Source organism: Balaenoptera borealis (genome assembly GCF_965194805.1).
Source record: "Balaenoptera borealis genome assembly, chromosome: 17".
Taxonomy (NCBI): domain Eukaryota; kingdom Metazoa; phylum Chordata; class Mammalia; order Artiodactyla; family Balaenopteridae; genus Balaenoptera; species Balaenoptera borealis.
Genome location: NC_138876.1, coordinates 50110700 through 50233026, shown reverse-complemented (window position 1 = coordinate 50233026; position 122327 = coordinate 50110700). Strand labels below are relative to the sequence as shown.

Here is a 122327-nt window from a genome sequence, read left to right as displayed (position 1 = left end):
CATAAACTGGAATTACAGGTGATCTGCTAAAGAGATTGCAAAGACAGAAAGAAATCTCACCCTTCTATATAGCGTTGACAAAAATTTAATCAATAGTTGAACTAAGAAAGAAATGGGAAATTTTATTTCAGCCAACCTGAGAATTATAACCGGGGAGACAGTCTTTCAGAAAGCTCTGAGGACTGTTCCACACATTAGAGGTCAAAACACAGTTATATAAATTTTTGAGACAAAGGGTTAGACATCCAATGTTGTATTGACTGTTTACACAATCCAGACTGCATGTACAAAGCAAGTAGTTGGTCATTATGACCTTTACAGGATTAAGAAGGATGGTTGTCTCCTAAGGAGGTCTGGTTAATGCAGATGCACAATACACACTAAGGGGAATAGAGAAGGCCCAAATAGGTGGAAAAAAAATTATGATTAAATTTTTGTCCTGTCATAAAATGAATTTTATTTCATCAGTTTCCCCCTTTTGATCATTAATCTTTTGAGAGAAAGCATTGAGTGACCAAATATTTGGTCCCTCAATGACAGGGTGGTTGCTTACCCGCCCTAGGTCCATCATGTCCCTTGATGTCAGGTCTTAATAGCCTGGTTCTATTTTTCCTTTTATGGGTTGTACTAGTAAGAACTAATGACAATTCCAAGTTGTCCAATAGGATTTACACCAATTTTATCTTGCATGTGCATCGTGCATGTTCATTAATTTATAGAGAACTATAGATGTGATCAATAGTTTCAAGTTGTTTATATATCATTCTTAGGAGAAGTAGGTGATGCATAGTGTGAAAGGCAAAAAATTATCACTTTATGAGTTACACAAACTGTAATCAAATTGACAGTTTAAGTAACAATGTCATTTAGTAAAGGTTTAAGCCAAGACCCTCTTAAACCAAACCATTTTCTTAGTATTTCCCCTAAACTGGGAAGAGGATCATTCAGAGTGCCAATATGATTTTTCATATGTGTCATAAGATGAGTTACAATAAAAGACTCATCAGGTATAAAAGCACAACTTTCAGTATGTATTACAGCACAAGCTCCTCCTTGGGAAGCAGTTAGAATATTGAGGACCATGTGATTCTGATCTTCATGGAGACTTCTGAATTGAGCAAGCTAATGGCTTGATTACTATTATTCAAAGCTTGCTGAGTAAATTTTGTTAAAGCCTCTATGTGATTAATGACATCTTCTATTCCAAGCGATGGAAGAAATATTGTAACCAAATGGTCATACTGTTGGAAAACTGATTGAATACAGAATGCTCACATTAAAGGCAGCTTGGCAGGAGCTGTTTCCACCTACCTGTAGGTGACCTTGAGCCCAAGGAAGAAATACATTTGGTTCATAAACAAAAGTTTACTAAAGTAATACAGGTCTGGCTTAGCATCTTGAGTCAGCTGTCTACTTCAGATGCCATCTTCTTGTTCTTGTCTGATAGTGCTGGTCTTAAGTTAGTCAGGTGTCAGAAACAGGAGTTGCAGTTCATTCAGGAGAATAAGAGGCCTGATATGGTCCCTTCCAACAGGGCTGTAAAGAATCATTTATCTGATGTTTTTTTCAGTATGCATAATCTCCTGGTCATGGGGCATCTGATCCTCATCCAAATATAGATTACTGTGATAAGCTTCAGAAACAAACTTTACAATAATGTAACATAGCAATAAGGAGCCATTTGAGAAGTGAGTCTTATGCAGTAAATACAAATAACTTCAAAGACAACAACACTAGAACTTCTTTTTAAACCACATTAGAACTTAATGTCCACTGAAACATAATCTTTTCTCTCTAAAATACAGAAAGTTTTAACAGATTACTTAAAAGGTAAAGAAACTTTTACGATCTGTTATCAAAAGCAGATTAGTATCCTAAGAAAACTTTGTCCTCTTAACAGAGAGAAAACCAAGTTCAGATTTTACACCATTTAACCTTTAATATTAAAATTAATTTACTCAATTAAATTTATTCTAATCTTAGCAAATCCTGACATAGAATTCTTTTCTAAAGATTCTTTCATTTTCTTTCTCACAAACCTTCTACAACTTTCTATATCCATATTAATTTGTCCCTTATTTCCTTTCCCATTTAGAAATAACCAGCTTTAGGTCAAAATTACTTTCTTTTCCCTTATGAAAACTCATTTCCAATCCTTATGCCTTCTTTTTCCTTGCATATAAAGATGTTTTCCTTGTTAATTTTTAGTAGTTTTAATTACATATTTTAATTAGAATTCTTAACTTTAAAACCTTATTGTCTCAAACTAACAGGCAAGTAATTATGAACTGTTTGTTTGTCATACCAGCACTTCCTGATTGGCAAACTTAGGAACATATTTTATAACCTAATTTCTTTCCTCAGTGAGGTACAAAACATATCTAAAGAACCCAAATATCTTTAGTTTTTCTCTAATAAGAAGACAAAAGTATGTAAACTTAGACTTGTTTAGCAATTAGAGTTCCAGTACATTATTTGAAATGATCAGGATATTCAATGAATTCCCATAATTTAACTTAATTTAGCAGTTTCAAGTTACCAAAAAATCTGGAGAAACTATTTTAAGTAGACAGTCCTAAACATCATTATTCCTAGAGTTCACCTAAGAAACTCTTACCTCACTTATATTTAATGTACTTTAAAGTTTCATCATATCAAGTTAATGTTCTTGCTGACAAATTTTGCAACAAGAATGATAACTTATTTGACTTGTAGTAAACCTAGGTACCATAAAAGTATTGATATTACACTTAATGTTGATGACTCTGAAGACACGTCTATATTAATTAAAACAACAGAGTTAAACTTGTTTTCATTCATTAAAGTTAATCTTAGATCATGTGATACTGAAATTCACTTGGATTAGTTTCTTTTATATTTCTGAGTTTTTATATAAGCACTTAATTTCCTTTCACCCAAGTAAATAGAGTTCTTTCATAAATTAATTTTAGCAATACCATATATCTAAAACACACCTATGTAGATACATACAAACACACAGACACAGAGACCCCATAGTTCTTATAACAAAATTTCAGCCATGAATCAGGTACAATAATATAAAACCCATCAGTTACAAAAGAGATTGGATTCAAATTGGGTTTCTGGCAGATGGAACAAATCAAGGTCATTTGTTTAGATGGCTAAATCCTTTTTACTATTATTTATTGAGAAGACACTTAAGATTTGTATTTGTTCTTGACAAGTCAAGTTCCAAATTAACTATCTCCCTTTTGTATTTTTCTTTCCTTAAGAGATACCTTCTTGAAATTTGCATTTTAAAAAGATGGCTTACATAAGAGTTCTTAGAGAAGACCAGATATATGCCTTTATATCTCAAAGGCATAAGAGGGGAAATGCAAATTCCCCTTAGGAGGAAATTTTGTTCCCTTAAAGCCAGAATTTATTTTTTCAATACTTACAAGCCACTTAAGATAAATAGGGGAGGTTTGTGGAGTAGTAAAAGGATTGGTGAGCTTTGGATTGTTTCTGGAGACACACATATGGTCCTGTAAAGACTAGACTTATAAAACAAGGACAGCTGTTTTTAATTCCTCAAAGGATTGAGTGGCCACTTAAATGATATCGAAGGGCTGACATACTTTTTCAGCTATGTTGGATTGTTTTCCTTTCCCTCCTTTAGCTTAGGGGAGAAGGCCAAAGGAGACAAAGAAATCCAATCAGGCCCTCAACATTAGCTATGGTTCTGTTAGACTGGTAGCTTCCCCTCTTGGTAATCCATTTACAAAAACATTTGAGGATTCTCCCTGGGTTTAAAAACTTCTTTAACTATGGCCCTCAGTTTGGCCTTTGATCTGAAGAGGCTCACCTAGAGCCTCAGGTGGTCCCATTCTTAAAGGTAACCATTCAATAGTCTCTTCATAGTGGAAAGGCAATTCAGAGGATTACTAGAATGAGTACTCAAATAAAGGGGGACAGAGGGGAACAGTAATTACATCAGTCTTGAAGTGTTTTGTTTTAGGTACCTTTTATATCAATCTTTCATTAGCCTTCTACAACAAATCCTTCAATGAGGCCACTTTGGAATTTTGAAACCTTTTGAGGCTTCTGCACACCAATTAAAATAAGTACAATGTTTTAAGATGAGAGGTCTCTAAAATTTTAACAGTTTAGAAGTCTTTCCAATTCACAGAATCCAAGGAGCTAGCCCTACACATATTTTCTCCTGCTATTCTAATTTTAGAAAAGAGAAAAACTATTACCACTCTTGTTTCCAGTAGATCCTGCAGACAGAGATCCAGCAGACTGGTTGTCATGGTAAGAACTTACCTTCCACTGGCTTTCTTTAACTGTGCACACAAAGTTCAGTTCTGGTGTGCCTAAAGAACCCTATCTTGACCATTTCTGTGTGGGATTTCCTTTAATACCCAAATAAGTAAGTACTTGCAAGTATACATAAACCCAGCTGGTATCCCCCTGGGTGGCTATCTTCCCAGGAACTGTTTGGCCTTTGAGAAACAATTTTACATTAATAATTTGGTAATCTAATTCAGATATTAGATCTGATCTGAACAACTTTCTGAGGACAGTGTGGTAGATTGGATGTGTGCTTCTTCTGAGTCTAGCTTCCCAAGAAGTTGTCTTTGGGTTGGTTCAACTCTTTTACATGTCTCAGTTTCTCCCTCTGACAGTCTGAAACCACTGTGGGTGCTTGGAGCACTGGATGATCAGTCCTTATCTCGTGCATCTCTGGAAAAGCAGTATTTACTTAATGATTATAGTATGGTTCTCTGTGGGGACCTCACTGCACATCATGAGGATTGATCCTCAGATACTTCCACTACATTCCTAGTCACCTAAGAACACCTTGTGGCTGGAAGGAGCAAATGCCCCTTGTTCTTCAGAGCTGAATGATTCAATCTTTCATACCACTAACAAAAGTTTTGTTCTGAACATATATCAAATTTTTTTGTCAATTTAAGCCAAATTTTAAAAACCCAGCCACCTGTGTTTCCCTGAATCTCCTACCCAGATCACCCTAGGTTCCTGCCTAAGAAATGCACTGGTGCCCCTTAAGATTCCAAGTCTTAAGTAAAAACCGCTCAAATAAAAATTTAGAATCATCACTTAAAAGCAATGAGATCCAGATATCAGGAGAACTCACCAGAACACCTGAGGAGTACTGAGAAGCTGGTGGGGCTCAATGGGCCTATGTTGGTACCAAGTGACAGTTTGGGGTAGACTCCAGGTACCCTCTGGTGGGTATCTCTGATACCCTGCCAACCATACCATGCATATGTCAATGAAAAAATTAATCAATAGTTGATCTAAGAAAGAAAGGGAGAATTTTATTTGAGCCAACCTGAGGATTATAACCCAGGAGACAGTCTTTCAAATAGCTCCGAGGACTATTCTACCCATTAGAGATCAAAGCACAGTTATATAAGTTTTTGAGACAAAGGGTTATATGTCAAATTACTTATTGACCATTTACACAATCCAGATCTAAATGTACAAAACAAGTAGTGGGCCAACATAACCCCTTATAAGATTAAGAAGGAAGGTTATCTCCTGAGGAGTTATTGAGTAGCAGATCATCCTGACCCTTTACAAGATTGAGAAGGAATGTTGGGGATTCCCTGGTGGTCCAATGGTTAAGAACCCGTCTTCCAATGTAGGGGACGTGGGTTTGATCCCTGGTTGGGGAACTAGGATTCTACATGCCGTGGGGCAACTAAGCCCGCTTGCTCTAGAGCAGGGGTCCCCAACCCCCGGGCTGTGGACTGCTACCAGTCTATAGCCTATTAGGAAGCAGGCTGCACATCAGGAGATGAGCAGTGGGCAAGTGAGCAAAGCTTCATTGCTTCATGTGTCACTCTGCATTGCTTGCATTACCGCCTGAACCATTCCCCCCATCGCTCCCGTTACTGCCTGATCCATCCCCCCCAATCTGTGGAAAAATTGTCTTCTATGAAACCAGTCCCTGGTGCCAAAAAAGTTGGGGACCGCTGCGCTAGAGCCCATGCACCACAACTAGAGAGCCCATGTGCTGCAACTACTGAGCCCACGTGCCACAACTAGAGAGCCCACATGCTCTGGAGCCTGTGTGCTGTGGAGCCCACGCACCACAACTAGAGAGAAGCCTGTGTGTTGCAACGAAGAGTCTGCCAGCTGCAACTAAGACCCAATGCAGCTAAAAATAAACAAATAAATAAATATTTTAAAAATATATATGGTTAAAAAAAAAAAAAGATGGAATGTTATCTCCTAAGGAGGTCTGGTTAATGCAGATACACAATACACATTAAAGGGGAGGGAGCAGGCTCATATGGGCAGATAAAAATTTTATGTTTAAATTTTTCTTGCCTTGCCATAAAATATTAATTGTATTTCACCAATAGCCAAGCAGATATAACCCATCCCATGCATGTTCTCAAGATAAACAATTACTGGTCTTCAAGTAAGGAGGACTTGATAGCACTGTTTGTCACATATTGTTCATCCTAAATTTACGTGGTAATTGGAGTGACCATCTGTGTTAACTAATTGGCTTTATCCAAAGGAAAAGTAAACTTCTCATATCTTTATGACAGGAGATAATTTTGCAAGTTGGAGCTGGAGGTCCTCTGAAGTTAGGATCCAACCTACCCACAGAAACTAGGAGATGGGGTACTCTCTTTCTTGATAATTACATTTCTAAGAAATGGCCCCCAGGTCTCTGAGAAAGACATCGCTGGATTGTAAAGCTATTAAGAAGTTTATTTAGCTTTATAAAAAAGATTTACATACATTTCAAAGAGTAAGAATTTACAATTATAAGTTTTCTAAAGTAAATGCTCTAAAAAAAGGGAGATAACGGAGTTTTCCCCCTTATTTTCAACAGGGAGAATTGTCTATTATTTTTAATTTGTATCCCCGTTACAGTACCAAACTAAGTGGGACTGATTACCCTCTTCAACCCTTCCCCTTGAGCAGAAGCTGTGAGGCATAATCTTGTACAAACAGAACTTGGTAAACTTATTTTGGACACTATATGTTAGGTTTTTGTAAAACTCTCTAACAAAAGTTTAAATAGCATTGAATGTAATTTCTAGACAATAATGCTTGAGCAGGAATTTTGTAAGTTTTTTCCCTTTTTTTTTCCTCCCTTGGAGTAGTTTATCTTCTGGGTAATAATCTTGTTGAACTTGCTTAATAGTAAGAGACTGTGATTGCATGGGAAAAGAAAAAATCATTATATAGTGATGCCAGGGGTTTCCCCTTAATCCTGGGTTAACAATTGCCTTTGTCCATGTGCATGATAACAGTGAGTGTTTACTGGCTCTTTTCTATATGCCAGGCCCTATTCTAAGTGCTTTAAATATGTTATTTCAATTAAACCTGTATAGAACCTTACAAAGTAAACACTCTTCTTATCTGTACTTTACAGATAAGAAAATCAAACAGAGTTCATAACTTGCTACACATTAGGCATCTAGTGAGACCTGTAGCTTGGCTTGAACCTCAGCAGTCTGACTCCCATATTTACACCCTACTAGCAATGGCTGCGAGCTGGGCCCCAGAGCCAGACAGGTCTGGGCTCACATACTATCACTGTTAGCTGAGAAGTTTGCCTAATTGTTCTGTGCCTCAGTTTTTCAAATGGGGATAATAATAGTATAAACCTGTGAATGAAAAATGTTGCCTGCCATATCAGTAAACAAAGGATGTTACAGCCATAAAGCCATCACATTACAGCCATCCCTTACAGTGAGCCCTGAGGGAACTCAGGATGGAAACAGGCTGCCCGCTGCCCAGCCCTCAGCTGCTGTAGCCACCCCTGACGGTGCACCCTGAGAGGACTCAGGATGGGAAAGAACAGGATACTGACCCTGGTTGGTTAGGGCGCATATCAAAGGAATGATTTCAGTGAGCCCAGACTCTTGCATATTCCCATACATAGAAAAGTGCTAAATTCCTTAACTTGAGATGTCTGGTTTTCTTTAATTAACAGCAATCTTTTGAAGTTACTACTACCTGGTCTTTGTTGCAAAACTCCTATATATCCTGGCTCCTCCCTTACCCCTTTGGAGCAGTCTCTCAGAGCTATCTGAGAGGCTGTGTCCTGGCTTAAGTCCTCAGTTTTGTCTGCCAAATAAAACATAATTCTCAACTTTTAGGTTTTGTGTTTTGTTTTGTTTTGTTTTTTTCAGTCGACAACCTCATGAAAGCTCATGAGGATTACTGATATGTGTGCACAGGATGCTGAAGAGTTTGACAAAGAGAAAAAAGTTGAGAGATATTAGCTTTCATTAATAATATATCCTCAGTCATTGAAGTCAAACCCCATGGCTCCAGCCTAATTGAAATAACTCACTGCATTTGGAAAGGTCTCTTTCTTTCATGCCCCCAGTCTATTCCTTGGTAGTGACTGTCAATGCTACAAGTTCTCTATATTATATTTATGGTACTGGCTTTAGAAATGGCAACAGTCTCAGTGCTTACAAATTCATGCAACAATTGTTTCTTGAGGGCTCACTATGCTACCAGTCATTTGCTAGATATGGGAGATAGAAAAATAGTATATAAAAAAGACACTCACCCCCACACCTCCCCTCTAATACACAAAAGAGAGATGCAACTGCAACTGTGACAAGAGCTACAAAAGGGAAATTCAGGGCTCTATGAAAATGTAGAACAAGGTGGATTTACCTGAAGCTAGTAAACTTCAGGTCCCCTCACTTGCACAATCCTTCCAAGGACACAGAGCCATTTTTTTTTTAGTAAAAGTTGCAAGATATCTTAACATTTGTGGTTAATTTTCATTCCACTTCTCTTTGTCAAACCTCCTCTCCTGTTGGACGATGTTGGGGTGACCACCAGCAGTTGGGGGATTTGCTAAGAGGAAGTTGAATTGGGGATAGCTTAGACTTGGACTAAATGAGAAATATTTTGTGATTAGTTGTCTCTTCTGTATAGGCATAAGTAAATTTTAGTTGTACTGCTATAGGACTATCTTCCAGAAATATACTTTCTCTGTACCTTGTGACATCCATGTCTAGGCCAGAGGTGGTATTGAGATATAGATGTGTCCCATGGTGTCCAGTCCTGGAAGAATATGGGGATTGAAGGAGAAGCAAAGTTTGAAATGTTTGAAGTGTATGGAATAAGAAGTTAGTATCAATTGTGTAAAATTGTAAGCAGAGGATATGGTTTCATGGATGCATAGTCATAATGGAAGTTTTCCTTTGTCAGAAATATTCAGCAATACAGTATTTACTATTATGATGCACCATACTTTTTGTGTGTGTGTGATGGGAATTGGACACAATAGAATTTATCAGAATTTCTGCCTATGCAGGATACAAATCTGCAGCAGTCCTATAAACAGCAAGTCTGTATATGCGTGTGGTCACATGATTTAGCACCCAAACTTTCTACTCCCTCTATAGAAAATGTGCTTACAAAATCTTTGATATATGAGGAGGCGATCAAAGAGAATGCAGCCAAAAAAATGTAGGGGAAAAGTGTAAATAGTGGTATGGTAATTAAGCATTTAAGTAATTAAACATATTACCTTACTTTTCTGGATTGTATGAAATGTGTGATATTACAGATTTTTTTGACATTTGTAATTTGTTATAATTTCTTCTTACATTCTAAATTAATATTCATTTTTGTACCTTATTTGGTATTCTTTTTTCTTAAAGAAGGCTCCCAAAAGTGTGTAAGTATCAGATATCACCAAACTTGGATGCAAGTCTAGCAGGGAGACCTAAACTAGTCCAGAAGTCAAGGTAACTTTCTGAGAAAATGACATTGAAGCTGACTCTTGATGTTGGGGGTCAGAGGCAGCCACACTAAGATGGTAGTGTATTTATGTGTGTGTATGTGGGATGGGGATGGGAGGGAGAAAGTGTGAGGAACTGGGGTGTAGACGCTAAGGCTGAACCATGAGGAAGGATGGCAGAAGTCATGGTGTGTTTTTAGGCCCTGCAATTTCAAGAAAAATTAAAAATTAAAAAAATTTAATATGATCATTTCTTTTGTGTCAAGACAGGTACAGTGTATATGAATTTTCAACCCCATATTCAGGAGTGAAAGTAATATCATTTTATTTAAGTCCCATTCTTAGTCCTCATCCATCCGTCCATGATTGTGGGAAATTCAACCTTAGTCATTCTTAGAGTCCTGTTCCTTTCCTTCACTCTCAAGATCATGAGAAGGTGGGCTTTCTCTGAGGTATGTGTGTTAGTCCGTTCATGCTGCTATAACAAAATACCATCGACTGGGTGGTTTATAAACAACAGAAATGTATTGTTCGCAGCTCTGGAGGCTGGAAGTCCAAGATCAGTGTGCCAACAGAGAGTCCCCTTCTGGTTTGCAGACTGCTGACTTCTCATTGTAATACCATCGCTTTGGGGGTCAGGATTTCAACATATGAATTTTGGGGGAACACAGATATTCACTTCATAGCAGCATGTGCTCTCCATCTTCTCCCAGAGTTTCCCTGTGGCATTGGTCTAACTGCCCACATTGTTAGTTAACTGGATAACTCACCCTGTATTGTCTGCCTCCCTTTCTTACTGGTATTCCAAAGTTCCCCAGTGAGTCACTTGTAGTGGATCCTCCTCTCAGGCTCTGCTTTGGAGGAACCCAAACTGAGACAATGAGTTAATACTGTAAGGGCACTGTCAATGCCCTCCAGCCAAAGACCACCAGGGACACATCTGCAGTTGAACCAGTTGGGTTTATTTATTTTTTGCATCAAGGTAGGACACACACCATGGGATATCATGGAGTGTCTCTGAAAAAGTGTGTCAGAAAGGACCTATTATAGTATTTGGACTTGGTTGGATGGTTTGGGAGATGGTCTAAGGAAGCAGGGATTGGATACTGTCAGAAAGCACAGGCAATTCTATGAAGGAGGATCTCAATAAATCTTACCTGTAGTGAGGGGAGACTAAAATGAAGTTAAAGTTGCAACTGGTAAAGAAATAGCCACTCATCTGGGCCAAGATCTGGGTTGTCAGGTACTTGTGGGTGACAACTGGGAACTTGTTTTTGTCTGTGTTTAGACAAAATTGTGAAGTGGACTTGCTTTGTCTCACCTTCTGATCTCAGAGTAAACTTGTCTGGGGTTGGTATTCTGTGAGATGGTTTATGTCTAATAGATTAGCATGGTCTACCTGTGAATGCCAGGCCAGGTTCCCAAAGTCCAATCCTGGTCTGCTTTTTTAATTTCTCAGCACTTAGAAAATGCAAGGCACTTAGTAAACTCTCAATGTCACATACCAGTCACCAGTCTGAAGTTAGGGCTTCACAAGCATCCTCTTTTAATCTTAACAATAATCTTGAGTTAGGTATGAATTATATTCACATTTTAGAAGTGAGGAAGAAATGTGATCTGTGCTTATGCAGGATGTCAACAGGTACATTACATTAAGATGAAGAATGATAAACCAGAGATCTGCCCTTAATTCTGAAGTGAATATTATTAATCCCTTAGAGAGAAAAAGCAAAAGCAGGAGGGTCAGAGACCCGCTGTCTCTCCGCGATAAGATAAAAGTCGATGTGACCTTGGAAAAGTCAAAGCTGCCCGGAATCTGCAACTTTTATTAGATTTCAGCCACTTCCCCTTAGGAATATGGAGGCTGTCTTAAATATATTATTATTCTGATGATGTGTGGTTCAGCTTGGACTTAAACATGCACTTCAGGAATAAACATAAATTACTGAAAAGGCATTAGCAGTCCGGCAGTGTATACATGCCTTTTGTTTCTGCAGTCTTCAAACTTTTCTGGCACAGTAATTCGTCCACCAACACGACATATAAACCGCCATTACCAGCCCTATAAAAAACAATCGGGACAACAAAGGGAAAGACAGCAAGAAAAAGCGTGGGAGAGACCAAGCGAGGCAGCGCCCTGGGGTTCAGACCCGGGTGGAAGGGCGCGAGACGCCTCGGCCGCCAGGGCCCGCCCGCTCCCGGCCCAGGCCTCATAGCTCTCGGATTTCTGGCCCGCCCCCTGCGCCGCCTGCATTTCCGGCCAGATGTTGGGAGGCTCTACATGGCGCTGCTAGGCCGTGTTCTCTTTGCTTGGGGCCGCGGTCCTCGGCGGGTAAGGCGGCGCTGGAAGGGCCGAGGGCCCTGCGCTTTCCCCGCAAACGCCCTGTCCGGGGGGCTAGCGGAGCAAAGCGCAGAGCGTGGACTCGCGTTACCAGGGCGCTGGGAGCGAGGACAGGGTATCTCGCGGAGAGAGGACAGAGGACTGGGGTTTCTGGGGAATCTCGCGAGGAGCGGGAACCCGGGGACTGGGATTAAGTGGGAAGGTCGCCTTGGGGTGCTGTCGAAGGAAATCCTGGTATATGTTTGTGTTTGGGGTGGGGGTGGGGTTGGGGAGGGCATGCCGTGGTTCTCACTGGTTCCCATTCCTAGTAGTTTCAAAGTTGTGTGTAAGCAGAAAGACAGAAGGACACTGTACACACCGGCCTTTAGAGGAGTGGGAGAGGGACGGGGTGGGGAGTGGGGCCCGGAGGGAGCATTGGCCTTATCTGTAGTTTTTTTTTTAATGAAGGAATTCTTTCAAGTCTTAATTGTTCAGTTAAACATTAATACAAACATATTCACATAAAAAACTTCCCTTCCTAGAGATAATGCTGGGCGAGCTGCATCTCAGGCTGGCTTCCACCACTTTCACTCTCATAATTTTGTTTTGTTTTGTCAACATCTCTCCACTAGACCAATAATCAAAATAAAGTGTGCAAGAGAAGACAGCTGGAGGGGGGAAGAAAGAGAAAGGAATATAAAAAAGTCATATCCAAGACAGCCTCTTCCCCCAACTAAATTAAAAAAAAAATCTTAGTGAGCTAAACTAAACTAAACCAGGGTTCACAATTTCCTTAGCCAGGTAGAGAAATTAATCTGCCAACTGTGAAAAAACTGTTTTTCAGTTAGAATGGGCAGCCATGGTTTTCTTTTTTGAAAAACATGGACAAATTCCAAATGTGAACACAAGGAAATGGTATAATGAGTCTCTGAAGTAAGAAAGAACTTCCTTTTAAAAAGTGAAATTTGTTCAAGACTAGGGTTTTGTTGATACTGTTTTCTCTTATAAAGATTTAGGTTATAGGTTATTGTAAAAGAAAGCTACATTTTCAGACCCCTTCTTAAGGAACTCTCTCATCTGAATCCTACAATGGCTCTGTAAAGAAGAAGTCTTAAGAGAATTTTTTTTTAAAACACAAATCATTAGGATTGTAGTAATAAGGTCACACAGACCGTATCCCATCTCTTCTGACACCATTAGACAATACAGCATGAGAGGGAGAAAATGAACTCATTTAAAAATTAACTGTAATCTGACAGTTGTGAAATTCCTTTGCTTAAGAAAAATGGAAGTTTTGAGGATGGGGGTTTGAAGGCAATAGAGGCCCTTATAGGTGGTGTTTCTCTCCTTCCTGGCACATGCAGGCTTGGGTGTGAATTACTGGGAAAGGAAAAGTCTTCACATCTGTTAAGTGGGAGATTGTTCCAGGCAGCATAATGTTTCTGTGAGCAAATACAAGTTTTTTCAGTTAAAGCCCCTGATTTGAATATTTTAGTTACCAAGAAACTGAGAAATGTTTCATTTGTCATACATCCTATTTATGAAGTGCTGTATTGTGCTGTTAGCTAGTAGGGTTCAGTTCAGTGCAGCGTTTAATGAGAACTGTCTCTGTGCCTGCCCTGGGGATGCAAAAGTTAAAAAAAGGTATGCAACTTGCTCTCAGTTTTTTTTTAAAATAAATTTATTTATTTATTTGTTTATTTATGGCTGCGTTGGGTCTTTGTTGCGGTGCGAGGGCTTCTCATTGCAGTGGCTTCTCTTGTTGCGGAGCACAGGCTCTAGGCGCATGGGCTTCAGTAATTGTGGCATATGGGCTCAGTAGTTGTGGCTCGTGGGCTCTGGAGCACAGGCTCAGTAGTTGTGGCGCACAGGCTTAGTTGCTCCATGGCACGTGGGATCTTCCCGGACCAGGGCTTAAACCCGTGTCCCCTGCCTTGGCAGGCGATTCTTAACCACTGCGCCACCAGGGAAGTCCCGCTTTCAGTTTTAATGAGGAAAACATTCACTCATTCAGTAGTTTATCAAGAAATGCTAATTAAGTGCCTACAAAGTGTTGGGCGTTCTTTGGCGATCCTTACTTGAAAAGTATCTCTACCGTCCTTGAACTAATAGCCTCATGTGTATTTTTCAAGTTATGGATAATAACTCATGAATGGACCTTGAAATAATTTAGTGGAACAAAATGAGTTTAAGAAAAATAAAGTGGAATGGAGTAGAAAATAAAGTGGACTAGAGTAGAAAACCTAATGTAGTAAGGTTAAGTTTACTTTGTGAAACTTTCTTTTTAAATTTACTATTCTTCCTTTCATAAATTCATTCTTTGATATCTGTGGTGCACATTGCTATCTTTTTCCTTTTTTTTATCAAGAGTAATAACTACTATTTTTATAAAAATGATACCTGGCCAATATGAATTCAAGTAATATAGTTAAATTGAAACAAGCAAAGTATCACATGTTCCCAAACTGGCCACCCAGAAATAACTGGGGTTAACATTTGGCTAACATCATTCCAGGCATCTGTTTGTGCTGGTAAAAGGATGGGTAGATAGGCATAATTTTGCTTGGATGTATCACATTTATTTTTCCCACTGAACTTCATCAACATTGTTTCATTGTCTTCTGATGCTGATTAGTGTCAAGAAGTGTAAGGCCAGCTGGTTTTTTTTATCCTCTTGTTTGTGTTTTGAGTTTTCTTTCTTTCCTCTCTCCCTCCCTCCCTCTCTCCCCCCTTTCTTTCCTTTCCTTTCCTTTTCTTTCTTTTGTTTCTCTGTTTCATTTTTCTATCCAGAAAGCCTAAGAAATCTTTCTTTACTCATCTCAGAATTTCAGATATAAGCTTCCTGGAGGCAAGGATTTTCATCTGATTTGTTCACTGCTGTATCTCCAGGTCTAGAGTAGTTCATAGCACAGAGTAAATATGGAATATCTGTCACACGACTGAATGCATGTACTGTGTTGTGTATAAGGCATATTTCTTACTAGATCCTCATTCAGAATATGTCTGAAAAATGATATTCTAGTGGGTCATCACCAGACATCAACAGACTGTGAAAATGCAGATGTTTATTAGAATGCATATATGAACAAAGCAGTGTGTGCCTAGAGGAGGCAGGGAAGGCTTCATGGAGGAGGTGGGCTCCTAGAGCTCACTTTTGAAGGAGTTGCAGTGTACAGGATCCCAAAGATAATCTAGATGTAAGGAATAACATGTATCAAGAAGTGAAGGAGCATGACCTATTTTTAAAAATTCAGGTGTTTTGGCATTGTGGACTTCGCAAAGTATTGGAGTCAGAGAGAAGTTCATGGAGATGAGACTGGACAGGTTTCTGGGGGACCAGGGCATGGTGGGCTTCACTTATTTATATGGCAAATTGAGCATTTACTATATGTTAGGCACTGTACTAGGGATATGAGCATGAGAAAAAGAGCTGATTCCTGCTCTCAGGAAGCTTAAGAATCTAGTAACATTATAGTATATTATGGTATGTGTTATGATGAGTGTTCTTGATCTTAGAGGGGGTACAAATAAATAGCATCCCTCTTCTCCCGTCTGAAAAACCAGAGTAAAGATGGAGGCCAAAGTATCACTTGTTACAGTTTGGTATTAGAGCCAATGCTAACTGGATTTCCTGAATTAGGCAGACTTATCATCTGAGGAGGAACATTTGCTTTCTGAGGGCAGCTAGCTCCCAAGAGGGAGAAGGTTTAAGAAGGACTTCTCATGCCCAATTATTCTCTCAAAATTTGATGGTCAGATAAACCATTTCCAGGGGGACAGGGTGACTAAGGGGGCAAAAAGAAGCCTGGAGTTAAAGTAACTCAGCTCCCCTCCTGGAGGGAAATGAAACATCAGGATTAGGGAAGAAACATTTCCCATCCACAGTGGGAGAAGTGTACAGTTTTAAGGAGTATAGGGGCTTCCCTGGTGGCACAGTGGTTAAGAATCCACCTGCCAATGCAGGGAACACAGGTTCGAGCCCTGGTCCGGGAAGCTCCCACATGCCACGGAGCAACTAAGCCCGTGCGCCAAAACTACTGAGCCTGTGCTCTAGAGCCTGTGAGCCACAACTACTGAAGCCCACTCACCTAGAGCCCGTGCTCTGCAACAAGAGAAGCCACCGCAACGAGAAGCCCGTGCACTGCACCAAAGAGTATATCCCACTTGCCGCAATTAGAGAAAGCCCGTGTGCAGCAATGAAGACCCAATGCAGCCAAAAATAAAATAAATAAAATAAATAAATTAAAAAAAATCACTTTAAGGAGTATAATTTTTGGGTTTTACATATAAGCTGGGACCTGAAGGATTAGTAGAAGTCAGTCAGGGGGAGGAGTAAGAGTAAGAAAGTTCTAGGCAGGAGAGTGGCCTATGTGAAGGCCCAGACTAGATTATAGGTAGCAAGTAAGGAGGCAGGTGGTGAGAGACAGGCTAGGGAGCAGCCTGTGAGCCACATTAAGGAGTGACAGCTTTGTCCTGAAGGCCTGGGAATAGGGGTGAGAATGGAGGCAACCTGGGTAATCTTCTCTCCAGATGAGAGGCCATGGTGGCTTCAACTTAGGGATGGCAGTACATGAGAGACTTGAAGTCTGGTGATATTTAAGAGATATATTGAGAGGTCTTGGTGATTGTTTGGTGGTAGGGGGTGAGGAAGGAAGATTGGGCCATGCTGAGGAGGTGAATGGCACCATCAGAATTGTGAGCAGGAAAGTAATATCATCAGGTGAGACTTGAGATGGGGATACTAGAGTGCAAGTAAAAGTGATAAGGGTCTGAACTAAGGGTGGTTGTTGGAGCTATTTAGGACTAAAATGAACTGAACTTAGTGGTTTGGGTATGTGGTGTGAGATGAAGCCCAGATTTCTATTTTTGACCCCTGAGCTAAGGGAAATGCTACTCTCTGAGAGAGAGCATTTATGAGAGGGAGCCAGAGGGAAGAGAGGGGTAAGTGATATATCTTGAACATGTTAAAGGGCCTCTAGGACTTCCAAGCTGGTATACAGATAATTTGATTAAGTTATAGAGGTGGCGGTGAGAATAATTCTGTCGGGAATGTTAGGGAAGCCTCAGCCTTGAATGATGAATGTTGAGTGATGGTGGGGATCAATTTGTTGTTGTTTTTTTTTTTTTTTGGTGGGGATCAATTTGTATAAAGGTAGAGAGGTAGAAACAATTTGTGTTTGGGGAACCCTGCATATTTTGTTTTTTTGAGTGTAAATTTCAAGGGGGAAAAGCAGAGGGAGATGAGGCTGGAGAGATGGACAAGAGCCAGGTCATAATGACTTGCTGTGCTGGGTGAAGCTAAGGAATCTGGACTTTATGCAGGGAGTCACTGAAGGATCTTAAGGGTAGAAGTACCATGAGCAGGTTTGCAGTACTCTGGAGTGCAGCATTGCAGATATGTTGGGGTAAAGGGAGACTGGAGGACGGAGACCACATAATGGATGATGTAGCATAGGCCCTTAGTATTTGTGAATGATGGAAGATAGGGACCTTTGAACTCAGGCAGTGGACGGAGAGTAAAGATACTGACTGGGGAGGTAAAATACATGGGGCTTGGAGAGGGATGGAATATATTAGGTGAAGAGAGAGGATGTGAAGGAGTCACTGGAGGGACTCACATGGATGAATGGTAGCCTCAGAGCTCAAATATTAATGTGAAGAAATTTCAAAACAAACTCCCTTCCAAAACTATAAAGCTAACTTCGTAATGTTAAAAAAAATCTAGATCTCAGATTATTCCCCACAGGTCATTAAAAAGCACATCAAAAAAGGAGGGGAATTCTAAAGTTAGCCAGGGTTTCCTAGAGCTCATATTAGAAGGCATTTCATTGGTGTTTGGCAACACTTGGTTTTTAAAGAAAATTCCAGGTAGAAAATAATCAGCAATCTTAGCTGTCCTATATTCTCTTCCTAAGATGATAACTTACTTTGAGATTAGAAATGCCTGCGTAAATATAAGTAAGTGAAGAGTAAGGGGACAGCTATACTTTGATCCCTTCCAGCATGGGGAAACTCCCACATTGCATTGCATTGCATCTAAAACAGTGATAGAACTGTAGGCTTTCACAGTTTGTGAAATGATGTTGCCGTTTACCTTTAGCCCTGATTTATTTTATTCTCTGTGCTTCAAAATTGTATTTCCAACTGCAGATTAGATATCTCCACCTGAATAGTCCACAGGCATCCCAGGTGAAGCATTTCTAATACAGAACTGGTTATCTTCAATTCTCCACCTTGAATCTTTTCGTGTCAGCCCAGTCATTTCAGTAACAGCATCACTCCACATGCAGCTATTTAAAGTAGAAAACTCTGTCATCTTCAGCTCTTCCCTTCTTGCTCACCATTTCCAGTTGGTTGGCTTCTGAGTTCAGGCTAATCAACATGTTAAATATGTGTGGTAAATGTCGTCTTGATTTCTGCTGTCCTCATTATTTCTCACTTAGACTAATGCCTTTTGTCTGACTCATATCTATTTCCTTCTAGCTCACAGTTAAATCTTATTCTTTCCAAAACACAAAGGCAATGCAAAAAGTAGCAGAGATATTGAGGTGAAGGTGAGAGAAGTGGAAAAGGCTCTGCCCGCCAAATGGCCTTGATCAAATGGAGAGACCTCTTTGTCTGCTTTTAGTGAAATAGGTCAGTGTGTGCTGAGGTTGGACTTTGAGGCAAGAAGAAATAATTGGATCAGGCAATATTAGGTACAATAGTAATTCACTATATCCTCATTTTCTGGGACCTTCCCATCTGCAAGTAATTTTATTTGCTAACTTCTTACCCCTTCTATGATGGCATCCAGTCTAAATCATCATCTCTTGCCTGACCTGGTATAAAAACATTATACTTACTCTCCCTGCTTCCAGTCTTGCCTCCTACATTCCATTCTCAACTTAGTAGCCAGAACAATTCTCTAAAAACTTAAGGCAGCTCATGTCAATCCGCTGCTCAAAACTTTGGAGAGTTTCCCACTTGACTTGAGTATAATTGTAAGTCCACGTAGTGATTGACTCAGCCTGTGTGATCCAGTCCCCTTTACCTCATTGACCTCACCTCCTGTCCCTCTTTCTCTTCCCTCCTTCTACTTCAGCCACACTGGCCCTCTGACTCTTCTTAATGTGCTAGGCATGCTTCCTTCTCAGGGCCTTTGCTTTTAGTTTTCCGTCTGCCTGAAAGGACCATGCAACTCATCCCCTCACTCCCTTTAGGTCTTTGCTCAGATGTCACCTCGGTGAGACCTTTGCTGACCACTCTATTTAAAATAGCAACACTCTACCCATATTCTATGCCTTATCTTAGCAGCAACATATTAGCTTTTAATGTACTCTATATTTCACTTAATTTATCTTCCCTCCCCCCCAAAGATAATCTCTCTGAGGGTAGAATATTGTATCTTTTTTTGCTCACTGCTGTATTGCCATTGCCTAGAACAGTGTCTGGGGCATAGCAAATGCTCAGTAAAAACATGCTAAAGATAAATAAAATGAGTTAACACTATAATCATAATATCATGTTTATCTCTAATACTTCTTCATACAAGCAAATTCCCAAATCAGAACAAACCCTTTTCAAGGGTTTGTTATGCTATGTTGTAACCTGTTACATTGTAGACACTTATTAGGAATTTTTATTTCAAATGCGATTATTTTTACCTTTATAACCTTTCCTCTATGAGGTTGAGAAAATGCTTTAAAATAATAAGAAAAGAAAGTTTATATGCAAATATCTTGCTTAATTTATCTTTCATAAAGTACCAGGTAAAATTCCCTATACAAATCAATACTAAATAAATAAAAATTCATTTTAGCGCTTTTGAGAAATTAGAACACATTTTTTCATTATTACTAGGTAATGATAAACTCACCAGCCTACTTGTGCAAATTTCCTGATTCATCATCTTAATGTAATAGTTCTGGAGTTGGTGGCAGCCTTAAGTAAAACTGCCATTTATGCAGAGAAAGATTATTGTAAGTTGCTTAGATTATCATGCTTTGGCAAAAGGATACCAAAAAATGCTCTGTCAACATGAAGGTAAATGAAATATAATGACCGGCATGGAGGATTACCAGATTTGCAAATTTATCTTTAACAATTATTTTATACATGTTTTCAAATTTTATCTTTCACTAACTTTTTCCCCTGGTTAAAAAATCAAATCATATTTATTGAATAGGTTTTGAAATTACTAAGAACCAATCAAACTAACAAAAAGAACAAATAATCTTCCATTATCCCATCACCTAGACATACATAATAACTGTGAAAGGTAATGAATGGACTCTGAAGTCAGACACATCTTCGATTTGAGTCTTTACTACTTATTATTATTTGTCTTTAAAAATTAGTTACTTGACCTTTCTGTGCTTCAGTTTTCTCATCTATAAAATGGGAGTAACAATAGAATTTACCTTATAGGGTTGTTGAAAGTCCTTTGTAGACCTGGCACATGGTAAATATTGAATCTACTACTAACTGTTGTTATTTTCTTCTAGTCTTTTTTCTTAGTATATATTTTTATTTATAGTTAAGAACATCCTGTGTATTTCTTTTTTTACTTAGCATCATATTTTTTTTGGGGGGGGCGGGGGGGTGGATGGTTTTATTATGCAGATTGCCTCTTCTTCCTCTTCGGGGGGATGGAGAGGTCCCATTTGAGAGATTACCCCATTGATTCTGAGCAGAAAATTCCAAACTGATTAAGATTACATTTCTGAGGAAGGTTGAAACTGCAGTTAGGTTAGGTATTTTTTTTTTTTTTTTTTTTTACAAGAGATAAATAGACTGACACCAAGCATTGTACATGGATGACCACAACAAAAGCAACAATGATTGCAATTACCAAACATGAAACACACTCATACTATGTCATAATATTGACATTCAGTCCAGTAATCCTCCACTGTAACAGCTCCTTTACTTTGCAGTGAAAATTGATTTGTATATTCTTTGCCTCTGAGTCCTTGTGGGATTTTTTTTTTTTTTAATTCAAACAGAAAGTCACAAAAATTATACTCATCCTCATCAGTTCACTCAGTCCCATGTAATTAATTTTTTTTTTCATCTTGATCTTTTGTTAGCACTTTTATGAGTTCATCAGTTTTTCATTAGAGTTCTGAAAATGCTTATTCATTCAGTTCAGCAGTACAGTCAGTTACCAGAAACCTGTACTTGTCACAGTCTTTTCCATGAATTTCTTGAAGATGAAACCCTTTTATAGGAACATATTTACAAAATCATCAGAGTACACCCAGAACTGTCTGTAAATGACAAAAGACTTAAAAATGACCACGGTAAAAGATTTGATGAAAGTTCATAATAATGCAGTTGACAAGGAAATTAGTTATTTCTGAGATATACATTTTAAAGTAATAACTAGGATTATTACTTATAACATTATACCAGAACATATAAGATTTTTAGAAATTTCATGTAATGTCTGAAACATTTATATTAACATATTTCCATACATATTTCCATACAAATACAAATATAAGATTTTTAGAAATTTCATGTAATGTCTGAAACATTTATATTAACATATTTCCATACAAATAACCCAATGAAAGTTTAGTATTAGTTGTTTTGTTTGTTTTTTTATACTGCAGGTTCTTATTAGGCATCAATTTTATACACATCAGTGTATACATGTCAATCCCAATCGCCCAATTCAGCACACCACCATCCCCACCTCACCGCTGTTTTCCCCCCTTGGTGTCCATATATCCATTCTCTACATCTGTGTCTCAACTTCTGCCCTGCAAACTGGCTCATCTGTACCATTTTTCTAGGTTCCACATACATGCATTAATATATGATATTTGTTTTTCTCTTTCTGACTTACTTCACTGTATGACAGTCTCTAGATCCATCCACGTCTCAACAAATGACTCAATTTCGTTCCTTTTTATGGCTGAGTAATATTCCATTGTATATATGTACCACAACTTCTTTATCCATTCGTCTGTTGATGGGCATTTAGGTTGCTTCCATGACCTGGCTATTGTAAATAGTGCTGCAATGAACATTCGGGTGCATGTGTCTTTTTGAATTACGGTTTTCTCTGGGTATATGCCCAGTAGTGGGATTGCTGGGTCATATGGTAATTCTATTTTTAGTTTTTTAAGGAACCTCCATATTGTTCTCCATAGTGGCTGTATCAATTTACATTCCCACCAACAGTGCAAGAGGGTTCCCTTTTCTCCACACCCTCTCCAGCATTTGTTGTTTGTAGATTTTCTGATGATGCCCATTCTAACAGGAGTGAGGTGATACCTCATTGTAGTTTTGATTTGCATTTCTCTAATAATTAGTGATGTTGAGCATCTTTTCATGTGCTTCGTGGCCGTCTGTATGTCTTCTTTGGAGAAATGTCTATTTAGGTCTTCTGCCCATTTTTGGATTGGGGTGTTTGTTTCTTTGATATTGAGCTGAATGAGCTGTTTATATATTTTGGAGATTAATCCTTTGTCCGTTGATTCATTTGCAAATATTTTCTCCCATTCTGAGGGTTGTCTTTTCGTCTTGTTTATGGTTTCCTTTGCTGTGCAAAAGCTTTGAAGTTTCATTAGGTCCCACTTGTTTATTTTTGTTTTTATTTCCATTACTCTAGGAGGTGGATCAAAAAAGATCTTGCTGTGATTTATGTCAAAGAGTGTTCTTCCTATGTTTTCCTCTAAGAGTTTTATGGTGTCCTGTCTTACATTTAGGTCTCTAATCCATTTTGAGTTTATTTTTGTGTATGGTGTTAGGGAGTATTCTAATTTCATTCTTTTACATGTAGCTGTCCAGTTTTCCCAGCACCACTTATTGAAGAGACAGTCTTTTCTCCACTGTATATCTTTGCCTCCTTTGTCATAGATTAGTTGACCATAGGTGCGTGGGTTAATCTCTGGGCTTTCTATCTTGTTCCATTGATCTATGTTTCTGTTTTTGTGCCAGTACCATATTGTCTTGATTACTGTAGCTTTGTAGTATAGTCTGAAGTCAGGGAGTCTGATTCCTCCAGCTCCATTTTTTTGCCTCAAGACTGCTTTGGCTATTCGGAGTCTTTTGTGTCTCCATACAAATTTTAAGATGATTTGTTCTAGCTCTGTAAAAAATGCCATTGTTACTTTGATAGGGATTGCATTGAATCTTTAGATTGCTTTTGGTAGTATACTCATTTTCACAATGTTGATTCTTCCAATCCAAGAACATGGTATATCTCTCCATCTGTTGGTATCATCTTTAATTTCTTTCATCAGTGTCTTATAGTTTTCTGCATACAGGTCTTTTGTCTCCCTAGGTAGGTTTATTCCTAGGTATTTTATTCTTTTTGTTGCAATGGTAAATGGGAGTGTTTCCATAATTTCTCTTTCAGATTTTTCATCATTAGTGTATAGGAATGCAAGAGATTTCTGTGCATTAATTTTGTATCCTGCAACTTTACCATATTCATTAATTAGCTCTAGCAGTTTTCTGGTGGCAGTTTTAGGATTCTCTATGTATAGTATCATGTCATCCGCAAACAGTGACAGTTTTACTTCCTCTTTTCCAATTTGTATTCCTTTTATTTCTTTTTCTTCTCTGATTGCCGTGGCTAGGACTTCCAGAACTCTGTGGAATAACAGTGGTGAGAGTGGACATCCTTGTCTTGTTCCTGATCTTAGAGGAAATGCTTTCAGTTTTTCACCATTGAGAATGATGTTTGCTGTGGGTTTGTCATATATGGCCTTTATTATGTTGAGGTAGGTTCCCTCTCTTCCCCCTTTCTGGAGAGTTTTTATCATAAATGGGTGTTGAATTTTGTCAAAAGCTTTTTCTGCATCTATTGAGATGATCATATGGTTTTTATTCTTCAATTTGTTAATATGGTGTATCACATTGATTGATTTGCATATATTGAAGAATCCTTGCATCCCTGGGATAAATCCCACTTGATCGTGGTGTATGATCCTTTTAAGTGTTCTTGGATTCTGTTTGCTAGTATTTTGTTGAGGAGTTTTGCATCTATATTCTTCAGTGATATTGGTCTGTAATTTTCTTTTTTTGTAGTGTCTTTGTCTGGTTTTGGTATCAGGGTGATGGTGGCCTCATAGAATGAGTTTGGGGGTGTTCCTTCCTCTGCAATTTTTTGGAAGAGTTTGAGAAGGATGGGTGTTAGCTCTTCTCTAAATGTTTGATAGAATTCACCTGTGAAGCCATCTGGTCCTGGGCTTTTGTTTGTTGGAAGATTTTTAATCACAGTTTCAATTTCATTACTTGTGATTGGTCTGTTCATATTTTCTGTTTCTTCCTGATTCAGTCTTGGAAGGTTATACCTTTCTAAGAATTTGTCCATTTCTTCCAGGTTGTCCATTTTATTGGCGTAAAGTTGCTTGTAGTAGTCTCTTAGGATGCTTTGTATTTCTGCAGTGTCTGTTGTAACTTCTCCTTTTCCATTTCTGATTTTATTGATTTGAGTCCTCGTCCTCTTTTTCTTGATGAGTCTGGCTAATGGCTTATCAATTTTGTTTATCTTCTCAAAGAACCAACTTTTAGTTTTATTGATCTTTGCTATTGTTTTCTTTGTTTCTATTTCATTTATTTCTGCTCTGATCTTTTTGATTTCTTTCCTTCTGCTAACTTTGGGTTTTGTTTGTTCTTCTTTCTCTAGTTTCTTTAGGTGTAAGGTTAGATTGTTTACTTGAGATTTTTCTTGTTTCTTTAGGTAGGCTTGTATAGCTATAAACTTCCCTCTTAGAACCGCTTTTGCTGCATCCCATAGGTTTTGGGTCGTCGTGTATTCATTGTCATTTGTCTCTAGGTATTTTTTTATTTCCTCTTTGATTTCTTCAGTGATCTCTTGGTTATTTAGTAACGTATTGTTTAGCCTCCATGTGTTTGTCTTTTTTACGTTTTTTTCCCTGTAATTCATTTCTAATCTCATAGCGTTGTGGTCAGAAAAGATGCTTGGTATGATTTCAATATTCTTAAATTTACTGAGGCTTGATTTGTGACCCAAGATGTGATCTATCCTGGAGAATGTTCCGTGTGCACTTGAGAAGAACGTGTAATCTGCTGTTTTTGGATGGAATGTCCTATATATATCAATTAAATTTATCTGGTCTATTGTGTCATTTAAAGCTTGTGTTTCCTTATTTATTTTCATTTTGGATGATCTGTCCATTGGTGTAAGTGAAGTGTTAAAGTCCCCCACTATTGCTGTGTTACTGTCGATTTCCTCTTTTATAGCTGTTAGCAGTTGCCTTATGTATTGAGGTGCTCCTATGTTGGGTGCATATATATTTATAATTGTTATATCTTCTTCTTGGATTGATCCCTGGATCATTATGTAGTGTCCTTCCTTGTCTCTTGTAACATTCTTTATTTTAAAGTCTATTTTATCTGATATGAGTATTGCTACTCCAGCTTTCTTTTGATTTCCATTTGCATGGAATATCTTTTTCCATCCCCTCACTTTCAGTCTGTATGTGTCCCTAGGTCTAAAGTGGGTCTCTTGTAGACAGCATATATATGGGTCTTGTTTTTGTATCCATTCAGCCAGTCTGTGTCTTTTGGTTGGGGTGTTTAATCCATTCACGTTTAAGGTAATTATCGATATGTATGTTCCTATGACCATTTTCTTAATTGTTTTGGGTTTGTTTTTGTAGGTCCTTTTCTTCTCTTGTGTTTCCCACTTAGAGAAGTTCCTTTAGCATTTGTTGTAGAGCTGCTTTGCTGGTGCTGAATTCTCTTAGCTTTTGCTTGTCTGTAAAGCTTTTGATTTCTCCATCAAATCTAAATGAGATCCTTGCCGGGTAGAGTAATCTTGGTTGTAGGTTCTTCCCTTTCATCACTTTCAGTATATCATGCCACTCCCTTCTGGCTTGCAGAGTTTCTGCTGAGAAATCAGCTGTTAACCTTATGGGAGTTCCCTTGTAAGTTATTTGTCGTTTTTCCCTTGCTGCTTTCAATAATTTTTCTTTGTCTTTAATTTTTGCCACTTTGACTACTATGTGTCTCGCCGTGTTTCTCCTTGGGTTTATTCTGTATGGGACTCTCTGCGCTTCCTGGAATTGGGTGGCTATTTCCTTTCCCATGTTAGGGAAGTTTTCGACTATAATCTCTTCAAATATTTTCTCTGGTCCTTTCTCTCTCTCTTCTCCTTCTGGGACCCCTATAATGCGAATGTTGTTGCGTTTAATGTTGTCCCAGAGGTCTCTTAGGCTGTCTTCATTTCGTTTCATTCTTTTTTCTTTATTCTGTTCCGCAGCAGTGAATTCCACCATTCTGTCTTCCAGGTCACTTATCCGTTCTTCTGCCTCAGTTATTCTGCTATTGATTCCTTCTAGTGTAGTTTTCATTTCAGTTATTGTATTGGTCATCTCTGTTTGTTTGTTCTTTAATTCTTCTAGGTCTTTGTTAATCATTTCTTGCATCTTCTCAATCTTTGCCTCCATTCTTATTCCAAGGTCCTGGATCATCTTCACTATCATTATTCTGAATTCTTTTTCTGGAAGGTTGCCTATCTCCACTTCATTTAGTTGTTTTTCTGGGTTTTTTTCTTGTTCCTTCATCTGGTACATAGCCCTCTGCCTTTTCATCTTGTCTATCTTTCTGTAACTGTGGTTTTTGGTCCACAGGCTGCAGGATTGTAGTTTTTCTTGCTTCTGTTGTCTGCCCTCTGGTGGTTGAGGCTATCTAAGAGGCTTGATGGGAGGCTTTGGTGGTGGGTAGAGCTGACTGTTGCTGTGGCGGTCAGAGCTCAGTAAAACCTTAAGCCACTTGACTGTTGATGGGTGGGGCTGGGTTCCCTCCCTGTTGCTGTGGTGGTCAGAGCTCAGTAAAACCTTAATCCACTTGACTGTTGATGGGTGGGGCTGGGTTCCCTCCCTGTTGGTTGTTTTGCCTGAGGCAACCCAACACTGGAGCCTACCCCTGCTCTTTGGTGGGGTTAATGGCAGACTCTGGGAGGGCTCACGCCAAGGAGAACTTCCCAGAACCTCTGCTGCCAGTGTCCTTATCCCCACGGTGAAACAGAGCCACCACTCGCCTCTGCAGGAGACCCCCCAACACCAGCAGGTAGGTCTGGTTCAGTCTCCCCCAGGGTCACTGCTCCTTCCCCTGGGTCCCGATGCACACATTACTTTGTGTGTGCCCTCCAAGAGTGGGGTCTCTGTTTCCGCCAGTCCTGTCGAAGTCCTGCAATCAATTCCCACTAGGCTTCAAAGTCTGATTCTCTAGGAATTCCTCCTCCCGTAGCCGGACCCCCAGGTTGGGAAGCCTGACGTGGGGCTCAGAACCTTCACTCCAGTGGGTGGACTTCTGTGGTATAAGTGTTCGCCAGGCTGTGAGTCACCCACCCAGCAGTTATGGGATTTGATTTTACTCTGATTGCGCCCCTCCTACAGTCTCACTGTGGCTTCTCCTCTGTCCTTGGACGTGGGGTATCCTCCTTGGTGAAGTCCAGGGTCTTCCTGTCAATGATTGTCCAGCAGCCAGTTTTGATTCTGGTGCTCTCGCAAGAGGGAGTGAGAGCACGTCCTTCTACTCCGCCATCTTGGTTAATCCTGATATATACCTTTTAAAGTAATAACTAGGATTATGACTTATAACATTATACCAGAACATATAAGATTTTTAGAAATTTCATGTAATGTCTGAAACATTTATATTAACATATTTCCATACAAATAACCCAATGAAAGTTTAGTATTATTTGTTTTGTTTGTTTGATTTTTATACTGCAGGTTCTTATTAGTCATCAGTTTTATACACATCAGTGTATACATGTCAATCCCAATCGCCCAATTCAGCACACCACCATCCCCACCCCACCACAGTTTTCCCCCCTTGGTGTCCATATGTCTGTTCTCTACATCTGTGTCTCAACTTCTGCCCTGCAAACCAGCTCATCTGTACCATTTTTCTAGGTTCCACATACATGCGTTAATATACAATATTTGTTTTTCTCTTTCGGACTTACTTCACTCTGTATGACAGTCTCTAGATCCATCCACATCTCAACAAATGACTCAATTTCGTTCCTTTTTATGGCAGAGTAATCTTCCATTGTATATATGTACCACAACTTCTTTATCCATTCGTCTGTTGATGGGCATTTAGATTGCTTCCATGACCTGGCTATTGTAAATAGTGCTGCAATGAACATTGGGGTGCATGTGTCTTTTTGAATTATGTTTTTTTCTGGGTATATGCCCAGTAGTGGGATTGCTGGGTCATATGGTAATTCTATTTTTAGTTTTTTAAGGAACCTCCATATTGTTCTCCATAGTGGCTGTATCAATTTACATTCCCACCAACAGTGCAAGAGGGTTCCCTTTTCTCCACACCCTCTCCAGCATTTGTTGTTTGTAGATTTTCTGATGATGCCCATTCTAACTGGTGTGAGGTGATACCTCATTGTAGTTTTGATTTGCATTTCTCTAATAATTAGTGATGTTGAGCATCTTTTCATGTGCTTCGTGGCCGTCTGTATGTCTTCTTTGGAGAAATGTCTATTTAGGTCTTCTGCCCATTTTTGGATTGGGGTGTTTGTTTCTTTAATATTGAGCTGAATGAGCTGTTTATATATTTTGGAGATTAATCCTTTGTCTGTTGATTCGTTTGCAAATATTTTCTCCCATTCTGAGGGTTGTCTTTTCGTCTTGTTTATGGTTTCCTTTGCTGTGCAAAAGCTTTTAAGTTTCATTAGGTCCCATTTGCTTATTTTTGTTTTTATTTCCATTACTCTAGGAGGTGGATCAAAAAAGATCTTGCTGTGATTTATGTCAAAGAGTGTTCTTCCTATGTTTTCCTCTAAGAGTTTTATAGTGTCCAGTCTTATATTTAGGTCTTTAATCCATTTTGAGTTTATTTTTGTGTATGGTGTTAGGGAGTATTCTAATTTCATTCTTTTACATGTAGCTGTCCAGTTTTCCCAGCACCACTTATTGAAGAGACTGTCTTTTCTCCATTGTATATCTTTGCCTCCTTTGTCATAGATTAGTTGACCATAGGTGCGTGGGTTAATCTCTGGGCTTTCTATCTTGTTCCATTGATCTATGTTTCTGTTTTTGTGCCAGTACCATATTGTCTTGATTACTGTAGCTTTGTAGTATAGTCTGAAGTCAGGCAGGCTGATTCCTCCAGCTCCGTTTTTTTCCCTCAAGACTGCTTTGGCTATTCGGGGTCTTTTGTGTCTCCATACAAATTTTAAGATGATTTGTTCTAGCTCCGTAAAAAATGCCATTGGTAATTTGATAGGGATTGCATTGAATTTGTAGATTGCTTTGGGTAGTATAGTCATTTTCACAACGTTGATTCTTCCAGTCCAAGAACATGATATCATCTTTAATTTCTTTCATCAGTGTCTTATAGTTTTCTGCATACAGGTCTTTTGTCTCCCTAGGTAGTTTTATTCCTAGGTGTTTAATTCTTTTTGTTGCAATGGTAAATGGGAGTGTTTCCTTAACTTCTCTTTCAGATTTTTCATCATTAGTGTGTAGGAATGCAAGAGATTTCTGTGCATTAATTTTGTATCCTGCTACTCTACTGAATTCATGGATTCACTGTAGTAGTTTTCTGGTGGCATCTTTAGAATTCTCTATGTATAGTATCATGTCATCTGCAAACAGTGACAGTTTTACTTCTTCTTTTCCAATTTGTATTCCTTTTATTTGTTTTTCTTCTCTGATTGCTGTGGCTAAGACTTCCAAAACTCTGTGGAATAACAGTGGTGAGAGTGGACATCCTTGTCTTGTTCCTGATCTTAGAGGAAATGCTTTCAGTTTTTCACCATTGAGAATGATGTTTGCTGTGGGTTTGTCATATATGGCCTTTATTATGTTGAGGTAGGTTCCCTCTCTTCCCCCTTTCTGGAGAGTTTTTATCATAAATGGGTGTTGAATTTTGTCAAAAGCTTTTTCTGCATCTATTGAGATGATCATATGGTTTTTATTCTTCAATTTGTTAATATGGTGTATCACATTGATTGATTTGCATATATTGAAGAATCCTTGCATCCCTGGGATAAATCCCACTTGATCGTGGTGTATGATCCTTTTAAGTGTTGTTGGATTCTGTTTGCTAGTATTTTGTTGAGGATTTTTGCATCTATATTCTTCAATGATATTGGTCTGTAATTTTCTTTTTTTGTAGTGTCTTTGTCTGGTTTTGGTATCAGGGTGATGGTGGCCTCATAGAATGATTTTGGGAGTGTTCCTTCCTCTGCAATTTTTTGGAAGAGTTTGAGAAGGATAGGTGTTAGCTCTTCTCTAAATGTTTGATAGAATTCACCTGTGAAGCCATCTGGTCCTGGAGTTTTGTTTGTTGGAAGATTTTTAATCACAGTTTCAATTTAATTCCTTGTGATTGTTCTGTTCATTTTTCTGCTTCTTCCTGGTTCAGACTTGGAAGGTTATACCTTTCTAAGAATTTGTCCATTTCTTCCAGGTTGTCCATTTTATTGGCATAAAGTTGCTTGTAGTAGTCTCTTAGGATGCTTTGTATTTCTGTGGTGTCTGTTGTAACTTCTCCTTTTCCATTTCTGATTTTATTGATTTGAGTCCTATCCCTCTTTTTCTTGATGAGTCTGGCTAATGGCTTATCAATTTTGTTTATCTTCTCAAAGAACCAACTTTTAGTTTTATTGATCTTTGCTATTGTTTTCTTTGTTTCTATTTCATTTATTTCCCCTCTGATCTTTATGATTTCTTTCCTTCTGCTAACTTTGGGTTTTTTTTGTTCTTCTTTCTCTAGCTTCTTTAGGTGTAAGGTTAGATTGTTTACTTGAGATTTTTCTTGTTTCCTTAGGTAGGCTTGTATAGCTATAAACTTCCCTCTTAGAATTGCTTTTGCTGCATCCCATAGATTTTGGGTCGTTGTGTTTTCATTGTCATTTGTCTCTAGGTATTTTTTTATTTCCTCTTTGATTTCTTCAGTGATCTCTTGGTTATTTAGTAACATATTGTTTAGCCTCCATGTGTTTGTGTTCTTTACGTTTTTTTCCCTGCAAGTCATTTCTAATCTCATAGCGTTATGGTCAGAAAAGATGCTTGGTATGATTTCAATTTTCTTAAATTTACTGAGGCTTGATTTGTGCCCCAAGAAGTGATCTATCCTGGAGAATGTTCCGTGCGCACTTGAGAAGAACGTGTAATCTGCTGTTTTTGGATGGAATGTCCTATAAATATCAATTAAATCTATCTGGTCTATTGTGTCATTTAAAGCTTCTGTTTCCTTATTTATTTTCATTTTGGATGATCTGTCCATTGGTGTAAGTGAGGTGTTAAAGTCCCCCACTATTATTGTGTTACTGTCAGTTTCCTCTTTTATAGCTGTTAGCAGTTGCCTTATGTATTGAGGTGATCCTATGTTCGGTGCCTATATATTTATAATTGTTATATCTTCTTCTTGGATTGATCCCTTGATCATTATGTAGTGTCCTTCCTTGTCTCTTGTAACATTCTTTATTTTAAAGTCTATTTTATCTGATATGAATATAGCTACTCCAGCTTTCTTTTGATTTCCATTTGCATGGAATATCTTTTTCCATCCCCTCACTTTCAGTCTGTATGTGTCTCTAGGTCTAAAGTGGGTCTCTTGTAGACAGCATATATATGGGTCTTGTTTTTGTATCCATTCAGCAAGCCTGTGTCTTTTGGCTGGAGCATTTAATCCATTCACGTTTAAGGTAATTATCGATATGTATGTTTCTATGACCATTTTCTTAATTGTTTTGGGTTTGTTTTTGTAGGTCCTTTTCTTCTCTTGTGTTTCCCACTTAGAGAAGTTCTTTTAGCATTTGTTGTAGAGCTGGTTTGGTGGTGCTGAATTCTCTTAGCTTTTGCTTGTCTGTAAAGCTTTTGATTTCTCCATCAAATCTAAATGAGATCCTTGCCAGGTAGAGTAATCTTGGTTGTAGGTTCTTCCCTTTCATCACTTTCAGTATATCATGCCACTCCCTTCTGGCTTGTAGAGTTTCTGCTGAGAAATCAGCTGTTAACCTTATGGGAGTTCCCTTGTATGGTATTTGTTTTTTTTCCCTTGCTGCTTTCAATAATTTTTCTTTGTCTTTAATTTTTGCCACTTTGATTACTATGTGTCTCCTTGTGCTTCTCCTTGGGTTTATCCTGTATGGGACTCTCTGCGCTTCCTGGACTTGGGTGGCTATTTCCTTTCCCTTGTTAGTGAAGTTTTCGACTATAATTTCTTCAAATATTTTCTCTGTTCCTTTCTCTCTCTCTTCTCCTTCTGGGACCCCTATAATGCGAATGTTGTTGCATTTAATGTTGTCCCAGAGGTCTCTTAGGCTGTATTCATGTCTTTTCTTTCTTTTTTCTTTATTCTGTTCCGCAGTAGTGAATTCCACCATTCTGTTTTCCAGGTCACTTATCCATTCTTCTGCCTCAGTTATTCTGCTATTGATTCCTTCTAGTGTAGTTTTCATTTCAGTTATTGTATTGGTCATCTCTGTTTGTTTGTTCTTTAATTCTTCTAGGTCATTATTAATCATTTCTTGCATCTTCTCGATCTTTGCCTCCATTCTTATTCCAAGGTCCTGGATCATCTTCACTATCATTATTTTGAATTGTTTTTCTGGAAGGTTGCCTATCTCCACTTCATTTAGTTGTTTTTCTGGGGTTTTTTCTTGTTCCTTCATCTGGTATATAGCCCTCTGCCTTTTCATCTTGTCTGTCTTTCTGTAAATGTGGTTTTTGTTCCACAGGCTGCAGGATTGTAGTTTTTCTTGCTTCTGTTGTCTGCCCTCTGGTGGTTGAGGCTATCTAAGAGGCTTGATGGGAGGCTCTGGTGGTGGGTAGAGCTGACTGTTGCTGTGGCGGTCAGAGCTCAGTAAAACCTTAATCCACTTGACTGTTGATGTGTGGGGCTGGGTTCCCTCCCTGTTGGTTGTTTTGCCCGAGGCAACCCAACACAGGAGCCTACCCGGGCTCTTTGGTGGGGCTAATGGCAGACTCTGGGAGGGCTCACGCCAAGGAGTACTTCCCAGAACCTCCGCTGCCAGTGTCCTTGTCCCCACGGTGAAACAGAGCCAGCCCCCGCCTCTGCAGGAGACCCCCCAACACCAGCAGTTATGTCTGGTTCAATCTCCCCCAGGGTCACTGCTCCTTCCCCTGGGTCCCAATGCACACACTATTTTGTGTGCGCCCTCCAAGAGTGGGGTCTCTGTTTCCCCCAGTCCTGTCGAAGTCCTGCAATCAATTCCCACTAGGCTTCAGAGTCTGATTCTCTATGAATTCCTCCTCCCATTGCCGGACCCTCAGGTTGGGAAGCTTGACGTGAGGCTCAGAACCTTCACTCCAGTGGGTGGACTTCTGTGGTATAAGTGCTCACCAGTCTGTGAGTCACCCACCCAGCAGTTATGGGATTTGATTTTACTTTGATTGCGCCCCTCCTACTGTCTCACTTTGGCTTCTCCTCTGTCCTTGGATGTGGGGTATCCTCCTTGGTGAAGTCCAGTGTCTTCCTGTCGATGACTGTCCAGCAGCCAGTTTTGATTCTGGTGCTCTCACAAGAGGGAGTGAGAGCACGTCCTTCTACTCTGCCATCTTGGTTAATCCTTACGTTCTTAGCATCATATTATAAGCATTTTGTTGTTCAGTTTCTAGTTGATGAATAGCCTTATCCTAAATCAGTGACTACATTTCTATTTCCTTAGGGTAAATTTTAGATATCTCAGAACAACTAATGGCAGCCCATTTAACTTATAAGAGTACTCTAGCAGGAAATTACCGATTCTGGGGTTTTAATCTTATATCCATAACCTGATGGGGAATATCAGATACCTGACTGATGTGATCATTAAACTCAGTAGGAGCTCAGTGAATAGAGAGAGGCAGTATACAAGGTCGTTATAATCTTGGTTTTGCAAGTTGGGCAACATACTTAACGTCTCTGGGCCCCTCCTGAACAATGGGGTAAAAATAATACCTATCTCATGGAGTGGTGAAGATTAGTTTCTAATCCTGATAAATGGTAAACCTTAATGAATATTAGCTCTTTATTGTTTGTTATTATGGTTAACACGTAAAAGTTTTTTTTCATAATTAAAAGTGAGAGAATAGCAGTGATTTTGACAAGTAATATGAGAGTAAGCTGTAAAATATGAGGGCAGTATAAATATTTTTCAGTTGAAAATGGTTTGATTTTTTTTCCCCCATTTTAAATATAACAAATATTTTTATCTGTTCTAAATTTGTTATCCAGAAGACAACATGGGAAGAGGCATTTGGTTTAATAAATCTTATAAAGGACTTTTTATAATTTCCTTCAGTGATTCCAAGATAGAATGTGATTTTTATCCAAATTATTCTTGTTAAAAGACAAAAATGCTTTATGTAAGTTTTTTTGAAGTTAAATTTAAGCTAAACACGTAAACTAATAATGCTAGCATTTATAGAGTGCTTTCTGTGTGCTACACAATTTTCTAGGTTTATTATTCATATTAACTCATGAAATCCTTATAATGTCCTATGAGGAAGGTTCTATTATTATCTCCAATTATAGAAGAAACTGAGGCAAAAAGAGATTAAGTAACTTGCTGAAGGTTACATGACTAGGGAGAAAATTCTGCCCTGTGTAGTCTAGCTCCAAAGCCCATGCTTTTAACCACTCTACTATGTTACTTAACATTCCAACAGAAAAAGAATAAAAATTGATTAAATACAGTACCAATATGTTTACAGTGAGTTTGTGTTGATCCAAGAGTTTGATTAATATTAAAGAGTATGTTTTAAAAAATTCATATCTTTTGTGGGAATACAAGTATGCAAATTTCAATTCATTTTTTTCTTTTAGTTTTTTAGGTATGGAACAAAAATATTATATCAAAACAATGAAGATTTTCAGTCTAAATTCTTTCCACCCTTTCAAAAAGTGATGCTACCACCAAATAGTTTTCAAGGAAAAGTAGCATTCATTACTGGGGGAGGTACTGGCCTTGGTAAAGGAATGACAACTCATCTGTCCATTCTGGGTGCACAGTGTGTGATAGCCAGCCGGTAAGTCAGTCTCAGCAAGTTGCCTCGCAAGAGTCTATTGATGAATAATTCTGTGCCACAATATTGAAAACACTATTTGCCAGAGCTGTTTGATTTGCGTCGTAATCGTCTATGAAATATACTTTAGATTATTTAACTAAATCTCCTTGGAAAAAGTCAGTTATAATTTGTGATGATAGGGCTTCCCTTGTGGCACAGTGGTTAAGAATCCGCCTGCTAATGCAGGGGACACGGGTTTGAACCCTGGTCTGGGAAGGTCCCACATGCCGCAGAGCAACTAAGCCCGAGTGCCACACTACTGAGCCTGTGCGCTAGAGCCCGCGAGCCACAACTACTGAAGCCTGCGTGCCACAACTACTGAAGCCCGCGCACCTAGAGCCCATGCTCTGCAACCAGAGAAGCCACAGCAATGAGAAGCCCGTGCACCACAACGAAGAGTAGCCCCGGCTCGCTGCAACTGGAGAAAGTCCGTGCACAGCAATGAAGACCCAATGCAGCCAAAATAAATATATAAATTAATTAATTTAAAAAAAATAATTTGTGATGATAGAAATAATTGATTATGGAACTGATGATATATATATTTCACAAATTCAGTGATTGAATTTTTTCTGTATATGAAGTTAAAAAGTACTATATTGAGGCTGCTTTGTTTTCAGTGAGAGTGATTAAAATTACTGATTCAGTGGATAGTTAAACTTGTACCAGGATAATGGATATAATGCTTCCAGTTTCTATAAGATGGGCAGATATTTCAAAACAGCTGTTGTGATGAATGTAGGGAAGGTGAGACCATGTGGAAAGAATTTCTTATTTAGGCATGTCCTGGTACCTTATAACTATGTAAGTCTAGAGGTTTAGAGACTGGTCAAAAAAATCTACCCCTTCTTCCAATTTTGAATAGTGTACAATTTTTAAGTAGGCTAAGTAGTAACCTGAATGACAAGTCACTATAATTTACAGGGGGCAAAAGGAATTTCTTTCAGATGTTGTCTTTAATGCAAATTGGCCAGAACATTTTTTTTTCATGTTGTAATGTGTTTAATAAGAGTGTTAAAATATTATTTTCTTTGTAACAGTACATAATTTACATTGTTTATTTTTTTGTGTTTCTCTCAAGAGCATAAGATTCTGACTATATATAGTTGTCCAGACCCATCAATTTGATCTAAAATCTACTAATGTAGATTTTATACATAACATAGTTTTTTTATAGTTTAACATAAGCTTACATCATTCCAGGAATGTATTTTCCTTCTAAAGCAGGCTTGGGCAAGGAAATACATAGAAATGAATATAATTAAGGAAATAATTTAAAATCTATGAGTAGATATAAAATAACTGGCTTAGAAATAATTCAAAAAACTAGTGTCACATATATGAAAATTGCTTAAATTTAACTTCTAGAAAATAAATGCATTCAAACTAACTTGTTTATAGATATAGCTTTTCTATTGTCTTAAAAATTCATGTCATTAAGCTGTAGATTCTCTTTTTTAATTTATGAAATTAAAAAGAAAAATATAACATGAAGTTATTTCAAAACTCATGCAAAGTACGATGTGTTTATTTCTAGAAAAATTGATGCTCTGAAAGCAACTGCAGAACAAATTTCTTCTCAAACTGGAAATAAGGTACCTTAAAAACAGTTACTTAAATCAGATTTAGGAATTATAGCATGCTTAAGTAATTTACTCATGCTTATGGATTAGGAAGTCTGAAAAAATAGGGTTCTTTTTTCCTCTTTGTTGTTTTGCAGGTTCATGCAATTCAGTGTGATGTGAGGGATCCTGGTATGGTGCAAAGCACTGTGTTAGAGCTGATCAAAGTCATAGGACATCCTGATGTAAGTGTAATGGTGATGAGGCGAAAGTATGAGGCCTTTGATGTTGATATCACCTACCAAGATGTATTAAGGAAATAAAATATTGATGTGAGCAAGTGCTGTGTTAAGAAGCATCTATTTTCCATCGCTAGGAAAAAGCTCTGTTTAAATCAGGGAATAGATTAGGTGGACTGCTACACTATTTCCTTTCAGGAGTACTTAAAAAATACACTTACAATCATATAGAACAAACTTGATTTCACGTTATTTAATAAGATTATGAAATAAGAGCAGTTATCCAAGAGCACAATATCTAGTTTAAATGATTCATGCTCTTTGCTTTTTTTAAATAACTTTTGGTTATCTCTGTCAGTGGAGGAGAATAATACAAACAAGAAAACCTACAAAAAAACTCCGGATTTCTTCTTGTAAGACCTGAGATATGCATGGGTATTTTGCTTTTGTTTGGTTCACATATTGGGAAGAAACCATTTCTTCCAGTAGTCTCAAAGAGAGCACTTTTCTATGTTAAAGATATTTTCAGACAGACCAATAATATATTAATATATATTGTATATATATTATATTAATATATTATATTAATACATTGTATTATTGGTGGAATAATAATATTCCACTGATAATAAGTGGAATCTTTATTGATACTGAAGAAGCAGGTCATCAACCAAGAATTTCATTAGCTAAATTAAGCCAAAATGATACCAGAAATTAAAGGCATTTTAATGAAGATTTCTTGAAATAAAGTATAGTCACATGGTAGATATGCTTAATCTATATTTATATTTTTAATAATAGACTCTACCCTAATTTTGAGATGAGGATTAGAATTCTAAAATTTGGTAAATAATAATAGGAAATTTTCACAGGCTCAAAAAAGGTAAAACTGAACCAAATCTCATGGTATTTTTTCATAGCAGACTGTGAACTTTAGCTTTATTATATTATTTGGATTTATAAGTTTCAGAAATAAAAGCCCTTTAGGGAAAGTATTCTTCCTCATCTAAGTTTCTGTAACTTGCCTTAATCATTTATTAGATTGTGATAAACAATGCAGCAGGGAATTTTATTTCTCCCACTGAAAGACTGTCTCCTAATGCTTGGAAGACCATAACTGACATAGTTCTAAATGGCACAGCCTTTGTGACACTAGAAATTGGAAAGCAACTAATCAAAGCACAGAAAGGTATGTATATTTATTCTTTACATGTTTATTGGATCCCTACTTGTGCAGGTTCTGTGCTAAGCCCTGGGATATGTAAAAACATCAATGACAGTGTCTATTCTTGTACGACTCATAATCTAGTGGGGAAGAAAGATACTTAAATAGTTACCATATGCACTTAAATAGTTACCATATGCTGTGATCTAAGCTATATTAAATGTTATGTTTCAAGTGCATTGGAAATTCAGAGAAAGAAATAACTAACTCTCCCTAGGGGTGATTATCATGTTGAGGAACAGAATGCAATTTTAGCTGAATTTTCAAAGATCTAGACATGGAGAAGGGGGAAGGAAAGGAAATGTAAATGTCCATGGGAAGAAGCTTGGTGTGGGAAAAGCAGAAGGGTTTAGGGACTGGTTACAGATGGGGAGGGAGATTAGTGGGAGATGATTATGGGAGGTGGGTTGGGTGTAATTGGGAAAGTTCCCAATACCAAAATGGGGAATTTGATGTTAATTTTGAGGAAATGGGGAATTATTTCCTTATGGCTTTTTCTTGAAGGTGTCTCATAAAGAATGTGACTTGATTAGAAAGGTTAGTGGGAACAATGTGGGGGCTAGAAAAGATTAGATCATTTAGGAGGGTCTTATTTTCCTTTTGTTAGGATAGATGGCATGGAGGATAAATTAGGAGATATTTAGAAGGTAAGATCAATAGGCCTTACTGATTAGGTGAGAGAGTTTTTAGTTGGAGTGGATAGTTTAGATGATGATGACATCAATGAGAAAACTGGAAGGAGAGTAGATTCAGAATGTACTAGAACATTTTTGTTTAGTACTATAGGAACAGACTTCTTTAGAAAAGTTCATACAATATAAATAGTGAATATATTTGTAATGTATTTATGTGGGTATATACATATATGTCTAGAACCAGTGTGCATTTATTCATTTAACAGAAACTTACTGATTTTTGTGTACCAGGCCCTGTGCTGCATGCCCACATGACAGGTGACTAAGACACTGTCCCTGAGCAGGTTGTGGTTGGGACTTGAAGGATGGGGGTATTTTCTCAGAGAGGTTGGAGAGTATTCTGAACCAGGACAAGGAGGAAGAATCCTGTGTTCCTTGAAGGATGTCCTCTGGGGCTTGAGGGGAATGGCATGGAGCTGACCAGTTTCCTTCTGTTGGTTCAAAGCCTTTGCCTTATTAGATTCAATTTCTTCTTCTTTACAGTGTGGATAATTCTCAAATCAGCTTGAGAAAGGGTGTAGGAACAGACAGAAGGATGCTAGAGAGGCACTAGCTTTTTTTCTATGCATGTGCTAATAACTTCCATCTTTTCTCCATGCACTCATTGAAATTGAAACCCCAGGTCACTCATTCCCATTACAGCAAAGTGGATATGATTGAAATTTGGAATTTACATAATTTTTTTTTGATTTTTTTTAAAAGGGTGGATGATTGGGAAGGGAGACAGAGAAGTGTGGGCTGACTTCTCTCTCTTCTCTGTTCTAGGATCCTTCTATCTCTTCTCACTCGGCCTCTGTCTGATTTTCTCTCTCCATACCTCTTACTCATTTCTCTATTTGTTTCTCTCTGTCTGTCTGTCTCTTTCTCTCTCTCTGTCAACTCTTCACTTTTGCTTCTGTTTCTTTCTTCATCTTGGTCTCTCTCATCACTTGGTGTTTCTCTGCCTTGTCTCTTTTATTTCATCCCCTGCCCATCGGTGTTACTCTTGATTTCTCTCTGACTCTCCCTTCTTTTCTCATTATTGTCATTCATTTTAACATAGACTTTGATCTATTTTTATTCATCACATTGGTTAAAATTCTATGGGCTTCATTAAAAATACATTAGCTAAGACTTCTTAAAAGATGGAGCCAGTTTTTCTTCTTCCAAAATTCCTGTCGGTTATAGATGCTGTAACCTGACAGGGTTTTAAGGACTTGTATTAGTGAGCTGTGGAGAGTACAATGCACAAGGTCTATTCTGGTATTGGAGCGATAGTCAAGGAACTCAGGTGCTAATGACCTCTGAGGTGTGTCAAAGTGATAAATATGGAAGTCAGTTCAGGGAGCAGGCAATCTGTAATAATCTGTGATCAGAAGTATGTTAGGTGGTCTGGTATCTAGGAAGGCGGTCAAGGTAAGATATCCGGGAAGTCAGACTAGAAAATATAAGGGCACCAGCAACTAGAAGCCAGATGCTCACTTGCTGGGGATAGGAATTGGTGATGAGGTGCACTCAGAGAGGGGCTAGCAGATGACTGAAGATCAAGAGAACTGTGGCCTTAGCAGGGGCAGAGAAGCTAAAATTAGAGGGACACTGTTAAAGTATGTTTCTAGGCAACACTGATGCAAAACTAACAATTTTGAACAGACAAAAGATTTAGGAAACTCCTAAAGACCTTAGCCCAATGTGCTCTTATAGCCACAAAGGTCAGTGAATATATGGCTGATCCTTTCTGGGGAGGATTTGAAATTATCATGCTGAGGTTCATTCATCACTAGGATGTCATGTATACATTTAAAATTTTTAGTAAATAGTGTGGAAAAGAGTACCTAATTTTATTAAAGAATTGAGAGAACTTGCAATGAGGAAAGACTAAAAGAATAATACAGAGTTTTATTTAAGAGTCTAGTCATGAAGGACATGGATAGGATAAATATTGAATTTTTCCTCAAACCCTAGAGATCACTAGAAGCAAGAGATACCTCTTGAAACTCTTAAGAGGTTATTTTAACCTCTTAAAGTAGCATTATTATTTAAGTAACATTAATAACACTTTATACCACAATAGTGCTTTGTAATTTACAAAGTATTTTCATGTACCAGTATAGAATCAGTATGAAATGCAGGATTATTGTGTGCTGAAATACAGATAGATTAAAGAAAGAGTAAATCAATGCATAATGTAGCTCTAATGTATGTATTATTTTTAGTTTGCTAAATGGGAGGAAACATTTATATATAGTGAAATCCACAGATTTTCTATATATAAGTTGATACAGAATTTTGATTGTTTTATAAATTTATACACTTAGGTAACCATTACCAAACCAAGACATAGAACATTTCTATTGCCTCCAAATATTCCCTCTTGCCAATTTCTACTTAATCCTCACTATCTATGTTTTTAATCCATTTTTATTGAGTTGTTTCTCTTTTTATTATTTTAAAAATTCTAGATTTATTTTTTATTGAAGTAACGTTGGTTTATAACATATATAAATGTTTCAAGTGTGCAGTATTTCTACTTCTACATACACTACAGTGTGTTTACCACTAAAAATTTAGTTTCCATCTATCACCATACAGTTGATCCCCTTTACCCATTCCTCCCTGCCCCTTCCCCTGGTAACCACTACTCTGTTCTCTGTATTTATGTGTGTGTTTTTGTTTGGTTTTTTCATTTATTTTGTTTGTGTGTGTGTGTGTGTGTGTGTTTGTTTTTTATAGTCCACATATGAGTGATATCATATGGTATTTGTCTTTTTCCATCTGACTTATTTCACTTAGCATGATACCCTCAAGGTCCATCTGTGTTGTCACAAATGGGAAAATTTTATCTTTTTATGGCTGAGTAGTATTTCTCTGTGTGTGTGTGTGTATATCACATCTTTATCCATTCAACTGTTGATGGGCACTTAGCTATTTTAATATCTTGACTATTGTAAATAATGCCATGATGAACACAGGGTTACATATATTCTGTATTCTTTGGATAAATACCCAGAAGTGGGATAGCTGGAAAATATGGTAGTTCTATTCTTAATTTTTTCAGGACTCTCTATACTGTTTTCCATAGTGGCTACACCAGTTTATATTCCCACTAACAGTTTACTAGGGTTCCCTTTATTCTGTATCCTCACCAACATCTGTTATTTATGGTCTTTTTGATGATAGCCATTCTGACAGGTATGAGGTGCTATCTCATTGTGGTTTTGATTTACATTTACCTGATGATTAGCAATGTTGAGCATCTTTTCATGTGCCTGATGGCCATCTATAAGTCTTCTTTGGAAAAATGTTTATTCAGCTCCTCTGCCCATTTTTTAAATGGTTTTTTTGTTGTTGTTGTTGAGCTGTATGAGTTCTTTATATATTTTGGATGTTAACCTCTTATCAAATGTATCATTTGCACGTATCTTCTTCCATTCAATAGGTTGTATTTTCATTTTGTTGATGGTTTCCTTTGCTGTGCAGAAGCTTTTTAGTTTGATATAGTCCCATTTGTTTATTTTTGCTTTAGTTTCCCTTGCCTGAGGAGACATATCTAGAAAGATTGCTAAGACTGATGTTAAAGAGCTTACTGCCTATTTTCTTCTAGGAATTTTGTGGTTTCAGGTCTTAGATTCAACCTTTAATCCATTTTGAGTTGATTTTTATGTATGGTGTGAGATAGTGGTCTAGTTTCATTTTTTTGTCAGTAGCTGTCCAGTTTTCCCAACACCAAGTACTGGAGAGATTATCCTCTCTACATTGTATGTTCTTTGCTTCTTTGTCACATATTAATTGTCTGTATATACATGGGATTATTTCTGGGCTCTACTTTCTTTTCCTTTGATTTGTGTATCTTTTTCTTTCATTCCATGCTGTTCTGATTACTATAGCTTTGTAATTTAGTTTGAAATCGGGAGTGTGATACCTCCAGCTTTGTTCTCTGTTCTCAGGAGTGTGTTGGCTATTTGCTGTATTTTGTGGTTCAATATAAATTTTAGATTTTTTTGGTTCTATTTTCATGAAAAAAGTCCTTGGGAATTTGATAAGGATTGCATTGAATCTATAGATTGCTTTAGGTAATAAGGACATTTTAACAAAGTTAATTCTTCCAACCCATGAGCCCAGAATATCTTTTCACTTATTTGTGTCTTCTTCAATTTCTTTCAACAATGTCTTATAGTTTTCAGTGTATGAGTCTTTTACCTCCTTGGTTAAATTTATTCCTAGATATTTTATTCTTTTTTTTGTGATTGTAAATGGGATTGTTTTTTAAATTTGTCTTTCTGCTAGCTCACTGTTGGTGTATAGAAACACAGCTGATTTTTTCTATGTTGATTTTGTACCTTTCAACTTTACTGTATTTCTTTACTATTTCTAATACTATTTGGGGGAGTCTTTAGGGTTTTCTATATATGAAATCTTATCATTCACAAATAGTGACAATTTTTCTTCTTCCTTTCTAATTTAAATGCCTTTGATTTCTTTTTCTTGCCTAATTGCTCTGGCTGGGGCTTCCAATACTATGTTGAATAAGAGTGACAAGAGTGGTTATTCTTTCCTTGTTCCTGATTTTAGAGTGATAGTTTCCAGTTTTTCCCCATTGAGTATGATGTTAGCTGTGGGCTTGTCATGTATGGCCTTTATTGTGTTGCGGTATGTTCCTTCTATACCAACTTTATTGAGAGTTTTATCATAAATGGGTGTTTAATCTTTTCAAATGCTTTTTCTTATTCTATTGAGATGATCATATGGTGTTTTAAAATTAACTTTATTGAGGTATAATTGATGTATAAAAAACCATACATATTTAATGTATACATTTGTGTATACCCATGAAACCACCGTCCAATCAAGGTAATAAAACATATCCATCACCTCCGTGAGGTTTCTCATGTCCTTCTTCTGTGTGTGTGTGTGTGTTAAGAGCACTTATGTGAGAACTACTATCTTAATAAAACATTTTAAGTGCACAATACAGTATTGCTAAATTTAGGCACGATTTTATACCTAAAGAGATTTTGCAGATCTCTAGAACTTATTCACCTTGCACAACTGAAACTTTATAGTCATTGAACAACCCCCATTTCCCCTTCCCACCAGGCCCTGGCAGCCACCATTCTACCTTCTGCTTCTATGAGTTTTACCTCTTTAGATACCTTATATAAGTGTAATCATGCAATATTTGTCCTTCTGTGATGGGCTTATTTCACTTAGCATAATGTCCTTCAGGTTCATCCATGTTGTTGCACATGACAATTTCTATTAAGGCTTAATAATATTCCATTGTATATGTATACCAAATTTTCTTTTTTTCTTTATCTGTCGATGGGCCTTTGGGTTGTTTCCATATATTTGCTATTGTGAATAATGCTGCAATGAACATGGGAGTGCAGATACCATTTCCAGGTCTTGATATCAGTTCTTTTGGATATATACCCAGAAGTGAGATTGCTGGATCATAAAGGTAGTTTTATTTTTAATTTTTTGAGGAGCCTCCATACTGTTTTCCATAGTGGTTGCACCGTTTCACATTTACACAATGGTTACACATTCACCATTAACAGTGTACAAGGTTTCCATTTTCTCCATATCCTTGCCAACATGTATCTTTTTTTTTTTCAAATAATATCTTTCCTAACAGGTGTGAGGTGATATCTGATTGTGGTTTTGATTTGCATTTTCCTGATGATGAGTGAAGTAGAGCACCTTTTCATGTACCTGTTGGCCATCTGGATATCTTCTTTAGAGAGATGTCTATTCAAGTCTTTTGCCTATTTTTTAATCTGACTATTTGTTTTTCGCTGTTGAGGTGTTGGAGTTCCTTATAGAATTTGGATATTAACCTCTTACCAGATATGTAATTTGCAAATATTTTCTCCCATGCTATAGGTTGCCTTTTTTATTCTGTTGATTGTTTCTGTTGCTGTGCAGAAGCTTTTTAGTTTGATGTAGTCCCACTTGTCTATTTTGGCTTCTGTTACCTGTTTCCACATGCATCCTTGAAAAACGAACAAAAATTTTATTCTTCTGTGTAACACCATACCATTATTTTACCTAAGAAAACTAATAATTCCACAATGTTTTATTATCCAGTTCATATTCAAATTTCACCAAATGTCTCCACAAAATATTTTTTTTAATTGAAGTATAGTTGATATATAATATTATATGTTACAGGTGTGCAATATAGAGATTTACAAGTTTTAAAAGTTATATTCCATTATAGTTATTATAAAATATTGTCTGTATTCCCTGTGTTGTACAGTATATCCTTATAGCTTATTTTATACATAATAGTTTGGACCTCTTAATTGTCTCCCCTAAATTGCCCCTCCCCACCCCCCTCTCTCCACTGGTAACCACTAGTTTGTTCTATATATCTGTGAGTCTGTTTCTTTCTTGTTATATTCACTAGTTTGTTGTATTTTTTAGATTTCCCATGTAAGTGATAACATACAGTATTTGTCTTTCTCTGACTTATTTCACTCAGCATAATACCCTCCAAGTCCATCCATCTTGTTACAAATGGCAAATTTCATTCTTTTTTTAATGGGTGAATAGTGTTCCATATATACCCATATATATATATATGTTCCATATATATTTTACATATATATATATATAAAACATCTTTTTTTTTTATTGGAGTATAATTGCTTTACAATGTTGTGTTAGTTTCTGCTGTACAATGAAGTGAATCAGCTACATGTATACCTATATCCCCTCCCTCTTGGACCTCCCTCCCACCCCCCATCCCACCCATCTAGGTCATCACAGAGCACTGAGCTGTGTTCCCTGTGCTTTATAGCAGGTTCCCACTAGCTATCTAATTTACACATGGTAGTGTATATATGTGAATCCTAATCTCCCAATTCGTCCCACCCTCCCCTTCCCCCCACTGTGTCCACATGTCTGTTCTCTACATCTGTGTCTCTATTCCTGCCCTGGAAGTAGGTTCATCTGTAACATTTTTCAAGATTCCACAATATGTGTTAATATACAATATTTGATTTTCTCTTTCTGACTTACTTCACTCTGTATGACAGACTCTACATCCATCCACATCTCTACAAATGACCCAATTTCGTTCCTTTTTATGGCTGAGTAATACTCCATCATACATATGTACCACATCTTCTTTATCCATTCATCTGTTGTTGGAGATTTAGGTTGTTTCCATGTCCTGGCTATTGTAAATAGTGCTGCAATGAACATGGGGTACATGTGTCCTTTTGACTTATGGTTTTCTCACAGTATATGCCCAGTAGTGGGATTGCTGGGTCATATGGTGATTCTATTTTTAGTTTTTTAAGAAACCTCCATACTGTTCTCCACAGTGGCTGTATCAATTTACATTCTGAGTGCAAGAGGGTTCCCTTTTCTCCACACCCTCTCCAGCATTTATTGTTTGTAGATTTTTTCATGATGGCCATTCTGACTGGTGTGAGGTGATACCTCACTGTAGTTTTGATTTGCATTTCTATAATAATCAGTGATGTTGAGCATCCTTTCATGTGTCCCTTGGCCATCTGTATGTCTTCTTTGAGAGATGAAATTTAGGTCTTCCACCCATTTTTTTGATTGGGTTGTTTGTTTTTATGATATTGAGCTCCATGAGCTGTTTGTATATTTTGGAGATTAATCCTTTGTCCATTGCTTCGTTTGCAAATAATTTCTCCCATTCTGAGGGTTGTCTTTTCATCTTGTTTACAGTTTCCTTTGCTGTGCAAAAGATTTTAAGTTTAATTAGGTCCCCTTTGTTTATTTTTGTTTTTATATTCATTCATTACTCTAGGAGGTGGGTCATAAAAGATCTTGCTGTGGTTTATGTCAAAGAGTGTTTTTCCTATGTTTTCCTATCAGAGTTTTATAGTGTCCAGTCTTACATTTAGGTCTTTAATCCATTTTGAGTTTATTTTTGTGTATAGTGTTAGGGAGAGTTCAAATTTCATTCTTTTACATGTACCTGTGCAGTTTTCCCAGCACCACTTATTGAAGAAGCTGTCTTTTCTCCATTGTATATTCTTGCCCCCTTCGTCATAGATTAGGTGACCATAGGTGAGTGGGTTTATCTCTGGGCTTTTTATCCTGTACCATTGAGCTATATTTCTGTTTTTGTGCCAGTACCATACTGTCTTGATTACTGTAGCTTTGTAGTATAGTCTGAAGTCAGGGAGCCTGATTCCTCCAGCTCCGTTTTTCTTTCTCAAGATTGCTTTGGCTATTCGGGGTCTTTTGTGTTTCCATATAAATTGTAAAATTTTTTGTTCTAATTCTGTGAGGAATGCCATTGGTAATTTGATAGGGATTGCATTGAATCTGTAGATTGCTTTGGGTAATATAGTCATTTTCACAATGTTGATTCTTCCAATCCAAGAACATGGTATATCTCTCCATCTGTTTGTGTCATCTTTGATTTCTTTCATCAGTGTTTTATAGTCTTCTGAGTACAGGTCTTTTGCCTCCTTAGGTTTATTCCTAGGTATTTTATTAGTTTTGTTGCAATGATAAATGGGATTGTTTCCTTTATTTCTCTTTCTGATCTTTCATTGTTACTGTATAAGAATGCCAAGAGATTTCTGTGAATTAATTTTGTATCCTGCAACTTTACCAAATTCATTGATTAGCTCTAGTAGTTTTCTGGTGGCTTCTGCAGGATTTTCTATGTGTAGTATCATGTCATCTGCAAACAGTGACAGTTTTACTTCTTCTCTTCCAATTTGGAGTCCTTTTATTTCTTTTTCTTCTCTTATTGCTGTGGCTAGGACTTCCAAAACTATATTGCATAAGAGTGGTGAGAGTGGACATCCTTGTCTTGTTACTGATCTTAGAGGAAATGCTTTTAGTTTTTCACCATTGAGAATCATGTTTCCTGTGGGTTTGTCATATATGGCCTTTATTATGTTGAGTTAGGTTCCCTCTCTGCCCCCTTTCTGGAGAGTTTTTATCATAAATGCGTGTTGAATTTTGTCAAAAGCTTTTTCTGCATCTATTGAGATGATCATATGGCTTTTATTCTGTAGTTTGTTAATATGGTGCATCACATTGATTGATTTGCATATATTGAAGAATATTTGCATTCCTGGGACAAATCCCACTTGATCATAGTATATGATCTTTTTAATGTGTTGTTGGATTCTGTTTGCAAGTATTTCATTGAGGATTTTTGTATCTATGTTCATCAGTGATATTGGTCTGTAATTTTCTTTTTTTGTGATATCTTTGTCTGGTTTTAATATCAGGGTGATGGTGGCCTGGTAGAACGAATTTGGGAGTGTTCCTCACTCTGCAGTTTTTTGGAAGAGTTTGAGAAGGATGGGTGTTAGCTTTTCTCTAATTGTTTGATGGAATTCGCCTGTGAAGCCATCTGGTCCTTGACTTTTGTTTGTTAGAAGATTGTTAATTACAGTTTCAATTTCATTACTTGTGATTGTTCCTTTTATATTTTCTAATTCTTCCTGGTTCAATCTTGGAAAGTTGAACCTTTCCACGAATTTGACCATTCCTTCCAGGTTGTCCATTTATTGGCATATAGTTGCTTGTAGTAGTTTCTTATGATCCTTTGTATTTCTGCAGTTTCAATTGTAATTTCTCCTTTTTTATTTCTATTTTATTGATTTGAGTCCTCTCCCTTTTTTTCTTCATGAGCCTGGCTAAAGGTTTATCAATTTTGTTTATCTTCTCCAAGAATCAACTTTTAGTTTTAGTGATCTTTGGTATTGTTTTCTTCATTTCTATTTCATTTATTTCTGCTCTGATCTTTATGATTTCTTTCCTTCTACTGACTTTGGGTTTTCTTTGTTCTTCTTTCTCTAGTTGCTTTAGGTGTAAGGTTACATTTTTTTTTGATATTTTTCTTGTTCCTTAAGGTGAGATTGTATCGCTATAAATTTCCCTTTTAGTACTGCTTTTGCTGCATCCCATAGGTTTTGGATCATTGTGTTTTCATTGTCATTTGTTTCTATGTATTTTTTGTTTTCTTTTGATTTCTTCAGTGATCTCTTGGTTATTTAGCAATGTACTATTTAGCCTCCATGTGTTTGTGTTTTTTTCCATTTTTTTCCCTGTAATTCATTTATGATCTCATAGCGTTGTGGTTCGAAAAGATGCTTGATACGATTTCAGTTTCCTTAAATTTTCCAGGGCTTGATTTGAGACCCAAGATGTGATCTGTCCTGGAGAATGTTTCGTGTGCACTTGAGGAGAAAGTGTATTCTTCCACTTTTGGGTGGAATGTCCTATAAATATCCATTAAATCTACCTGGTCTATAGTGTCACTTAAAGCTTTTGTTTCTTTATTAATTTTCTGTCTGGATGATCTGTCCATTGGTGTAAGTGGGGTGTTAAAGTCCCCCACTAGTATTGTGTTACATCAATTTCTGGCTGTTAGCATTTGCCTTATATGTTGAGGTGCTCCTATGTTGGGTGCATATATATTTATAATTGTTATATCTTCTTCTTGGATTGATCCCATGACCATTATGTAGTGTCCTTCCCTATCTCTTGTAACAGTCTTTATATTTTATCTGATATGAGTATTGCCACTCCAGCTTTCTTTTAATTTCCATTTGTGTGGAATATCTTTTTCTATCCCCTCACTTTCAGTCTGTATGTGTCCCTAGGTCTGAAGTGGGTCTCTTTTAGACATCATACATATGGGTCTTGCTTTTGTATCCATTCAGCTAGTTTATGTCTTTTGGTCAGAGTATTTAATCTATTTACATTTAAGATAATTATCGATATATATGTTCCCATTACCATTTTCTTAATTGTTTTGAGTTTGTTCTTGTTGGTCTTTTTCTTTTCTTGTGTTTCCCGCCTACAGAAGTTCCTTTAGCATTTTTTGTAAAGTTGGTTTTTGTGGTGCTGAATTCTCTTAACTTTTGCTTGTGTGTAAAGCTTTTGATTTTTCTGTCGAATCTGAATGAGATCCCTGCTGGGTAGAGTAATCTTGGTGTAGGTTTTTCCCTTTCATCAAGTATATCCTGCCACTCCCTTCTGGCTTGCAGAGTTTCTGCTGAAATATCAGCTGATAACCTTATGGGGTTTCTGTTGTATGTTATTTTTTGCTTTTCCCTTGCTGCTCTTAATATTTTTTTTAATTTAATTTTTGTTATTTTGATTAATATGTGTCTTGGTGTGTTTTTCCTTGGGTTTATCCTGTATGGAACTCTCTGCTCTTCCTGGACTTGGGTGGCTATTTCCTTTCCCATGTTAGGGAAGTTTTCAACTCTCTTTGAATATTTTCTCAGACCCTTTCTCTTTCTCTTCCTCTTCTGGGACCCCTATAATTTGAATGTTGGTGTGTTTAGTGTTGTCCCAGAGGTCTCTGAGACTATCCTCAATTCTTTTCATTCTTTTTTCTTTATTCTGCCTCTCGGCAGTTATTTCCACCATTTCATCTTCCAGCTCACTTATTCATTCTTCTGTCTCAGTTATTCTGCTATTGATTCCTTCTAGTGTAGTTTTCATTTTATTTATTGTGCTGTACATCACTGTTTGTTTGTTCCTTATTTCTTCCAGGTCCTTGTTAAACATTTCTTGTATTTTCTCAATCTGTGCCTCCCTTCTATTTCCAAGATTATGGATCATCTTTACTATCATTACTCTGAATTACTTTTTAGGTGGGTTACATATTTCCTCTTCATTTATTTGGTCTTGTAGGTTTTTACCTTGCTCCTTCGTCTGTAACATATTTTTTTGTCATCTTATTTTTTTGTTGGGTGGGAGTGTGTTCCTGTCTTAATGGTTGTTTGGCCTGACACTTCCAGCACTGGAGGTTGCAGGCAGTTGGGTAGAGCCAGGTTTTGGTGCTGAGATGAGGACCTCTGGGAGACCTCACTCCAATTAATATTCACTGGGGTCTGAGGTTCTTTGTTAGTCCAGAGGTTCAGACTCAGCGCTCCCTCCACAGGAGCTCAGTCCCGACCCCTGGCCCATGAACTGATTCTGCAAGTGATGTGGTGTGACAAGGAAAAAAAAGAGCAGAACAATGACAAGGAGTAAAAAAGAAAATAAAAATTGAAAACTAACAGGTATATTAGAAAAATTAAAAATATAAATGAAACAGCAACCAGAAGGTAAAACATAACCCCAGTAGCAAAAAAAAAAAAAAAAAGGCCGGAAAGGGCCTTGGATGTGGGGTGCAGAGCTTAGCTGGGGCGGGGCTTAGCTGGAGGCGGGCTTTAGGCTGAGGCAGAGCCTGTGTTCAGGACCTATGCTGCTGGAGAAGGCCCTGGGGGTTGGGGGTGGGGGTTAGGCTCAGCGGGGCTTGAGGGGCCCTTGGGGTACCTCCAGCCTCGGAGGGTGGAGTGCCAGGCCCAGCACCCCAGCAGCTTCCATGAGGTCGGAGCTGGCAGGGAAATGCTAGCTGTGTTCCCTCCGATTCTCCAATCCTGAGGGTCCCTCCCTGTTCATGTCTACTCTTCCTCCCCCGTCTTCCACACCCACAGAACCCACATGGCTGGAGGGGGCCTCAGAGGGCAGAGATCCAGGCTCAGGACCCCAGCTGGCTCCCAGGGGCTTGAGTGGGTGGGGGAAATGCTAGCTGTGTTCCCCCTGGATCCTCCAACCCTGGGGGTCCCTCCCAGCTCACCTCTACTCTTCCTCCCCCCTACCTCCCATGTTCCCATGATCCATACACCAGAGGGGGCCCTGGAGGGCAGAGGACCAGGCCCCGGACCTCAGCAGGCTCCCTAGGGCCTGAGTGGGTGGGGGAAATGCTAACCTCTGAACCCCTGAGGGTCTCCCCCCACCCCGGTCCCCATTGGTTCGTTCATGGTGAGTGGGCCTCTCCAGGAGTGGGAATCCCTCCCCTTCCCCAGCCACCCCTCAGGCGTGCCGGTCCCATCTGACCTCCACTTCCCCCCCTCATTCCCCACCATGTCCTACCCTGTCGCTCGGGGGTTCCTCCCGTCCCTTTGGGTATTGAGGTCCCCCACCAGCATCTGGTAGGTGCCCTAGTTGTGAGGACATGTGAACTCTGTGTCCTCCTACTCTGCCATCTTGACTCCGCCCTGTTTATATCGCATCTTCTTAATCCACTCATCTGTTGATGGATATTTAGGTTGCTTCTGTATCTTGACAATTGTAGATAATACTACTTACAAATAAATGTAAGATGTTAGGGGAAAACCAGAATGAACTTTTTGGCCAACCCAGTACAATGAATATTGCAGTGCATGTATCTTTGCAAATTAGTGTTTTTTGGATGTATACCCAGGAGTGAAGTTGCTGGGTCATATGGTAGTTCTATTTTTTTTTTTTTTGAGAAACCTCTGTACTGTTTTCCACAGTGACTGCACCAATTTACATTCCCACCAACAATGTACAAGGGTTCCCTTTTCTCCACATCCTCGTCAATGTGTGTTATTTGTGTTCTTTTTCATGATGGCCATCCTGACAGGTGTGAGGTACTATGTTATTGTGGTTTTGATTTGCATTTTCCTGATGATTAGTGATGTTGAGCATCTTTTCACATGCCTGTTGGCTATCTGCATGTCCACTTTGGAAAAATGTCTATTCAGGTCTTCTGCCCATTTTTAAATCAGGTTGTTTGTTTTTTTGATGTTCAGTAGTATGGTCATCTTAACAATATTAATCATTCCAATCCAATAACCTGGTATATCTTTCCATCTGTTTGTGTCATCTTCAGTTTCTTTCATTAGTGTCACAGTTTTCTGAGTACATGTCTTTTACTTCCTTAGATAGGTTTATTCCTAGGTATTTACTCTTTTTGATGTGCTGGTAAACAGGACTGTTTCCTTAGTTTCTCTTTCTGATAGTTTGTTGTTAGTGTACAGAGATGCAACAGATTTCTGTATATTAATTTTGTATCCTGCAACTTTACCGAATTCATTGATGAGTAATTTTTTGGTGTGTTCTGAGGATTTTCTATTTATCTTATCATCTGCAAGCAGTGACAGTTTTGCTTCTTCCTTTCCAATTTGGATTCCTTTTATTTCTTTTTCTTTTCTGATTGCTGTGGCTAGGACTTCCAGTATTATGCTGAATAAAAGTGGCAAGAGTGGGCATCCTTGTCTTGTTCCTGACCTTAGAGGAAATGCTTTCAGCTTTTCACCATTGAGTATGATGTTAGTTGTGGGTTTGTCATATTGGGTCTTTATTATGCTGAGGTATGTTCCCTCTATGTCCACTTTCTGGAGAGTTTTTTTTTTTTTTTATCATAAAGGGATGTTGAATTTTGTCGAAAGCTTTTTCTGCACCTGATTGAGATGATCATGTTTTTTATCCTTCATTTTGTTAATGTGGCATATTACATTGATTTGTGATCTTGAACCATCCTTGCATCCCTGGGATAAATTGCACTTGATCATGGTGTATGATCCTTTTAATGTATTGTTGTATTTGGTTTGCTAATATTTTATTGAGGATTTTTGGATCTGTTTTCATCAGGAATATTGACCTGTAATTTTCTTTTTTTTCTTTTAATTTTATTTATTTATTTATTTATTTTTGGCTGTGTTGGGTCTTCGTTGCTGTGCGCGGGCTTTCTCTAGTTGCGGTGAGTGGGGGCTACTCTTTGTTGTGGTGTGCGGGCTTCTCATTGTGGTGGCTTCTCGTTGCAGAGCACGGGCCTTAGGCACACGGGCTTCAGTAGTTGTGGCTCACAGGCCCTAGAGCACAGGCTCAGTAGTTGTGGCACATGGGCTTAGCTGCTCTGCAGCATGTGGGATCTTCCCGGACCAGGGCTCGAACCTGTGTCCCCTGCAGTGGCAGGCGGATTCTTAACCACTGCGCCACCAGGGATGCCCCTGTAATTTTCTTTTTTGTTGTTGTCAGGATGATGATGGCTTCATAGAAATGAGTTAGGAAGTGTTCCCTCCTCTTCAAATTTTTGAAAGCTTTTTAGAAGAGTAGGTATTAATAGATATTAAATGTTTGGTAGAATTCACCTGTGAAGACATCTGGTCCTCTACTTTTGTTTTTTGGGAGGTTTTTGAATACTGTTTCAATCTCTTTACTAGTGATCAGTCTATTCAGATGTTCTGTTTCTTCATGATTCAGTCTTGGAAGGTTGTATGATTCTATGAATTTATCTGTTTCTTCTCAGCTGTCTGATTTGTTGGCATATAACTGTTCATAATATGTTTTTATAATTCTTTGTATTTCTGTTGTGTCTCTTGTTATTTCTCCTCTTTTGTTGCTGATTTTATTTATTAGAGCCCTCTCTTTTTCTTGTGGGTCTAGCTAAAGCTTTGTCAATTTTGTTTGTCCTTTTGAAGAAACAGATTTTAGTTTTATTGATATGTTCTTTTGTCTTTTTAGTCTCTATTTCATTTATTTCTGCTCCATCTTTACTATATTCTTTCTTTTACAGACTTTGGGCTTTGTTCTTCTCTTTCTAATTCCTTTAGGTGTAAGTTTATTTATTTGAGATTTTTCTTGTTTCTTGTGGTAGGCCTGTATTAGCATAAACTTCCCTCTTAGTATTGCTTTTGCTGCATCCCATAAATTTTGGTATGTTGTGTTTCCGTTTTCATTTGTCTTCAGATAATTTTTTTTTTAAATTTTATTTATTTATTTATGGCTGTGTTGGATCTTCGTTTCTGTGCGAGGGCTTTCTCCAGTTGCGGCAAGTGGGGGCCACTCTTCATTGCGGTGCGCAGGCCTCTTATTATCGCGGCCTCTCTTGTTGCGGAGCACAGACTCCAGATGCGCAGGCTCAGTAATTGTGGCTCACGGGCCTAGTCGCTCCGTGGCATGTGGGATCTTCCCAGACCAGGGTTCGAACCCGTGTCCCCTGCATTGGCAAGCAAATTCTCAACCACTGCGCCACCAGGGAAGCCCCAGATAATTTTTGATTTCTCCTTTGGTTTCTTTATTGAACCAGTAGTTGTTCAGTAGCATGTTGTTCATTCTGCACATATTCGTGATTTTTCCAGCTTTCTTCTTGTAGTTGATTTCTAGTGTTATACCATTGTGGTTGAAAAAGATGCTTGATATGATTTCAAATTTCTTAAATTTTTTGAGACTTGTTTCGTGTCCCAACATATGGTCTATCCTTGAGAAAATTCCATGTGCACTTGAGAAGAATGTGTTTTCTGCTACATTTAGATGGAATGTTCTTTACAAATCTATCAAATTCATATGGTATAATCTCACATTTAAGGTCACTGTTTCCTTGTTGACTTTCTGTCTGGATGATCTATCCATCAATGTAAGTGGAGTGTTAAAGTCCCCTACTATTGTGTTGCTGTCAATTTCTTCCTTTAGGTCTGTTAATAATTGTTTCATATATTTTGGTACTCCTATGTTAGGTGCACATATATTAATCACTATGTCTTTTTGATAAATTGTCCTCTTAATCATTATATACTCTCCATTTTTGTCTCTTGTTACCTTTTCTATTTGATGTCTATTTTGTCTGATATAAGTATAGCTATATCCACTTTCTGCCAGCGTTGAGTAGATGTTCTGTGTGAATCGCTCCACTTGTACATGTGTTTTGGTGTTTTTGTGGGAGGAGTAGAGCTTCAAATCCTACTCCTCTGCTATCTTTTTTTGTTTGTTTGTTCCCAAACAAGATGGTGGAGCCATCTTGATCACTCCCCTGTACCCACTTTCTTTTGGCTACTATTTGCTTGGAGTATTATCTTCTATTGCTTCACTTTTAGCCTACATTTGTCTTTAGAGCTGAGATGAGTCTCCTGGAGGCAGCGTATATTTGGGTCTTGTTTTTTAATTCATCTAATTCTGTGTCTTTTGATTAGTGAATTCAATCCATTTATATTTAGGGTGATTATTGTTAAATGAGGACTGCCATTTTATCTCCTGTTTTCTGCTTGTCCTGTATCTCCATTGTTTCATTTTCTTTGTGTTTCTGTCTGTTTTTTTGGTTTGGTGGTTTTCTAGATATTTTACTCAGTTTCCTCTTTTTTATGTTTTGTGTCTCTGCTCTAGATTTATGTATTGTGGTTCCATGGGGTTTGTATAAAATGTCTCATAGAGAAAATTGTCCTTTTTCTGATGATAGCATCATATCTTTATTTACCTATATGGGTTCCATCCCTTACCTCTTCACTTTTGTGTTTTTGTTGTCGCAACTTACCCCTTTTTATGTTGTGAGTTTGTTACCAAATTGAAGTAGCTATATTTTTCTGCTTTTGTTCCCTTTTAACTTTTAAAAAAATCTATTTATTTATTTATTTATTTTTGGCTGCTTTGGGTCTTTGTTGCTGCACGTGGGCTTTCTCTAGTTGTGGTGAGTGGGGGCTACTCTTTGTTGTGGTGTGCAGGCTTCTCATTGTGGTGGCTTCTCTTGTTGTGGAGCACAGGCTCTAGGCATGCAGGCTTCAGTAGTTGTGGCTCGAGGGCTTAGTTGCTCTGTGGCATGTGGGATCTTCCCGGACCAGGGTTTGAACCTGTGTCCCCTGCATTGGCAGGCGGATTCTCAACCACTGCGCCACCATGGAAGTCCCCCTTTTAACTTTTATGCAATAATAGAGTGTTTAAAAGACCTGTTCTGTAAGTTTGTTATGTACAACATGATTAATATAATTAACACTGCTGTATGCTGTATATGAAAGTTAGAGTAAATCCTAAGTGTTCTCATCACAAGGAGAACACTTTCTTTTATTTTGTATCTGTATGAAGTGATCATTGTTCACTAAACTTATTGTGGTAATCATTTCATGATGTATGTAAGATTGTTATGTTGTACACCTTAAACTTATATAGTGCTTGCTGTATGTCAACTTTATCTCAATAAAACTGAAAGAAAAAAACCTATTCTGATAAAGAGTTGCAATTTTCCGATTACGTCTTTTCTATTTATCATCTTACTCAATGTTTTTTGTACTTTTGCCTTTTTGTTTCTAGTAGAAGTGATGCTTTCAACATTTTTTGTAAGGCAGGTCTAGTGTTGATTAACCCCCTCAGCTTTTGTTTGTCTGAGAAAGTCTTTATTTCTCCTTCATATCTTAATGATGACTTTTCTGGATAGAATATTCTTTGGTGACAGTTTTTATCTTTCAGGACTTTGAGGGTGTCTTTCCTTTTCTTCCTGGCCTGTAGAGTTTCTGTTGAGAAATCTGCTGATAGCCTCACGGGTATTCCTTTGTAGGTTACCATTCTTTTTTCCCTGGCTGCCTTTAAAATTCTTTGTCATTGACTTTTGACAATTTTAATAAAATGTGTCTTGGAGAAGGTCTTCTTTCATTTAGGTAATTAGCTGTTCTCTTAGCTTCATGGACTTGTATATCCAGTTCCTTCCCCAAGTTTGGGAAGTTATCAGCTTTTCTTCCTCCCTCTCCTCCCTCCCTCCCTCCCTCCCTCTCTCTCTCTTTCTTTCTCTTTCTTTCTTTTTCTTTCTTTCTTTCCTTCCTTCCTTCCTTCCTTCCTTCCTTCCTTCCTTCCTTCCTTCCTTCCTTCCTTCCTTCCTTCTTTCTTTCTTTCTTTCTTTCTTTTTCTTTCTTTCTTTGATTCTTTTGATGTGGACCATTTTTAAAGTCTTTACTGAACTTGTTACAATATTGCTCCTATTTTATGTTTTGGTTTTTTGGCCACAAGGCATGTGGGATCTTATCTCCCCCACCAGGGATCGGAGCCACATCCTCTGCATTTGAAGGCAAAGTCTTTACCACTGGACCACCAGGGAAGTCCCTTATTTCTTTAAATAAATGCTCTGCTTCCTTCTTTCTCTCTCCTCTTGCTGGGATACCCATTACCCTAGTGTTTCCCTTCTAAAAGAGTCAGATAGCTCTTGTAGAATTTCCTCGTTTTTAAAAATATTTTCTCTTTTTTCTTATACTTGCATCACTTCTAGATTTCTATCTTTGAGCTCATTACTTGTCTCTTCCATATGGTTTGCTCTATTTTCTGTGCTTTCTAATGCATTCTTCATCTAATTTACTGAGTTCTTCAGCTCTAGAATTTGTTTGGTTCTTTTTGTTTAAAGTTTCAATATTTTTGGTAAAGTATTCCTTCTGATCATTAATTTTATTCCTGCGCTCATTGAAGTACCTTTCTTAGTTGTTGTTGTTTTTATCTTTTTGGCTGCACCACATGGTTTGTGGGATCTGAGTTCCCTGACCAAGGATTGAACCTGGGCCCTTGGCAATGAAAGTGCAGAGTCCTAACCACTAGACCACCAGGGAATTCCCATGCCTTTCTTAGTTTTCTTATAGTTTGTTGATTTTCTTCATGAAAGATATTTTGAATTCTCTATAAGTTAGATTGCAGTATTCTGTGACTTTAAGTTTGATTCTGGAGAATTGTCATTTTCTTTTTGTGGTACAGTGTTACTGTGTTTCTTCATGGTACTTGATGCAGTGTTCCTTTGCTGGCACATTTCAAGTAGGGAACTCCTTTCTTTTTGATTCTAATGAATCAACAGATTAGAAATTAGAGGCTTTTCTTTTTCAGTAGGTGGTACTATTTTTTTTCCCTCTTACCTGTGCTGCCTTTGGTTATATTGATATTTGAGAGTCTGCACCTTCCACTCTCCACCACCTCTGTGGCCCCATGCCCTTGTTATTGCTTCTTGTGCCTCCAGGGTCATTGATACCTTGCTTTTGTCAGTTTTGCTGGTGTTACTGCCTGGTACACTAGTATGGTGGGCTTTTTTATCATGTTATGGGATCCCCTGATTTACAGGCTCTGCCATGCTGGGGGAAGGTGAGGGTAGAGGGTACCTGGGGTCACATGGTTGCCTCTGATCTGTCCGACGTTGTAAAGTTTATGGACTCCTCCACTGGGTGGGAGAGTATGGGGCCAAGGTTATGGATGCCTCAGTGGCTAAAAAGGGACAGAGTCACAGGCCCCACTGCTGCTGCTGCCCAGTTACCTGTGGCTGGGGGCACCACTGCGGTTGGGAGGTCAACATTGTGTGGGCTGCGACCCCTCCTATCACCAGCTTTTCTGGGGTTCTGGGCTCAGCTGATGGGATTGCAGGCACTGCCTCCGCTGTTCCCTTGGTTCCATCTCCTCTTTGTGTTCCAGTCCACCCACCTTTAGAAGTACAGATGTGTGGAATTCTCTGGCATCCTGGTGTGTTGGGCAGAGGCACCTGTTGTATTTTAGATGTATTTTACTGCTTGTAGATTGAAGGGGAGAGATAAAGGTAGCTTTTGACTCTGCCATTTTGCTCTGCCTTTTCTTACTGATTTCTAGAAATTCTTCATAGAATCTGGATTGAGTACTTTGTCAGATATGGTATGTATTTAGAATATTTCCTCCTAGTCTATGGCTTGTCTTCTGATTTCCATAGCGGTGTCTTTGATTACAGAAGAAATTTTCACTTTGATCAATCTGCCAAATGGTTTTCCAAATTGGCTTTAACCACATTGTGTTCCCAGTAGCAGTTTACAGGTTGTAGGTGCACCACACTCTTGCTAACACCCACTTGGTTATACAGTTGACCCTTGAACAACACAGGTTTGAACTGTACGGGTCCACTTACATGCGAATATTTTTCATGCAACAGTACTACATGATCTGAGGTTGGCTGAATTAGGATACCAAAACACAGATATGTAGGAACCAAGTACACAGAGGGACGACTATAATTATACATGAATTTTTGGTTGCATGGAGTGTTAACGCCCCAACCCCATGTTCAAGAGTCAACCATATTACATTTTATCCACTCTAGGGTTGTGTAATCGTTCTTCATTTATGGTGTTAACTTACATTTTCCTAATGACTAATGAGGTTGAGCATCTTTTCATGTGATTATTCATCATTCGTATGTATTCTTTGATCAAGTGACTGTTCTAACTTTTGTCCATTTGTTATTGGGTTATTTATCTTCTTGGTATTGAATTAAAAAAGTTATTTTTATGTATTCTGATACAAATCCCTTATCAGATCTGTTTTGCAGATGTGTTTCCCAGTCTATGACCTGCCTTTCATGTCCTTAACAACGTTTTCTGGAGAGGAAAGGTCTTTAATTTTGATATTTTCCAGCTTATGATATTTTTCTTCTAAGGCTTATGCTTTTTGAGCCCTATCTAGGAGATCTTTGCCTGACCCAAAGCCATGAGTAATTTCTCCATTGTTTTCTTCTGGAACTTTTATAGTATTCACTTTTATATTTAGGCCCATGGTCCATTTTGAGTTAATGTTTATATATGGTATGAGATAATGGTCAAGGTTAATTTTTTGCATTTTCCTTTCCCTATTGAAATACCTAGGTACTTTTTTCGGAAATCAATTGATATATGTGGGTCAATTTCTGAGATCTCTGTTCTGTTCAATTGATTTATATGTCCATCATTATTTTTGTTTCTTAGCTTTATAAACTATATATGTTTTACATATATATTGATTACTTTAACTTTATATTAACTTGAAATCAGGTAGCATTCTTCTTTTTCAAAGTTGTTTTTGCTATTCTATGTCCTTAGAATTTTCATATACATTTTATAATTAATTCAACAATTTAAAAAAATGCCTCCTGGAATTTTAACCAGGCTTGTTTTACATCTACAGGTTATATTGGGGAGACTTGATATTTTGACAATATCAATTCTTTCCATCCATTAGCATATGTCTTTCCATTTTATAAAGTTTGATTTCTGTTAGCAGTGTTTTGCTCTTTACAATGTATAGGTCTTATATCAGTTTTGTTAAATTTCTCCCAAGGTATTTTATATTTTTTGATGCTATTGCAAAAGGGCATTATTTTCTAAATTCTATTTTCTAACTGTTTTCTTCTACTATTTAGAAATACAGTGGATTCATTTCTATACATTCCTTAAAATTTTCTATATTGTTAATAATGTTGCTGAAAAAAAAAGATGATTTTTATATCTTTCTTTCCAACATGTCTGTGTGCCCTTGCTTTTCTTGCCTTATTTTACTCTCTGGGACCTCTAGTACAATGTTGAATAGCAGTGGTGAAAGCAAATGTCCTTGTTTGTTCCTGATATCAAAAACAAATCAAATACATTTCCTCCTGATATCAGTTTTTTCTTTTTTAAAAATCATGAATAGGTATTGAATTTGTCAAGTCTTCTTTCTATATTTATTGAGATATCCATGTTTTTAACCTGTTAATATGGTGAATTACACTGATTAATTTTTGAATTTTAAAGCCAACATTGCATTCCTGGGCTAAACTCTACTTGAGTAGAGTTTAAAAAAACTAAAAAAAAACCTTTTTTTTAAAAAATCTTTATTGGAATATAATTGCTTTACAATGGTGTGTTAGTTTCTGCTTTATAACAAAGTGAATCAGCTATACATATACATGTATCCCCATATCTCCTCCCTCTTGTGTCTCCCTCCCACCCCTCTAGGTGGTCACAAAGCACCGAGCTGATCTCCCTATGCTATGCAGCTGCTTCCCACTAGCTATCTATTTTACATTTGGTAGTATATATATGTCCATGCCACTCTCTCACTTCGTCCCAGCTTACCCTTCCCCCCTTGCCGTGTCCTCAAGTCCATTCTCCACATCGGCATCCTTATTCCTGTCCTGCCCTTAGGTTCTTCAAAACCTTTTTTTTTTTTTTTTTTTGGTTCTGTATATATGTGTTAGCATATGGTATTTCTTTTTCTCTTTCTGACTTACTTCACTCTGTATGACAGACTCTAGGTCCGTCTACCTTACTACAAATAACTCAATTTCATTTCTTTTTATGGCTGAGTAATATTCCACTGTATATATGTGCCATATCTTCTTTATCTACTCATCTGTTGATGGACAGTTAGGTTGCTTCCATGTCCTGGCTATAGTAAACAGAGCTGCAGTGAACATCGTGGTACATGACTCTTTTTGAATTTTGGTTTTCTCACGGTATATACCCAGTAGTGGGCTTGCTGGGTTGTATGGTAGTTCTATTTTTAATTTTATAAGGAACCTCCATACTGTTCTCCATAGTGGCTGTATCAATTTACATTCCCACCAACAGTGCAAGAGGGTTCCCTTTTCTCCACACCCTCTCCAGCATTTATTGTTTGTAGATTTTTTGATTATAGCCATTCTGACTGGTGTGAGGTGATACCTCATTGTAGTTTTGATTTGCATTTCTCTAATGATTAGTGATGTTGAGCATCCTTTCATGTGTTTGTTGGCAATCTGTATGTCTTCTTTGGGGAATGTCTATTTAGGTCTTCTGCCCGTTTTTGGATTGGGTTTTTGTTTATTTGAAATTGAGCTGCATGAGCTGCTTGTATATTTTGGAGATTAATCCTTTGTCAGTTGCTTCATTTGCAAATATTTTCTCCCATTCTGAGGGTTGTCTTTTCGTCTTGTTTATGGTTTTCATTGCTGTGCAAAAGCTTTTAAGTTTCATTAGGTCCCATTTGTTTACTTTTGTTTTTATTGCAATTTCTCTAGGAGGTGGGTCAAAAAGGATCTTGCTGTGATTTATGTCATAGAGGGTTCTGCCTATATTTTCCTCTAAGACTTTGATAGTGTCTGGCCTTACATTTAGGTCTTTAGTCTATCTTGAGTTTATTTTTGTGTATGGTGTTAGGGAGTGTTCTAATTTCATTCTTTTACATGTAGCTGTCCAGTTTTCCCAGCACCACTTATTGAAGAGGCTCTCTTTTTTCCATTGTATATTCTTGCCTCCTTTATCAAAAATAAGGTGACCATATTTCTGTGAGTTTATCTCTGGGCTTTCTATCCTGTTCCATTGATCTATATTTCTGTTTTTGTGCCAGTACCATGCTGTCTTGATTACTGTAGCTTTGTAGTATAGTCTGAAGTCCAGGAGCCTGATTCTTCCAGCTCTGTTTTTCTTTCTCAAGATTGCTTTGACTATTCGGGGCCTTTTGTGTTTCCATGCAAATTGTGAAATTTTTTGTTCTAGTTCTGTGAAAAATGCCATTGGTAGTTGGATAGGGATTGCATTGAATCTGTAGATTGCTTTGGGTAGTATTGTCATTTTCACAAGGTTGATTCTTCCAATCCAAGAACATGGTATATCTCTCCATCTGTTGGTATCATCTTTAATTTCTTTCATCAGTGTCTTATACTTTTCTGCATACAGTTCTTTTGTCTCCTTAGGTGGGTTTATTCCTAGGTATTTTATTCTTTTTGTTGCAGTGGTAATTGGGAATGTTTCCTTAATTTCTCTTTCAGATTTTTCATCGTTAGTGTATAGGAATGCAAGAGATTTCTGTGCATTAATTTTGTATCTTGCTACTTTACCAAATTCATTGATTAGCTCTAGTAGTTTTCTGGTAGCATCTTTAGGATTCTCTATGTATAGTATCATGTCATCTGCAGACAGTGACAGCTTTACTTCTTTTCTGATTTGGATTCCCTTTATTTCTTTTCCTTTCTGATTGCTGTGGCTAAAACTTCCAAAACTATGTTGAATAATAGTGGTGGGAGTGGACATCCTTGTCTTGTTCCTGATCTTAGTGGAAATGGTTTCACTTTTTCACCACTGAGAATGATGTTGGCTGTGGGTTTGTCATATATGGCCTTTATTATGTTGAGGTAAGTTCCCTCTATGCCTACTTTCTGGAGGGTTTTTATCATAAATGGGTGTTGAATTCTGTTGAAACTTTTTCTGCATCTATTGAGATGATCATATGGTTTTTCTCCTTCAGCTTGTTAATATGGTATATCACATTGATTGATTTGCGTGTATGGAAGTATCCTTGCATTCCTGGGATATACCCCACTTGATCATGGTGTATGATCCTTTTAATGTGCTGTTGGATTCTGTTTGCTAGTATTTTGTTGAGGATTTTTGCATCTATGTTCATCAGTGATATTGGCCTGTAGTTTTCCTTCCTTGTGACATCTTTTGTCTGGTTTTGGTATCAGGGTGATGGTGGCCTTGTGGAATGAGTTTGATAGTGTTCCTCCCTCTACTATATTTTGGAAGAGTTTGAGAAGGATAGATGTTAGCTCTTCTCTAAATGTTTGATAGAATTTGCCTGTGAAGCCATCTGGTCCTGGGCTTTTGTTTGTTGGAAGATTTTAAATCACAGTCACAATTTCAGTGCTTGTGATTGGTCTGTTTATATTTTCTGTTTTTTTTCCTGGTTCAGTCTCGGAAGGTTGTGCTTTTCTTAGAAATTGTCCATTTCTTCCACGTTGTCCATTTTATTGGCATATGCTTGCTTGTACTAATCTCTCATGATCCTTTGTATTTCTGAGGTGTCAGTGGTTACTTCTCCTTTTTCATTTCTAATTCTATTGATTTGAGTCTTCTCCCTTTTTCTCTTGATGAGTCTGGCTAATGATTTATCAATTTTGTTTTTCTTCTCAAAGAACCAGCTTTTAGTTTTATTGATCTTTGCTATTGTTTCCTTCATTTATTTCTGATCTGATCTTTATGATTTCTTTGCTTCTGCTAACTTTGGGGTTTTTTTGTTCTTCTTTCTCTAATTGCTTTAGGTGTAAGGTTAGGTTGTTTATTTTAGATTTCTTTTGTTTCTTGAGGTAGGATTGTACTGCTATAAAGTTCCCTCTTAGAACTGCATTTGCTACATCCTATAGGTTTTGGGTCATCATGTTTTAATTGTCATTTGTTTCTAGGTATTTTTTGATTTCCCCTTTGATTTCTTCAGTGGTGTCTTAGTTATTAAATAGTGTATTGTTTAGCCTCCATGTGTTTGTATTTTTTACAGATTTTTTCCCTTAATTGATATCTAGACTCATTGCGTTGTGGTCAGAAAAGATACTTGATACGATTTCAATTTTCTTAAATTTATCAAGGCTTGATTTGTGCCCCAAGATATGGTCTATCCTGGAGAATGTTCCATAAGCACTTGAGAAGAGTGTGTATTCTGTTGTTTCTGGATGGAATGTCCTATAATAAATCAATTAAGTCCTATAAGTATTAATTATGTCCATATTGTTTAATGTATCATTTAAAGCTTGTGTCTCCTTATTTTCATTTTGGATGATCTGTCCATTGGTGAAAGTGGGGTGTTAAAGTCCCTTACTATGTTTCTGTTATTGTTGATTTCCCCTTTTTTGGCTGTTAGCATTTGCATTATGCGTCCTATGTTGGGTGCATAAATATTTACAATTGTTATATCTTCTCTTGGATTGATCTCTTGATCATTATGTAATGTCCTTCTTTGTCTCTTGTAATAGTCTTTATTTTAATGTCTGTTTTGTCTGATATGAGAATTGCTACTCCAGCTTTCTTTTGACTTCCATTTGCATGGAATTTCTTTTTCCATCCCCTCACTTTCAGTCTGTATGTGTCCCTAGGTCTGAAGTGGGTCTCCTGTAGACAACATATATACAGGTCTTGTTATTGTATCCATTCAGCCAGTCTATGTCTTTTGGTTGGAGGATTTAATCCATTTACATTTAAGGTAGTTATCGATATGTATGTTCCTATTAACATTTTCTGAATTGTTTTGGGTTTGTTATTGTAAGTCTTTTCCTTCTCTTGTGTTTCCTGCCTAGAGAAGTTCCTTTAACATTTGTTATAAAGCTGGTTTGGTGGTGCTGAATTCTCTTAGCTTTTGCTTATCTGCAAAAGTTTTAATTTCTCATTCTGAATCTGAATGAGAACTTTGCTGGGTAGAGTAATCTTGGTTGTAGATTTTTCTCTTTCATCACTTTAAATATGTCCTGCCAGTCCCTCTGTCTTGCAGAGTTTCTGCTGAAAGATCAGCTGTTAACCTTACGGGGATTCCCTTGTATGTTATTTGTTGTTTTTCCCTTGCTGCTTTTAATATTTTTTCTTTTTATTTAATTTTTAATAGTTTGATTAATATGTGTCTTGGCGTGTTTCTCCTTAGATTTATCCTGTATGGGACTCTCTGCGCTTCCTGGACTTGTTTATTTCCTTTCCTATTTTAGGGATGTTTTCAACTATAATCTCTTCAAATATTTTCTCAGTCCCTTTGTTTTTCTCTTCTTCTTCTGGGACCCCTATAATTCAAATATTCATACGTTTAATGTTTTCCCAGAAATCTCTAAGACTGTCCTCAGTTCTTTTCATTCTTTTTTCTTTATTCTGCTCTGCAGGAGTTATTTCCACTATTTTATCTTCCAGGTCACTTATCCGTTCTTCTGCCTCAGTTATGCTGCTATTGAGTCCTTCTAGAGAATTTTTATTTTCATTTATTTTGTTGTTCATCCTTGTTATTTGCTCTTTAGTTCTTCTAGGTCCTTGTTAAACGTTTCTTGTATTTTCTCCATTCTATTTCCAAGATTTTAGATCATCTTTACTATCATTACTCTGAATTCTTTTTCAGGTAGACTGCCTATTTCCTCTTCATTTGTTAGGTCTGGTGGGTTTTTACCTTGCTCCTTCATCTGCTGTGTGTTTCTCTGTCTTCTCATTTTGCTTAACTTCCTGTTTTTGGGGTCTCCTTTTCACAGGCTGCAGGTTCATAGTTTCCGTTGTTTTTGGTATCTGCCCCCAGTGGGTGAGGTTGGTTCAGTGGGTTATGTAGGCTTCCTGGTGGAGGGGACAGTAGTGCCTGTGTTCTGGGGGATGAAGCTGGATCTTGTCTTTCTGGTGGGCAGGACCGTATCTGGTGGTGTGTATTGAGGTGTCTGTGACCTTATTATGATTTTAGGCAGCCTCTCTGCTAATGGGTGGGGTTGTGTTCCTGTCTTGCTAGTTGTCTGGCATAGGGTGTCCAGCACCGGAGCTTGCTGGTTGTTGAGTGGAGCTGGGTCTTAGTGTTGAGATGAAGATCTCTGGGAGAGCTTTTGCCTTTTGATATTACATGGAGCCAGGAGGTCTCTGTTGGACCAGTGTCCTGAACTCGGCTCTCCCACCTCAGAGGCACAGGCGTGACTCCCACTCGGAGCACCAACACCTTTTCAGCCACGTGGCTCAGAAGAAAAGGGAGAAAAAAAGAAAGAAAGAAAGAAAGAAACAGGTACATGGGGAGTTTTTGCCTTTTGGGAAGTCTGAGGTCTTCTGCCAGTGTTCAGTAGGTGTTCCGTAGGAGTTGTTCCACATGTAGATGTATTTCTGATGTATTTGTGGGGAGGGAGGTGATGTCCATTTCGTACTCCTCCTCCATCTTGAACGTCTCCTGGATTTGTTTTCTTAAGGCCTCACTTACTACTCTGTCAGTCTTCAGCTCTACTTTGCCAATAGATGATGTGTTGGTTACAGCCCTGTCTTTTGAAATTGGTATTATATTTAAACTAAATTCAACAAATGCCTCTTGTGCCACTGTGAAAGACATATTAAATAAGTGTTCAACATAGTATGATACTCTTCACACTTGGTTGTTTTTCAGAATTTTAAATTACTTAACATTTGAGTAAAAATATTGACCACATATCCACTATTGTTTTTTTAAAAAATATATTTGTTTGGATTCTATTTAAAGAGAATAATTTTTCTTAAATTTTACTTTTTTTGTGTGTGTGAGTGTATTAATTGACAAAATATGTGACAGCCTACCCAGATATTTTACTTGATTTTGGACTATCTTTGATCATTGAGTCACATAGATTTCTTTACACCAGGAAGCTAGAATTTCTTCCACATAAGACCACATATGAGAAATCTGTAGTGATTACTGCAACTTGTGTAATTATTAAATACAGATATAAGAGGCAATAGATGTTAGAATACTGAACAGTATTATTTATAAGGAAATGCTCTAATTTTAACTAAATTTTCTTCCTTCTTGTCTCCCTCACTCCCTCTCCTTCCCTCCCTCTCCCCTCCTTCCTTACTTCCTTTCTTCTTACTTTTTAAAAACACCTAACATTTATCAAGTGCTTATTCTATATCAGGTTTTGTTCTAAGTGTTAAAGATTTATGAGCTCATTCAATACTTGTAATGACTCTGGAAGGTAAGTGCTGTTTATAGTTATGGGTAGAAACTGAAGGGCAGAATTAGTCTTTTTTAATATATTGGTAGATGTTTTTAATTCACACTTTTACAGATGAGAAAATATGGTTTATTAAATAGGAAATGTTAATTATCACTTAAAATTAAAATTAAAGTTAAAATTGATGATTGGCATATTTTTTTTTTTATTGTCAGAAGTGGTCCAGGGCTTCCCTGGTGGTGCAGTGGTTGAGAATCCGCCTGCCAATGCAGGGGACACGGGTTCAATCCCTGGTCCGGGAAGATCCCACATGCCGCAGAGCAACTAAGCCCGTGCACCACAATTACTGAGCCTGTGCTCTAGAACCATGGGGCCACAACTACTGAGCCTGCAAACCACAACTACTGAGCCCGCATGACACAACTACTGAAGCCCACATGCCTAGAGCCCGTGCTCTGCAACAAGAGAAGCCACCACAATGAGAAACCCACTCACCGCAATGAAGACCCAACGCAGCCAAAAATAAATAAATAAAATAAATAAATTCATTAAATAAAAAAAAAAGACATGGTCCAGTAGGAAAAAAGAAGGAACAGTAGTTTAATTGAACTCATTGTCACCTAGTTTATACCTGATACTTAGATGGTGAGTCTTGATATTTTGACCACTACTCAGCTTTCTCATCTGTAAAAAAGATTGGATAATCAACTACTACTCCAATATTTAGTAAGCAAACAAGGTATTAGATACAAAAGTTTTGTGAAAAACATAAATTGCTTCAAAAATATTCATGTGCTTCTTCATGTATGTGAATGAACATATGGTAGCTTAGATAATTTAAAGAATTAGGTAGAATTAATTTTCAGAGATGCAGGGTATCTAAGAGTACAGAATAGTCAGAAGCAGCCCAAGGAAGCTTGAATCATATGGACTGTCAGGGAAGGACAAGGAGTGAAAGGTTACTCTCTAGTCAGATTAATCATGAACAATGAAGGGGAAATAGAAAGTAGTTAAGAAATGTCTGTAAAGGAAATCATGGATAGGATCAGTGTCATTGGAAGTATGCCTGAGATGATCTTACCAACAGCCTGAGAATATCTTACCAGCGGCCTTGTGTTAGAGGAAGAGAAGAGTAAATGCAAATAATGCACCAACCGAAGAAAGTAAAAAAGGAAAGATCCTTTTAATCAATAGTCATGAAGAAACAGTTGAAGGCTTTGAACTTAGTAAAATACTTTATGCTATTCTTGCAATTGAGTTAAGACAAATTATCAGAAAACACAAGGTTTTTAACCATCTTGCTGTTCTAGACACAATGTGTGAACTGTAAACACAGAAATAAATTTTATAGCATTCTTATTTTCAATCCATTGATATTGAACTCAGCCAGTTACTTTTCCCTCATCATTCATCATTCAGTGAACCTCAGCCTGTCCAACCTCTCGTCCTTCTGTAATCACCCTTTGTTTGGCTGCTCTTTTACATAGACTCTGACAGAATCATTTTTCCTTAAGCCATATAGAATTGTCATGCCCAGCTTTAGTTCCACACCTCAATGAATGATGTCCTATTCAAAAGCTCTAATACACACTTTAGCATTTAAAAACATGCTGCACATTGTTATTGTTCCATGTTGCAAGTCTCCTTTTCTCATCTATCAAAATTGGAAATGCTATTACCCATCAGTATGCAATACTTCTGCCCCACCTGCAAACCCTTTCCACCCTTACTCCATTCTTCTCCCCACCAGTTCCTAACTCATCACTAAGCACAAAGGTGATGCTTTGTTTATGGAATGAAACATTTGTGAGACCCACAAAAAAAAGGCGCATTGAGGGCATGTGTAACACTACTTTCAATTATGTCCTTCAGCTTTACTGTTAGGGGAAAAGAAGATGATAAGCCATTTGACAAAATCAACTGATAAGGAGGCAAATGCACCTTGTTTCAGAAGAAGGAAGAATAGAGCAGGCATAGGATGAGGCTTTTCTTATTTGTCAGTAGTGTGAGTGCAAGTTGTATGCTGTTTAGGTTTTAAAGTATAGAAGAACCATATGGGTACATTTCTGTGTATTGCATCTAGGCCTTCCTTAGAACAGTGGGTGCATTTTAAGAATGTTTAAAAACACATTCTTAGTAATGAGTTGGCATTTATTAAGGCAGTGTTAATATCCTTTTAAAATCACTTTTTGCTAGAGTTACTAATTTGATACAACATTTCTACCTCATTTATTAAATTTTCTTATAGCAACTGTGTACCTTACTTTGATGTTTTGTGAAGATAATATAAAGGTAAGGTGATTTGGAAATTTTGGAAAGGAATCTTTTTTTTTCTTTTTAACTATATAACTGGAAATTTCTTCGAGAGGAAATTTTATAAGAGTGTAGGCTCTGGACCAAACTGCCTGGTTCTAGTCCTGATGATACCACTTATTAGTAGTGTGAACTTGGGAAAACTACCTCTCTGTGCCTCAGTCTCTTTTGTAAATAGGAAGATAAAGATAGAACCTTCCTCCTAGGATTGCTGTGATGATTAAGTGAGCTAGTGCCTGTAAAGTGTTAAGAATAGTGCCTGGCTCAGACTACTGCTCAATAGTATTATCTATTAAAGAAAATGTTAGATTCCTCCAAGATAAGTGTATTTTTACCACCTGTTTTACAAGGGGACCATAAAGCATCTGAATGTGAGGTTATGTCCCTATGTCCCATAGTTAAAATAGACTAGAAAAACCGGAGCTCTGATACCACTTATTGTAATTAAACTTTTAAGTTTCAACCTACATGAAGGATGTATTTATGTTAAATGTTCAAATGAGATGTCTTCACTTAGTAGATATTATTCTTTTAAAAAGAGTTATTCTATTTGTTTTTAAGTTATATGATCATCCTGTGAATAACTTTTAGAGTGTTGATGACTTTTAGATTTAAACTCAATAGACGCTCTTATCAAAAAGTGGCTGAGAGATAGTGTCCTCTGTGCCTTCATCAAAAAGAGAAGTGAAGAGTTTTCTCTTCATGTTATGATTGTCAGGAAGATTAATTGCTGGCAATAACAGTAGAAGAGTTAAACCTGCAAACAATAGTTCACCTGTGTGCTTAGGAAGTACAAGGAGTTCAGGCTTACTTACATGTAGTATGTAATGCCTGGAGAGGCAAAGATGAGGCTAAGGGGTGTGGACTTTACCCCCTGGAATTGGGTAAAGATAAACTGAAGGATCTTAACAAGAGATATATTCAGAGTGGAGATTGAAACATGATTAATGACTGAGGGGAGGGCCCAATGAGGAGAAGTGTTGAAAAAGAAAGAAGAGAGAACCAATGAAGGAATGTTCTAGTCTCAGGAGATGTGAATCAGAAACATAGGTGGAGAAGCTTACCCTGGATACTGAAAGAGTTGATAAATGATGTTGAGGGCCCTGGTGAAATTGTAGGTGCATCTTTCCAGTGGCATTTACCCACAGTTTGGAACAGTTTTGAAACTCCCTCCTTATAAGAGTGGAGAAGCCCATTCTGGTATTGAGAGCTGCAGGGTGGATGTTTGAGAGAGTGTGTGGCTAGGAATTGAGTGCCTGATTCATGTAATAGTCTAGGCTGTAAATAGAAAAGTTAGACTAGGAGGGAACTATAAGCCTAAGGAATATGGGAGATAAAGCACCCAGAATTTATAATGAGGTCTCAAAGAGCGCATGTAGTATGAGGATGTGAAAGATCTGGAAGGACAGAATACAGAGAGTAACACATTGCAGTCAGTATTTTGGAATGATGACAAAGTTCAGGTTGTGGCTAAATTGGGGTAGCACCGAAGGTCATGGAGCTGTAAGATTTATGATCTTGTCCACCTGAATGTTGAAGTCTTCCAGATTGTTGAGAGAAGTTTGCTTTGAGATGTGGTTACAGATATTTTTGTAGGATTAAGGCCAGGAGTCAAATTTTAATGAAAATGGCAGAGTAGTTGGGAAGTCAAAGTTAACATCAATTGAAGTTACAAATGGTAGTTAAAGAGCTGGATATTATCATTTTCAAAATGGGACTTTTTGCATGAGGGTAAAAGAGTAATAGGTAGAATTGATAACAATGATTAATTAGTGAATAATCTGTAGAATGTAATGACATTTGCTGGAAACTCCCTATTTTCCTTCTTACAGTAATAAATCTGGGGCCCAGAACAAGGAAGTGATTTGCCCAAGGTCACACAATAGAGCTAGTAAATAGTAGAATCAATGTTTGAGTCAGGTGTCTTTAAACTACAGTATTCCATCTCTACTGGACATTGGAACTAAAATTTTTTATTTTAATTTTCAAAATTTGTATTTAAACCAGATTTTAGAGCTTTTAAGTCTTTTTTTGAAACTGGCACATAATCTTACACGTTTTATCCTTTTTAATAGTGTGATTTTTAGTGTTTCTTTGTTACTACTTTTCTCCATTTTGAAGTAGTTAAGGATGGGCTAGCATAATATTTATTTTATTTATTGCTCCCTTTCTCTATTTTCTTAACTTCGCTAACATAGATTCTATTTTTGTTGTCAGCACTGGGATGTTAGAAACTTGCCATTTACAAACCTCTTCCATAGGTAATTCTAATTTAAATGATTAGTCTTCCTACGAAAAGAAAAAATATATCTGTGACTGACCCTGGGAATCTGGGAATTCTTTACTTTGAGCTATTAGCACCACTGTTCATTTTTTGAAATCCAGCTGTTAATTGTTTATGCAGCATTCATCCTATTGGAACAGTGCAATTTCAAATGTTTGCCTCTTTTTTACACTCGGGTAATTAAAAGCCCCAGTATCTCATTCTAAGCAGTGGGCTACCCACATCTTAAAATCTAGAGAGAAAGAGAAGAGGACGATAGCTTTCATTTCCAGTGTCTCAATTACATAATAATGGCTTAACTCCTCCTTTCCCACACCTCAAGAAACATTTCTGTTAAATCTGAATGGGAAGATAGAGCACATTCTATTGGAACATTGGCATTACATAAGTAATTGTCACTTTTAAAAGTAGTTTTTATAATTTTGTTGTAAGATGATGCAGTTAGCATCTGTTGTCAGTGTACTGTAATGGTGTACACTAAAGTTCTACATCCCTCTTCTTTCACAGGGTGAATTTGGAAACAAAGTAATTTTTCGAGATCTGAAAGACTGAGCTTGATATATTAGAAAAAGTTACCATAATGCCTAACATAACTATCCTTATTTCTCATGTCCTTAAAATGGTACTCCTTTCCCTTCTTCCACTCCCAATGTTTTCCGGGTTGTGCTAAGTTTTGTTTCTACTCTGGAGTGTGTGGAGGGAAAGAGAAACAAAATAGTCAAGGAGAAAAAAAACTTATCTGAATATTCTTTAAATTATTTTCCTTGTAGTCCTTCAAACTTGTAGTCTTAAATTTCTTAAAGTATCTACTGTTTCATAAATTATATATATATAGTTTGATTCATTTGCTAATATTAACTTACAGTATTTTCAGTGTTGTGGCTAAGTAAGAAGTAGAAAATCACTGATTTTTCAGGAGCTAAAGATTATTATTTTAAACTTTCATGCAGTCAATTTACTGAGAACCCACTATGTCCCAGGCAATGTTGATTACTGTGTTTGTCGTGTAGTTTTATACTGTCAATTATTTTCAAAAGGAATTTAGAGAACAAGAAAAAATGTTATATATTTACTGACAAATTTATTCAATACCATTTCTGACATCCATCATTTCATCTGAATATCTGAATTTCTATTTAATATCATTTTCATTTTATCTGAAGAACTTTCTTCCATATTTCATGTAGTGCAGGTCTGCTGTCTGTGAATTCTTTCAGCTTTTCTTTGTCAGAAAGTATCACCTTCATTTTTGAAAGATATTTTCTCTGTGCAAAGGCTTCAGGGTTGACAGGTTTTTTTTTTTCTTTCAGCACCTTGAAGATACCATTCCATTGTTCTCTAGTTAACATTGTTTCTAATAATGTCAGTGAATATTTTTATCTTTGTTCCTTTATTTTTTTCCTCCTCTGGTTGCTATTTCGGTTTTCTCTATATCTCTTTGAGTGATTGGTTGTGATATGCCCTGGTATGGTTTTCTTTGTATTTATACTGCTTGGGATTTGTTTAACTTCTTGCCTCTACAGGTTATAGTTTTTACCAAATATGAAACATTTTCGGTATTTATTTCCCCAAGTGATTTTTCTGTCTCTTTCTTCTGGGACTCCAATTATACATATGTTAGCATGCTAGATACTTCCACAGCTCATTGTGGCTCTCCTTTATTTTTTCCCTCAATTTTTATCCCCTCTTTGTCCTTTATTTTGCATGGCTGATATTTGCTGTGTCTTCAGGAGCATGGATCTTTTCTTCTGCAACTGAGGCCATTTATTTAATTTTTCATTTCAGATATTTTATGTTTTAGCTTTAGAAGTTCTATTTGGTTCTATTTTTTATATTTCTAATTATACTCATGTTTTCCTTGAAATCTTTAGCATACTTACAATATCCTTTTTTCTACTGTCTTTTTTAAAAACATTGAAGTATAGTTGATTTACAATATTATATTAGTTTCAGGTGTACAACATAGTGATTCAATATTTTTATAGATTATACTCCATTTAAAGTTATTACAAAATAATGGCTGTATTTTCCTGTGCTGTACAATATATCATTGTTGCTTATTTTATACATAGTGGTTTGTGTCTCTTAGTCCGATACCCCTATCTCACCCCTTCCCCCTTTCTTCTCCTCAGTGGTAACCACTAGTTTGTTCTCTATATCCGTGAGTCTGTTTCTATTTTGTTATATACATTCATTTATTTTATTTTTTAGATTCCACGTATAAGTGATAACATACAGCATTTACCTAAGCATAATACTCTTTAGGTCCATGCACATGTTGCAGATGTCAACATTTCATTCTTTTTTATGGCTGAGTAATATTCCATTGTGTATATATATACCACATTTTCTTTATCCATTCATCTGTTGATGGGCACTTAGATTGCTTCCATATCTTGGCAATTGTAAGTAATGCTGCTCTGAACATTGTGGTGTATGTATCTTTTTTTTTTTTTTTTAAGAAATGTCTTTCTCTTTTTTTTTTTTTTAAAGATTTATTTATTGACTGATTGATTGATTGCTATGTTGGGTCTTCGTTTCTGTGCGAGGGCTCCCTCTAGCTGCGGCAAGCGGGGGCCACTCTTCATCGCGGTGCGCAGGCCTCTCACTGTCGCTGCCTCTCTTGCTGCGGAGCACAGGCTCCAGACACGCAGGCCCAGCAGTTGTGGCTCACGGGCCCAGCCGCTCCGCGGCACACGGGATCCTCCCAGACCAGGGCCCGAACCCGTGTCCCCTGCATCAGCAGGCAGACTCTCAACCACTGCGCCACCAGGGAAGCCCCTATGTATCTTTTTGAATTAGTATATTCTTTTTCTTCAGATACATACCCAGCAGTGGAATTGCTGGATCATATGGTAGTTCTATTTTTAGTTTTAGTTTTTTTTTTTTTAAAGTTGTTTTTTAATAGCTACATTATTTATTTATTTATTTATTTTATTTTTTTAGCTGTGTTGGGTCTTCGTCTCGTGCGAGGGCCTTCTCTAGTTGCGGCAAGTGGGGGCCACTCTTCATCATGGTGCAGGGGCCACTCTTCATTGCGGTGCGTGGGCCTCTCACTATCGCAGCCCCTCCCGTTGCGGGGCACAGGCTCCAGACGCGCAGGCTCAGCAGTTGTGGCTCACGGGCCCAGTTGCTCCGCGGCATGTGGGATCCTCCCAGACCAGCGCTCGAACCCATGTCCCCTGCATTAGCAGGCAGATTCTCAACCACTGCGCCACCAGGGAAGCCCTATTTTTAGTTTTTTGAGGACTCTCCATACTGTTTTCCATAGTGGATGCCTCAATTTACAATCCCATCAACAGTGTACTAGGGTTCCCTTTTCTGCACATCCTCGCCAACATTTGTTATTTGTAAACTTTTTGGTGATAGCCATTCTGACATGTGTGAGGTGATATCTCATTGTGGTTTTGATTTACATGTCTCTGATGATTAGCATTGTTGAGCATATTTTCGTGTGTCTGCTGGCCATCTGTATATCTTCTTTGGAAATATATCTATTCAGGTCTTTGCCCATTTTTTAATTGGGCTGTTTGTTTTTTTGATATTGAGTTGTATGAGCTGTTTACATATTTTGAATATTAACCCCTTATTGGCCATCTTATTTGCCAGTATTTTCTCCCATTCAGTAGGTTTTTACATTTCATCCATGGTTTTCTTCATTGTACAAAAGCTTTTAAGTTTAATTAGTTCCCATTTGTTAATTTTTGCTTTTATTCTTTTGTCTTAGGAGACACATCCAAAAAAATATTGCTGTGGTTTATGTCAAAGTGTGTTCTGCCTATATTCTTTCCTAGGAATTTTATGGTTTTAGGTCTTTTTAGGTCTTTGATTCATTTTGAGTTTATTTTTGTATATGGTGTGAGGAAATGTTCTAATCTTATTCTTTTACATGTAGCTGTCCAGTGTACAATATCATTTGAAAGGTCTTCATCTACTGATTCTATCTTCTGTGTCATTTCTGAGAGTCTTTCTATTATCTGATTTTTCTCCTGGTTGTTTCTGTGTCTTTTTATGTGTAGTAATTTTTGGTTGCATGCTGTGAATTTTATGTTGTTGTTGTTGTGTATGTGTGTGTGTGTGTGTGTGTGGTGTCCACATATGTGTATGCATTTTAATTTCCCTTTGAATTAAAAACTTGTGGACCAGCTTGATCAGTTCAGTGTTCATTTTTAAGCTTTATTTGGGTGAGTCTCGGGTAGACTTTACTTTTGGGCTAATTTAACCCTCCTATTAATGCACAGCCCTTCTGAACTTTCCACTGAAAGCCCTGGATAGTCAACAAAGCTGCTCAGACTCACTTATCTCCCAGCCCTATGTGTACTCTGGGAATTGTTCAGCTTATGGTTCCCAGGCAGTTGTTCTTTGCCTCGCCTTATGGAATCTTACCCTAAACATGTACAGCTTGGTGTTTGGCCAGAGACTCAAGGATACACTGTGCAGATTTATGGGGCTCTATCTTTACATACTTTTCTCTTTGGGGGAACTCTCCTCACAAACTGCAACTTCCTCAGTTTCTCTAAACTCTGATCTGTCTCCTCAACTCAGTGATAATGCCTTATTTGGCTATTTTCCTACTCCTTGTGCCACAGTCTATATGACATGTATATAGTATAATATAGAGTATGTAATATAGAATATATAGTATGTATATATATGTAGTATATAGTACATACTATCGTATATGTACAGTACCTTTAGGCAGAATCTGATCTTAGGGCTCATTTCATTTGTTTTTCTTCTCTCAGGAATTGCCATCTTTCCCTGCCTGCTAAACAGTATCTGAAAAGAGTGGTATCATATATTTGATACAGTTTCTTTGTGTTTACAGGAGGAGGACAAATCCATGATGCTGGAGGCAGAAGTCCCTGCTAATTTAGTTTTGGTTCTGATTTATTCTTATAAATGGGTGCTTAGTTAATGGAAATCCTGTCCAGTTGATTATGCAGGGTATAATAGGTCCATACCTTTGAGATTTGAGCCTTGGTATTGACTCACCTGGTATAGAATTTTAATTAAGCACAGACTGGACTATACTGAATGGCAGCAAGATTACTAGCAAAGATGTAGCAATTTTATTAGATTACTCTTTCATTAATTTAGCATTAGTGAAGTTTTGAAAAATTTTTCATTTTTTGTTATACCCTCTTGAATTAGATCCCATTATTATAAATAATGTTTTTCTGATGTGAATTGATTTAGCTGTATTGTTAATTACTGTATCATTTTAAAATGTCAGGAGCATCGTTTCTTGCTATTACAACCATCTATGCTGAGACTGGGTCAGGTTTTGTAGTACCAAGTGCTTCTGCCAAAGCAGGAGTGGAGGCCATGAGCAAGTGAGTACTACTGTGTTAATCCTGTCACTGAAGATAAATAATGTGCTTTGGTAGCTTGTGTAACTAAATTCCTGCTTTCTAGTCTCTTTCCAGAGAAAAATAAAACAAAGACTAATTTGGATTCACCAGGAGACATTCTATTTCATGAATAGGTCCTATTTGTCTACAGCAGCACTGTCCAATAGAATTTTCTGCAATGATCGAACTGTTCTGTAAATCTGCAGTATCCAATAGCTATATGTGGCCATTGAACCCTTGCATTCTGGCTACTGTGACTGAGAAACTAAATTTTATTTAATTTTAATTACTTATCCAGTATGACTGTGTATTATAAAGTATGAGAAAAGGGCTGATAGGAACTCAGACTACTGTATCCATGTATCTTTACTAGTGCCCCCTCTGACCTCTCTTAAACATACCTTCATCCTTTTATTGTACCTACTATACACGATTAATAGAACTAACATAGACAGTGACCACTTGTCAGCTCTTTTGGCCTTTTCTCAGCAGCATATGATTGCTTTTTGAATCTGTTCCCCACTGGCCTTTTCCACTGTCTTAGTTGTAATGTAAGGTCTTATCATTGCTTGTCTTGCTTATTGTAATAACCCCATAATATGTTTCTCTGCTACCAGTTTCTTTTCTCTTTATTTTTTATTCACATTCCCACCAGACTCACCTTACTAAAAATGTATATCTGCTTATTATAATGCCTAGCTAAAACCTTAGATCATTTTTCTATTACTCTTTGGAATAAAAGCCAAAACTCAATATGGTATTCTAAACAGACTTGTCCCTGGCCTTTCTTTATTCATTGACTTATTTGATAAATATTTATTGTGTATCTTTTGTGTACATGGGATAAAGGGATATGATAGTGATGGAAATAGAACAGTCCTCATTCTCACCTGAACTTGCATTCTTTTACCATTATTCCTGTGCTTTTAATCACCATCATTCCTGTGCTCTATATTTTCTTAAACACACCACGCATTTTCATATCTCTATGCCTGGGTTATGCTGTTGTTGGAATTTGCTGTGATATTTTGCCTCTCTTCAGGGCGCTTGTATCACCTCCTCTGGGATATTTTCTTTCATTCCTCTAGAAGAGAATTAACCATTCTCTACTCTTTGCACCCTTAAAACTTTGTTTATTCCAATCTAGTGAGAAGACTAACACATTAATAAATGCCATCCAGTGTTGTAGATTCTAAAATGAAGGGGCACAGAGAAGGGCATTGTAGACTATTTTTAACATATCATTAAAGCTATATGACTTCCACACTAGAATGTGTGTTCTGTGGGAGAAGAAAGCATATCTTATTCATCTTTGTATACTCATTGCTCAGCAAGATCTGGTACATAGCTGGTGCTCAGTGCTTGCAGAACTACATAATTGTTCTCTTTTTCGAGTAGTCTCAAGGTTCTTTTTAACATTTAAACCACTAATACACATTTGTTTGCGATACAAAGAAGTCATACTTTACTCAGCAGTTTAGTTTGAATAGAGATAATTACCGTTTTTGGGTTTTTTTTTTAAGGTCAAATGGTATTGGAAATAAGGGATTTGAACTTGACTATTTTGGCACCATTTGTACAATATTTGTTTTGTCGAGATCTTTGACTCTTGTTAGAGGTTTCAATTTCATGTCTTTTTTTTTTTTTTTTTTAGAAATTCACGTTCTTTTATTTATTTATTTATTTATTTATGACTGTGTTGAGTCTTCGTTTCTGTGCGAGGGCTCTCTCTAGTCGCGGCAAGTGGGGACCACTCTTTATCGTGGTGTGCGGGCCTCTCACCATCGCGGCCCCTCCCGCCGCGGAGCACAGGCTCCAGACGCGCAGGCTCAGCAATTGTGGCTCACGGGCCCAGTCGCTCCGCGGCACGTGGGATCTTCCCAGACCAGGGCTCGAACCCGTGTCCCCTGCATTGGCAGGCAGATTCCCAACCACTGCACCACCAGAGAAGCCCCTCAATTTCATGTCTTTTAAAGACTATGATTCTGTGCTGCTTTTTTGGTTTTACTGCATAGTGAATTGCACATAACAGATGCTCAATAAATGTGTACCTTCCTCCCCAGCCTGTGTTCCCATCAGCCCTCTTTCATATTTTATAGTACACAATCATACCAGATAAGGTCTTGTAGGTCCCTGAATACTGCATGTTGTTTATGCCTTTGTCCTTTACTCACACTGGCCCATATGCCTGGGCTGTCTTCTTTTCTCCACCCTACCTTCTAATATCTCCCATCCTCTTCTCCTTTCCCCCTTACTCCCACAAAAAACTCCTAATCCTTCTTCAACTGTCAGCTCAATTATCACCTCCTGAGGGAAGCCTTCCATGTACTCAGGAAGGCATAGGTACTTCTTCCTTTAAGTAGCCTTGGCACATATTACACAATTTCCAGGATAGTAGTATCTAGTTCATTATACAACTAAAGTGACCTCTCTTGAGAGAGGGACTATCTCCTGAAAGCAGGGCTGCCTTTCTTTATTTGAGGGTATTGGCATATAGTAAGCTCACAATAAACACCTGTTGATTGAAAAACAATAATGGTTAACATTATTGAGTATATTGTACTTAGCATCTTAACATGCAGAGTGAGCCAGTGAGTTGGATTCCTCATGTTACAATAGATCTTGAGAATATAAACTAGGTTAAAAGAGCTAGCACTAGAACAAATTTATCTGTTGCACCTATGAATAGAGATAGCATGGCTTTTCCTCTTAAGCCAGTTTCCTTAATAGCTTGCCCAGTTTTTCACAGAATGCTGTAAACTCTGCTCAGCTCAGTAATTCTGTTAAGACACACAGCTACTACTTCCCTAGCAATCTAGTAGGTGCACTATAAGTACATACCCAGGGTAGGTATGGTCTTGGACTCTGTCAAAGGTATCACTCAGAAAAGCAGTTTTTATGTATGGTTTGCCTGAAGAGATGCAGCCCATTTCTCTAAAATGCACCAGTGGATTAATCAGATTAACAGACTGTACTTGGAGCACAATGCTTTATAAAGCATTGTTAATGTTAATGCTTATCTTAGTGGGTATCTTATAATCACATAAAGCTTGTGTTAATGGATATCTTATAATTACACAAAACGTATCCCTTTGTATCTATTGCAAGGATACAGTGTCTTAAAGGCATTACTATACTACACAATTTTCCTTTTATACGTTTTCTTGGAAGAAATGTTTTATTAAATTTTTTTGTCAGAAACAATTGTGTTTTTCCTGAGAGATTAGCTTGCTTTTTTTGTTATGGGCAGTGTGAATTGTGTAACTGATTAGGCTTACCTTTTGCATAGCATCATGGAAGGAGTAGATACAACTTTTTGACCTGCCTATTATAATTATATGAAATATCACAATACATTTAGTTATAAGTTTCATTCTTGACTTCTTTATATTTCCTTATCCTTGTTTTGTTTGTTTTCTTTCTTTTCAAGTAATTTTATCTTCCTCATTTGCATTATATGTATTCCTTAAGTTACGTTAAATTATTTTTTGAAAGTAGATTAAGTGTATATGCACACAAATATACATATGAATATAAATTTCTAAAATAAGTTTAGGTAATAAAAGTTAGACATATCTATCAAGTAAGCTTTTTTTTTAAATTTTATTTTTGGCTGCATTGCGTCTTCGTTGCTGCGCACGGGCTTTCTCTTGTTGCAGCGAGTGGGGGCTTCTCGTTGCGGAGCATGGGCTCTAGGCGCACAGGCTTCAGTAGTTGTGGCACTCAGGCTCAGTAGTTGTGGCTCTCGGGGTCTAGAGCTCAGGCTCAGTAGTTGTGTCGCATGGGCTTAGTTGCTCTGCGGCATGTGGGATCTTCCTGGAGCAGAGCTCGAACCCATATCCCCTGCATTGGCAGGCAGATTCTTAACCACTGTGCCACCAGGGAAGTCCCAAGTAGGCTTTTAAAGCAGGTTGCTTCTTCAAGGTTTCATGTTTGCTATTAGTGTTCTAGTTTGCTTTGGGGCATTTAGCAAGATTCTTTTAGATTCTTATTTCCTTTTTAGCTCAGTTCAACAATTGTATTAAAGCCTAGTTAAACATGATATGGTTAATATTTTAAATCTATGTAATCCATTTCTTACTCAATTAAGGCACTTGTAATGTTGCAAACATTGTAATCTTATGTACTATGAGTAAAGTTACATTGAACTTTATAATTGCAGGACTGAACTCCAGAAAATGTGGGGGAGAGACGTGAGTCTCTTCCTTCCTTATGCTAAATAATGATACTCTTTTTAAAAATGTGTATTGATATTGGACTTTGTTCAAAATGTGAATGGTAGGTCATCTAGCATAGTCCTTAAGGACACTAAAATGTAAATGGTAGATAGTACAGCAGAGTGAGATTAAGGGCACAAACTCTAGAGCTAGACTGCTACAGGTTGACTCACTAGCCATATGACCCAGAGCAAATGATTTAACTTCTCTGTGCCTCAGTTTCCTTGTCTATAACAGGGGGAATAATAATAGTCCCTACCTATTGGAGTTGTAGTCTCTGGCATTTAATAAGCATGCAGTCTTGGTTATTAGTATTTTTAATATATAGTTTAATATTTTAGAATCTGTGTTGTTTATTTTAATTTTTAGGTCTCTTGCAGCTGAATGGGGTAAATATGGAATGAGATTCAACGTGATTCAACCGGGGCCTATAAAAACCAAAGTAAGTTTTGGTTTGCTTATGATCACATTTTGAGTGATTAAGGAGTGAAAGATAGATAGATATATTCTGATGTGTGCAGGATTTTCCAGTGATACCTTAGTTTGGAGCCCTGGTGGAAGGGAAGAAGGTTTTGCCATTATCCAACATAAGAAATAAGGAGATGGGCAAGAATACAGCAGCTATACAACTCCTTGATAAGGTCTATTTCAGTGTCATAATCTTTCTGGGATCTTTTATGCCATCAATTTTGGCATTTTGTCTGATTTGCTTTAATGATCTGTTATTGTGTTATATTTCTTAATTTTTACTATATTTTAAAGGTTCTTACTTTGACATCCTTTTTTAAAATCATGGAAATGTAATTATATTTTAAATTTAAGAGATGCTTTAGAAATTTATCATATATGCTTGGTCTCGTCATAGGCAACATTTTCTTTGACTCATGTCTGTGCCTTTTCACTTTCAAACACTGTTATGCACATCATTTAATTCCCATGTCTCTCTGATTAAAAATCCTTCTGATGGCATGCATTTCACCTGAAATCAGATATTGCAACTCATAATTATCACTAATGCTGTTACAGATGTTGCTCAAAAGGTTCACAGGTTCTCTTTCTCTCACATTACCCCAAATGACTTTACTCTCATACTTCTTTTTGTTTCCGTGTAAAGCAAGAATTTATAATCCCAACTGGGATGTTTCTTTGAAGGCCCAGGTGCAATTTGCTAACTTGTTTCTGTTGTATAAACTGAAAATAATGCAAAGGAGTATTTGGCTTGTAGATGGTTCTGGAGTATTAAATATTAACATGGAGATAGTTGTATTAATTTATTTAGCAGTTTGAAGGGTGGAAAATGGAAAGAAAAACTACCTGAGTGAGTGAAACTTGACTGAATATCTTATTTGGTTGGCACTTCTATAATAAAAAATAACAAAATTAATGGAAAAATAATTCAAAGGCACATATTAAAACACATGATTCAGAATAACACTGTGCTAAGCACTATCATATATAGTCATAGAAACTTCTTTTTAGGACCTCACTATCTAGGAAAGATCATCGGCATTTTATTATTTATTTAACATGTATTTACTGAGTGCCTTCTGTATGCAAAGGTGCTAAGAAAGATACAAAAACATCTGTGACAGATGCTTGCCATCAAGGAGCTTTTAGTCTAGCAATATAGGTGTAAGTTTTATGCAAATAACATACATATAGTTTTAAAGAGATTAAAAGAAAATTGAAGTATAGAAACTCTCTAGCAAGAGCTGATAGAACCAGGATTGGGACCTTTGTCTACCCTTTGTCTTTGATGCTTCATACCTGCCTAGGCAGAGCTGAAGTGCTCCCAAGGAGCCTGTGTGTGCTTGCTATGTCTCATATCTGTGTTATTGAAGAGAGTTGTCACCTAGACTTCCAGGAACTGGTAGAGAAAAAGCCTATTATTTTTATTAATCAATGCGCATGCATACTTTATCTTGGTCTGCTCCTTTTTTTTTTTTTTAATTTTTTTTTTTAATGCATTTTATATTTATTTATTTATTTATTTATGGCTGTGTTGGGTCTTCGTTTCTGTGCGAGGGCTTTCTCTAGTTGCGGCAAGCGGGGGCCACTCTTCATCGCGGTGCGCGGGCCTCTCACTATCGCGGCTTCTCTTGTTGCGGAGCACAGGCTCCAGACGCGCAGGCTCAGTAGCTGTGGCTCACGGGCCCAGTTGCTCCGCGGCATGTGGGATCTTCCCAGACCAGGGCTCAAACCCGTGTCCCCTGCATTGGCAGGCAGATTCTCAACCACTGCGCCACCAGGGAAGCCCGGTCTGCTCCTTTTTATCATTAACAGAAGGCAGAAATTGTTTGGCAAATTTAGTTATGGTTTTTCTCTCTCTGGAATCTACTTGAATTTAATATTCCTACATACTTGTTTTCTTCCTTTTCTATTATTATGAGGAGAAAGGAGAAGAAAAGGAATTTCCTCTTAAATATTTCCTACTTGAGTGATTTTCCTGTGTTTACTAAATCAGATGACAGTAGCAGCCCTACCTCCACCACACTAAATTTGTACATATTTCACAGTACTTTCATATACATTTTCTCATTTCTCAGACAACAGTTTTGTGAGATAACTAAGACAGGCATCCTCATTTTACACATGAAGAAACTAAGGTAAAAAGGTTTTATTTTCTAGTGGTTTTTTTTTTTTTTTTACCATCTTTATTAGAGTATAATTGCTTTACAATGGTGTGTCAGTTTCTGCTTTATAACAAAGTGAATCAGTTCTACATATACATATGTCCCCATATCTCTTCCCTCTTGCATCTCCATCCATCCCACCCTCCCTGTCCCACCCCTCTAGGTGGTCACAAAGCACTGAGCAGATCTTCCTGTGCTATGAGGCTGCTTCCCACTAGCTATTTATTTTACGTTTGGTAGTGTGTATATGTCCATGTCACTCTCACACTTTGTCCCAGCTTACCCGTCCCCCTCCCCGTATCCTCAAGTCCATTCTCTAGTAGGTCTGCATCATTATTCCTGTCTTGCCCCTAGGTTCTTCTGACCTTTTTTTTTTTTTTTGATTCCATATATATGTGTTAGCATACGGTATTTGTTTTTCTCTTTTTAACTTACTTCACTCTGTATGACAAACTCTAGGTCCATCCACCTCACTACAAATAACTCAATTTCGTTTCTTTTTATGGCTGAGTAATATTCCATTGTATATATGTGCCACATCTTCTTTATCCATTCATCAGTTGATGGACACTTAGGTTGCTTCCACGTCCTGGCTATTGTAAATAGAGCTGCAATGAAGATTTTGGTACATGACTCTTTTTGAATTATGGTTTTCTCAGAGTATATGCCCAGTAGCGGGATTGCTGGGTCGTATGGCAGTTCTATTTTTAGTTTTTTAAGGAACCTCCATATTGTTCTACATAGTGGCTGTATCAATTTACATTCCCACCAACAATGCAAGAGAGTTCCCTTTTCTCCACACCCTCTCCAGCATTTATTGTTTCTAGATTTTTTGATAGTGGCCATTCTGACCAGTGTGAGATGATATCTCATTGTAGTTTTGATTTGCATTTCTCTAATGATTAGTGATGTTGAACATTCTTTCATGTGTTTGTTGGCAATCTGTATATCTTCCTTGGAGAAATGTCTATTTAGGTCTCCTGCCCATTTTTGGATTGGCTTGTCTGTTTTTTTGATATTGAACTGCATGACTTGCTTGTATGTTTTAGAGATTAATCCTTTGTCAGTTGCTTCATTTGCAAATATTTTCTCCCATTCTGAGGGTTGTCTTTTCGTCTTGTTTATGGTTTTCATTGCTGTGCAAAAGCTTTTAAGTTTTGTTAGGTCCCATTTGTTTATTTTGGTTTTTATTTCCATTTCTCTAGGAGGAGAGTCAAAAAGGATCTTGCTGTGATTTATGTCATAGAGTGTTCTGCCTGTTTTCCTCTAAGAGTTTGATGGTGTCTGGCCTTACATTTAGGTCTTTAATCCATTTTGAGTTTGTTTTTGTGTATGGTGTTAGAGAGTGTTCTAATGTCATTCTTTTACATGTAGCTGTCCAGTTTTCCCAGCACCGCTTATTGAAGAGGCTGTCTTTTCTCCACTGTATATTCTTGCCTCCTTTATCAAAGATAAGGTGACCATATGTGTGTGGGTTTATCTCTGGGCTTTCTATCCTGTTCCACTGATCTATATTTCTGTTATTGTGCCAGTACCATGCTGTCTTGATTACTGTAGCTTTGTAGTATAGTCTGAAGTCAGGGAGCCTGATTCCTCCAGCTCTGTTTTTCTTTCTCAAGATTGCTTTGGCTATTTAGGGTCTTTTGTGTTTCATACAAATTGTGAAATTTTTTGTTCTACTTCTGTGAAAAATGCCAGTGGTAGTTTCATGGGGATTGCATTGAATCTGTAGATTGCTTTGGGTAGTAGAGTCATTTTCACAATGTAGATTCTTCCAATCCAAGAACAGGGTGTATCTCTCCATCTGTTTGAATCATCTTTAATTTCTTTCATCAGTGTCTTATAATTTTCTACATACAGGTCTTTTGTCTCCTTAGGTAGGTTTACTCCTAGATATTTAATTCTTTTTTTTGCAATGGTAAATGGGAATGTTTTCTTAATTTCACTTTCAGATTTTTCATCATTAGTGTATAGACATGCAAGAGATTTCTGTGCATTAATTTTGTATCCTGCTACTTTACCAAATTCATTGATTAGCTCTAGTAGTTTTCTGGTAGCATCTTTAGGATTCTCTATGTATAGTATCATGTCATCTGCAAACAGTGACAGCTTTACTTCTTTTCCAATTTGGATTCCTTCTATTTCTTTTTCTTCTCTGATTGCTGTGGCTAAAACTTCCAAAACTATGTTGAATAATAGTGGTGAGAGTGGGCAACCTTGTCTTGTTCCTGATATTAGTGGAAATGGTTTTAGTTTTTCACCATTGAGGACGATGTTGACTGTGGGTTTGTCATATATGGCCTATATTATGTTGAACAAAGTCCCCTCTGTGCCCACTTTCTTGAGAGTTTTTATCATAAATGGGTGTTGAATTTTGTCGAAAGCTTTCTCTGCATCTATTGAGATGATCATATCGTTTTTCTCCTTCAATTTTTTAATATGGTGTATCACATTGATTGATTTGCATATATTGAAGAATCCTTGCATTCCTGGGATAAACCCCACTTGATCATAATGTATCATTCTTTTAATATGCTGTTGGATTCTGTTTGCTAGTATTTTGTTGAGGATTTTTGCATCTATGTTCATCAGTGATATTGGCCTGTAGTTTTCTTTCTTTGTGACATCTTTGTCTGGTTTTGGAATCAGAGTGATGGTGGTCTCGTATAATGAGTTTGGGAGTGTTCCTCCCTCTGCTAAATTTTGAAAGAGCTTGAGAAGGATAGGTGTTAGTTCTTCTCTAAATGTTTGCTAGAATTCGCCTGTGAAGCCATATGGTCCTGGGCTTTTGTTTGTTGGAAGATTTTTATTCACAGTTTCAATTTCAGTGCTTGTGATTGGTCTGTTTATATTTTCTATTTCTTCGTGGTTCAGTTTCGGAAGGTTGTGCATTTCTAAGAATGTGTCCGTTTCTTCCAGGTTGTCCATTTTACTGGCATAGAGTTGCTTGCAGTAATCTCTCATGATCCTTTGTATTTCTGCAGTGTCAATTGGTACTTCTCCTTTTTCATTTCTAATTCTATTGATTTGAGTCTTCTCCCTTTTTTTCTGCATAAGTCTAGCTAATGGTTTATCAATTTTGTTTATCTTCTCAAAGAACCAGCTTTTAGTTTTATTGATCTTTGCTATCATTTCCTTCATTTCTTTTTCATTTATTTCTGGTCTGATCTTTATGATTTCTTTGCTTCTGCTAACTTTGGGGTTTTTTTGTTCTTCTTTCTCTAATTGCTTTAGGTGTAAGGTTAGGTTGTTTATTTGAGATGTTTCTTGTTTCTTAAGGTAGGCTTGTATGGCTATAAACTTCCCTCTTAGAACTGCTTTTGCTGCATCCCATAGGTTTTGGGTCATTGTGTTTTCATTGTCATTTGTTTCTAGGTATTTTTTGATTTCCTCTTTGATTTCTTCAGTGATCTCTTGGTTATTAAGTATTGTGTTGTTTAACCTCCATTTGTTTGTATTTCTTACAGATTTTTTTGTGTAACTGATATCTAGTCTCATAGCGTTGTGGTTGGAAAAGATACTTGATAAGATTTCAATTATCTTAAATTTACCAAGGCTTGATTTGTGACCCAAGATATGATCTATCCTGGAGAATGGTCCATGAGCACTTGAGAAAAATGTGTATTCTGTTGTTTTTGGATGGAACGTCCTATAAATATCAGCTAAGTCCATCTTGTTTAATCTATCATTAAAAGCTTGTGTTTCCTTATTTATTTTCCTTTTGGATGATCTGTCCATTGGTGAAAGTGGGGTGTTAAAGTCCCCTACTATGATTGTGTTACTGTCGATTTCCCCTTTTGTGGCTGTTAGTATTTGCCTTATGTATTGAGGTGCTCCTATGTTGGGTGCATAAATATTTACAATCCTTATACCTTCCTCTTGGATTGACCCCTTGATCATTATGTAGTGTCCTTATTTGTCTCTTGTAATAGTCTTTGTTTTAAAGTCTATTTTGTCTGATATGAGAATTGCTACTCCAGCTTTCTTTTGATTTCCATTCGCATGGAATATCTTTTTCCATCCCCTCATTTTCAGTCTGTATGTGTCCCTAGGTCTGAAGTGGGTCTCTTGTAGACAGCATATATACAGGTCTTGTTTTTGTATCCATTCAGCCAGTCTATGTCTTTTGGTTGGAGCATTTAATCCATTTACATTTAAGGTAATTATCGATATGTATGTTCCTATTACCATTTTCTTAATTGTTTTGGGTTTATTATTGTAGGTCTTTTCCTTCTCTTGTGTTTCCTGCCTAGAGAAGTTCCTTTAGCATTTGTTTTAAAGCTGGTTTGGTGGTGCTGAACTCTCTTAGCTTTTGCTTGTCTCTAAAGCTTTTAATTTCTCTGTCAAATCTGAATGAGATCCTTGCTGGGTAGAGTAATCTTGGTTGTAGGTTTTCCTCTTTCATCACTTTAAATATGTCCTGCCGCTCCCTTCAGGCTTACAGAGTTTCTGCTGAAAGCTCAGGTGTTAACCTTATGGGGATTCCCTTATGTGTTACTTGTTGCTTTTCCCTTGCTTCTTTTAATATTTGTTCTTTGTATTTAATTTTTGCTAGTTTGATTAGTATGTGTTTTGGTGTGTTTCTCCTTGGATTTATCCTGTATGGGACTCTCTGTGCTTCCTGGACTTGATTAACTATTTCCTTTCCCATATTAGGGAAGTTTTCAACTATAATCTCTTCAAATATTTTCTCAGTCCCTTTCTTTTTCTCTTCATCTTCTGGGACTTGTATAATTCGAATGTTGGTGCGTTTAATGTTTTCCCAGAGGTCTCTGAGCCTGTCCTCTATTCTTTTCATTCTTTTTTCTTTATTCTGCTGTGCAGTAGTTATTTCCACTATTTTATCTTCCAGGTCACTTATCCATTCTTCTGCCTCAGTTTTTCTGCTATTGATCCCTTCTAGAGAATTTTTAATTTCATTTATTGTGCTGTTCATCTCTGTTTGTTTGCTCTTTAGTTCTTCTAGGTCCTTGTTAAACGTTTCTTGTATTTTCTCCATTCTATTTCCAAGATTTTGGATCATCTTTACTATCATTGTTCTGAATTCTTTTTCGGGTAGACTGCCTATTTCCTCTTCATTTGTTAAGTCTGGTGGGTTTTTGCCTTGCTCCTTCATCTGCTGTGTGTTTCTATGTCTTCTTATTTTGCTTAACTTCCTATGTTTGGGGTCTCCTTTTCACAGGCTGCAGGTTCATAGTTTCCATTGTTTTTGGTGTCTGTCCCCAGTGGCTAAGGTTGGTTCAGTGGGTTTTGCAGGCTTCCTGGTGGAGTGGACTAGTGCCTGTGTTTTGGTGGATGAGGCTGGATCTTGTCTTTCTGGTGGGCAGGTCCATGTCTGGTGGTGTGTTTTGGGGTGTCTGTGGCCTTATTATGATTTTATGCAGCCTCTGTGCTAATGGATGGGGCTGTGTTCCTGTCTTGCTAGTTGTTTGGCATAGGGTGTCCAGCACTGTAGCTTGCTGGTCATTGAGTGGAGCTGGGTCTTGGTTTTGAGATGGAGATCTGTGGGAGATTTTCCCCATTTGATATTACGTGTAGCTGGGAGGCCTCTTGTGGACCAGTGTCCTCAACGTGGGTCTCCCACCTCAGTGGCACAGCCCTGACGCCTGGCTAGAGCACCAATAGCCTGTCCTCCACACGGCTGAATCACTGCAGAAACATTCTGGAAATGAAGCATGCTGATCTCCTAAGCCCATTTAGAAATACCTTGGAGGAGAATCATGGAGTCCCTCCAATCTGGTTTTCCTTTTTCCTTCTGTCCTTTCTAGTGGTTTTTTAAAGGTCAGTATTGGGTAAAATGAATATGGAAGAATTTGGCAAAACTCTCTGTTGCTTAGAAGTACTAACGTATGAACAGGCTGCCATAGTAACATTCCGTTTACTGCAAATTTGTTTCTTAAATAGGAAATAGGTTGTATTAAAAAAAAAAAGCAACCTAATTATTTTCTTAATTCCTAAGGGTGCCTTTAGCCGTCTTGACCCAACTGGAGCTTTTGAGAAAGAAATTATTGACAGAATTCCCTGTGGTCGGCTAGGAACTGTGGAAGAACTTGCAAATCTTGCTGCTTTCCTTTGTAGTGATTATGCTTCTTGGATTAATGGAGCTGTAAGCATTGTTGTCTCTCAACTTTTTTGGGAGGTGGATTTGGGGTGGGCAGGTGGATTGTAGAACCAATCCTGATGATGTTGAATGTAAATATGATTTAAAGTATTTAATTAGCTGTATTTAGTATATTATTTATAATATAGAAATATTAATATATTTTGTTTAGCTTATGGAATTGATTCCACAATTGATTAATTGATAAATTAATTTTATTAAATGCAAATCACTCTGGTAGACATGCCTCTAAGATGAACTTTAAGATTGGGTAGAATTTGAAATTGTAGAAATGATGGAGAGAGTATTTTAAAGAGAGTAAATCAATTTAGGTTTAATCATCAGTTTTGTCCTTAAAATTTAGGCTTTGATTGAAAGTGCCAAGGAGATAGTCTATCCAGTTAGGAGGGAGAAATGGCTAATGGTTCGGAAACTTTTTAAAAGAAGTTAGTTTCACAGCTTTTATTATTATTTTTCAGGTAATTAGATTTGATGGTGGAGAGGAAGTACTTATTTCAGGGGAATTCAACAGTCTGAGGAAGGTAATGCCATTCTGTGAGTATAATATAATGTTGGCAGTGAGGATACTAAGCTTTAAAAACACACAAGAACCTCATTAAATTGACTTTTTCTTTTTGTGGTAGGTCACCAGGGAGCAGTGGGACACAATAGAAGGACTCATCAGGAAGACGAAAGGCTCCTAAGACTACTCTGGCCTTCATCTTGGTTATAATGGAAATTATACAAACTGTGTATAATCTTTTGAATATTTTCAAGTCTAATAAATTGTTACTTAGCAAACATTGAGCTTGTATTATGTGCTAGGCCAATGGTAGGTAGATCTTGTATATTAAAATATAAATAAGATGGGCTATTGTCCCTGTAAAGAATTTTTTAAAAATAAAAAGAGGAAAGTGAGTGAAGGCTTTTGATAGAGGTGAAACGAGACTGGAAGTGCAGAGAAAGGAACAGATATTTGTAACCTGGAAAAATCAGGAGAAACTTAATGGTGAAAGTAGTATTTGAATTATATATTAAAACCATGTCTTTGGTGATGGTGCCTAAAAGAAAGTAGAGGATTTACGGTAAATCTAATGGACTGTCTTTTCAGTGTATTTCCTTTTCATTGGCCTTATGAATTGTCTTCTTTAGATAGCTCAGTATTAATTCATATAAGTTTTTGCCAGGACCTATTTTGTAGCCAGACATTTTATTTGGTACTGAGAATAAAACATGAATAATCTACAGCCTTTGCCCTCTTAAAACTCATTATCTAGCAGGATAGATAGACCTGTAAATAATTATTTATGATTCATTGTGATAAATATTCCAGCAGTGTTAAAGTGTGGAGGGGGAAGTTATTCAATCTGTCTCCAGAGTTTAGAGAAAGTGACACCTAGGAGATAGCATTCCATCTCAGCTTTTAAAGTATATATTCTCTATGAATTTATGGTTACTGGGGGTGGGGGGGGTGGGGGGGGATAGACTGGGAGTTTCAGATTGACATGTACACATTGTGATATTTAGGATGGATAGCCAGAAGGGACCTTCTGTATAGCACAGGGAGCTCTGCTCAATATTCTGTAATAACCTAAATGGGAAAAGACTTTGAAAAAGAGTAGAAAAAAAAACTTTTTTTTAATAAATTGTTGTTATAAAAAAATACAGTGTACTGGAATAGGAAATGCTAAAAAAAAAAATAAAGTATATATTCTCGTGTAGAGAAGATGAACAAAGCTCATAAAATATTTTTATGTATAATTTCATTTAATTCCATATTTGGTTTGACTAATTTGTCATCCTAAGAATCAAATAATAAGAAAGCCACAGTCTCAAGTGTATATAGTTATAATTTTGAGTTTATATTAAAAAAGAGTATTTTGCTTTCATAGGAATCACTCATTACATGCTCACTAGACTGACTTTCCCCATTGTCTGAATTACCAAGAGAGGGGACCAGCTTCTATTTTACCTCCTCTGAATAGATCTGCAAAGGAATCTCGTTTTCCTGTTTGAATTTATATGCTGTAAGCCTGATGGGCAAATCCTTATTACATTGACAGTTAATTTCGTGCATAAGTTACATTAAGTTGTGTACATAAATGGTTTAGAATGAGTGGCCTTGACATTTCCAATAATTTTGCCTTTCACTGGGGTACCATACCCAGTCTCCATTTTACCATTAACACTAACCATAGTTTTCCTCTCTTCTATCTACATATTTCTTCTTTATTTTTAAATTATCAATACTTCTTGTGGTGTAGGAAAAATAAGTGCCAGTAGTTATATAAATTACCTTTTGTAAGTTTCATCACTTCTTATTTTCTTCATGATAAAATTCAGGATTATAATATCTGCTTCACAGGGTTGTTATGAGGATTAAGTGAGAGGAAACAATTAAAAACACCATGTAAATGTAAAGCACACAAATGAAAGACAAGGCCCTCCTGTTTTTCTACTCTTTGATTTTTAAGACATGATTATCGTAGAAAATGTGAGAATACAAAAGAATAAAAAATTTAAAAACTAACTTCCTAAAGAAAACTTCTATTAATACTTTGGTATATTTATTTTCAACCTTTTGCCTTTTTTCATTTAATTTTTATTTTTTATGAAAGTAATTTGTTTATATAATTTATATAGGGAAGAGTACTACTGCAATCTCTGCTCCAAAGCTATCTTCCCATGTAACTATCTTCAGCTCTTTTAACCATTATTTTGGTTTGTTTTTTTTGTTTGTTTGTTTTCTGGAATATACATTCTTCCCCATCCACTAATTCTACCAATATAACCATATCCCTATTTTTGGTTAAATTTATATTCAGTGTTTACATTTTTATAACTTTATTAATATTGCTTTTTCCTCAATGTTTTCTCAACTTCCCTACTTCTTTTTAACAGTTGAGATTATATGATAAGTCAGATCCTATTTCTCATAAATAAAAGATTTTTTATATTTCATTGTTTATATGTATCATACTTTGATTTTTTATTCTTAGAATTAGTTTAAAAATTTTTTTCAGTATAATATGTAAAACTGCGATGAATATCTTTATGCATAAAACATTTTTAGAGTTTGGAATTTTTTTCTCCTGATAGATTCCTGGAAGTAATATTATTAATCAAAGTTATGAAGCTTTTAAAGACCCTTGATACACATTTCCAAATTGCTATTCCTGAGATTTGTATGGGTTTAAAAAACCCTGAGCTATGTGTGCTAGTGCCAATTTCAACAAATACCTACCAACATGGGGTAGTTTCACTTTCAAACTATTTGCCAATTTCATAAGTAAAAATTGATAGCTCCTTCAGACATGTATTTATTTAATCATTAGTGATAATACTTTTCTATACTTAATGAATGTCCTGTTTGTCTTTTTGCCTCTTAATGGGGTATCATAAAAATTTTGACTTGTCTGAGTTTGTATACAAATTTTTCTTCCATTAATCATCTCTTAGAGTTTGCTTCTTTATTGTATGTTATTACAAATGATGAATGAAGAAGCAAAGCTTGCAAGCATGGCAGGGAGGACCAGAAAAGAGATCATGGTAATATCGTTTGATTGAAATTTCTTCCTAAGAAAAATTTCTTAGGAAGTCTGAAAGAGAAACAAACATTATTGATGGATAGTCATTATATTTTATGACACAACACCTTTGGGCTGTAACCATATCAATGTTTTACCGTAAGAATTATTACTTTGTCACACTACTTAGTAACTTCTATAAGAGTCCTGCTTCTAATGCATTAACAGAAGAGTTAATACTCAGAAAATTAAAGTGAAGATTATTGGTAACAATATCACTCATCTTAGAATTAATGTATGAAGACATCTCCAAGAAATGTTTCAGGTAAGGAGTAACAGCTATTGTTACTTTGTTCTTGTGAAAAACTAAAGCACTGAGAATTTAAGTGACTTTGAATAATAGAATTTTAGAGCTGGAAAAGTCTTAGAAGATAGTACTCTCAACCCCTTCATTTTATAGTTAAGGGAACTGAGGCTAAGGAAGTTGTGACTTGGCCAGGGTCATATAATTAGTCAAGCTCATGTCTTCTGCTCAACTGGACCAGTTTCTTGGGATCATAATTTAAACCAAGAGACAATAATAGGGTCTTCATGAGATATAGTTGTATTGCAAAATCCTTCTTCAAAGGAAAAAGGCCCATTAATTTTTTGGGGGGAGGTGTTCTTGATCAATTTTATTTTGTTGTAGTTGAACATAAAAATATTTATTAGACTTTCATAAATTCATTCTCAACCTCAATCCCTTTAATTTTCTTCTAAGGTCTTACATTTCTCAACTGTACAGTGAAATAATCCTTGGGTTTGGAGACAGAAAAATGGCGCTTAGTATAAAATCTCGGCCCCTTAACACTAGCATAGGTGATCTTGCCTGCTCTACCTTATACACACTCTCCCCTCACACAGGCTCTGTAACAGCAGCTTTCTTTCTGTTCCTTAGGATTGTTCAACCTAGGACCTTTGCACTGGCTGCTTATTTGTCCTATGAATGTACTTTTCCTTATCTTTATATGGCTGGGTTCTTCAGAGAGGCTTCCCTATATCCCTATTTGCACACCATTAATTTTAAAAAACTTTTAAGTGACCTATGATTTCTAAAAGTACTCAAATCATGAATTTTCACAAAGTGAATACGCTTGTATAACCGCTAACCAGGTAAGAAACAAAATATCACCAGGAATCCAGAAGCCTCGCTTATGTCCCCAATCATGACTCCCTTTCTCTCCCTAAAACTAACCACTATCTTGACTTGTAACCTCTAAGCTAAGCTGCTTTTGAAGTTTATTTAAGTAGAATTACACAACATGTATTCTTCTATTGCTGGCTTTTATCTGTGTAGCAATTGCTTATGCATTCTCATTGTTACATAACATTCCACTGTATGAGTATACCACAATTTATTTTGTTCTGCTATTGGTGGACATTGGGTTGTTTCTAGTTGGGCTATGTCAAATACAGTGCTGCTGTGAGCATTCTTTTTTTGGTGAAGATACAATATAGAAGTGAAATTGTGGGATTGTGAAGTGTGCATATGTTCAAATTTAGTAGATACCGCCAAATGGCTTTTCGAAGTCTTCACAACTTAACCTCCTATCAAGCAGTGTGTAAAAATTTCCATTGTGCCACATCCTCATCAATACTTAGCATTCAAAAATCTCTTTAACTTTAGCCTCTCTGATGAGTGCATGGTAGTATTTCATTTATTTTAATTTGTATTTCTCTTGATTACTAATAAAGTTGATTAGTTTTTATTTTGGATATTTAGATATCCTTTTATTTGTGAAATGCCCATTCAACTTTCTTATATATTTTCTGTTGTGTTATATATAAACATTATTTTTAGGAATAATGTTTATATATTTTGGATATATACCTCTGTCAGTGTTATAAATTGTTGGAGGAGGTCTCAAGAGGACGTGACTGCAGGTTGACCCAAGAGCTGAATCCAGGCTCCTCACTCCCTCGTTCTGGAATGTAGATTTGAGCCACTGTTCCCACAGCCAGAGCTATTTCAAGGAAGCAGCCTTGAGTGAGTAAGGTGCTGTTGAGACCATCTGGATTGAACTCATGACTGAACCCAGTTTAAAGGCTCTAGAAACTTTAAGATTCTGGTGGGCAGGTGTAGAGATCTACTCATTTTACACCCAAGCCGAACCTTGTACATAGGTTTCCTTGCTTATTAAACCTGCCACCTACCAATCTGGAGTGGTCTGACTCTTTCTTAGGTCTCTCCTTGTCCTCCATGTACCGGGCCAGTTTCAGATTTCACCTGGGGAACTCTCAAGGTTGTGAGCCAACATAAATATCTTCTCACACTCTGATGTTTGTTTTTTCAAACTACAAACAAATTTACTCTCTTAATAGTATATTTTTGGGAACAGAGTTCTTAATTTTAATAGAGTCCAATTTTTCAATCTGTTTTTTCATAATTGGTTAAGGAATTTTTCCATGCATGAGATATTAGAGATATTCTCTTGTTGTTGTCTGCATATACTTCCCATTTATGTTTAATAATATACTTGGAATGAATTTTGTGATATGAGGTAGGCATTATATGAGCTATCTTACATTTGCCCTTTCAGATTCATCTTCCATTCTTCATTCTGTTCTCTGCTCCAGGGGACTGGCCTGTCACTTATATGTAACTGTGACTGATTTAGCTGAGTTATAAGAATTTCTTTTCCTGGTAGTGCTCGGGAGTTAAAGTCCACCATGATAGGCCAGGTGCTGGATTCGTAGCCATTATTACTATGAGCACTCTAGGACGTTCCCTCAGATATACTCCTATCAGACTTTTTCTTGTTGCTTTTCTTTTTCCATGCTATTATTGTAAGAGTACCAAACCTGGTCTAGTTATAGTGTATACTTTGTAATGGATAGTTGTTTTCCTACAGATGAAATGTAGGAAAATTCTATATATTCTTTCTATTCCTCTGGAGAATATCTTTCATACAGAAATATTTGATTATGTCTGTTGGGCAAAGAGCTACAAATATTTGGATTTTTTGAGATTTCTTTGTAAATCTTAATGTCAGAGACACATATTAATTCCATGAGGCATCCAATAATGCACTGAGTCAGGCAGGTTTACATTTATTTAGATTTCCTAGGCTGTAATAATTTCAGTAACCTACATTTCCCCTGAATTGATCATGGGCTACGTATTCACTGACTTTTTGAAGAAGAAAACAAATATACAATATTATTAGAGTTATTTTCCTTTTTATTTATTCTTAGTAGTTAAATTCAGCCTAAGGTGAGTGCTTCCATTTACACACTAGAAGCAAAGCCAGTCTACTACTGCCATCATATGAGAAATTTTATTTTTTGGCAATCTTTTCTGTTCATTCTTGGGGGAAAGAGATACCTCACTTTTTTGTTATTTATATGAATTGAGAAAATCAGTGCAGAATTTATAGAATGGGGACATTCAAAGTGACCCAGAACCATTAACTCTTTGGCAGTAACTTTATAAATTTCAAAGAGACACATCTCTCATAGTTCCCTGCTTCACATCAAAAAATGAGAAATCACCAACCATAACATATCAACTATAACTAGTGTAGTATATTCTAGCTACAAATATATGAAACTGTGACTTGGATGTGGGTCAAAAGAATGTTTTAGAGTCACCCTTGCCACATAAGATAAATGATTGCATTAGCATTTCTCTTGAGATGTTCTTTTTAACTCATTTGAAACTATTCGCAGATAGAAATAGAACTATTTTGAATGCTGATCTCAACATGAAACATAGAATTCACAGAATACACAAAATTATTGATGATATAACATTCAACAATCGGGTGCTATGAATTTTAAACTAAAATTCAATTATGTAGTAAAAATAGAGTTGTTGTAGCTAGAAAAAAAAAAATTTCAGAGGCAGCAGTTACCCTTGGTGGAAATGAACAGTTCTACATAAAAAGAAATCCAGGAAGAATGCAAACTAAACACCAGGATACCTGATATATATAATTTAATCAGATAGTACATAGACTATGACATAAAAACAGCAGTTTACTAGAATAATTATAGTCTGCAACACATGAAAACAGTTTAGAAAATGGGTTAAGGTCATACTCTTTGACAGTAGACTCGTTGGAAATACAAATGTACAATAAAACAGATTTATGCATCGTCTGGTGCTGCCTTTCCTTGTCATCAAATCAACTTGAACCAATAGACTGGTGTGGATTCAAGCAATAGGTGTGTTGTTGATTAATTGACTAAATCTTGCCTAGTGAGACTGTTAACCTCATAGAGCCACAGTTAACTAACTATTGATTGATATTTTGGTATTTTAGATGCAAAAGCACATTTCTTCTAATTGGAAACACAGCTTAGAACTACTTTGTGGGGCAAACTTACAATTGTCTGAAATAAGAATGCTTGGCTTGTTATGTATAGTTCTTCTATTCAGTGACAAATATGCATTTACATATCAGAGACTAGGATTTTAGAGATTAATCCTGGTGGGATTTTTAGGGAAATCTTGTCCGACTATATTTATGGAAGCAAGAATATGTTAGATTATTTTTTTTAATTGGATGTATTGACTGGCCTAAGCATAGACATTTTCCTTTTCAAATGTACAAAAAATGTACATTACAAAGAGTATAGAAACAAACTGAAAAGAGTGTGCCACACATCCTGGATAATTATCTATATGCAGTTAAATTTACAGATACAAAACAAAATACAGCCTACTCCCTTATAGTGCACAGTTATTTTTTAGATACAATGTACCGCTAGTAAGTGGTCATGGGCATCAACTCTAGTTGTCCCCAGCAGAGAGAATAAGAGCAAGATCCGTTCGGTACAGCTTCCCTCCATCCGATAAAGCCATTATGCTTTTCTTGTATGTTGGAATATTATTAATATCCAGATCCTATATAGGACATAGAATGTATTATAATCCAGTTAAACATGGAAGTGAATTAACCACCGTCAAGTGATAAAATGTGAGAAGAAACTGCTTGTTACATCAATCCATCAAGAAAAGAGCTAGATTAAATTCTTATACAAATGTGGATAAATCACAAGGTTGTTTTTGAAATCTATTTATCACAGTTAAACACTGATTCAGGCCAGTACCAAATCAGGTTAAGAACTGAAATCGACTTCTGCTCCTCTATAAATTTTTAAAGTAGATTCTCCAAAATGGATGTGAGGTTGCTTCTAGATGGATCCATCAAGTCTGCTTAAGAAGTAAGTGTGGCAAGGTAACTAGATTACCTGTTTATTCTTCTCACATAGATCCTTCAGTAAAGCATCCAGTTCATTTTCATCTATGTATCCATTGCCATCCTAAGGGAGGAGTAATAAAACAGTATATAAGCAAACTCATCCATAATAATGGAGAATGTAGTAAATTGGAAATAATTGAAATCCTCAGAAAATCATCCTACTGCAAACTTGGCAGATATTCTAACCTCTTAGGTCAGACCCTCAAATTTTTAACTGCTCCAAAGTTCCAAAACAGATATGAATTCCCTCTCATTCAGCATCTTATATTTGTAAAATGCTTTGAAATTTTCAAAGTGATTTCACATTTAATATTTCACTTTATGTTAACAATATCACCACCTCCTGTTGAAGTAAGAAATTAATCACAAATATTTTCATATGAGTGAGGACATAGGCTTGGGGAAGCTATATTACTGGCTTGATGTCACATCAGGCAGTGGAAAGGCTGCACTAGAGCCCGCAGAGGACTGATTTGGTCCAGGAGTAGAGAAATTAGAAGAAACAAAGCATGTTAACTAGTGACATCATACACAACCTTTCCTCACACACATGATCTTACCATATACTACATGGGAGGATTCTGCTGGATATTTTCATCTAGCTTAATCCTCATTCTACCCTGCAAAGTGAGCATTATTATCTCTTGGTTACAAATGAGGAAACTGAAGATCAGAGGAGTTTGGTATCTTATTCAAAGCCTCACAGGAGATAAATTGTAGCATGGGATTTGAATCAAATTTGTCTAATTTGGGATATAACATAACTCATTTCCTATGACAAGAATAAATTGGCTGAGTAATTTTAATAGCTCATGTTTCTTTTAATATAACCTTGAGTTTGAGGTTAACCCTTCCTGAGCATTTTCCAAATTCTTCTAAAGAATCAAATTATAGATAAGAAAATTTTTTTACCTGATCATATAACTCAAAAGCTTTATTGAACTCTTTCCCACACATTTTGACTCCCTAAATGATAGAGAAGAGAGCAAAAATTAAAATGCAACCATTATATTCCATCGTGTTTCCCTTGGCAAATATCCCACATTCTAACCTTTCGAGAAAAATATTATTTATGGTAGAGAAAAAGAGAAATACCTGAAATTTAAGAAGAAAATTCTCCTGCACTGGCAGTAACCTTTTGAGAGAAAAACATTATATTAATACATTAGATTTTTGACAAGGATCAGCTTTTTATAATAATATTTGCATAGTTCCTAAACTCACCTGGCCATCTCAGTTAATTCCAGCTTCCCATCATTATTTGAATCAAACAATTTCAGCTGAAAGATAGAATGCATTACTGTAGCCGTTGAAGAATTGTTTATTGCATTAAGGAGAAGGAAATTCAAAATAAAGCAGTTTGAGTTATCAATTACCTATATAGACAGCAGAATTCTAGAAACTAGCATCTATTAAACTTTCAGTGCAAAATTTCTATTCTATGACCTGTGTCAATTGCCAAAATTTATCAGAATATAGAATAGTCAGAGTAATAGTGATCTTAGGCTAGGCTTCTGGAACATAATCATTTATTTTTCTTGCAAATATGTGTTTATATGTATCAAGATGTGGGAGAGATGGTGTTTGGCATTACATAGCACGTCCTGAAACTTTCCAAATAATAGTATGAAAATTAATATTTAATTTGTTTCTCTCTTTTAGAGTATCAAAGAGTACAATCAGAATAAGCAGGCAATATGAATAAATCCTCAGAGAATAAATTTTTTGAGTAAGTTTGAATTGTTTTATTTTGCCTTGAGTACTAGATACTTAATAAAGCTCCTTACCTCCCCATTGCACTTACATACACATCATATACCAAGACATAGCCAGGTATAAACACATTCTTACCCATATTTGGGAAGCATTCACATTTTAGAAAGTTGCAACTACTGTTCTAATATTTTATATAGAAGGACTACATATAAAATAAAATATATAAAATATGTGAAAAAGTGGTACTATTTTTGTTTTTAAAGAAAAGAATGTGATCATAAAGGATATAGGTTTGGTGAGGTCTCTTTAGGGAAAAAAAGAAGGGCATTCTGTGGTTTGAGATGTTCTAAGAATCCTTTGTAGGAAGTAGATTTTTTCAGGATCTGATACTGATGCAACATTTTATAGTCCATTATCTATAAAAGTTCTAAATTGTCACAGTGTCTACCAAGATACTGGACACCAGATCACACAGTTTAGTGTCCACAGGGAAATATTTCCCTACAAATATATTTAAATTTTAATTAATTCTTGATTAATCTGCTTCCTGGATTTGAGCTTGTTTATGACATTTAACCAGATAGGCCAGGCCAATTCAACAGGGGGAAAACTCCCATCTGAGTGGTTTTAAAAAGGCTGCTTCAAATTTCTACTTGGAAAGGAGTCTTTAAGTAGACATCCTTTAATACTGGCACAAAACAGAAAATTGATAAATGTAGGTTATTGTCCATTTCTCAAAAGTTATTCAGAGTGTAGATCTGCCCATTGTGACACGTGTGTGTTAGTGCTGTGGTAAGTGGCGATGTAATGAGGAATTAAAGAGGACACTTCCTTACAGTGAAAACTTTTTTGATTGTTTTGAAACTAAAGATTAGTCCCACTTTATAATAAATATCACTGTATAATGAATAAGGCAATAGTAAAGTTCTAGTGGGTTTTTTTTCCCCACATAAAAGTAGGCTGACAGGCTGAAAGTAAACCTCAGTTACACCAAATATGATCAAACTCTTTATAAAATTATTTCTCAGGAGAAAATTCTAACTCCTTTATTGGTCTAAAATAACATAATTGTTATAATAGGGACTTATGTTTTACAAGTTACTTATTTATATCAATGAGGTAAGAATTCACTGTACATTTATAGTACTTAAAGTGTGTATAAATATAGGTACTGATCTGGATAATTTAAAACTCTGAATTTCAAAAATTAAACAATTAAAATAATGTTGCCAAAATATTGGGCCATGGCTTAATCAGTTTGGCAAAGGCTTTTTCCTCATAGTCCTAGTGCTGTGAATCAAAATGAACAAACTTTACCCACTTGGAAGTTAATTAACTTCATGGGCATTGTATTATTTTATCTGGAACTTTATAAATTTATTTGTTCATTCATTCTTCAAACATTAAGTGCTTATGTGTGAAGCAATTTTCTTCACTCTATTGTCAATATTCTAAAATAGTTCTTGGTTATACTATTTACCATAGCATCAAGCTCAGGGTATATGTGGATTTCCTCACCCAAAGCACCAAGACAATATTCCCAAATAACAGGAATCAAAAGAAAGAAGGAGGAAATATCTATTTTTAGTCACTCAATGAATAAAGTAGCCAGAAGTTTTCTTTAAACTGTAACAAAATCAATGATTTCCTAAGACATGATAAAAATGGATTCAGAATCTCTATAATAAATGAGTTTTTGGTGATATAATTTATATATCTATAATGTAACTTACATATATATGTGATACAATTACACTGGCTTGTAAGAAAAACAAGTGATATTTTGATAGATGAAAATTACCTACCTCCACAAGAAAGGAAATGCTCATATGCTGAGCCTTAAAGCCAGCCTTACAATACAATTGTAGCATTCAGCCTTACAAGGTATAAGCATCCCTAGGTATCTCACTTTTCAAGTGAAATGATACCTATGTGCATGTGATACCCACACCATGGCTTGTTAATTTTATCCTGTGTAGACTTGGGAATTAGCCAGAACACAGTAATATTTCATAGGCTCTTGGCTGTAGTCTTTTCAAGATCAGTCTTACCATTAGGTCTGTATACTCAGCTAGTTTTGTATCATCAACAGTCTTGTTTGCTTTTTCCAGCAGGTCCTTTAGAAAGTTCTGTTAAGACAAAAAAGTCAGATAAATTTCATCAATAACAAACAATCTGCTTTCATTTCAGCCTGCCTTGAAATGGAACACCCCAGGAATACAAAGGAAGTCTCTTTTTGAGGGTAGAACCGGGTAATGGGAGGAGCTTAGACGGGAGGTACTCTTGGTGTTCCAGCAGTTCTCTTTGACTGAAAACTGATCTGTCACAGTCTGTGCTATGCTATGCTATGCTTTTATGATTTCAATTAAAGAAGTATCTTGATTGTGCACCATGTAGGAATCAGAGTAAAAACTTGTAAAACCAGCCAGCCCAATGGATGCATTTCTACCTAATGGTATCTTCACAAATACTCATGTAACTCTTCTCCAAGAAACAAGAAACACAAGGGACCCCCTTAAACCTTTGTAAGATATGTGAACAATTATCAATAAAGAAGGTGGAGACCTACCCTTAATTTCAAGTGCATTTTCTGCCCTCACAAGCTGTATTTCCACATCAGTTTATAGCCAATATGAAGTACATTTCACCAGAGGGCTTTTAGGCTTGATGCGGTACAAAGCACCTTGGTTAGAATGTTTCAGCTGACTGTTCAAACTAAAACAGTTGGCTGCAGATGTTACCTAATCTTTGAAGGATATATGAATCACATCAAAGTAGAGATTAATGTGGGAAGGATGAAAAAAGATGATTATTAATTTGACAGTTGAAGTTTAGGAGTGAATTTAATTTTTTTTAACAGAGAAATAAATTAAAGCTTTAAAAAAACTTGCCATATAAATGACAGTGTAAGTACTTAATATAAAAGTCTTTCCTTTTGTCTAGTGCTGTTCATTTGCAACTTCTTTATTTGTTCAGAAAATGAATTAATGCAATTATGGAAAACTGAGCAGGTATTAAGTTCAGAAATTATTGAAGGATTGGGTTTCTTCAGTTTTGCAGTTGTTTATCTCCCTCCCAGATTTTCTAGCTCTGCTGGGCTGATTTAACTTCATTATTTTCAAGGAAGGAGACCTTTTTCTTGGTTTGATAAATTTAATTTCACTTCAAACATTCCACTTCAAATTCAAAGTGAAGCATGGAAAATTCAAAGTTATCTGTTGGGGGGTGAATTTTACTTTTGAACCATATGAGGCTTTTGTCAGAGACTAATTGGGTTAAAAATCCTCATCAGAGACTAAAATGGTGGTCACAAAAATAGCCTGGGAGAAACCTCGGGATGCTAAGATTCAAAGTCCTGTCTGAGAGCAAGCAATGTTTTACTCTATTACGGATCTTAAAATTAGCTTTCTTGAAAGATCCATTAAAAAAGAATGCCAACTTATCTTCAAAATTCCCCAGAGAGGAGTACTTCTATTTAGAATCTCTTCTGAGAATAAAATTTAGAATAAAGAAGGCCAGTATTGGAAATGAGCTAAAGTTTCATTATGAACTTGAAATGATTTTTAAAAGAATTTTTTTTTGGTCCAATAGAATAAAAACACAATAGTTTAACTGTCACCTTGTGGGTAACCTTGTGGGTTGCTGAGTTGCAAATTTGTGAAAGACATTGTTTTTGGTGATTGCACATGAAAAATCTTTACATTTCTAAGTGTTTTTATTTTTTAAGATGTTATTACTATTATTTTCCTTTCTTAAAAATTTTTTAAGAAATTTTAAAAAATTATTTTTTTTGGCCGTGCCACGAGGCATGTGGGATCTTAGTTCTCCTACCAGAGATTGAACCCGTGCCCTCTGCAGTGGAAGTGTGGACTCTTAACCACTGGAGGGCCAGGGAAGTCCCTGTTAAGTGTTTTTAGTTAAATATGTTTTAACAATTTTGCAGTGGTACAAATATATGTAACTCAAACCATGTTAAACTATGACCAGGAAACTGTGTTTGATATTCATGTTTCCCTACATAATGGCAGAAGAGGTAGCTCTTGATGACTGAAGCTTGAAAATGTTTGGCCTTGTGGGGAAAAAAAACATTATTATCATTATCAGATATTCTGTGTCCAAAACCAGGTTCTTTTCCCAGGCAGCTGTGTACTCTTTAAAAATTATCTAATCTCTCTGAATTTCAGTTTCTCTGTTTGTATAATGGGAATTATAATACCTCCCTTGTAACTTTTCTGTGAGGATTAAATGTTAAAATATATTTTAGGCATCTAGTACTATGCCTGCCACATAGTAGGTGCTCAATAATTATTAATTTTCTTCCCTTTTAGTCACTCTATACCATGAAGATAGAGAAAATAGAGTCTTCCAGACTGAGAAGTATTGAGGTCAATTTAAAGAAATGAGAGAAAGATGTTTCTATATTTCTGAAGGCTAGTAAATTATTGAGTTCATGAATAATATAATTTATACTGTGCCTGTATTTCACAAAATCTTCCACGTGCAACATCTTACTTGACCTTCACAATAAATCTGAAAGGAAGATATTATTACCCCCACATAAAAGATGAAAAAAATCAGGCAGAATGATATAGAGATTTGTCTAGAGGTAGGACTTGATTTCAGACCTCTTTGCCTTTTCCTTCATATCTTCTTCCTCCCCCACCAGCTCCTATATACATCTGTGAGATATGAATTGATAAATTCATTTTCAAAGTTGCAGTTTTTCAGAAGTTTGATTATATTAGGACTTTGTTTTTATTGCTGTTACTGAAAGACAGTAAGCTAGGGGTCTTGGAAACAGACGAGTTTAAAGATCACTGTTCTATGTCTTATTTCTGTGTAGCCTTCAGTACATCACTTAACTTCTTTTAAATTTTTCCTCACTGGGGTAATACTAATCTCAAAGAACTCACGTGAAGATTAAATGAGTGTAAAGCACCTGGCATACAGTAGGTGTCCAATAATTATTTATCTTGAAAGAGAAATCTATTTTATATAGCTGTTTCATTTATAAAATAAAATGCCAAATTTTAATGAAAATAACCAACTTCTTTGGCTTAGTATATCATCTATCTATCTATCTATCTATCTATCTATCTATCTATCTATCTATCTATCTATAAGCTACCTCATATAACAATTTGTATACACCACAGAAAATGCTAATTTTACATTGCTGAACAGAATTTCAAGAAGTACTTGAAGTCTCTTTTTTGATCTGGTTCTTTATTAACAATTGGAAGAGTGGGTGAAAATGTGCCATTGCTCAACATTAGTTTCTTTTGTGGGAGGTTTTTTAAAAAGCTACAAAGTTCATAATTATATTTGACAGGAAAAAGCTTACATGTTTTTACTTGCTTACCTTAAGCTCCTCAGTTTCTATGAAGCCACTGTGATCAGTATCATATTTTCTCCATGTCTGTAAATTATTTTGGATAAGGAAAACCAAATATATTAAAAAAAAAAGGCAACCATTTTCCTATTTTAAGTAGCTTTCTGAAAACATCACTCAGTGACAGAGCTTTCTTATACCTTCATGAATTCCTCACAGGACTTCAGCTGCTGGCATCGGAAGAGCAGCAGGAAGTTCTCTTCTGTGGGTAATACATGAGCCAACTAGAAAAGATTTTAAAAGTTATTGTAAGGAGCTTGAAAGCAAGTCTCTCATATTTCCTGCTCTTAGTTTTTCTTAACATAGTTTTATTACCTAGAAAACTAGGAAAGGAAAAACATTATAATCGATTTTCCCTTTCTGATACTTTGCCCCTACAAAGTGCCATTGTGTTTTCCAGTGCTTGGGTGTCCTTGAGTGACTGGTTCTCTGGTCTGGTAGATGACCACAGCAAGCATGCATAGGAAGCTCAGATAGGGATTATTTGACCAATTCTCATCTGCTAGACATACAAGCAGACTCATCCTGGTGGCTTGACCCCTTCATCTTTTCTGTGCCACAGATCTGGTCTTGTTCCTCTCAGGGCACACAGAATGGCACACACGGGGCCATACATTTCATGTAGAATAAAAGAAACTATGAGAAATATGAATGCAGTGGAAAGGATAGAAGGAAAAAATGCATTCCCAAGTCTGAGGAGAAAGCTTATTAAGAGATGCAAAGGAAGAGAAACTCAAGACAATTGTAAGACAGTGGAAAGAGAGATGGAAAAGACAATTCACAATGAACAGTGGAAACTGACCAGTAATAGGGAATATCAGTTCTCAAATTTTTGGTTTCTGCTAAAAGGACATCTGCTGCTTGAGTCCAGGACTTGAATTCTATTCAATGATCTCCATTTAGTGACCCTATGACATTTCTCCTTAGATCTCATTTTGTAACTTCAATGTTCACTTTTTTTAGGAAAGAAGGACTCCAGATCCCATTTTAAGATGAATATAATCTATCTATTGTGTGCAGGGAGGGAGGGAGCTGGATTGATGGCCTCACTGAAGGTGTGGGTTCTATTCCTGGCCCAGCTGCTAATTAGCTGTGGTCCCCAGCAACTCCCTCAGCCATTTCTGGAACTTAGCATGCTCATCACTAAAATAAGGAGTTGAAATAGAAACCAGTGTCTCTTAAATGTATTGGGTTCAAAATGACTTTGAGAATCTGTTAGAATCACTACATCTTCAGCATTAAAGAATGAACCTACAACACTATATTTCATCTAATTTCCAGAAGCTGATGAATCCCCTGAACTACGGGCATGAACCCTCATCTCTGGATTTTAGACCAAGAATCTGCAGTCTAGATTAACCTTAAGGTCAGCATAAAGGCCGAAAGTTCTACCAAATTATAGGAAAGACTCTCACACTTCAAAAAAATGTTGTCCTTTTAGGTCCATTAAAAAATATAAAATTTAATATAAAATGTATCATTCTACCTTATAGGCAAGTAATCTCAGCTTCTTTATGCCTGTAAAATATGTCCTTTAACTTATCTTGTTTTTAGATCTTTGAAATAATATCTCAATTTAGAATCATTCAGTTTACAGGCACTAATAATGGGATGAAACTAAGAGACAGGGCCAGACATCTTATTAGGATGTTTAGTATGACTCAGAAGACATTTTCTTATTTATTTTGAAACAAAGGTCACTAGTTTGGTTGTGCATTAATGCAAGCATTTATTTAGGAAACAGGAAATAGCCAATGCCAACTCTCTATTTATTGGTATGTAACTTGTCAGATACCACTTTGTAAGTTTTTGGTGGACCTCCCCATAGACCATCCACTTCAGGAGGGCAAAGACTATTCTTTGCCTGCATCCTCTGAATACTTAGTGTGGTGCTCAATGTTAGGTGCCTGACATAAATGTTTGGAATTTGTTGATAATTTTACTTCATTAAAAATACCTACTTAATATGATTTGTAGTGAGCATTTTTTTCCCATCTTGATTGCAATTTTCTATATTGCTTGGATTTTCCTAATTATTGTGTGTTGTTTTGAACAAAAATAATAATTTTTCTTAAAAACTTCTATTTATCAAAATCCACCAAATATATAAAAACAGAAAAAATAAAAGAATGAGCTAGTAAGCAACGACCACATGTAAAATTAGGGAAATTTTAACCATCTTTGTTTCAAAAATTAAACTTCATATAACTTTCATAAAGTACAGAGGTCTCTAGAATGTCAAATATAGAGATGGTAAAATTGCTTTTCATGTGTAGTATGAATATATATCTCTTTGCCCATGCCATTTTGGTCTTAGTTGGTTTAATTATAAGAAAATACATATTATATCTACATGCAAAATAGTCAATCTTTTAATTTAATTGAACTGTTAATGTTAAACTGAATACAGTGCTGTCCTATTTTACAGACATTAGAAATGATTCTTAAACACATAAAACATTGTAATAAGACAAACCAGCCACTAAGAAAGAAGCAATGAATATGTGTGGATAGGATGTGGCTATTAGTGAACATTAAGAAATCATCTTTTTTGTGTTTTTTGTTTTGGTGGGGTTTTTTTGGCCACACCATGTGGTTTGTGGGATCTTAGTTCCCAGACCAGGGATTGAATCCGGGTCCTTGTCAGTGCAAGCGCCTAATCCTAACCACTGGATGGCCAGGGAATTCCCAAAATCATCTTTTTCAAGGTGTGTTTCACAATGCTTATGAATTAATATTCAAATTTCAGAGCTGGTGCAGTAACTCTCCAGCTGTTGAGTCTAAGACCATATCTACAAAGTACCTGAGGTCTTTTATAGAAGTTGTTAAGTAGGGCTGCTTTTGTCTCTGTTTTGCTAAGTCACTGTTGTCCATAGTAGTATCCAGTACTACCTGTTCCAAGATTATTGGTGATTTCTTAGTTCTTGGGCTGCCTGCCTGCTTTTTTATAAACTCTCAAAACTTGATTATGGGTTGGAGAAGAGAGTGGAGAAAAGCAAGGGAATAAGTGGCAGGCAGATAAGCTGCCACAGGAGAATCTCTCAAAGCTTCATTTATGAAGCTTGTCACTTGTTGCTTGTCACTGAGAGTGGGGAAGCAAAAATTTCTACTTGCCTGTTTTCCCTATCAGTCTATATACATGTTGAGGAAAAGGTCTGTGTCTTAATTACTGTTTCTTTGCCTGGCACCTGCAAAAATTTCAGTAAATATTTTACTCAGCCAATGAATGAAGGCAATTGACTATCTAGGGTCAGCATAGGCTTCCAATAAATGGAAATAAAGTTCCTTTGGAGATAATTCAAATAACTTATTATTGAGTTGTGGATAGGGGTTGGGGTGGTCACTGTGATATGACATCCAGAGCTCTCTTTAGGTGCTAGGAGTGTTGCTATGGTCTCAACTGCCAGGTCTCTTTGGGAGATTACCTGGGCTGAAGAGAGTTATGTTCCCCAAGGAAGCTGAATTCTATGACTGATGCATATGGGGATATAAAACCTAGCCCTCTCACTGAAAACTTGGGACATCTCTGCTGTAGGGTAAACTGAAGTTGAGACTATATCACAGCCCAAAGTCTCCCTCTGCCCAGCCCTGTTCTTTTCATTTACCTTCCACAGGTATTGATCCCAAGAGCACTTCCTAATAAACTTCCTCATTGCTTTTCTTCAACTCAGATATGCTCCCCAAGGAACTCAACCTGTCCCATGACAGGGATCTTTACCATCTCTCTTCTATTCCTAGGCATAAAATGGAGCTCTTGCCTGTGTTTTGGAGTAGGTTGAAATCCCTTGCTATGACTCATGTGGCTATGATTCAGAACCTACTAGGCACTGTGCTGGATGCTGGGGATTCGTAGTCACCGATAGTAAGAACTTTACAGGGAGGCAGATAATTTCAAAAAAAGTTTTTTTCAGACAATTTCAAAGCAACATGCTAGGTGCTGGGAGAGTACACATGAAGTAACTTTACTAGAAATATAAGTGACTGAGCTATATCTTTTAAAGCACACATGAGGCATAACTTTTGAAGACAATCTTGGTGCATGTTAGCTTCCTTCAACACATATTAGTAAAACATTCACTTTTTTGGTTTGGGAACCAAATAAATATTTTTCTAGCCAATGAGAAGTGAGTCCAGGAAACCTGGAAATTTGAAAGGCAAATAATCTTTTTGTACAAATTAAAGACTAGTGGAATTTAATAATTTGAATTTGACAAGTTATAAAAATGGGAAAAAGATTGACATTCAGAAAAATAGTGTAGATTTTCCAATGAAATGCGTTTATTTTCAATAATAATAGCAAATACATTTATTGAGTTTTTACAGTGTGCCAGAGTTTATCTATTTGTTTGACATGTATTATCACATTTGATGTTGATACTCATATGTCACCCCTGTTCATAACCAAGGAAACAGAGACTCAGAGAAGATAAATGGCCTGCTATCACATAGCTTATAGTTGGAGCCACATTTGAAATCAGACAGTCTGACTTTTTTGATTTTGAGACCTTGTCCTTTTACCATCACCCTCCATTAAAATCTTCAGTCAAAAAGTTTTCTTAATAAACTGTTTTTAAAAATCTATCCAGAATGAAGTTTTAAATCAGACTTTATTGTCAGTCATTTCCCCAAATTCTGAGGTAGAAAAGTAGTCTGCTATAAAAAAATCACATTTACTATGGTTAAACTCACATGCTCAAATCCCACTATGGCTGAAAAGAAGGAAAGTCTAGAGAAGTGTCTGCTTCCCTGGGAAGGTTATTATAGTTTTAGGATTAAAATAGCGTATAGATCTATTTTTCCAGTGGATGCACTGCCCTAGACAAATAGACACAATAGACTGGAGAGGTTAGTAGTTTCCCACATAGTTCCCAAGGGATCAGGTGAAAAGTTTGCAGATTTGACATCCAGCTAAAGGAAATATCTATACTTAATGTGAGCACCAGAGAAGAAATTTCTATTATCTGTTAAATCATTCAGTCTCTCTCTTTGACTATTTTAATCAGTGTTCTCTGCAATAGAGCTATTAGTCTGAATAAATTTAGAACATTTTGACTGTCATGGTATTTGTTAAATTATCTCAGAATTTCAGTGCTCCTGTTTTGAGTTTGTATCAACAATCTCTTTATTACCGAACTGTATTTGTGTGAATTTTAAAATCTCTTTGGAGACATAAAATTGAAAAGTTCACAAGAAAGCATATCTGTACATTACCCTTCTTTTTACATGTTTTTACATGTCTAGGTAGCAAAAGCATGTTGTTGGAAAGTATCAGTTAACTTTATTAGAACAGAAGTTTGAAAATTAACCACTATATTTTCTGATCTTTTGAATGACACATTTCAATTAGAGCCAAGTCAATTTGGCCTGTTTCCACCAGGAAAGTAGACTGCCACTTAAATACCATTTGGTTTACTTTGATTAGATTTTGATGAGCCCATGTGTACACCTGCTAAGTGGGCAAAACAAGCAAATCTAACCCCTTTTTCCTTTGAACACCGAAGTGATGGTGTACTTGATGTGAGTTGATGGGAGTAAGTAGACTATTATATATTTTGGAAAACCTGGGTTTTTCCATTCCTTCATAGCTGGCTGAGATTTGTGTATTTGTATTCCTTGCTATATATAGTATTTCTTAGCAAGTGATATATACGTTGGAAAACAGAAAGGAGGAAGTTTATTTAATACAACTTTCTGGTGACACTAGAGGGCACATAACAAATTCAGGCATTCCCCACTCTCCCTTTCTCCATTTTGTACATGTAATCTGTAGCTTTCAATTCCTTTTTTACAATGATTTTTTCAGAACCTCTCCTTTTTCTTGTCCCTTCTGCTTAACCAGGCTAAGTACAATCAACATGCATATTAACTACAGCAGCAATCTCTTCCCTGTTCTCCCATTCTCTCATTCTCACTTCTCCAAGTACTCACCCTCCCCACTTCCTTCTGTGTCTTGGATGATAACTCAGATTAATGAAAAGAATTCTGGAATCAGAGTCAGACATAGGCCTTTATAAATGTTCTGTCACTCCCTGCCAGTGTGATCTTGGACACATCATTCAACCTTTCTGGGCTTCAGTTTCTTTATCCTTAAAATGAGAAATCTTGGCTAGTTTTTCCCACAGGTCCCATATGACAAAAAGTTCCCTGTTCTGGAATACTTAAACTTTCTAATTAATTCTTATGTGTCTCATTTCTCTCCCTTTAAACTCTTTCTGCTTCCACTGATCTGAAAATTCTTCCCAAATTATGTTTCAAGCGGTTTGGTCAAATAACTTCTCTATACTTTCTGCATCCCTGTTCAACCAGGCTAAATTTAAGCCTTGCCATAAGTAATCAATGAACTGAAGCTTGAAAATATTTTCTTTTAATGCAGAAAATGTGTGGATTATTAATTGTAAAAAAAGGCTGAGTAATTTAAAGGAAAATGGCTGAAATTCTATTGAAGTCACAGGTTTCCTCAACTATAAATTAGATGCTCATTTTATATTTGTATTTATTTTATTTTGTTATAATGAGGATCAAATGAGATCACATATTTGAAAACACTCTATAAATTGTGTAATGTATACAAATAAATGAAAATTCTTTTTCTTACTCTTATTGCTATAAAAAGTTCCTCAAGTCTTCATTTCAGTCTTCATTAACTTCTTCATCCACTTCTGTTACCTATTTCTCTCTATCTTTCCTCATACAGAAATCTTTTCTTTCCTATAACAGTTTCTTTTCTCAAACTTCTGGGGAAATTTCTTGCATCAAACCTCTAGAAAAATGCATCTGCTAGTGACTCCTAGCCTCCCATTCAAATTAGACCTCAAATGATGCTTCATAAATGATTATACCATATCATACACAGTAAAATATAGATTCAAAACAGATTCATCCCTCTTATCCTTTTAAAAATGTAGAATCCATGTGAATCAGATCCATGCTTTTTGTGCTACTGTTACAACCCAGGATCACTGAAGAAATTAAAATAAATAGCTGAGCCCACTGGAGTTCTTAAAGGTGAAATACTTTAAATACAAGATGACAGTCTTTCCTCTGCTAGAATTATAAAGTATGCCAAACTCTGAAATAGCCACATCTATAATTTCACTGATTTTAGAATTTCCACTAGTTTTGAATAATTAGATTTATGTCATCTCATTTATGCTCATTTCAAAGTTATTTTCTTATCCTTGATGATTCATATCTTGATTAGTTGGCCTCTATGTCAGTCTATAAGTCCCATTACTATTAATTTATCTATTTATATAGTAATGAGTTACACATGGGCAAAGGGGAAAGTGTATACTCCAGGGAAATATTTTAATTACAAAGATAATAATAGTATGTTCTTCCTTAACTCTATTTGAAGTAGCTGTTTAAAAATAAGTGTATTTCACATTGACATCACAGGTGTCCTATAAGATCAATTATTTGAAAACCAGGTTAGTTCTCTGAATCAAAGGTAAATTATGACTAAATGTTGTTGACAGCCAAAATACTTCACAATCTAATACATTAAGAACATTATATAAAGAACATAATTATGCCTGTGATTTTAAAATATGACCTTATTAATTTTTCTGGACAAAGTTGTTCACTCAACTTCTCTAATGGGTTGCAGAGATAAAGAAAGTAGCTGAGACACTAGATTTTATAAAAGTAGAAGTAAGGGAAGCAACAGCTGTTTCACAAATCTGAGAATGCTGAAGAATTAATGCATAGTCAAAGTTTTGCCTCCTTGATTCATAGACAAAAAAAAAGTTGTCCTCAATAGGAAAAGTCATTGTCAAAAGATAAGATTTGACACCCACAGTTTTAACTCTTAAAGACTCAAAAGAAATCTGTACCTATAACACATCATATAATATTCACTGACTTTAGCTAAGTTCTTATGTTTTTATAAGGCCAACTGCTAATCTAAAATGGAATTTCTGAAACCAACATGCAGTTTTTTGCCATGATATCATTTAGGGACTGCAAATACTTTATTTTATATTCTAACAGAAAGGTCTACACTGTTAAACAATAAGAAATACCAACGAACCATGTACTTGGTTGGTGTTTTATTGAACTGAATCTGGGTAATGTAATGGGATGAGTACTCATCCAGAAGTTGGGGACTTGAGCCTCTAACTGCACCAGTGCCAGCAAACAGATAACATAGTCAAAGGCAAATCATTTCACTTCTCCAGGTCTTAGTTTCTTAATGTATTAAATTTCAGCTTTGGATTAGGCAAATTCTTAGGTTTCTTTCATTTCTGAGCAGTTTTTGATTTTATATTTCTTAATAAAAGATAATATGTTACTTAAGTAAAATAAACCTCTTGGAACAGGTCTTGCCATATCATGTTTGAGTTGAATAAAACTCCAAAAAACTCATTTATTAAAACTATATGAGAACAATGCATAAGTTCCTTACCTCTACAATTCCTATTTTTCCATCATCTTTTTGCCCATACTGATCCACAAAAGTTTTCATCTCAGGTGATAACTCCTAAAATTATAAAAAAGCAGGTAAGAAGTTTTTTTTTTTTTAAAAACCCAAACAAACAGTATGCTTGTGATAGTGTTAATAACTTGTTGCAAAAAAAAAACTGGAATTAGAACCATTCAGAATTATACATACTGATTAACTATTTTCATGAAAATTAAGATACAAGTGATACACAGTTTTTACTGGTTTCAAATGACTTATTATTATTATTTCTGAATCAATCACTATGATTTATCTTCTATTATTAGTTTTCAGAATATGTTATCCTTTGAGAATGTAGTCAGAATCATTCAGTTCATAACATTTAGTGAATTTAAATATAATAATCACTGTGAAAGTACTTTAACATTGCTTGCTTCAGGAAAGATTATTTTATATTGCTGCACTAATTGCCCTATAATATTTTCCTTATTATAACATGTTTTATCCATGGAAGTTAAAAATATGTGTTTTCAGACAAGCAAATAATGTGAATGTTCAAGAGCAACTCATTTGTAAGCAAAGAATGTTTCCAGCGTGGAAGTAGTCAGAAACATTCTTTGCTTACAAATTAAAAATCAGAAAAATATGTGTCAGATTAAAAAAAAATAACTTGACCAATTTGCACTTTCATTAGAGACAGACAATACTGATGACCTTATTTTGGTCACTGACTGTATATGCTTAAGATTTTTGACTCCAAGAGTAATTTAGGGAGCAGTTTTCCAGTGTTTCCTTGTTTCCATTTTTTTTCGCAAGACGATGTTCTCTCTCCCATTTAGTTATGTACATAAGACATGTTTAAGAGTGAAAAAGTGAATGCTTTCATCTCATTTGACTTGTATTTTTCAATGTATTCTATTGCTTACATAATCTCTTCACATATTGCCAGATTAGAGAGCTCTGAACTGTAAACTAGTAACCTGAACATAGAACTAGTATTCAGGAAGTTGGATTTATACCCTTGGGTCTTCAACATAGCCCATTTAAAATAGCCCTCTTACATTAACTGAAGCCTATGTAAAATAGGTCAGCCTTTATGAGTGTCCTATTCTGTGTCCTTGGAAAAGTAAATTAAGGTCTCAGTTTTTATCATAACTAACAAGATAGTGATATTATCTATCACACACATTTGCTCTAGGGATATAATTTGATGGCTATATTGAGGCTGACTATTATTATTGCTAGTGTTACAAAATCCTACTTTGGTTAAAAGTAAATATCTTTAGTAGAACTGAGGTAACAAATAGTAATTAAGCAATTTAATATAAACTTAAAAAACTCTTCCAATATGGATTATTTCAACTTGTATTTATTAAAGTTTATTTATTTTATTACAGCAACAATTGTAAGAAAGTAAAAGTGGCAATAGTGTGACTATCAGCTGTTATGTTCTTTACACATTCCTTAAAGTAACAAAAAAGTATAAAGTAAACTTAAAACAGTGTATACCTCTAGTCCAAATTTGTTTTAAACAGTGTAAAACATAATGATAATGATAATAATAACAAATAAAAGCTTTATAAAAAAGAAATGCAAACTTAAAAACTATTTTTAGTGAAAAATGGTAACTCTGAAAGTAGACTGTGTTGTTATATTTCATTAATGTTATATTCACTTATAGTTAATATTATTGAAATTTTTGAAATTTCACATTATTAATATGATAAGCCAAACAATGTTTCCATTAATACAGCAAAATCTGTTATCCTATTGCTAGAAATGCAAAGAAGCTGGGTTTATAAGGTCAACCTTTAAGTTCTAAAAAAAGAGAAGAAAAAATATAAAAGTAAATTTAGTACAATGGGGTCAGTAGTGAAATATTTGTCTACTACATGAACTTCTCAATCCATATCTGGATTTAGATTTTAACTATTCAAAGCCTATATTACATAATTCACAAAGTATTCAATAATCAAGGTATTAAGCAACTAGATATAGTCCTGTACCTGTGCTCAAATTTGGTATTATTGGATAATAATCTAATAATTACAGCTTCCAATATTCTAAAATTGGAACATTGACAGTCGAAAAAAAATAATTAAGATCTAAAATCTTTAAAACTCTAACATGAAGTCACTGTTTACAAAAAGTATAAATATTAAAATGGGAAGAGGAAAAGAAGTATCTGAAAACAAGTATAGAGTTTCTAAATATCTGAATTTCTAAATGAAAATAAATTACTTCCAGAACAATTAAAATATAATCATTTAGCTGCTGGAAGCATCTTTCAAGGTTTTAATGAGAAATTTTATGGCAGGTAAGATTTTCCAACCAGATTTTTAAATATTTATATTTTTAAATGTGGAAGAAAATGTTTTATTAGTCAAAGATACATAGAGCTATAATGATAGTATTGCATGAATTTATTTACATGGTAATGTATAAGGTGGGGGAAGGGAATGGAGAAAGTTTATAAAACATTTTCAATTTTATTTGATCTCATCCTATTATACTTTCAAATTTATGTAATATTAAATCTGGGTAAAACAATTCCCAGAGTGTTATCTGGTTTTAAATCAATTTGATTTAAATCATTGGATTTTAGCAATTGATAGTTTTTTAATGCATCATAATACATTTTAGTGTTATCTGGGATTCTTTTGAATATGTTGTACAGAGATGTGTATCACACAATTTTCAATTTAGATAGAACAAAAAGATAACTATTAGTAAATTGTATGGACAGATATATATATAATATATGTATACTATTATATATATAACTCAATGCTAGACGTGGTGATCTGCTAAAAGATTCGCACACAACTATATTTTCCTCTAAAGATATACATATGTATAGTCTATAATGTAAAATCTCTAACGATAGTCAAAAAGACCAAAGATTGGTAACTTCTCTCTAGCTCAAATCCAACATTGCCTTCTGAAATGCAGTCTTACATAAACCCCAATAGATTACTAAGATTCTTAACCTATTTCCCTCTATGTAATCATCTCATCTATGTTTTAAAGCTGGGCATATTTTATTTTTATGCTGACAATATCTCTTCTTAACAGGTTAATTTATGCCTAAAGGAAGTCATTCATAATTAGTAAAAATTGTCATTTGTTTAATTAACTAATGGCTTAAATTACAAATACAGCTTATTTTCAAAACACCACTAATTGCTTCTCATTAGAGTATCACTTTGCTTGTTTAAAATATGTGAAGTTCTTAAAATTACTTTTTACATCTCTAACTTTTGGTTTTCTCCTTCTCAACAGAAATGAATCCCCTTTTTGCTAAATTTCTTGCTCATTGTTATGTTGCAAAGTTGTACAACTTTCCCCCAGAGAGGAAGGTCAAGACAGGACATTTTTTCATCACTCCAACCACATCAACATTACAAGAATAATAATTGGCAATAGAATAAGAGATCCATAATCTGCAGATTTGTTTCCTGACCACCAAGGGGCAGAAATGTATTTCTACCCCCATACAGGCTGTTAAAGAGAAGTTAAAAATTACCTAACTGAACTCAATCGAAGAGGTGGTGATCTGCTAAAAGATCTCACCCACACTTTCCTTTTAAGCACTATTAAAGAAAGTACAAGTATAGAATCTATATTTTAAAAGCTCTGATTTCATACTGCAAGGTTTTTTCCCTTTAAGGAATTTCTCTCTCTCTCTCCTTTCTCTCCCCCTCTCCCCCTTCCCCTTCCCCCTCCCCTTCCCCCTCCCCTTCTCCCTCTCCCTCTCCCTCTCCCTCTCCCTCTCCCTCTGTCTCTCCCTCTCCCTACACGATTTGGAAAGGCTCTCTTTCTCCGCTTCTCAGTAAATAAATGTTTGCATTCCTGGAAACCGTTTGATTTCGCTGGCTCTTTATGAGAATGCTAGAATATCTATTTATTTAAGGGCGAAGGTGCTTTTACTCCTTTGCAAACTTCAACCTACCAATCCAGCCTTCTTCCGCGCCTGCTGGAGCTCCTGAATCAAGTTCTGAAGCTCTTTTCCTTCCAGGTAACCACTTCCTGTAAAGACAAAGAGGCACCCAGGTGTCAGACATCTCATTCTGAGTTTCTTCCCCATTCAATTTCCACAACAGCTATCTTTCTGGCCACCGGAGAGGTTCTCTTTTGCCTCGATATTCATTAACCCGCAAAGGATACAGACGCAGCAGTGCTCCCCTCCCGGCGCGTCAACATTTAGACCCACTAAGGGCAAAGGAGGATGGTTGGGATGCTGAGTGTAGCCGTAGAAACTTTGGGGGCAGGGTCCCTCAATCCCCCCCTTTTTTATGAGTACCATTCTTGGAGAATAAAAGTTTACGGTTTTGGGATAACATAGAAACAATACATAAACTTTAAAGTTAATGGTTGGCCGCCAAATGGAGAGATAAGATTAAGGAGGTGGGGGAAGAAGTAAAGAAAAGAAATGAGGGATAATCAGATCAGGAGCCTCAAGGAAGGGGAAAGGGAGGGAAAGGGCATGGACAAGGTTCTTCAAAAGAGAGAAGATAATCACCGTCAGCGTCGAAATGAAGCCAGATCTCGAAAAACTGTGAGGCTGTGATCACGGATGATTGCAGGTGGGATTCTGCCATTGTATAGCGGAGTGTGTGTCTGCCTGCAATATGTGTGTGTGAGTATGTCAGGGCGAAAGTGGGGTGAGAACCTCAGGGTGTGTGTGTGTGCGTGTAAAGAAGAAATCCTGGGCTGCTGGAGGAAGAAGAGCAGGGCGCAGGCGCTGCCAGGCGCTGTCCTCGGTGCTGCTCAGCTCTGGCTTTCCTCCGGAGTTCTCTCTCCACAGCCGGGACCCAGTTCTCAGTATTTATCTTGACAGTCGAGCTGGGCCACGCCTCCTCTTACCTCCCATTCCTCAATCCCGCCCCTTGCTCGCACCAACCTTCTTCCCCTCCCTTCCAGTTTTCTCCTCTCCTCCCAGGAAAGCTAGTTGGAGCAGTAGTTTTGAAGTGTAGAAAGCAGCGGGTGGTGGGAAATCCTTAGCTCAGAGACTGGATGCTGAAAACAGACTAATTTCCCTCACATTCTTATGTCCAAAAGGTATCTTACTCCTGAATATTATAGTAAAACAACGTACATGAAGAGGTTTTGATTTCAGATGGAAGAGGAAAGCTAATGATGGGTAGAACCACATAAATGATACTTATATTGTGTGTGTATGTGCATGATTTCTCCAAGATGTTTTAGTATTTGTTTGAACAAAGTCAGGTGAAAGTTTGGCAAATATTAGATTAATTTGATTAATGTATGCAAAGAATATATTGATATCAATAACTACTCTATGTTGTGCTTGTGAGGACCATCACATGAATGTTTCTTAAGATGGTTTATGTAAACAAGCCTTGCCAACATGAGAAAGCAGGATTATGGTTTTTTTTTTTTTTCAACCTGAAGTAGAATTGTAATTGGAAAGTGACAGAATTAAACTATAAAATCATAAAAAGTTAGGAGAAGAAAGTAATCTTTAAGGATACTATGGTTTATCTCCTTTGGGTTTAGAAAGAGTGAGCAAACTAAAAAAAGATAAACGAAGGATCTGGTCCAAGTTCACACCTAGGTGAGTTAATGACTCAGCCAAGGCCCTGCTCAGTGGCTGGAACACACATATCTTTCCTTTTTGCTATGCCAAGCAAGTCCTGTTAAATAATTTTTCAGAAACGGGAAGTTACCATCAGAGTTGGGGGGAAAAAAACTAACTGAACACTTTATGTATTTTAATATAATAAATAATATATTTAGATGATTTATTATCTACTTAAATACTTCTAAAATATTTGGTTTTGAATATTTTGAAACGTCGAGGTCCATTGAATATGTATCTTTTTTTTTTAAGATGTTAGCTATGAGTTTTTCTTTTTTTTTAAAATTAATTTATTTATCTATATTTATTTTTGACTGTATTGGGTCTTTGTTTCTGTGCGAGGGCTTTCTCTAGTTGTGTCAAGTGGGGGCCACTCTTCATCGCGGTGCATGGGCCTCTCACTATCGTGGCCTCTCTTGTTGCGGAGCACAGGCTCCAGACGCGCAGGCTCAGTAGCTGTGGCTCAAGGGCCTAGTTGCTCCGCGGCATGTGGGATCTTCCCAGACCAGGGCTCGAACCCATGTCCCCTGCATTAGCAGGCAGATTCTCAACCACTGCGCCACCAGGGAAGCCCTGAAGATGTATCTTAAGTGTCTGATTAGAATGGTACAAAAGCAAAATGAAGGAACAAGAGAAAATTCGAATACAGCCAATATAGACTTAAAGTGAATTAAAGTGAATTCACCAAGCTCTATCTTTTAACCTGTGTAATTGAGAATGAGAACCCTCAATTTTATGTTTCTGAGACTGTAAGTCTACCTAGTAGTAGATTTGTGGCCTATTTCAATAATCTTCTCAATGGAGTTCTCACTTCCATAGTACTTTGCTGTATACAAATTATTTTCACTTTAGTTACCTTATATGATTCTCACATTTAGTTTCTGAGGCTGTTATGCAGAGCAATACTACTACTAATATTTTACACAAAAGGTAAATAACTGTATTCTTGGACTAAATAGGCATTCATTAAATATTCATTTGTTTATACTTTTATTTATCCAATAAACATTTATTAGTACTTATTATGTCAAGCACTCTGCTAGACACTGGAAAATAACGAAATAAAAAACATGGTGCCTGCCTTATTGAAGTTTAGATTTATGGGGATATAGTCACATGCACACACATGACATAATAGATATGATGGAGGTATGCACAAACTACTATGTATGTATAAACCTCCTAATTTTTCTGCATGTGTGAGAGTTGAAGCTTAAATTATCTAACTTTTCTTAGGTAACAAGCACAGAGAAAACTTTGTTCCATGGTGGGCACTTTTGGTTATAAGGAGAAATGGTCATGGGAATGAAAGACCAATAGCTTGTGCAAGCTCATAAATTCTGGAAGACTAATCCTAAATCCAGTTTGCCACTATATTAGCAGCAGGAACTTTGCTTGAAAAAATATAGTATGTGAACTTGGAAGCAAATGCTATCACTTCAAAGACAGGGTGAGACAGAATTGACTATAGAATAATTTGAGGAAGCACTCTGACCCTTTCTAGTCCTAACAGCTAACAATGTCTAGACTTTGGGTACAGTTCGGAGAGAAGGAAAAATGCTGGGAAAAAAATGAAGGAACATGAATTGAACAAACCAATGAAAAGACAGCTAACACTTCTATTACTTTTGGTAATTACAACTAATTTTCTTCCTGAACACCCCCTGACACCCTCCTCCCACCCAACATACAGTGGTATAAATTCCTAAATAGTTCCACCATAACTTTTTTTAGAGTATTGTTTTAAGTTTCAAAAATATTACATGACAGTGAGAGAGAGATGTAAGAGGGAGGAGATATGGGGATATATGTATACATATAGCTAATTCACTTTGTTATACAGCAGAAACTAATACAACATTGTAAAGCAATTATACTCCAATAAAGATGTTAAAAAATATATTACATGACAACTTGAAAAAAAATTTTAAAGATGTATATGAAAAAACCAGCTCCTTTCCATTTTACTTGCTGAAGTTAAGAAGACTTCAGAATTTCCACATAACATTTTTTACGTGTGGTGATTTGCTTAGGGTGGGAAAGGAATAGGTGATTTTCTTGGAGCTGTGTGCAAATAGCAA

General features: G+C 36.6%; 2 protein-coding genes across 2 annotated transcripts; one reads left to right on the top strand and one right to left on the bottom strand.

Moving 5' to 3' along the window:
- The first annotated feature begins 11937 nt into the window (after positions 1–11937).
- DECR1 (2,4-dienoyl-CoA reductase 1) lies at positions 11938–91160 on the top strand. The gene is made up of 10 exons (XM_082363605.1): positions 11938–12062; positions 34824–35026; positions 36603–36660; positions 36786–36872; positions 37908–38055; positions 77292–77391; positions 81996–82068; positions 90219–90365; positions 90839–90901; positions 91004–91160. The coding sequence occupies exons 1-10, from the start codon at positions 12012–12014 to the stop codon at positions 91061–91063; spliced, it is 990 nt and encodes a 329-aa protein (XP_082219731.1). The 5' UTR covers positions 11938–12011; the 3' UTR covers positions 91064–91160.
- A 5800-nt stretch (positions 91161–96960) lies between these two features.
- On the bottom strand, positions 96961–119467 carry CALB1 (calbindin 1). The gene is made up of 11 exons (XM_082363621.1): positions 119167–119467; positions 118597–118673; positions 114648–114722; positions 106381–106464; positions 106211–106267; positions 102900–102977; positions 100357–100412; positions 100228–100267; positions 100045–100098; positions 99122–99193; positions 96961–98774 (listed from the first exon to the last, which is right to left on the bottom strand). Exons 1-11 carry the CDS (start codon positions 119243–119245, stop codon positions 98661–98663), a joined length of 786 nt encoding a protein of 261 aa, XP_082219747.1. The 5' UTR covers positions 119246–119467; the 3' UTR covers positions 96961–98660.
- Positions 119468–122327: the final 2860 nt, after the last annotated feature.

Coding starts and splice junctions, on each gene's coding strand:
- DECR1 (XM_082363605.1), top strand. CDS start 12,012: ATGGCGCTGCTAGGCCGTGTTCTCTTTGCTTGGGGCCGCGGTCCTCGG. Junction 36,661..36,785: donor CTTCTCAAACTGGAAATAAG/GTACCTTAAAAA, acceptor GTTGTTTTGCAG/GTTCATGCAATTCAGTGTGA. Junction 90,366..90,838: donor CTTCTTGGATTAATGGAGCT/GTAAGCATTGTT, acceptor ATTATTTTTCAG/GTAATTAGATTTGATGGTGG.
- CALB1 (XM_082363621.1), bottom strand. CDS start 119,245: ATGGCAGAATCCCACCTGCAATCATCCGTGATCACAGCCTCACAGTTT. Junction 114,723..118,596: donor CGCGGAAGAAGGCTGGATTG/GTAGGTTGAAGT, acceptor TTATAATTTTAG/GAGTTATCACCTGAGATGAA. Junction 100,413..102,899: donor CTGAGTATACAGACCTAATG/GTAAGACTGATC, acceptor TCTATCTTTCAG/CTGAAATTGTTTGATTCAAA.